Source organism: Puma concolor, chromosome B2, assembly GCF_028749965.1.
Source record: "Puma concolor isolate L17-30 chromosome B2, mPumCon1.1.hap2, whole genome shotgun sequence".
NCBI classification, from domain to species: Eukaryota; Metazoa; Chordata; class Mammalia; order Carnivora; family Felidae; genus Puma; species Puma concolor.
The window spans coordinates 48,043,771-48,187,908 of NC_141671.1; the positions used below are offsets into that span (position 1 = coordinate 48,043,771).

Consider the following 144,138-nt stretch of genomic DNA (forward strand, 5'->3'; position numbering starts at 1 on the left):
GCTGTTGTGCTAAACACAAACCTCGTCAGATTAGTTCCTTAGTAAAAACCCTTATAGGATTCTGTGTCTTCAAGATAAAGTTCAAATCCCTTAACTTGCCTCTGTACACAATCTGGCTTCTGCCTACCTTCCCAGCTTCATGCCTTACCATTCTTTTTAACAATAGTAATACTACAATAACAATATTAATACCATTTATAAAATATGTAGCATATGGAAAGACTGTCCTAAATACTTTTATTGTGGTAGAATATACATAAAATTTACCTTCTTCACCATTTTTAAATGTACTGTGGCTTTAAGTTCACTCACATTGCTGTACAACCACTGCCACCATCCATCTCTAGAACTTTTCATCTTCCCCAACTAAAACTCTATAACCTTTCAATTCCCTAATGCCCCATTTCCTCTCCCCAGGCCCTAGAAACCACCATTCCACTTTCTGCCTGTGTGAGTTTGATTATTCTAGAAATCTCATATAAACAAAATCATTTGTCTTTTGTGACTGGTTGATTTCATTTAGCATAATGTCTTCAAGCTTTTCCTATGTTGTGGCATGTGTCAGGATTTCCTTCTTTCTTAAGGCTGACTAGTATTCTAAGTATACACTACATTTTGTTATCCACTTCTCTCTCAAGGACACTTGGGTTGCTTCCACTTCTGGGCTATTGTGAATAAAGGTGCTATGAACACGGGTACACAAGTATCTATTCAAGACCTCACTTTCAGTTCTTTTGCATATATACCTAGCAGTGGAATTGCTGGACTGTTTGGTAACTGTTCAGTGTTTTTGAGAAATTGTATCATTTTCTCCAGTAGCAACAACATTGTACACTCCCACCAGCAATGTACAATGGCTCCGTGATAATTTTAGGTAATAGGTACTTACAACAGGTAATCAATTTGACTGGCCATGGGGTGCCCTGATTACATATTATTTCTGGGAGTGTCTGTTAGGGTGGTTCTGGATGAATCAGCGGGTTTAATAAAGTAGGTTGCCCTCCCTAACGTGTGCGAGCATCTTCCAATCTGTTGCGGACCCGAATAGAACAAAAGGGGCACCTGGGTAGCTCAGGTCAAGATCTTGTGATTTGGGAGTTCAAGTCCTACATCAGGTGAGCAAGAGCCCTGCTTCAGGTAAAACACAAGCCCTGCTTTGGGTGAGTCCCACTTCTCTCTCTCTCTCTCTCTCTCTCTCTCTCTTAAAAAAAAAAAAAAGAAAGAAAGAAAGAAAAAGAAAACAGGTAAAAGGCAGAGGAGGGAGGCATTCACCCCTTTTAATTCCTGCCTCACTAACTGATTTGGGACACTTCATATCAGCTTCTCTTGCCCTTAGGCTGTGATTTACACCATGCACTCCCTTGGTTATCAAGTCTTAAGCCTTGGACTGTACCATTAGCTTCTATACTCCCAGCTTACAACATCATTCTGGAGAAAGTCATATATTAACAACCTAAGCACATTCATCTTAGGAAATATTTATAAGCATCCACTCTCCTGGTCCTGAGACAAGCCCAGCAATAACAAAGTCACATGTTCATGCCCAAGAAGAAAGTAAAGTCAGATTTGAAGCAATATTCTGCCATTTCTCCCCTGTTCCAACTTTTGGGTCTAACTTAATATTCTTATTGAAATAATTCTGGTAGAGTTTGGTTGAGGACCACAACCACAATATGTTTCTCTACATAAATATGCTTCCTTATTTTTTCCAAGATAGGTGTAATTATTTTATTCATATATCAATTTTATTTTATCATGCTCAAGTCAATATAATGCTAAACTGAAGAATGAGACTAATCAGAAATTTGGGGGAGGGTAAAGTTTAATTTTTTTTAAATAGAAAAATAGTTTTGTAAGAAATACTTCAAATAAATATCATGATTTTCTGAAATAATACCACTGTCTAGAGTTTCTGATGAAGTACTGAGCATGTATTACAGAGTTTTTAAGTATATTTAATTTAAAAAAAATTTTTTTTTCAACGTTTATTTATTTTTGGGACAGGGAGAGACAGAGCATGAACAGGGAAGGGTCAGAGAGAGAGGGAGACAGAGAATCGGAAACAGGCTCCAGGCTCTGAGCCATCAGCCCAGAGCCTGACGCGGGGCTCGAACTCACGGACCGCAAGATCGTGACCTGGCTGAAGTCGGACGCTTAACAGACTGCGCCACCCAGGCGCCCCAGTATATTTAATTTTTAAAGTGAAACTGTACATACACGCTTATAACATCACAAAATTCTTAAGTCAGGTATTTTAATGTAGTTTTAAGAAAGTACGTATCAGGGGTTGAATTCAATTGAAGACACAGTTTTACTCTTTGACCATGATTGAAACACTATTCTAGAAAAAAAAAGCTAACTCAAAAAGAGGATGTTACACAGATTTCTGCTTCTTTTCCAAACACTTCTCAATATCACCAAGCACTTGAACGGCAGCCTTTGGAATTCGAGTCCCAGGACCAAATACACTGGAAACTCCGACTTCAAACAGAAATTCATAATCCTGTTGAAAGAATTTGTTTAATTAATAAAAGAGACAATATTTAATTTCAAGGAAATGAAACAAAAGGGCAATAAATGCTGCCCTTTCTTTGTCCCTGATGCCCCCAACTGTCTCAACTGGTACACTAATGGCATCTGGGGTTGAAAAATTCTTCCTTCACTGGGATAGCTAATAATAGCTGCCAGCACCCCTTGTACTCGAAGTCATTAAAAGAACAAAGCATACTCTGCCCCTTTTCCAAATACCCCAGTGTGTGGTATGTGGTAGGAAGCTGTATGGCCCACTGATTGAGAACTTCTGAGCCCTAAGCCGTATAATTTCTCTCACCTAAATTTTTACTACTTGTCCTTATTTGTGTTCAATTCAGTATCACATTATAGGTTTGAGCTTATAAGGCTATTTATTTCCTCTAAGGTATTTTGTCTGCAACTCATGAATGGTGATACTCTTCTTTTGGGGAGTGTTTTATTTTGTTAATTTTTTTTTTTTTTTTTTTTTTTTTTGAGTATAGTTGACACACAATGTTATATTAGTTTCAGGTGTAAAAAAGTAGTGATTCAAGTTTATACACTATGCTATGCTCACCACAAATGTAGCTATCATCTGTCCTGTTATATCACTATTATCATATTATTGACTATATTCCTTATGCTGTCTGTGTCTTTCATTACCTTGACTTATTCATTCCATAACTGGAAACCTGCATTTCCCATTCCCTTTCACCCATTTAACCCAACCCCTACTCCCTCCCCTCTGGCAACCACCAGTTTGTTCTCTGTATTTATAGGTCTCATTCTGCTTTTTATTCACTCACATATTTTTTTAGATTTCATATATAAGTGAAATCATATGGTATTTGCCCTTCTCAGTCTGACTTATTCCACTTAACATAACACCCTCTAAGTCCATCTATGTTGTCATAAACGGCACAATCTCATCCTTTTTATGGCTGTGTAATATTCCATGTTTTTAATATACACATACATACACACACATATTCAATACAATTTGAATCTTTTTCAGTGAGACTACAGCCATATATTTGTATATAAAAATATTTAGGTGTCATAATGATTTCTTTTGAAAATGAAACCCTTCACACCCCACTGCTTCCATATCTTAGCTACTGCAAATAATACTTCAATAAACATAGCAGTGCATATATCTCTTCTAATTAGTGTTTTTGTTTTCTTTGGGTGAATGATGCTGCTTTGAATTTGGCTTTGTGAAGAAATCAGATTTTCTGTAAACAAAGATTAGCTCATTTAAAAACAAATTCTCCCATGTTGCTGTTGCTATTTGTTACTTTATTTTAAACAGTCTGAGTGAAAAGATTCCCAGGACACAAATACTGCTCCAGGCTGTAGTCTGTTTAAAAGTTGGAGTATCTGTAGCTATAATATTGAGTTTTAGGATATCCTCTAAATCCCTGATCCTTATCCACAAGGGTGATCACATATCCTAGGACATTCTGGTTTGTGCTTATTGCTGCAGTACCCTCTTTGTTTTCAGGAGTCCTTTTTCTATTGAGGTGTAATTGACATTTAATGTATTAGCTCTAGGTGTACCACATAATGATTCAGTATTTGTGTATATACTGAAAAACGATCAGCACAGTAAGTCCAGTTACCATCCATCACCACACATAGCTACAAAACTGTGCATGTGTATGTGTGTTGAGAACTTTTAAGATTTACTCTTAGTAAGTTTCAAACATGCCCTACAGCATTATTAACTATAGTCATCACGGTGTATGTTACATCCCTATCACTTATTTATTTTCATAACTAGAAATTTGTAGCTGTTGACTACCTCCACTCACTTTGCCCATCCCCTTTCCCCTTGCCTCTGGTAACCACCAATCTGTTCTTTGTATGTAAGAGCTTCGGTTTTTGCATTTTTTAAAGATTTGCATATAAATGAGATCATATGGTATTTATCTTTGTCTAACTTATCTCACTTAGCATAATGCCCTCTAGTTCCACCCATGTTTTCACAAGTGACAAGATCTCATTCTTTTTTATGGCCAAATAATATTCCATGGTATATATATACCACTTCTTTATCCATTCATCTGTGGATGGACACTTAAGTTGTTTCCATATCTTGTCTATTGTAAATAATGCAGGAAAAACAGAGGGTACATATATCTCTTTGGGTGTTTTCTTTTTTTTTTTAATTTTTTTAATGTTTATTTATTTTTGAGAGAGAGAGAGAGAGACAGAGAGAGAGAGAGAGAGAGAGAGAGAGAGAGAGAGAGAGTGAGTGGGGGGAGGGGCAGAGAGAGAGGGAGACACAGAATCCGAAGCAGACTCCAGGCTCTGAGCTGTCAGCACAGAGCCTGACATGGGCCTTGAACTCACAAACTGAGAGATCATGACCTGAGCTGAAGTCTGATGCTTATCCGACTGAGCCACCCAGGTGCCCCGAGTTAGTGTTTTCATATTCTTTGGATAAATACCCAGAAGTAGAATTGCTGGATCCCATGGCAGTTCTATTTCTAATTTAAAGAATCTCGTACTGTTTTCCACAATGGCTGCATCAGTTTTGATCCACACCAACAACTCACAAAGGTATCCTTTTCCCACATCTTACCAACATTTGTTATTTCTTTCCTTCCAGAAAGAAGAATAGCCATTCTAATAGGTGTAAGGTGATAACTCATTGTAGTTTTGATTTGCATTTCCCTGATGCATCTTTTCATGTACCTGGCTGGCTACCTGTATGTCTTCTTTGGAAAATGTCTATTCAGATCCTCTGCTCATTTTTTAATTAGACTGTTTTTACAGCACCCTTTTTAATAGCACCCATATTTGTTCTCAAAAGTGGTCACATTTATTTTATTTTTTTTTTTTTTTTAATTTTTTTTTTCAACATTTATTTATTTTTGGGACAGAGAGAGACAGAGCATGAACAGGGGAGGGGCAGAGAGAGAGGGAGACACAGAATCGGAAACAGGCTCCAGGCTCTGAGCCATCAGCCCAGAGCCTGACGCGGGGCTCGAACTCCCGGACCGCGAGATCGTGACCTGGCTGAAGTCGGACGCTTAACCGACTGCGCCACCCAGGCGCCCCAAAAGTGGTCACATTTAGATGATAAATTAAATGGTCATGCTAATTATCCCCGATGACTTTTTTGCTGTTTCTTTTATTTCCCTGTAATACTCTTACAATATTATAAGTCTTCAATGGTACTTAACACATCTTATTTAACTTTTCTTCTTCTAAGTCTGAACTTCTAAGGGCAGAGAACATTTCTAATCATTCTTATAACCTCAACATTTGACACATTAAAGATACCTCAAACACATCATTATTCTTGGGCAGGTGCTATAGATTTAAGATTTCATAAAAAAATTTGACGAAACAATAACAATGATCTCCAAATTGGGGATGGCCAAATGGGTAAGTTATTTCATTCTATCTTTCCTAGTAATGCTATGAACCATTTATTCTCTCACCTGACTTGTGGATTTGGAAGGTGAGTTCACCTGGAAGAGGACCGTGAAATATTGCAAATGGAGAAAGGCTTCTTGACTTACCTAAGCCTTAACACAGCCTTATAAAATATACTTTAGTGAGGGGATAAAATGTGAGAAACAAGTAGATCTGAGTAAAGGGTATACAGGTGTCCTTTGTACTATTTTTATTAACTATTAGTTTGGAATTAGTTTCAAATAAAAAGTTGTTATTTTAGGGGCATCTGGGTAGTTCAGTCAGTTAAGTGTTGGACTTCAGCTCAGGTCATGATCTTATGGTTTGTGGGTTTGAGCGCCGTGTTGGGCCCTGTGCTAACATCTCAGAGCCTCAAGCCCGCTTTGGATTCTATCTCCCTCTCTCTCTGTCCCTCCCCTGCTCACGCTCTGTCTCTGTCTCTGTCTCTCTCTCAAAAATGAATAAACATTAAAAAAAAAAAAGTTGGTATTTTAAAACATCCTCCACTGAACTGGCCGGGAGTATCATATTGCCTCCTTCATGAAAGAAGTAGGCATCACGAGGCTGCTAACCTTGCTGAAAATACTTGGAAGCCACTGCTTTTAAGAAGGTTAGAAAATCCAGACTATAGCAACGCATACTGGTGAGGACAGACCATATTTATTTGATCAGGCTGCAGAAATGGTGAGCTCCACAGTGGCAGTGGCTAAGTCGGCTTGATTAACTACTATATATTAGTGCTTCCTAATTTAAAATCTAAATGACTTTCAACTGAGTAAGTACATTATTTTATATATTTACTGAAAATAGTGAAAAAAATGTGTAAATGTTGATTGCTACAATTATATTATAAAGGATACTCATATTAACACACAAGTATGTCATTACAGAAAATAATCTTTAGTCTTAAAACTCATAGGGAAAAAAAAGTGTGTAAAATACCTACAAATGTTCTGAGTAATGCAAATAGCCAGAGGGTTAACACAACTTGTGTGAAATATATTTCTTGAAAACGTCAGCTCGCTTAGATAACAGGTTTCTGTTTTTTCTCAACTCATATTTCAATTTCAATATTTTGTGCAGCTTAACTATTTTGGTTCTTAAGTTTTAATATCATGTCTAAGAGCTTAGATATTAAAACTGCAATACAGATATAAGTTTCCATACACAGACAATAAAGAATAAAAGTCTTTTATATTCCCAAATAGTCAACTATATTTGTGAAAGTAATAGGCAATTAACAAAGTTTTGTGTTGACTATATTACTTTAGTATAGTGTTGTTAGAAAGAATAAATAACATAGCTTGCTTGCTAGTCCTATGTTATTATCAGTGTCACAACTTCATACATATATTTTCTGATTTCATAAGTAGTATATAAGTAACTATTGTATATTCTGAGTGGTATGGAGGAAAAAAAATAGTAGACCTCTACATAAGATCATATTTCACCAAGAATTTCTGCTACTGTCTTTGTAGCATCTATCAATTATTTACTTAGAGCAATCACATATATCTTCTACCTCTATATGTTTTCTGTTCTCAATAAAAAAAGAAAACTTGACATAATGAAAAACTGGATTGGAAACAGACCAAATTTAGATCTTAACTAATTATTTTAACTGATAGATAAGGTAATATGTGGAAAGTATCCCCCTACCCCATTAATAAATTAATTGACATCATTGATTGTTTCCTAGCATTCATTTCTCCTTTTCTAATAGGATCCACATTTTTGTTCAAGAATCACCTCTTCCCCAATCAGCCAATAATTTTCAGAACAGGCTGATTCTATTTATTTCTGAATTAGGATATTTTTGGCTCTAAGAAAACTATACCCCAATCAAATTAGCTTTAATGAAAAAGAGGTTTTATAAGACCATGTAAATGATACAGCTCTGAGTTAAGGCAGTATGTATGGATGGAAACATGAAAAAAATGAACAAGGTAGCTACTCTAAGACAACAGAAGCAAGTGCTGCTGACTGGTTAACTAAAGGACTCACTTCATTACCAGGACAAAGAGTGCTCACTCTATCTGTGGCGAGGAGTTGATATATGCACTGTGTGTTTACCATTCTTCTCTATTCTAGCTGTGAAATTTTATTACTTTTATCCTATTCCTTTTCCATCATTCTGTACCAAATATGAAGGAAGTACATCTCTATCTAGGTTACTAGTTTGCAAAGAGGTAATTCTCTCATAAAGAGAAGCTCTGCATACTGTTAAGTTAAATTATACATAATGAATTACAAGATAGTTTGAACAGAAAATACATTGCCCACTTTTGGATTCTTACTACAATTTACTTAGTAAAATCACCAGGAAATAATTTAGATCAAAATCTACAACAATTTTATCTTTAGCAAAAGTATACAGTAAATTGGAACTACATATAAACTAATATTACTCAGGATTCCCATCATAGCACTAGAAAAATACGGCAATGAAAAATACCTGTGGTGGTATCACCCCTCCACACATGACAAGAATATCTGGCCGTCCAAGGGAGTTAAGTTCTCTGATGAGCTCAGGAACTAGGGTTTTATGACCAGCAGCGAGCGTGCTCACACCCACAGCATGCACATCTGCATCCACAGCCTGCTGGGCCACTTCTCGGGGAGTCTAAACAATTAGAAAGTAAAGAGACAAATCATCAAGTTATTCCAAAAAGTATTTTAAAACTGTTACCTAGTAAATTAGCATTCCAAGGCTTTCCTCATTAAAAGTCTTGAAGTGACTATAACCTCATATTTCACCATTCTCAAATCATAAATACCAACTCACCCAATTGATGCAATAAACAGCAGGGCTGTATCGCTTCTAGCCCTAGAATTTATCAATTAGATTTGTTACATCAAAATATAGTTCCCCCCAAAACTTTTAAGACAAAGAATATAGGCGAAATACATTATCTATTCATTACAATTTTTGAAAAATACATCTGTTGTCTTCATTATCAACATTTATTGAGTGGTGATGCAGTACAAGACAACATGTTATAGTATCTATGAAGAGGTAAAAGACCAAACATACGATTCAATGTGAAAAGTGAATCTCAGGTTTTAAAGTAGAATGGGAAAGAGGTATGTTAGCAAGATGGCACACTAAGAAGCTGCAGGACCTCCGTCTCCCACGGAGACACTGAACTGACAGCAACATATGAATCGAAATAACCTAAGAACGCTAGAAACTAGTTACGGAGCTATAATACCCAGGCAAATGCATAAGCAAGAAAAGAGATGGTGTCAAGAAGGCTGCTTTTCACGCATTAACTGGATTTAACCAGTGTGGCATACACGGTCATAAAGGATATTTTCATGTATTCAATTATGAATTGAGTTACCCAGGACCATATTCATTCCCTGCAATGAGTCTGTAACATTTGCTCTTGATAATTTACATGCATTTAAATCACTTCATATAAAAGACACATACAAGTTTCTCATTGTAAATACACTGTAAACTGAGAAATTGGGGAAGGAGAAGGCTATCTCAGAAACCACTTGCACAATAAGCTCAAAAAAATTACCAAAATCTGAGAATTTTCTTAGTTTGGCAATATTTTAAGCCTCATAATTTCAGTGTGAAAACAAAAGATTCTACACTCTTGGTAATGAAGCCATATTCAAGAGTATCTCTAAGAAAATCACATAGCAGATTGGTAAAACTAGTCTGTGAGAAATATAGCCTATGAAATTAAAACCATTAAGAAAATGTGCATATTGTTGATATTGAGTTGTTAAAAGTAAGAAACCTAATTGACTTACACATGATCATTCATATCATCCATGTTACCAAAACATATTAGATTAAAATTCCACTTAATTCGGTTCCATGCTTTATGCTTAGATACACTAAACTGTATTTTATGTCAATAAATAGTGAACATTTTAAAACTTTAAATCTAATTTTTTTTTTTAACATTTATTTATTTTTGAGACAGAGAGAGACAGAGCACGAATGGGGGAGGGTCAGAGAGAGGGAGACACAAAATCTGAAACAGGCTCCAGGCTCTGAGCCGTCAGCACAGAGCCCGATGCGGGGCTCGAACTCACGGACCGCGAGATCACGACCTGAGCCTAAGTCGGATGCTTAACCGACTGAGCCACCCAGGCGCCCCAACTTTAAATCTAATTTTAATGAAATCAGACACAGAACTACAGGATTCTACCTTCATCCACAGATAAGTTTTTCTTTTTTTTAAATGAAATAGTATTATATTAACAAATTTGTGGTACTAAAAGGCAAATTGTATTTTTATAGATGGCATGCCATAGGGAAATAAACTTTTAGCTCTTTGAAAAGTTCTTTTAAGTGCCAATTAATGACCATAGTTTTTAATTACTTCCATTTTATAAAAATATATATATATATATTTCTCAAAAGCTAATTTTTAAATATTGGAAATGTATTATATTTGGTCAATATTTAAAACAAACAAAAAGCTGAAGTAAAAGGGAAGTAGCATATAAATAAAACACTAGAATGAAAAAGTAGTCAACTTAAAGGAAGAATGAAAGCAATCTCAATATATGTATTTACTTAATTTAAAATATATTTGAGATGCTTAACAAAACCTACCTTAAATGTATTTATAAACTTACCTACGAACACAGTTCAAGGACATGTCTCCATAAGCTCAGGCTAACTGAATTTCTTCTAGACACTCTAGAGTATTATTTAAAAATTCAAAAGGGAAAACTCTTATGGGAGATTCTACAAAGGGCGTGCCTCTTCAGGAAGGTTATTTCTTTACTTGTAACAATGTAATCAATTTTTTAGTCTTCATCTTAGCTGACTCATCCACAGCATGGAATAACAGTACCTCCTTTTCCTTGAAATTCTCCTTCCTCCTTAGTGTTCATCCCACTACTCACTCCATTTCCTTTTCCTCCTTTGCTGCCTCCTTCTCTTTTTCCTTTTAATGTTCAAGTTTTCATATTGCTACCCACACTCTTCATGAGACGTTAAATGAGTTCTCATGGTTTCAAGTACTATTTACATACTGAGAAGTCTCAAAATCTTATTTATAATAGAGGCCTCTCTTCTATGCTCCAGACATGTATATCCAATTTACATGGCTGTCTTCATCCGAATGTTCCATAAGCTGATTCTCTTAAGCCTACCTCCATTCCCCATAAATAACACCTTTATTAAATTTTCTTCACGATCCTGGCCAACTTCTGCTAAGACTCTGACACTGCCTGTGGGTAAGGTCTGCATTGCTTCTCACTCATTACTGAACATCTTAACTGGACTCCTTGCATCTAGGAAGCTCCTCTCAATCTGCTTAAGAAAGTGATTTTCCTGGAAAGTGAGCTTTCTAAAGTATAAATTTGATTGTCACTCTACCTAGACACCTTTGGGATAATGTTCAAACTCCGTAGAATGGCATATAATTGTAATCTACCACCACCCCAAGCACTGTATTCTAATGTTACTGAACGTCCTACAGTTACCTGAAGGCATCAGGCTTTCTCACGGCTCTGTACCTCTGCACCTCTGCTCAAGCCAATGCTTTTCCTAGCATGCCTTTCCCTGCCTTGTTCTCTATGCTTCCAAAGGCACAGCTCAAACATAAGTTCCTAGGATACTTGGGTAAGTTCCTTGTCCAAATGTTAATTACAGTAATTATTACTCTGCTGTGTTTACTGATAAGTAAATCTTTTTCTGTTAGGAGCCTGTAACCTCCCTGAAGACAAAAATCGTATCTTATTCAACTCAGAACCTAGCATCTGGTAGATGATCAATAAGTATGTAGTGGATAAAACTTTTACTATGGAAGTTATTACAATGTACTCAACCAAAGATATTTTGTAGAGAAGATTAAAGTTGTATCATTCTATAGAGAATTTCAGCTTCATTTACTTCTAACAAATTATTACCCTGTTGGGTCAAAGATTCTGTGACTAAATAAAATACTACTAGAGAGTAACTAAAAAGAAAACCTACCTATGAATCAAGCTCTCACTCTGATGGTTGATTTCCCTTTCAAAACGTTTTTCATCAATCTGATGTGGGCTACCTTTTCCACAAATTATCAGACAAATCTCAATAAATAGTACGATGAGATCTTTGAAAGTAATCTTCAGTTTTAGAAACCTAATAACAGTTTAGTTACTGACACTGATTTTTACAAAGTGTGAGAAACAAGTACATTAACATAAATTCTACTTCTTTCTTATTTCTGTCACAATTAACTGGATTGTATGCATTCAAAAATAAATTAAGGAATTTGTGGAATTCATTTTCTTCTTTTACACCTTGAAAAACATCATCATGGTTTATCGTCTTTTTTTACTATTTTTTCTAAATATAAGTGACTTACTACATTCTTTTTGAGTTATCCCAACATTTTCAGTACCTGAAAAAGAGGACCTATGTCCACATCAAAACCAAGATCGGCAAATCCTGTAGCAATAACTTTTGCTCCTCTGTCATGTCCATCTTGTCCCATTTTTGCCACAAGAAGACGAGGTCTGCGACCTTCACGTTCCATGAATTTATGAACCCTAAGAACATTTTAAAATATAATAGTTATTAAAAAAATAATAAAATAAAATAAAATACAACAGTTATATGTTAATTGTCCAAAAGTAAGATATAAAATCTATAATGTATTCACAGTAAATCTTTCAAGTTTATGTAAAAACACCTTTTTACATCCATTACTCACATTTTATGAATATCTCTATTTTACATTGAGAATTCCATTAAAGCCTGGATATGCTTACCACCTTCCCTCACAGAGGAAAGTCTGAAAGATGGCCCAGCTTGTAAGCCCATAATACTTGAGAACATCACAGTGAAGACGAGAAAATGACAATTTTTTCCTTCTTAAACCAGTCTCCAGCGTATAATATGCATAAATATTTAAAAAGAAGCTTAAAAGTGTCTTTCAGAGTCATTCATACAAATGTAACTCAGTGGCTGCTTTGAGCTGTCCATATTTCACCTACCCATCACAAGTGTGAACCTCTTCAAGCTGACTGCAATGTGGTGATTTCTAATGACATATAATCAAAATACCTTCTAACTTAAACCAATAAATTTACAGCCCAGATGAAAAAATACATTTGCTTTTGTTAAAAGAAAAAAAAATCCATTTTGATGACTTTCACCTTGGATGTTTTGGTATTTACCTCATCTATAAGTAGTGACATAAAAAGTGGAAAATTTGTTATAAAAGTTGAGAAAAACAATAATCAGGAAGCTACATTTACACATGGAAAGCATGATCAATTTGTATTAATTTATAGTTCCTAATCATGCTTGACAATACTATTTATTGTCCATTCAGTGAGACTGATTTTTTTTTTTTTTTTTTTTTTAATTTTTTTTTCAACGTTTATTTATTTTTGGGACAGAGAGAGACAGAGCATGAACGGGGGAGGGGCAGAGAGAGAGGGAGACACAGAATCGGAAACAGGCTCCAGGCTCTGAGCCATCAGCCCAGAGCCCGACGTGGGGCTCGAACTCATGGACCGTGAGATCGTGACCTGGCTGAAGTCGGACGCTTAACCGACTGCGCCACCCAGGCGCCCCACAGTGAGACTGATTTTAATTTACGCATAGATGGTAACCAAATTATTTATTTTCAAACATGAAAATTATTTTGTAACTATTTGAAAATTAAACAATTCAAATAAACTTAAGAATGTAAGTATACTATAATAAGAAGACTGAAATTTAAGTATCTGGGGGATATGAAGCAGTATCAACGCTAGTTGAACAAACATTTGTTTTAATTAGAAACTCTTAAAGGGAACTATAGTGAAAATTGAAAATATTATTTTAGTAAACCTACAGACTAACGGGAAAGTCCATTCAAATGTTTTCCAAATGGTATGTGAGAAAATTAAGCCCGCAACTGATTCATTGGGATTATGTTCACAGAAAAGATGGCATTCTGGTTTAAGAAATCTCATTTATTACCTCTGGATAGCAAATGATATCTCTTTACTTTCTCCAAATTCCTGCCGATAGGCTCCACTGACCATACGATCATTAGCTTTATGTTCACCAAATACCTTTTTCATAGCATCTGTGATTTCTCCAACTGTACATCTAAAATATTAAAATAATAAAATAGAGGTTCTGTTAACATCATTATTTGAGATAAAAAATATTTACTTTAATATTCAATGTAATAGGACACAATTTATTACCTAAAAAGTAGGCTATCAAAAACTATGGTATATGTCTTTCTCTCACTCATTTATTTTACTTAAATAAAAATGTTTTCTACTGCACTGATGAAAGCTTCTTTCCTCAGATTACTTATGAAAAATGATTCTGGATGCCTCTATACATAGCAATCTTTCTCCCTCTCTCTTTTTTTTTTTTTTTTTTTTGGTACAAAAAGGTGATTTTATTAAAGCATGGGGACAGGACCCATGGGCAGGAAGAGCTGTCCTGGGATAGTAAGGAGAGACTGATTATATACTTGGGAGTTGGGGAGGTAAAGTCAAGGGGGAAGTTTCCAAAGGGATTTTCATATGCTAAAGAAGAATCGCAGGGGGCCTAGCCATTGTCAACCTAAGGTTGTTTTTCCCTCTAACAAAGCATTAACATTAGGACAGTAGGGAATTTAACATTTTTGAAACAAAAAATGGCTGACTTAAAAACTATAGATAGACAAGCATGTAAAGATTACTGAATAATTCACCAATTAACAATACAACTAGGGCAGGGGGTGGGGGGCTTGGGGAGGGCTGGGTGGCTCAGCTGGTTAAGCATCCAACTTTGGCTCAGGTCATGATCCCACAGTTTGTGGGTTCGAGCCCTGCATCAGGATCTGTGCTGACAGCTCAGAGCCTGGAGCCTGCTACGGATTTTGTGTCTCCCTCTCTCTCTGCCCTTCCCCCACTCTCTCTCTCTCTCTCTTTCTCTCTTAAAAATAAACATTAAAAAAATTTTTTTTTTAAATACTACAGGGCAAAGAGCAAAATTCCCATTGATACTTTTTGATAAAAAGTCTTTTAGCATATTCCATTCATTTGTTTATTAATTCATTCAACATTTATTGAGTGTCTAATATAGGGCAAGCATGGTAAGTGCCAGACATACGGTGACAAACAAGACTGGGGGAGGGGGAAAAGAAACCTGCTCTCACAGAGCTTACCATCTAGTCAGAGGATACAGACAATACATATGAACTCAAGTCAATTAATATGGATTTCATATGATAATAAGTACTATGAACACACTAAAAAGGTGAAATCTGGTGTCTGGAAAAGCTATTCTGAAGATAATGAAGATAAAGCTTTTGAACTAAGATCTAAATAATGAAAAGGAGAAACTGAAGGGAACATAAAGGAGAATGGAAAAGTGTTTGAAAAAGAAAATACTAAGTGCAAAGGTTCTCAGAGGTAAAAAAAGAAAACAAAACAAAAAACCAAAACATGTTCTATGTTTTAAAAATAGAAAGAAGGACACTGGGGACACAGCATAATGAAGTAAGCAGAATAAGGTTGGGTCAGAGAGAGAGGCCAGAGTCACATCTCACACAATCCTGCAGGCCATTGTAAGATTAGGTTTTAATTTAAAAGCATGAGAAACCTCTGGAGGATTTTAAGCACAGAAATCACCTTATTTAAGAAGTTAAAACTGGAAAACAAAAATAAAAACAAAAACCCAATCCACACACTAGTTATCCTACCTCTTAAGTACTTAAAACAACATGTTAAAAAAAAAAAAAAAAGTTCGTAAATAACAAAAGCAAAAATAATTCACCAATGACATCATCTATGGAGAGAAAATTTTTTGTGGTTCACTTGCTTTTCTGCATGTCCTATGAGGCAAAGTACTGACTGACCTTTATTTTGGGGTATCCATTCAAAGATATCTATGAATAGCTTTGGAAGCCTTGCCTACCTCTGGACAAAGAGTAGTTTTGTGTACTGTCAAAAATAAAAATGTCTATGCTCGAAAATGCATCAAACTTCTCAACCTGCAAATGAGGGACATGGATTCACTACAACAGCTTGAAATGTCCTGAGCCAGTGGAAATACACAGGATGAATACACTCTACCCATCCTGCAGGAGGTGGTGAAGGAGGCTTAGCTGCCTCTGAAGGGCTTCAGTGGGTTTTTCTGTTATCACTTGCTGAAATTCTTGAAAGCCTGGTTCATCCTTTCTCATCTATGAATACTTTTAACCCTTTCCCAAACTTTGTTAGAAAGCTTCAGTCACTGGTCACTAAACAGAAAATTAAGTACTTACGCATTAATGAACTCTAAATCAAAGTCTGTTTGATTTTTAATACACCTTTAATAGCTCCACATGCTTCCAGAATAGGCCGGCGGGACACAACTGGACCCTGGAGTATCATGAATAATGAATGCTCTATCTGCTCAAACCCTGGTGCTATCCAAGTATTGTAAATGAATAAAATGTCTTCGGTGGCCCCGCTGTTGGGCTAGCTGGCCTACCAGCTGCACTGCATCCTGCACCACATCGTGGCACGCGAGTTCCTGGGGGTGGTGAGCCCACTACCTTTCATCCCATGAAGGAAAGGAGAGGGCTTACCCATGTCTCCTGCTCAAAGAAGTTTCATGATGCCCTTGGTGAAGAACATACGTGAGTTCACTTATAATTCGTTACCATCTAACTGCTGAGATGACTGACCTCAGCTTTACTCTGGAGATGAGAAATGAGCACACACACCTGAACAGTTCTCACTACCTTATTTTGCCAGTAACTGAATTTGACAAAAATCGATCACTTCTGCTCTGTTTTGTTCATCTATCTGTAGAAATGTTTAGATCTATTTAGCTAGTTACTAGTAAGATGGACTTTCTCAAAATCTGACAAATGTGTGCTTGGTATTTTTTAAGTATTAATGTTTCATTTTTTAAATTTTATTTAGAAGGATTAAAGCCTCATAATGTTTACATGTTTAAAAAAACATATGAATGTCGCAAGTGCACAGATATTTAAGAAAAACAAAAATTAACTTCACTTGCACTTCCAATATTTTCTTTTAGGCTCACAAGGTTTATAGAAGCAACCTTTTATTTATGGACACTTTGAAAATCTCAACTGGTAAACTTGTAAAAAATTTTTTTATTTCAGAAAAAGAGAGAGAGAGAGAGACTAAGAGGGGGGCAGAGGCAAAGACAGAGAGAGAGAGAGAGAGAGAGAGAGACAGAGAGAGAGAGAGAGAATCTTAAACAGGCTCCACACACGAGGGGCTCAATCCCACCACCCTGAGATCATGACCTGAGCTTAAATCAAGAGTCAGATGCTTAACCAAGTGATCCACCCTGGCACCCCTAAACTGGTCAACTTCTGGTATTTGGAAATCTCCGAACTTAAATATCATTACCTTGCACGAGCTGCATCCACTGCAAGAGCCAAAATATTCCCGTCTCCACTGGCAGCACATGCAGTCAATGCAGCAAGACATCGTTCAGCCAAGGTTTCATCCCTGCTGGATTTGACCTTATGGAAAAGGTCAAGAAAAGGGTCAATTTACATGAAAAAAAGAACAAAACAGAGATCAGGAGATTAGACACTGATATACGTCACATGGAAATTGTTCCATAATCTTAACCACAAAAACAAAAGAAAAAAAAAGGAGAGAATAATATGTATCCTAGGTCTGATATTCATTCAGTTTGTTCACTTACTCATTCAATAAACATTTAAAACAATACTGAATTCTGCATAGCCCTGATAAATCAGAAATACACAGGGCAATGAGAAATAACACTGAAGCCTCTCCAAAGTAGTTAGTACATGCTACTTAGGCTTTACTAATGTAACAAGACATCAAAAACAAGTAGGTCTTTTATATGGAAGGCACACTAAAGAATAATAGTGACAAGGAAGAAAAAATAATAATAGATTACAACATAGAGAATATTTGTTATACATTGTTTTCCCTAGCTAACTAACAATATATTGGTAATAATATATATGTATATTGTTTTTTGTCTTCTCAAAGAGAAAGAAAGAGACAGAGATGATGAGAAATACTGCAGCGGAGACAGAAAGACCATGAAAAGCACAGTCAAAACCTTTTCCCCTCAGATCCTAGCTCTACTCTGCTCCGCCAACAATCTGCCTAAACAAAGTTACCTAAAATCCAATTTTTTACAAGTTTGCACCACCTATAAAAGAGTCTAAATATGATACTACTCAAGATGCTACTAAAATCATGTAATATCTATAAGCAGAAATGGATCAAAAATCTTACACTAAAGGCAAGGAAAAACCCAACTCCATTAACATTACCGAATTTCTCTCTTGCCTGAAATAAAGTTTAACACCATTTGTGGTAAATGGAACGCCTCAAGCTGTAAGGGTGCAGAGTTAATAAAAGTGTAAAGTATAAGAGGGGAGAAAAGGGCTTTTCCAAATATAATATATGTTGAGACTTTTGTGATGACTCAAAATAAAATGATATATCCTAAGGAGGACCTTTTAAAAAAGTGATAAAAATGTGAGAGAGGAGTTATCTTCTGCTGGAGGGTGAAAATGGAAATAATGCCATTAACTGCAATAGAAAAATGGAAAATGATAGTGGTGCATGCAGTCTAACTGAACAAACTCTTATATTCTTTTTTTTTTTTTTTAGAGAGAGAGCACACTGGAGTGGGGGAGAAAGGCAGAGGGAGAGAGAGGGAGAGAAAGAAAGAGAGAGAGAGAGAGAGAGAGAGAGAGAGAGAGAGAGAGATTGATTTTCAATCTTAAGAAGTTCCACGCTCAGGGTGGAGCCCGATGCAGGGTTCAATCCCACAATCCTAGGATCATGACCTGAGCTGAAATCAAGAGTCAGATGCTCAACCGACTGAGTCACCAATGTGCCCGTGATTATTAAAGAACATCTAAACAGAAGAGAGAAAAAAGTCGTATCTTAAACTATCACAGAGAAAGTAAACACAGAAAAAGCATTAATGATAACTAAAGAATTTCAAGTTTCTTGTGGACCACTTTCTTGTACCATACACAAAAATAAATTCAAAATGGATAAAAGACCTAAATGTGAGACAGGAAGCCATCAAAATCCTAGAGGGACACAGGCAGCAACCTTTATCATGGCCACAGCAACATTTATAAGACATGTCTCCGGAGGCAAGGGAAACAAAAGCAAAAATGAACTATTGGGACCTCATCAAGATAAAAAACCTTCTGTACAGTGAAGGAAACAATCAACAAAACTAAAAGGCAACCTACGGAATGGGAGAGGATATTTGCAAATGACATATTGGATAAAGGGCTAGTATCCAAAATCTATAAAGAACTTATTAAACTCAATATCCAAAAAATAAGTAATTGAGTTAGGAAATGAGAAGACATGAACAGACATTTCTCCAAAGAAGACATACAAATGGCTAACAGACACGTGAAAACATGCTCAGTATCACTCAACATCAGGGAAATACAAATCAAAAACCACAATGAGATACCACATCACACCTGTCAGAATAACTAAAATTAACAACTTGTGAAACAGCAGATGCTGGAGAGGATGTGAAGAAATGGGAACCCTCTTACGCTATTGGTAGGAATGCAAACCGGTGCAGCCACTCTGGAAAACAGTATGGAGGTTCCTCAAAAAGTTAAAAATAGAACTACCCTATGACCCAGCAATTGCACTACTAGGTATTTATCCAAAGGATACAAAAATGCTGATTCAAAGGGACACATGCACTCCAATGTTTATAGCAGCACTATCAGTAATCGCCAAATTATGGAACGAGCTCAAATGTCCATCGACTGATGAATGGATAAAGAAGATGTACATATTTACACACACACACACACACACACACACACACACAATGGAATATTATTCAGCCATCAAACAGAATGAAATCTTGCCATTTGCGACAACATGGATGGAACTAGAGTATATGATGCTAAGCGAAATAAATTAGAGAAAGATACCACATGACTTTACTCATACGTGGAATTTAAGAAATAAAACAGATGAACACAGAGGAAGGGAAGGAAAAATAAAGTAAGATAAAAACAGAGGGGGAGGCACAGCATAAGAGATTCTTAACTATAGAGAACAAACTGAGGGTTGCTGGAGGGGAGGTGGGTGGGGGATGGGCTAAGGAGGGCACTTGTTAGGATGAGCGCTGGGTGTTGTATGTAAGTGATGAATCACTAAATTCTACTCCTGAAATGAACACTACACTGTATGTTAACTAACTTGAATTTAAATAAAATCTAAGAAAAAAAATTCAATTTCTTGCTTTGGAAATAACAGTAATTATAAAAGCCAGAGATTAAAAGACCACAGTAGCTTCATACAAAATAAATATATAGATTATAACTATAAGAATGTTTTATCTATTTTAGTATTTCATATATTTTGATTCAGCTCAGTGAGAACTTGGCAATAAAGCTAAGATAATAATCTAGTTTCCATTAAAATAAATATATTTCATTTACAAATGGTATCTTACTAAAGTACTATTAAAATATATTTGAATTAGAAAAAAGAAAAAAACAGAAAGCAAATGATCCTTTCATAGTGGTATCAGGAACCATGGGCTAATGGAAACAAATCAGTGAGAAGCCCTGGGTTCATATACTCTGAACTTAATTTTTAGTTTTGAGTGAGTTATATAATCATTTAAGCCTTTGTTTTAATCTGTAATTTATGTGAGGTGTTATTACAGTGAGATTTTTAATAATAACATATAAGTTTCACAGAGGCAACTGTCTTGGTTTAAAATGAATTTGAGTCTTAGCTGTTCAATTATTTATTCTGGGCAAGTTTCTCAATCTCCCTTATCTTTAGTTTCCTTAACTTTAAAATGTTGGGAAATAATACCCACCTCATGTGGTTGTTGTAAGGATTAAACAAGACAATGTAAGGGTTTACACAATGCGCAGAAAGCACTCAAAATAGGATAGCTATCATTACCTTCTTGAGTTTTTCAATCTGCTTGTTACGCACTGATGTATTATCAATCGCCAGAACATCCACAGATTCTTCTTTTTCCAATTGGTACTTATTTACTCCAACAATCACTTCAGAACCTATCAATTTCCCAGAGGAAAATAATATGTAGATTCTATTCATAAATACTTCCCTAATAGTAATGCTCTGATCATCACATACTTTGCTTATAAGCTTAATATTTTTAAATAGTATTCTTAAATCTTAATGAAACTTCAATATAGATCAGCAAATCACAACAAAATGGGGGTGAGAGGGGAAAGAACTGGTATATATCAGATCTCTTTAAGGGAGGATTTTTATTATTCTCTCAAACTATATACTTTCTCAGAGTTTCTGACAAATCCTCTTCTACAACTACAAAATTAAAATAATAGCAGCAAATAAAGACTTATAAGGGAGAGAAATAACATCCAATAATGTTTTCAATACATTCTTGTATCTCTTACAGCCAATAGCTTTTAACAAAAAGTACTTTTAAAATCTGTAAGTAATAAACCAGAATTATAAAGATATTTCCTTAACATAATAAGAATATATTTTGCCTCAAACTACCAGATTATTACCATTTAAAGACATCCTGCCACCCAACTCTTCTCCTTATTTCCTTTTCAGAACTCATCACAATCTATAATTATTTTATTATGTGTTCACTTGCCCATTTTCTGTCTCTTTGTTACTAAAATGTAAACTCTAAGGGTGAAGAGATCATGTCTTTCCTGTTCACAGTTGTATCCCAGACATAATACAGTGCCCCAAATGCTAAATACTAAAAAAAAAAGTGTTCACTGAATGAATGAATAAATACTCCAATGCAGAGCACAATGACTAATAATAATAACATCTTCAAAACGCTGGAGATACCCACTTACACACAAACACACACACACACACACACACACACACACACACGGGCATACCTCAACACATACTCTGTACATATGCTTGCCCATATGCATACATGCATGCAAAAATACAAACAGGAAGACAGATAGATGATAGATAGATAGATAGATAGATAGATAAAGAAACATCTAAGTTTCATTTTTCTATTATTTTTGTTTTATTAACTATGTATGTTATCTTTAAACGGAAATTAATATTTCTTTTTAAGTACAGTACTGGATTTCACATATAAACATTTTCATTTTATCTTACCAGAATCTATTCTTGCTTGCCTTCGGGCAGCACATTCTTCAATTCGAAGTTTAGGTATTCCTTCTGCTACAGCTTTGGCCATTCCACCCATCTCTTCAATTTCATGAATAAGCTATTAAGAAAAATAGATTAATAAAACTGGAAAAGAATATAATGATATTTTTATAAACTATACAAATTTGTTATGTTACATAATTACCAATATTACTAAAATCCTAAACTATTCTAGTGGTAAGTTTAATGTTTCATAAGGAAAGAATTAAGCTAACATCAAGAGCTTTTCTATAGTTAGGAGTGCCTGGCTGGCTCAGTCAGGGGGAGCATGCAACTCTTGATCTCGGGGTGAGTTTGAGCTCCATGTTAGGTGTAGACATAAATGAATAAAATAATTTTTTTTTTTTTTAAAAAAGGAAAAATGGGGTGGCTGAGTAGCTCAGTTGCCTAAGTGTCTGACCTCGGCTCAGGTCATGATCTCACAAATCCTGAGTTTGAGCCCCACGTCAGGCTCTGGGCTGACAGCTCAGAGTCTGGAGCCTGCTTTCACTTCTGTGTCTCCCTCTCTCTCTGCCTCTCCTCTGCTTGTGCTGTCTCTATTTCTCTCTCTCTCAAAAATAAAATAAACATTAAAAAAAATTGTTTAAAGAGGAAAAAAGTTCCATAGGGTTAACAATATTGTACTGTATATTTGAAAGTTGCTAAGACAGTAGATGTTAAAAGTTCTTATCACACGAAAAAAGCAATTGTATAACTGTGTGGTATGGAAAGTGACTACTCTGGTAATCACTTTACAATTCATGCATATATCAAATCATCATGTTTTATATCTTAAATTAATACAATGTGTTATGTCCATTATATCTCAAAAAAGATAGAAATTATATATTTAAAGTTACTTCAAAAGACAACAGGAAAACTAAGATGTATATTCTGGAAGCACAAAACCTGTCACTCAAGTCTTAGGAGAAAACTAAAGATAACATCAATAGTCTTTATTTTTAGTTACATAAGTTTTCATGGATACATAAATAAATACTCTTTAAGGAAAGTATTTCAAAATGCAACTTCATTTTTTATTTGATCAGCACAATAATAACATAACTCTACTGCTATTGACACCAGCATACATCTAAACCTTCAATCACAGCCTTATTTATACATGAGGTGGTGGGAAAATGAATGGAGGAATGGTATATGACACAGCAGAAAGGAACAAAGTAAAACTTGGTTTTTTTTCCAGAAGAATTCAAGAAATTAGAATTTGTGTTGAACCAAAGCTAAGACAGGAAGCTAAAAAGAGGAAGACTACTTGAGAATTTAGAACTATCCCTCTCCCATTCTGTCAGGACAACCAAAGCTTACATCTGCAAAAAACAGACCGAAGTTTATCTCTGTAGAAAAGCAATGGGCTACCAAACACCAAGTACATAGAGAGGCAAGGGTAAGATATCTTGATATAAAAACCTGTATTCTGAATAATAAGATTAAAGACAAAAGGCACACAGAGAAAAGAGACAATACAGGATAGAGAACAAAACTTCAAAAAATATAATATCCTCAGAAAAAAAGATTATATTCTGTATTAATGAAACAAGTAACATAACATACAAAACACAGAGAACAAAATGAGCTTTTGGAAATTAAAAATATGATATATGAATTTTAAAGTGAGTAGAAATTTAAAGTTGACGACTCCCTAAGAAAACAAAACAGAATCTCAAAGATGAGTTATAAACAGATAAGAACATCAGAGTATCATTCCAGGAGGTCCTTATCCAATAATTAAGAGTTCTAGAAAGAGAATGACAGAAAAAATGGCAGGGACGAAACTATCAAAAAAACAACACAAGACAATTTTCCAGAGATATGAGAACATGAAAAATAGGCCAGATAAAAAATGCCCACCAAAGGTCTAGTCCAATATAGGAAAAATATACACATCAATGTCCCCCAACTCAAAAACAGAGATCCTAAAACTGTTAGAAAGAAAGGTCCTGAGAGTAGAAATAGCTTCAGATTTCTAAACAGAAATATTAGAAGCTAGAATAAAAAGCAGATCAATGTTTACAAACTCTCAAATGAAAATAATTTCAAACACAGACTATCAACCAAATACCAGAGTAGAATAAAGACATTTTCAAACATCCAAAGTTTCATATAATTCATCCCCTATGTACAACTTCTGAGAGGTTCCTATGAGGTATCGTTCAAAATAACAAGGGATAAATCAACAGAGATAGACACAGCATTCAGGATACAGATTCAACATAGCAGAGGTGAAAAGAATTCCCAGGATAATGACAAAGGTTAGTCAAAGGACTGCAATGGTCAGCAGGTCTAGAGAGAAACTAGTCTAAATCAAATGACAGCACTGGAGGACTTCAGAAGGATGTATACTATTGAGATGTAATTATATTGGTAGTATTATGAGACAAAAGAAAAAAGAGGCAAGAATCAGCTAAAATACTTAACTACCATACTACAAAGCAATAGGTAATGACTAAAATTGATGGAATTAGAACTAGTGCATATGTATAATTTTTAAATATGGAGATAAAAACAAACAAAAAAGATGCATTTGATTCAAAGAAGCAGGAAAAAAAGCAAGTAGAAGACAAAGGACTGCTTTTTTATGTTACAGCCTTTTAATACTAATACTCTTTTTAACTCTTTGAATAAAATACTTTAATACAAACACAATTATATTTTTATTTTTTTTTATTTAAAAAAAAATTTTTTTTTTCAACGTTTATTTATTTTTGGGACAGAGAGAGACAGAGCATGAACAGGGGAGGGGCAGAGAGAGAAGGAGACACAGAATCGGAAACAGGCTCCAGGCTCTGAGCCATCAGCCCAGAGCCCGACGCGGGGCTCGAACTCACGGACCGCGAGATCGTGACCTGGCTGAAGTCGGACGCTTAACTGACTGCGCCACCCAGGCGCCCCCACAATTATATTTTTAAATTATGTTTCAGTTTTGTATACTAGAAGGTCAAACCTAAAATTCTCTTTTTCTCTCGAACATTTTATAAATCTTGATATAAATCTATGATTTGATTTACATATCAAAATACCTAATAACCTTTATAAATCTGTAAATCTTAAAACCAAAATTTCAAAGAGGAGAAACTGACCTTCAAGGCAGCGTCATAAACATCATTCGTGAGAGATTCCATCATATAGGAACCTCCCCAAGGATCTGCCACTTTGGGAATCCCAGATTCTTCTTGAATAATGATTTGTGTATTCCTGGCAATTCTGGCACTTTTCACAGTTGGCAAACCCAAGGCTTCGTCAAAAGAATTTGTGTGCAAAGACTGAGTCCCTCCAAACACTGCCGCCATTGCTTCTACTGTAGTACGAATGATGTTATTATAAGGGTCCTAAAACATTCAGAGAAAAGCAAAAAGTCAAAACAAGGGGACAACTGATAAAGGATGCTATGATTAAGCAGTGGCTACTGTGTACTTACTTTGCCAATGCCTACATTAGGCTTCAGAATATCCAACAAATTAAGATTAATTAGTAAACAAGCCAGACTTAATAGGCACTCAATAAATGATTTATTAATAAGTGATTAATAAACAGATGAACAATGAATCTAGATAAGAAATCTGGATTCATTCTGTTCCTGATTATGACTGGGGCAAGGCATTGGACCTTTCTGAACTTTAGCTGCCTTAGCTGTAAAAATGAGAAGGTTAAGACAAAAATGATTATTAAAGTTCCTTCCAATCCTGAAATCTCTACTTCTCCATTTATAAGGACCCGAAGCAATATTTAATAGATATATTAGTTTTTATTTACTTTTAGGTGTATAAAAGAAATGTAGCTTTAAAGTTATGAATTATTTTTAATATATCAAAATAATTTTATATGGAAAGAAAATGCATGAAAAAAGATCAGTTTTTTAATAGAATGAAATTAAATTATGCAAATGAAAATAGCATTTAAATGGTATGTTTGCATGCATATTTATTTAAACTAAAATAAATATAACTAAAATAAATAATACAGATGCACAAATTTTTAATTAGGTGATTTTATGTTAAGAATTTTAACTCTTGGAGTGCCTGGATGGCTCAGTCGGTTGAACATCCAACTCTTGATTTCGGCTCAGGTAATGATTTCACGGTTTGTGAGATTAAGCCCCACATTGGGTTCTGTGCTGTCAGTGGGGAGCCTGCTTGGGATGCTATCTCTCCCTCTCTGTCTGACCCTTCCTCGTTTGCATGCTCTCTTTCTCTCTTTCTGAATGAATAAATATTAAAAAAATAATTTAAACTCTTAAAATTATTTAAGGCGATATTAACTAAGTTGTGTTTTGTACTTCTTCCTCATCATATTTTTTCTTTACTTTTAAAAAGATAAAACAGCACTGCATACAAGCTAACGTTTAAATGATTTTATATTATTAACCACTAGAAGGAGCCAACTTCATTTATTATAATACATGCGTAAAAACCATCAATGTGCATTATGCTTTAGAATAATTATAATTTTCAAATATTAACAGATAGCTTCTTAAACCTACTTCCTGACTATGCTATCTTGCTTGTAAGACAATATATGACTTTACTAAAATTCTACACTTTAAATTATGCACATACCTGCTCAGTAAGTGACCATCCTGATGTCTGACAATGCGCCCTTAGAAGAAGAGATTTAGAGTTTTTAGGCTGAAACATTTTCTCTATTAAGTGAGCCCAGAGTCTTCTCCCAGCTCTCATTTTTGCTATTTCCATATAAAAGTTCATCCCAATTCCCCAGAAGAAAGACAACCTAAAATAGTAATGTTAAGTCCATTATTTGATTATACTTAACAATCTAAAATGGAAAATAAAACTAAGTGTACCACACACTAAACAAAACAGCATCCACATTTTAATTTCAAACAACTTAATCTGAATTAAAATCAAAGCATAAGCATATATACATAAGTAACTTTAAACCTAACAGATAAAAGTACAGTTTTAGGCACACAGAAGAAATAGCTGTGGTTACCTGCTTCAGGTAGAAATTATTCACTTCACAGTTGGTCTTCTATAGAAAAGAAGTTCCTCTTGTGTCTTTAAATACAGAATGAATCACTATCCAAAAATAAATACTTCAAGAACACCCAATATGTAAGTCAGGGGTAACCCATGAAGGGAATAAAACCACAAACTTGTGGTTTTGGATAGCAAGAAAGTTTTCCTGTTGTTTTGTTTTGTTTTGTTTTGTTTTGAAAGAATTATAGTATATTTGGTCTAGGAATGTATTTCTCCAATTGCCCCCAAACCCACTACTCCTTTTTATCTTATATTCTGTCACTGATTTACACATTTAGTTTACTTGCCCATGCCTAAAGGCAGAAAGGCTGTGTTTCTTCAAATAAAACAAGGTGAGCCTTAATTAAGCTAAAAACTAGTAAAATTTTTTGATATGCCCTTGGAAGAAATTGTTAACATTGCAGTCCTCAAATATTTGTCTCAGGATACTTTTTCACTCTTAAAAATACTAAAGATCCCAAAGAATTTTTATTTGGATAATATCTATCAATATTGTATATATTAATTCATTTAGAAACAGTAAACATACATGTTAACAAAAGTAACATTTTTATGAAAAGCAATTACTTTGCTAAAATAAAAAAAATTGTAATAAAAAAGTCACTAGTTTACATTTTTGCAAATCTAATGTGTGGCTTAAGGGAAGACAGTTGGAATAAGTATCTGCTTCTACATTCAATCTATTGCAACATCACATATCATGTAGCTTCTGGAAAACAATGTACACTCTTGAAATAATGAAAGTGGTAAAGGCACATAAAGATTTAATACAATCATGAAAACAATTTGACCTGAAAGATCCCAGGAAGGGTTAGTTACCCTGAGGGGTCCTTAGACCACACTTTGAGAACTGCTGTCATAATATGTATGCAACAACCTCTGATATAGAGTCTATGAACTCGCTGAGGGCAAAAGTCATGTTTTTACAAATTTTATTCCCAGCACATAAGTTTGTGCTTGGCCCAGAGCAAAACTTAGCAATTACTCATATGTCCAATTTTTAATCACCAAATTTAAACAATTCTTAAACTTCAATCAAGTATATTTTTTATATAAATTTATTAATAAGCTGTTTTAAAACAGAAATGTTTAATAGCACTGTGAATTCCAAAACACTTAAATTACAAGTGCAACAGAAAAAAATGTAATAGATGACTTCTTTTTAAAATGGAAAAATAAAGAATAAAAGTCAATATCATTTATATGTTTACAGTTTAATTGTCAAAATACACCAGTTAATTGTGTTCTGTGAGCAACTGAAAAACAAGATTCCTCTCATTTACCAAGAAGTAGAGTAAACTTTAATTCTAATTTTTAATTGTAAACAGTATTGGCTTATTCTCTTATTATTACTCCAATAAAACATAAGAGAATCTAGTATGACATTTATATACACAAATTCATTTTATCAATATATTTACTATATATTCATAAATTGGTCCTAAAAATTTTCCTAACACTGAAACAACCTCTGAGGTCAATTTACTCACCTTGGTGCAAATTCATCAATTGTCAGACCAGCTTGGAGTCCAGTTCTACAGTATTCCAACCCATCTGCTATAGTATAGGCCAGTTCCAGAATGGCATCAGCCCCTGCTTCCTGCATATGGTATCCACTAATTGAAATTGAATTAAATTTTGGCATGTGCTACATGAAATAATAAAAAATATAACAGTGAATAAAAAATTTTAAAGTTTCTCTATTAAACTCATTTTCTAAAAGACTATTATTTTCTAAATGATGTTCAACTCAGATACACTAAGTAGTCTTTAACATTAACTGAAAATATTTAATGCTTACTTTGTTATATTTAATTCACTCCTCAATTTAAGTGGTGATTCAATGAACCATTGTAAAATTTGCACCTGTTTTATTTTTCTGGTGAAAAAGAATTTGCACTAACCATTCTTTAGAGTCAAAGTTTAAACTCTGAAATTAATTAGCTAAAAGTAGGAATGAACCTTTAGTCCGAAAACTGAATAAACATCTTTAATTCCAAACCAGGGACTGTGACCTCTTAAGAGATCCTAAGATCTCATAACTTTGGGCTAATCTTCTAAGGATAAATACATTTAAGTTTTACTAGTTATCAATTTTCTTGTTTGAAGTTCTTTTTGAAGTCACCGAAAATGACTACATACTGAAATAAAACAGGATTAAGATACATGGATTAGAAATCAAAGACTTCAATTGGATTTACTGTGATGTTTAATGCTAAGCATATCCCAGACAGGTTCTTTCTTGCCAAATCACTAAAAAGATGGCATTTCTACCATTCCCCTAAAATTTATTAGAGAGGGTACATAGCACAAATATACTGCCAAGCCCCAAAATTATCCTCCTTCCCAACAATTGGCCAAAGAAAATAATAAAAGCTAAATCACAGAAACTGAGTACGGTAGTTAAGAACATGGGCTCTAGAGTCAAAGTACTCAAAGTCTAGTTGATGGCTAGTGTCAGTTAACTAGTCATAAGGCTACAGGCAAGTTTCTCAACCTAGTTATTCCCTGGTTTCTTAAAATATAAAATAGAGGTACTTCCTCATGGAGTTGCTGTAGGATTAAATGAAATGACTCACCTAAACCACTTAGTATTATTCCAGTACGCAGGAAGCATTCAAAAAATGTTACTTGCTGTTGCTAATGTATGCTATGGACTATCCGTAATTTACATTTTTTAATACTTATAATTAACCAAAAGGTCTTGAAAAATGTTCCATCGCAAAAACAGTAAGGGGACTGAATTACATGGAATTGAGAGACAATTTGAGTGCATTTACTGCTTATAAATAAGAAGCAACGAAAGAAGCAGGTGCCTCTCTACAAAGAGGATTTTAGTAGCAGAATTTCTTTAAAAATAATAGAAATATTGGAATATTGGAATATTATTCAGCCTTAAAAAGGAGGTTAATTCTGATACATGGTACAACATGGATGAGTCTTGAAGACATTATGCTAAGTGAACTAAGCCAGTCACAAAAAGACAAATACTTTATCATTCCACTTATATGAGGTACCTAGAGTAGTCAAATTCACAGAGATAGGAAGTGGAACGACAGTTTCCAGGAGCTGGAGGGAGAGGAGGATGGGGAGTTATTATTTAACAGGCACAGAGTTTCAGGTTTGCAAGACGAAAAGAGTTTTGGAAATGGATGGTGGTGATGGTTGCACAACAGTGTGAATATACTTAATGCCACTGAACTGTACACTTCAAAAGAGTGAAGATGGTAAATTTTACATTGTGTATTTTTCTACAATTAAAGTTTTTTAAAAATATAAAAGTTTACAGTTTACAAAGTACTTCAATGTAACATTATTTGACCAGTATGTGAAACCAGAACTTTTACACTTATGTGAAGGATTATCTAAAGCAATTTTGAACTTGCAGATGACATTAGGACCTTCCAAAAGGGGAAATGCCCAAGTACATAATAGCACAAACTAAGCAACCTGCTACCAACTATTCAATTCTCCCCTCTCTTCCCGTAATACCTGAACCGTAAATGCAGAGTGCTGATGTGCAAGAACTGTACTTCCAATCTCCTCTCACTACTGTGTGTATCCATTGAGATAGTGGAACTTTCATTTGTTCCTTCTAGAAATTCACCTTAAATCAGAGGAGTTGCCACCCTCCCCATGCCAAACACATCCAGCCCACCTACTTCCTCAACCGTAAGGTAGCACAAGGTAAAAGGAACCCTAATGACTGTGGAGCAACCCTACAACCAAGCTCTTGATAACCTACTTTCCAACTTCTTTCATATGAAAGAGAATTGACTCCTGTTTAGTTAAAGCTACTGCTATCTTTGTACGTGTGTTTGTCATATCAGTCAGTCAGAGAAAGACAGATATCATATGTTTTCACACATATGTAGAACTTGAGAAACAACAGACCATAGAGGAAGGGAAGGGGAAACGATAGTTTCAAATAGAGAGGGAGGTGAACCCATAAGAGACTCTTAAATACAGAGAACAAACTGAGGGTTGATGAGGGGAGGAGGGGAGGGGAAAATGTGATGGACATTGAGGATGCCATTTGTTGGGATGAGCACTGGGTGTTATATGTAAGCGATGAATCATGGGAATCTACCCCCGAAACCAAGAGCACACTGTATACACTTTTTGTTAGCTAACTTGACAATAAATTATATTAAATAAATAATAAATACATAAAAAACACACACACAAAACCATTCTTCTAACTTTTCTGTAAGGTTTAAAGTATTCAAAATAAAAAGTTTTGGGAAAACTGAAAAAATAAAAATAAAAAATAAATGTAATCCTGCACATATGGTCTTGAAATTGAAAAGGGCGATAAAAATATACAATTCTATACAATATAGTTCACAGGGACAAATGAGATCTATGAAAAGACATAAAATTGCAAAGTGTAAAAGCTGAATATCAAATGAGAAGAGTAGGCAATGCTTGCAAGAGTTCTGAGGTAATAGCAATTACAAGAAATAAAAGAGATTTTTTTATTTTTTTTTTATTTTTTTTTTCAACGTTTATTTATTTTTGGGACAGAGAGAGACAGAGCATGAATGAGGGAGGGGCAGAGAGAGAGGGAGACACAGAATCAGAAACAGGCTCCAGGCTCTGAGCCATCAGCCCAGAGCCCAACGCGGGGCTCGAACTCACGGACCGCGAGATGGTGACCTGGCTGAAGTCGGACGCCTAACCGACTGTGCCACCCAGGCGCCCCAAAGAGATTTTTTTAAAAAAGGTTTCATGGTAGAGGAGAGACTGGCCTTTTGCCATGAAATAATACGGTCTAACTTTAAGGTACGTAAAGAAACGGAGAGCAATGTCAGCAAGAAGCAGAGTGTAAATGATGAGAGAAAATACATATTAGTTACTCGGAGGAAAATGAAGTTTTATGTTTCCCAGTGGAGGGATCGTTGCTAAGATAGGAACACTGTAAGAACCTTCTTTTTCCACCACTCTGATTGGGGAAGATAAACCTAATACAGGAGTGAAATATCAGGGACCACATTGTGGATGCAGATATAAATGACATCTTCTAATCTAGTTTCTAATAGAAATACAGCTGATATTTTGATCTCCAACTGTCAGACACAAGTGTGCACTTCAAAACTGAATCTGAACTCTGGCAAGAAACAAAGTATAAATTATGAGCCCTCCCTGATTCTAACAATTATCAGAGGATACAAATTTAAAAATAAGTAGAATACAGTAAATGTCTAATGCCAAGATTCCTATAGGTAACAACACACTATGAGTACGTTGAAAGCAAAAAAATACAAACTAGCAACACACATAAACATAAAACCCACACTCTGACTTTATACTATTATTCAGACTCACTTATCAAATTCAAATTAGGTTATGATATTTTATAAAAATTCCTGCATCTAAAGAAGGAAAGCAAAACCCAAAAGAAGCAGAAAATACCTTTGCTGTATATTGGAAGATGTCAGCAATAATTTTCATGGATGGTTCTGGAGGAAAAATATAAGTATTTCTGACCATAAACTCCTTTAGTATATCATTTTGGATTGTACCAGTGAGTTTCTCTTTAGGTACACCTTGTTCTTCTCCAGTTACTATAAAAGTCGCAAGAACTGGAATAACTGCTCCATTCATGGTCATGGAAACTGACATTTTTTCTAAAGGAATTCCATCAAAAAGAATTTTGGTATCTTCCACAGTGTCAATAGCAACACCAGCCATTCCAACATCACCACGAACTCGAGGATTATCCGAATCATATCCACGATGTGTCGCCAGATCAAAGGCAACTGATAATCCCTGCTGACCAGCTAAACACACAAAGGAAAAACAATGTAGAATTAAAGAGTCTGGCATCAAAGTAAACTGATTTATGTTAACACTACTAACAGTGTCGATTCAGCTCATCATAGGATACTTTTATAACAAACATTATTTTTATGCTTATACATGTCAAAATAAATTTAAATAAAGACACTTCATCTCCTAAACTGTTTTCCCATATGGCAATATGTACAAACTGGGTTCCAGAACAAAAAGAACAAAACATCTCACTATCTTATGTCTATTTGAGGTTTTTTTTAACCTTGTTTTTTTTAATAACTTCAACTTTGTATGTCTTAATCCCCTTTACCTATTTTGCCCTTATCTTAACAATTTTAGGTAAAAAAATATTTTTTTAAGTTTATTTATTTGTTTTTAGAGAGAGAGCACATGTGCACATGAGCAGGGTAAGGGCAGAGAGAGAGAGAATCCCAAACGGACTCTGAGCTGTGATCACAGAGCCAGATTCAGGGCTCAACCTCAACAATCTGAGATCATGACTTGAGCCGAAATCAGAGTTGGACACTTAACCAACTGAGTCACCCAGGCGCCCCTCAGTAAAAATACTTTATAAGATTCATGAAAAGATCTGGCTGTTCACAAATAGTTAACATAACTTGGTATTTGTATGCTCACTTATTTTTATTCTTGTGTTTAATATGGTCATAACAAGATGTCTTGGCTATTCAAATATTCTGGAAAACAGAATTATGAACACCATGCAAAAAAATAAAAATAGTTTACACTAAATATGAGATCCTCCATCTGCAATATAAATGTACAGATCCTCAAATTTAGCAAACAATATAATTTTAATATAGATCAGAAAGAAATAGTAGTTAATATGATTTTTAGAGACCTAAGTGCCAGATTGCACTAAATATATTTGTACATTATCATTTGTTTATTACTTTCTTTAAACCATTTAAACCATTTCCTCTTTAATTCCTATCCTAACAACGTTAAGTAAAAACTCAAAGAGGGATGCCTGGGTGGTTCAGTTCATTGGGCATTTGACTGTTGATTTGGGCTCAGGTCACATTCTCATGGTTTGTGAGTTCAAGCCCCGCATTGGGCTCTGCACTAGCAGTGAGTGTGAAGCCTGCCTGGGATTCTCTCTTCCCCTTTCTCTGCCCCTCCCTTGCTCACACACATTCTCTATTTCTAAAAAAATAAAAATAAATTTAAAATAAAAAGAAATAAACTTTAATTTTAAAAAAGCTTCTCAAAGAAAAAGCCAATGTCTCTCATGTCATATGAGTTTAACTAATTCCTTTTTATGTAACATGTATGTAACTGTTATCGGCATTCAAGAATTTAGCACCCTATTCTGGATCACTCATTTTTTTGACGACGGAAGTTGAAAAACATTCATATTTCTCAGAGTATAGTCTTAACTACAAAATTATAAAGTGACTATCATTTTTACAGAGATCAACCAGTCTCCCTTCAAAAGAAGCCAGGAACAGGAAATATATGGTTGATCATAAATATAATGTTTTGCATAAAAATCTCACCCTTAATATTGTCTTTATAGAACTTATTGCTTTCTTCCACAGTACTAAAACCAGCATACTGGCGGATGGTCCAGGGCCTAAAGGTATACATGGTGGGATATGGTCCACGTGTGAATGGCTTCACTCCTGGAAGTTCTTCAGGTAAGTCATTGGTATCCCTGCTAGAATATAAGGGTTTTATGGAGATCCCTTCTGGAGTATGCCATATCAGGTCTTCTGGGTTTTTGCCTTTCAACTGCTTTTTGGCCAGGGCAGCCCATTCTGGATGAAGGGGTTGTTGCTGGTGCAGAAGTCTCCGCCATATAAGCCTGGATCCTGATGACTCTTTGAGCTGCTTGAGGTGATGAGGTGAAAGCAAAAGAAGCCAAGTCTTAGCCCTCAACATGATGGAGCATGGAAAACACCCAAAAGGAACACGAACTGGCCTAGAGAAAGAAGTACAGTATATATGTGTTTACAAAAGCCAAATGGGAACTATTGGTGAGAAGGGAAAAAAGGGCATTTTAGTATGATTTCATCTCTTCTTTCCTGCTTCCTATACCTGATAATTCGTAACGTTGGATCTTCTTCTCCACAATTACTATCATTGTTCTAGTCTTCTAACTCAATACTTTGTTAGCTGGTTTTACTGGCCAGTCTTAGGGTCTCTAATCCATTCTACACACTGACACCAATGCAAATATGGTCATGTCACACTTCACTTAGGATTTTTCAAAGGTTCTGCATTATTTAGAGGATAACATACAACCTCCTGATTTCTTCATTGAAAACATTTTTCACATCTACTTTATGACACTCATTGTGTTGGGTGCTGGAGATAATAATGGAGAACAAGAGAAATAGGCATTCAAGGTCTCTATGACCTGATCACTGCTTACTTCTCAGACTCATCACTGTTCCAGAAATACTGGATAACCTATAGCTCCCTGCATGTATCAAAGTTCCATGATTTGCTCTTGCTCTTCCATCTACCTAGAATGTTCTTCTCTGGCTAATCTGGCTAAGGCATCATCTCCAATACGCAGGGTTTTCTACATGCCAGGCACTGCTACAAGGGCTTTACACAGAGTAGCAATTTTCATCCTCACAACACCACCAAGATAGGTACTAATGTTATTCCCATTTTACAGATGAGAAAACTGAGACACAGAAGAGCCAGCATTTAAACCTAGGCAGCACTAGGTTTCAAAGTCCTAGCATTTAAATAATATATTCAAAGGTTTTCCCTGAACTCACATGCTGGGCTAAATGACCTCTTCAGTATTCCATACCACAGCACTGTTTCTCTCTTTAGACATCTGTCATCTTCCACACTACAACATATTAAAATACTGTTTTTAACTTTTATATAAAATATATTAAGGTGTATAAAATTATACACATATATACATATTTCTCTGCTAATTTATTAACTGACCCAACATTAGAGCTGTATATTCCTAATAACTAGCACAGTCTTACACTAAGTGACTAAGTCTGATTTCACCATTTTACACATAGAAATTAAGATCCAGAGAAATAAATGAGTAAAGAAATTGGATCAAAATTCCACTGTTCATCTGAATTATGTAAATACTTGCTAGAGTCATACAGCTTCAACATACAGAGCCTAGTATTTTAAAAGGTTTGGGGATGCAAATTTTATTAATATATTCATCATGCTCTATAATGTATAAAGCAACAAGTGGACTTAAAACTCTATTTTCTATACCATCTCTTACCTATCAATTTAATGAAACTTAAAGAAAAATAAGAATACTCAACATTTGTTAGACGGTTGTGAAACAAAAGAGAAACCACTGGTGGGAATATAAACTGCTTTAATTACTTTGGAAAGCAAATTGGCAATATGCACAAAAAGTGTCAGGACTGATTATGCCATTCCACTGAGGAACAACACTCCTAGGAAAGTTACCATATAAAAATGCATGTTTCCTATAGTTTTATTTGTAATAAAGAAAATTTAGAAACATCCTAAATGTCTAACAATGTAGGAATAAGTGAATAATAGTATATACAAGTGATAGAATTTTACATAGCTATTAAAATATATTTAGAAAATGGACAAAACCAATTTTTAATGTCAGAAGTCAGAAGAGTGGTTACTTATGGCAGCTAGTACAGAAAGCGAACAAAAGAGGTGCTTTGAATTTTTTTTTTTTCAACGTTTATTTATTTTTGGGACAGAGAGAGACAGAGCATGAATGGGCGAGGGGCAGAGAGAGAGGGAGACACAGAATCGGAAACAGGCTCCAGGCTCTGAGCCATCAGCCCAGAGCCCGACGCGGGGCTCGAACTCACAGACCGCGAGATCGTGACCTGGCTGAAGTCGGACGCTTAACCGACTGCGCCACCCAGGCGCCCCCAAAAGAGGTGCTTTGGGGCGATGGTCTTGATCTGAATGCTGATTATATGGATGTATTCGGTTTGTGGAAATTCATCAAATTGTACAATTATATGCACTTATATATACGTAATATACTATTATACATAAGTCAAATTTAAAATATGTTATGCAGTTTCTTTAAAAAGGAGACAGGCTCGGGGCGCCTGGGTGGCGCAGTCGGTTAAGCGTCCGACTTCAACCAGGTCACGATCTCGCGGTCCGTGAGTTCGAGCCCCGCGTCAGGCTCTGGGGCTGATGGCTCGGAGCCTGGAGCCTGTTTCGGATTCTGTGTCTCCCTCTCTCTCTGCCCCTCCCCCGTTCACGCTCTGTCTCTCTCTGTCCCAAAAATAAATAAACGATGAAAAAAAAAAAAAAAAGGAGACAGGCTCAAAAAGTATTAAGTGAGGGGTGCCTGGGTGGCTCAGTTGGTTAAGCGTCTGACTGGGCTCAGGTCATGATCTCACGGTTCATGAGTTCGAGCCCTGCATGGGGTTCTGTGCTGACAGCTCAGAGTCTGGATGGAGCCTGCTTTGGATTCTGTGTCTCCCTCTCTCTCTGCTCCTCCCCCACTCACGTTCTGTCTCTCAAAAATAAATAAACGTCAAAAAAAATCTTTAAAAAAAAGTATTAAGTGAAAGAATCAGGATAAAACATTGTAAATGCAGTATGTTCAACTGGGTACAAAGTACACAGAACAAAATGTAAAAAGAAATACAACAAAACAATTCCCTTTATTCTTTTAAAGCTACTATGATTTTTACTCTATTATATCCATGGGGTCCTTGTCATCCATCTTCTTGCAAGCATAATGCAAGCATAAACTACATGTACTAGCTTAAAAATAGGTGAGAGAAATAATTTATAACTGAAACATTACAGCAATGACATAAAAGGTAATTTGAAAACTGCCTGATATGAGATTGTAGACAGAATATATCACATTCATTTGCATAAAATACTGGTTCCCCAAACCTGGACAAATGATAGGAAAGAGCCCTCTATTTAGTGACTTCCAGAAAATCACATGGCAAATTCCAGAAAATCAAAGGCTGGAAACAGACATCACAACTACTACTGATGGCAACAGGACTTCTGACCTTTTCTCACCATAAAGAGGCTTCAAGGATCCAAAGAAAAAACATGTAAAACAAATATAAGTTACTGATGATTACAATATGTTAAAGAGTAATGATGAAGCCCATCCCTACAGACCCTCCCAAAATATGGGTAAAATACCTACCGTTCTGAATCAAATAACTCTCAAGTTCTGTTAATATGTGGTTCCACATTAATACTTTAGGAAAGGCTAACCACCTTCAATCAATGTTCAAACAATTTGGGTTGGAGATGACAAGACACGGCATGCAAATTGTATTTAATATTAGCATAAGTGTATCATTAAATATTAGAAAATGATGGGAGAAAAATCATCAAGTGATTTAAAACTTTACACACATACACACACTATCCAAGGTTTCCAGCGTCTCAAAGATTGCTCTTTCAAGATAAAACAGAACAAGTTAGTAAATTATAATTTTATGTTAATTTAGACCTCTCTTTCCTATTTCTCCTCTTACCCTTCACTCCACAAGTATAGACAAAGTCATTTTCAGTCCTCCACCTTTTACAAATAACCTCACAGTAACAAGAGCTGCAGCCTAGAAGAGAGACAGCTGTGGCGCCCGCGCACCCCTCTGCAATCTTGCAAGCGCCCTCTGCCGAGCGGCATCTCGGGGTTTTGGGGTACCCGTGGGAAGATGGCGACATGGCCCCCGAGGCGAACTAACACCTTCTTTCCAGAAGTACCTCCGAATTCCCACTGATCACGCTGAAGAGAAGTCGGTCGAGACTTTAAACCCAAGAAGATAGGGGAGAGCGGGATGCCGTCACAGTGGGAAGGTAAATAAGGAAGTCGGGAGGAGAAAAAGGACAGGCTCAGAGGACAAGGATAAATGGGGAGAGAGGAGTCAGAAGAATGGAGGGCAGTGAAAGGTGACATCCCTAAATACACAGTCTTACTCACGGCCTGCCTGTCTCAGACCTCGGCTGTGAGAGACGGCGGCTGGGCTTCGGAAGACCCAGCCCTAGAAGTCAGAGATCCACACAGCTGAGCCCCTCACGGAGCTTGCGCAAAAGTCAGCTGGAGGAGTCAGGGGGTGTAGGCGGACACCGCCCTCCCTGCAGCCAATCTCGTCGCGCTCCCGTGGGCGCGCCTCTGATGACGTTAGAGGGGGGCTAGAATGCTCGCCTCTCTACTCCCCAGTTTCCGGTTTCTACCCGCCCACTTCCGGGCCTTGTTGACTTTTAACGGTTTTGGCGCCAATTGCTCAGAGTTTGGCCTCCTGGAGCATTCAATAGGTACCTTTGGTGAGTAATGAACGCTTTTTATCGACGGGTGCGTCCAGCTTGCGGAATGAGTTTTGTGGCCAGTGCGATTATGGCAGTCTCCGCGGCTTGTATTTCGGGAGCGTGAGATGATTTTCCAGTGAGAGGGAAATCACTTTTGGGGCCAGGATTGAACTGTTTGACTTGCGAGGCCGGAGTGAAGCCACGCCTGGCGCCTCAGTTCCTCCTTTCCCCAATTCATCCGCCTCCTCGTTCGTTTTCCATAATATCCTGCGGCCCATCTTGGGGCGAAGTGCAGCTCTAGAGATTAGTATCTTTGGGTACTAAGGTAACTTCCGTCGGCAGCGTTGCTATCCCGAGGCATTTGTCAGGAGGTAAACATAGAGTATTTTTGTGTTTTGCCAGACTTGGCGCTCGCCCTGTGTGCCTATATAGAGCCCTAGGCTGAGAGAGTTGGTTTCCACGAATTTCAGCAAACCGATAAGGAAAACAGGACAGCGTAGGAGGTCACCCTGTTTCCTACAGAGTAAGGGTAAATTCTTTACTGCAGTATAGTGTCTGGCCGCAAACCACCGTTCCAGGCTTATTTCTGTCCCATTACTCAGTCTTATTTCTGTCCATTACTCCCATACACATTAAAATATCGCTGAATTTTCCCTGTCCCTGAACAGACCAGTTTCTTTTAAACTGTTCTGCCATCAGGCTTTTGCTGTTTTCTCTCAAATACTTCATTCCTGGTCCTTCTGGCTAAATATTTCAAAATGTAATTCACATGTTACTTTTTTTTTTCTGCATAGCATGTAGCATTCTTCCCCCACCCCCACACACATCATTTCGAGTCATTCATTTATTTGTCTTTTCTAGCTTTTTCACATGGTATGTAATTTTATATAGCAATTGTTTTCATATCTGTCTCTACCCACTACCGCTAGGCTGTGGTTTCCTGTGGATCTAAAACGGCAAAATTTCTATTCCTTTTACATTTATATTAAAATTTCTATTCTAGTTCCTTTACAATTAGCCCAAAAGTGATAGAAAATTATGACAGTTCTTTATTGAATTCTTACTATGTTCTAAGCATTTTACGTATTCTGTACAAAATTTTAGCTTCACAAAAACCTTTAATGTTGGTGCTTTTTAACTTTAACCCATTTTACCAGTAGGGAAATTGAACAACTTTACTTGCCTAAAATTGTACAGCTAGTTAAATGGCAGAGTTGAGATTGGGAACTAGGCCATTTATCCTTATCCCTGACTTGCTCTTGGCAGTGGTTCTCAATCTGATGTCCATTCCCACCAGGGGACAGTTTTAGTTGTCACAACCTGAGGGGCTGCAAAGAGAGGGTGCTTGCAACTAGAGACCATAACTGCTGCTAAACATCTTACAATGCATCCCCCACAACAAAGAGTTACCCCATCCAAAATGTTGATAGTGCGGAGGTTGAGAAACTTATTGCGCTATGGTTTAGTGCCTCAAATAGGTATCGATGAAAATGGTGCATCTCCTCTTGCCGGTAGTCAAAGACCAACTTTTATTTATTTATTTATTTATTTATTTATTTATTTATTTATTTACTTTTAATCTGTCACAACTGATTCTTTTGTACAGTACAACCCAAAATTAATTACTAGTCAAACCCGTAGAGTATATAACACCAAGAATGAACACTAGTAAACTTTGGGTGATATGATGTATCAGTGGAAGTTCATGAATTGTAGCAAATGTACCACTCAGGTGTGGGAAGTTGGTAGTGGAAGAGGCTGGGGGTAGTGAGTGGTTACAGAGGGTATATGGGTACTCTACATACTTGCTGCTTAATTTTGCTGTGAACCTAAAACGTCTCTAAAAAAGAAAGTGGTGTTTGTTTGTTTGTTTGTTTTTAATAAATTACTGGAAAAATGACATTTAAAAAGAAAAAAACAGCCAATTATTTTATAGTCAAGTTCAGTATACATAAAATTGTTGCAAAATTGCAATAAAAGTTTCTAAAGGGATACTGTCATTTTCTATATTTAAAAGGACTGTCACAGTTTGTGAGTTAAATTTGGAGTAGCAGTAAATTATATGTTCTTGAATAAAGAATATCAAGAAAAATTGATAAGCAGAACCAAACTATACATAAGTGCCAGCTGAAAGTTAGAGACCATAAGAGCCCACAGACTTTTAGAGTGGAGTGGTGTGGTTAGGAGGCATGGAGAACAGGTGGTTCATGCTCTGGGAGGGTGGACGGAGGCAAGCGAGCAGCTCAGGTAGAGGGCATAGTGCATGCATACTCAAAGTGTGTTCAGGAAATCCTCAAATGTACTAGAGAGAGAGAGAGAGAGAGAGAGAGTCTTACAAGGAGTAGTGGGAGAAAAATATGGAACTAGGCAGGGCTAGATTGTTCAGGACTGTAAATGGCATGGTAAAGAGTTTGGGTGTTGTATGCTAGGTATTGGGGAAGGATTTTTTTATTTTTTTTTTTTAACTTGAGATAATAATTTATTTTGTTCCAGAATTTGGGATCAGAAACAACTTGGTAGGACTGACTCATATCTTTTCCATACAGGATCAGCTGCGGCATATTGATTGTGGCTCAGGTACATGCCAGGCTGGCAAGTTGGTGCTGGCTGCTTTTTGGGAGTTCAGCTGGGGATTTTGCCTGGGGCTTCAGTTCCTCTCCAAGTTAGCCTTCCTTATAGCATGGTAGCTGGGCTCCTAGACCAAATATCCTAAACATGATGAAGTTGAAGCTGTGATTCTTTCCATGTTTAGGCCAGGAAACTGGTACAGAATCATTTCCACCGTATTCTACTGTTCAAACAGTAGAATGCCAGGATTTAAGATAAGGGAACATAGACTCCATCTCTCAATAATTGGAGTGAGAAGGAATTTGCACCATTTTTAACCTATCGGATGAAGTGAGTACTAAATTCCAGCCCTCTTTTGCTGCCTCGCCCAGATACTCTTCAGTGAACAACCTGTACTGCTGTATATATGGCAGCCTTCCAGGAGAGGTCCACAAGTGAAACTCTCATGTGGTTTGGCTTTTTTAAGTAGGGGAAGTATAAGGGCATGGATGACAAGTTGAGAAAATCGGGCATCTCAGGAATATAACACGAGAGACTAGGTGTAAAGCACCACATTGTTCAAGAGCAGGGTAAAGTGTATTTTAACTTTCACGGCTTTTTGTCAATGATCTTACAAGTAGTCCTTAAGTGTAGTTGGTGATTGTTCAATTAATTATGTCTCACTATTTGTGTTAATCTTACTGAAAAAATCTTGAAACTTCACCTTTTAAAATTTGAAGAAATAGATTTATCCGAAGTACCTCCTTTATTATCTCTCAATCTCCGTATATATTTAAACTCTAAAATTTTAAATGGTGACTGATACATATCTAACTGTATATGCCTAGAAAACATATATATGTAATGTATACACACACATATATGTATACCTCATTTTATCATACTTCACAGATACCGTGTTCTTTACAGATTGAAGGTTTGTTGCAATCCTGCATCAGCAAGTCTTTTGACTCCATTTTTCCAACAACATTTGCTCGCTTCCTGTCTCTGTTACATTTTGGGAATTCTTGGAATATTTCAAACTTTTCCACTATTATGATATTTGTTATGGTGATCAGTGATTGACTTGCTGAATGTTCAGATGATGGTTAGCATTTTTCAGCCATAAAGTATGTTTTAATTAAGGTATGTACATTGGTTGTTTTTTTAGACATAATGTTATTGCACACTTACTAGACTACAGTATAATGTAAACATAACTTTTACATGCAAATGAAACCAAAAATTTCATTTGACTCACTTTATTGCAGTATTCATTTTATTGCAGTGGTCTAGAACAGAACCTGCAATATCTCCCAGCTATGTCTGCAAACACATTCACACACCCCTCCATGTATACTGTACCTAACTTCTAAGCTACCTACTCCTTATGGTCTAATGCAAGAATAAACATCCTATTCCTCTGTTCCTTTTAACAGTGAAAAGTTTGGTGACTTACTAGTTAGTAGATAGGGAAAAGGAGTCATTCTAAATGTTGTCATTGACATCTTCATCCACTTCTGTGCCTGTTTGTAATTTGTGGGAGGACAGGGTAATCAGTATACTTCTGTGCTTTTTTAAAATGCAAATAGCCCAAGCAGAGTTAGAGCTTAAATCCTTATGAGTGAATTTTCCACCTGAATTTCCACAACATAGATTCATAATATGATCCTAAAGATTATCTCCTTTCATAAGGAGAATGGAGAATATCTGTGACTAGAGTAAGACAATTTAATACCTTATATTTCCATTTTCTTGGATCTAAACATGGAGATAATGTTACTGTATTGAGGAAGTATAAAGTAAGAAATGCAAAAGCATTTTCACATAATTTTGTAAAGCCATAAAAATGGAAGATATTTTTAAGAATGAAATTGAATTAGACACACTTACTTTAATAATAACTGATGTTTGTTTTGAAATATGCTTAAATGTTCTAAAAACAATACTGTCCGAAAACTTTCATTACGATTTTTTTAAAGCAAATTTGGAACATGTATAGTAGCTCTTTTTAACAAAATTTGTTATGCAGGCTTAAGCTTTTCTGTGTCCTTTTATCTTTCCAGACTTTTTGTTATGATTGTTCTGTTTAATCAAGATGTCTAACAAAGCAGGGGCTTCCAAGAAAAGACCTCAACAGTTAAAAAAAAACCCAAAACGAAAAACTGATGATGAAGAAGTGGAGTTACCAGAGAGAAAGGTAATGAAAATACTGAGTTTATCATTTAGAACTTTGTGATTGAAAATATCATCTGTTCTATGTGAAGGAATATGTGAAGACTAAAGGGCAGTTTTACTACAAATTGTAGTAATTCATATTATGTGAGAGCTATTGCAATATGATTTGTAAAAGTTCTCAGATGAAAATTATGTATTTCAATTTCCAAAGATACTGATCAGAGAATTATTTTCAGGAAGGGGTAATGGGGCATTGCTAAGGTTTAAATGTGAAGACTAGGAATAAAGTGTATAGAGATTCTATGTTAAAAGGAAAATCTGTGAGTTAGGAGAAGATATATTTATTATCATAGAGAAAAATTACTTTGGGAGAAATTAGCTTCTGTCTACCATCATTGTGCCCCTCTCTTCCAAAATTTTTATTATAAAATAATTTTAAAAATGTGTTTTTCCCTATGTTTTTTTGTAGGTGAAGTATATAACACTATTTCACAGGCAAAATGACTAACAATTTCTTTAAAACATTCTTTGACATTGTATGGAATTCTGCTGTACATTATCACCATTGTCCAGGAATTGCTTTAGTATATCTGCTGCCTGTGATAAATACACACTCTTGTTCTGCAGAAGTGGCAATCTACTTTTTTCCATCTTGTCGGAAGATATATGGATACTCTTCGACGTACATGACAAATATATATCAAAAACGCTATCTTTTTACCTGATGCTTAATTATGTGTGCATGTGTTTTTTCCTTTAGGTTAGAAACACAGCAAAAAATAAAAATCCAAAGCATCTGCCTTCTGAAGGTATTTATTTTCTCTAGCTTATTTAACTTGTCTGTCGGTCTCAATACTATCTGTATTCATGAAAAAATTCTCAGCATCTTGTTTATGAGTTCTGGAAAAGATAGTGATAAACAGCTGCATTCTCATTTTTGCAAGAATAAGTAGTACTTGTTAGTTATTTTCTTCAACTGAAATTTTACTTACCACCTCTAGCAAAATATTGTGTAGGATTCTAAATTGATAGGAACTAGAAAAAAACCAGTGTCCCATAGTCTGAATTATTACTGATTTGTGACATGGAGACACATGATTTCTCTACTGATTTCTCTTTAAAACAGATACGCTTCTGTCCTACCACCATTGTATAGATTAGTTTGGAGCTACTGTCCAATTTTGTTTGGAGTAAATTAGTTTGGAGCAGTCATCTTTACTTAAGCATCACTTCTTTGAAGAATTCCCTCCGTCTTCTCACCAAGACCAAGCTAGGTCCTCTGGTTTTATATTAGTGTAGTGCACATAGTACATAGAACTTTTTCTTTTGTAATGCTTTGCATACTTCTAATTATAATTATTTTATCTCCCTTCTCTCCAGAACTAATCTTCAGAGGAGCCAGTAGCATATCTCCTTTGTTTATCCCTTATAAGTAGAACAACATCAACAACCTAGGAGACCCTGAATATTTTGTTCCAGTTGCCATTCAACATTTGGTAGAAATAGCTTTCTAGTCTTCTCAATGAAGCTCTTTAATTTATATCATTTCTGGGAACCAGACTTTTATATTGAATCCTAATAAGTGTAGCCTGGTTCTTCATTTAGAATTGTCTTGGGTTTGTATCTGCAATGTCAGCTACTAATATTTTAGCTAACATAATAATAGACAGCATATTCATATTTGACACTTGACATTATGGCTGTGTAATAAAAAAGAAGTTAAACGATTCCTGCAGTTTTATAATATTTTGGTTCTTGTAATTCTATTAGCTTTTTAAAGTAAATTTATACTTGAAACTCTTCCTAAGTAAAAACATAAAACTTTGAGATTGACCAGAGTCTCTTCTCTCACCAGTAACAGGACAAACAGAGCATACTAATCTAAAACGGGTAAAGGTAGCATTCAACAAGAGAAAAACCTGGCAGCCTCTTTCAAAGAGGAGCAGAGAGCATTTACAAGCTATGATGGAATCAGTAATAATGTAAGTATGAAATTTTTTCACTCCTGATTTGTGCTCAAATGTTTCCTACAAACGGTATCCTTTTAACTGTCATTATTTGTTTTAATGGTGGTAGGGTATTTTTCTCTTTCAGAAGAAGATACACGTAATGTCTTGTGATGCTATTAGCCTTAAGCAAGAAGTCTTTATTAATTTCAGAAGCTTATCATTCCATCAAAGAAAGAAAAACAAAGCCTATGTGGCATAACTTGCTATTTGTAAACTTTAAAGTTGTTCCCTCACTAGGGATATTTAGGAAGAAGTTGAGTTGAATTGGCACTATACGTAAGCTACCATCGTGCTAAAGGGGATATAAAGATGGATTCTGCCATCAAGAAACTGAACTCATCTAAATTAATTACAATAATAAAATGTAATAAAAAGAATTTTGATTCTATCTGTGCTTAAAATGTATTTAACATAAAATAAAAAGTGATTGATTCTTCCTGGCTAGTAAGAGACACATGAAAGAAATCAGAGAGAAAAAAGTAAACATTGTATTAGTTGTATTTCAAACTACTACTTATTCAATATGTTTTTTCTTTTCCAGAACAATTTTGAGTAACAATATTAGAGAACATGAACAAGTTCAGTATCATCTTAACTATCTAAAGAAAAGGTAATATAGTTATGCAATAGAAAATTGTTAGAACATAATTAGTAAAAATCTCATCTGTTCCTATGTTATCAGAACAGACATTTGTGGGATATAAAGTTTTTCTTTCATACTGGGTTTTCATTGTTGTTGTTGCTTCTATTGTTTTAAGAAGATGAACAATTTGGAAATGTATATTCTAAACTGCTGCTGCATGCAATTCTGAAGTTAAGAGAATTTATTAAGAAAAGAGTCTGAAAATCACAAAATGCCTACTTCTACAGTTCATTGTTTTGTATTGGGATTTGAAAAAATATTTTGTCAATTTTAACTCCCTTCATGTTGAGCAATTCGAAGTTAACAGTTTACTGTTCTTATCTGGTATTTTTTGGAAGATGAGTTTTGGTTTCCACTCTTGTTAAAACCCTACAAATCTTAAGTTGTAGGGTTTTGGAGAATGCCAAAATGCTGCTGCTAGGTAAAAGCAACCAAATTTAGATTTTCCTCCTTGATTTCTTCCTCGAATTCAAGAATCAAATCTAGGAAAGCTGTATTGCTCCCTGCTACAAGTGAGGATAGTAATAGGTTAGTTTCTATTGGTGATCTAATCAACCTGGTTTGAAGGAGGCTTTCTTAGCCTTGTTTTGTTAATTTTTTTTCTGTTTTTAATTTGTTTTTTTATCTTTTTGTTTTTAATTTGTTCTTTAATTTTTTCCTTTATTATATATTTAGAAAGGATTTCTTAACTTTAATATTGAATAGTATTTATGATGATAGTACTTTTGACAAAGCACTCTATTTTTTGAATGTTTATTTATTTTTGAGAGAAAGAGAGACAGAGCGGGAGAGGGTCAGAGAGAAGGAGACACAGAATCCAGAGCAGGCTCCAGGCTCTGAGCTGTCAGCACAGAGTGTAACACTGGGCTCGAACTCATGAAACACAAGATCATGACCTGAGCCAAAGTCAGACACTTAACCAATTGAACCACCCAGGCGCCTCTGAACAAAGCACTTTAATCTTCATGTTTTATTTGCCTTAAACTCTATGGCACTCACTTATCTTCAAAGCCATTGTTAGAGTAACTGATATAGAAGTTCTTTTTCATTGGTCACATTGTCTGAGACAACTGAAATAGCATCCAGGGTCATAATTATGACTTACAGAGTAGTGTTCCATCTTTTATCCAACAATCACAATAACCAATAGAATTATGTGCTATAATAGTCCAGGAAACACTTTCAGAAGATACAAGGAAAGTTTTACTTTAAAATATGTATAAATAAAATTGTATAAAAATTAAATTGTATAAATAAATGTATATAATACAATTAATTGTTAAATATGTAAAATAGAATTTTTTCCTTTCATGAAGCAGCTTAAGTGCCCTATGATTTGAGATAAATCTTAATAAATTGAAAGGTTTAAAGATGATGTGTCATGGCTTTTTATGGGTGACTCACTGCTAATGTTAGCCACTGTTAATAAAAGAATATTATAGCCCTTGAGAATATGAGGTCAGAGAAGAGATGGCAACAGTACTTCAAACAGAACAAAAAACAAAAATAATGGTACTAAAAAAGTAAATATAATTATGTTTTTATTTTATCCCTAAGATTGCTACAACTGTGTGAAAATCTTAAAGTCCCTCCCAAAAAGCTGAAAGATTTAACTAATGTGTCAAGTCTACTGAAAATGGAAAGGGCAGAGCACAGAGCTAATGAAGAAGGTCTGGCATTATTGCAGGTATGATATTTGAACAGGGAGTCCGTAATTAGAGTTAGGAGAAAGGGGAAGAAAACAAGAAATTATTTTAATTATCATGATATTCTCTGAGTAATGAATACTGATATTAGAACAAGTAATTCATTAAATTATTATTATTATTTTTATTATTATTAGTCAAAGCAAAAACTTTGCCTAAACTTTGGGCCTCTAAAGTTAAAAGTACTTCTAATATATTAATGATTAGCAATTCTATTTTTTTTATCTGACTTTAACTGGACTACTATTTTGGATTATCAAATTACAGGAGGTCATCACTAAATGCTATAGAATTTCAAAACATTATATTAGTTTTTCCATTCTGTATATGGTACTTATTGACAAGAAGAGCATGGTCATCATTATTATTGTTGTTTATTATCATTATAGCTAACATGTAATGAGGGCTCTCTATGTTCTAGGCACTACTCTAGGCACTTATATCCCTTAATTCTAAAAATGACTTAAAGAGGTCTATGCCATGTGATCTCATTTTACAAATGTGAAAAAAGAGACATCCAATACTTTTAGCTAAAACTTACACATACTGCTTCAAGTTATGATGTAGACCTTAGCCCAACTTCAAATTCTGATTCTTGATCATTTTCTTGTAGAAGGTAATGGGAGATAACATTGGGTATCATGATTAACTTCAGACTTTTAATTAGTCAATATTTGAACATTTAAGAAAAGCAAACTTAGGGGGTTTATTAAATAGTTAGACGTTATATCCCTTAGCCACTTCAGAGCAGTTTGTGGGTAATGGCACATAGGTCTTTGTTAGCAATTCAGAAAATACAGTTTGGGTGGTAGTTGATGCAAGGAATGTGCATGCCCAAGGATTTCTAATAATTCAGAATTCACATTTTATTCTGGTTTTTCCATACAATCAACATTGGATGGATTTGATTCTGAGCAACAAATTTACATATATTATAAATTAATGAAATGTATATAATTTACATATATTATAAATTAATGAATTATATACGTTTTAAATAGAAACTCCACTTCCTTCGTGTTGTGAGATGATAGCCAAGTTTTTATCCCACTGTTACTACTTTTTAAGAGTATATTTTAACTACTGATATAGTTCCACCATGTAATGAGCACCTGGATGACATTAATACAGGTTATTTTTTTTATTTCAGCTTTATAGGCCTATAATCTTAAGATATTTGAAGCGTACATTGTAGTGACTTGATATATGTACACTTTGTGAAAGCATTCCCTCATCTGGTAAATTCACACATCATCACCTCACATGATTTTTTTATTTTGTGTGTGGTAAGAACATTTAAGTTCTCTCAGCAAATTTTAAGTGTACAGTACAGTGTTGTCAGTTATAATCACCTTGTTTCACACTAGGTCGTCACACCTCATTCATCTTATAGCTGAAAATTTGTACACTTTCCTAACCTCTCCCCATTTCCTCCATCCCCCAGGCCCTGCTAACCACTTTGTTACTCTTTTTTGTGAGTTTGACTTTTTTTTTTTAAGGTGATTTTAAAGTAAATGATGGCAAATGTTATCTTAACATTTAATATTTGCATAAACCACTTGAAAGTGATCAAACATCGTAAATGATACTGTGATTTTTATAATACTTGGAAGCATTTCTGTTTTACAGCAAAAACTGGACCTCCATATGCCAAAAGGGTAAATAGAGTTAAATGGAAAAAACTGTTTTCTCTGTACTCAGCACCCCTGACACCAAATGTGTGGGTTTTCCATGAAGCACTTTTCCAGTTCTCTGCAGACACCAACTAGGTGTCCTACAATTTCATTCAATTCTGACACTACCTGAAATTAGTACAGACCCCACAGGTTAAGGGCTCAGTCTCACAAGACTGCCCCCCACTTCAGATGACAGTTGCCATCCACTCCTGTACTTCTGACCAACCAAGTACAAATCAGGTATTGCCATGACCCTCTCCTCACTTTCAGTAATTTGCTAGAACAGCTTACAGAATTCAGGAAGTCACTTTACTTACTATTACCCGTTCATTATAAAGGATACATTCAAGAACAGCTAAGTGGAAGAGATACATAGGGCAGGATATAGGGGAAGAGTGTTGCCCTCCCAGCACCCCAACGTGTTCGCTAACCTAGAAGCTCTCTGAACCCAGTGTTTACAGTTTTTATGGATCCTTCATCACGTGAGCATAACTGAATATCCAGCCCCTTTCCCCTTCTCAGGAGATCGAGGAGTGGGGCTAAAAGTTCCAACCCTGTACTGACATGGTGGGTTGCTCTGGCAACCAGACTCTGTCCTCTCTAAATCATTCATTATTAGCATAAACTCAGGTAAGGTTGAAAGGGGCTTATTATGAATAGAAAAGATGCTGCTGTCACCCCAATCACTCAGCAGATTACAAGGATTTTAGAGGCTCTGTGCCAGAAACCAGGGATGAAGACCAAATACGTATTTTTTATATCACAACATTACAACAGTCCTAGTTTTGCTTGCTTAATATTCAGTTACTCAATGGAAGCACTGTTGGCATTTTGGGTATAAGAGTTCTTCATTGATATAATAGAGCCTTTGAACTAGGAGTTTGTAGGTTTTGTCTGTATCCATCAGTTTTCCGCTGTGTGTCTTAGAACTGCTGCTTTTCCCCACTGTAGCCTAGAGTTATTCTTGATGGTGACTCTCCAAAACCTGTATCAGCTAATGAGTAACAAGTTGTATTCATGCAACAACAGTGTGTTCATTGAGCTCTCTCACTCCGTGATGATACTAGGGAAAAGGCAGTCAGCAAAGTCTTGGAGTGACTCTGAGAAGGTGGTAAAAGATCTGCTGGGCCTTAGTGTTTTAATCTCTGTGGATCTCTGCATAAGAACAGAACCATAGAATTTCACAACCAAAGTTAACATAAGAAAATATACAAATAAGGACAAAAAATAATCCACAGATAACAAAAGCATACCAAAAACATGTGTTCACAAAACAGATGAACACTAACCTAATTGTCAAGCAAACAAAGAAATTCAGAAAAACTATAGAGGGTATGGAAAAAATCATTAATCAGGATTAGAGATACCAAAAACTGCAGCTACAGAATTCAGGGAAGAATTAAAAGTAAAAGAAAGAAACCTTTCAGGTGTACAGACTAAATTAGAAGGAGAATTAAACACAACAGATAATACTTAAACAAAATAAAGAGAAAATTTTAAGAATCAAAAAGAAACATGGAAATTTTTAAAGGTATTGAGAAAAAGTGACAAATGTAAGAGCTCAGCAAAGAAGATATGGCATAGGTAGGGTAGGAATACCCGAAGAAGATAACCAAAGTGATGCAACAAAATAATTTTTTAATTACAATGGAAATTTGTAGTCCTATTAATACTGTTTTCTGTATTCAGTGCTGTTATTCATTCCCTCTGGGTTGGGTCATATGGTGGCCCCCAAAATAAGATGCCCAAGTCCTAACCCTGGAACCTGCGAATGTGACCTTATTTGGAAAGAATCTTCCCAGATATAATTAAGGATCTCGAGATCATCCTGGATTATCTTGGGAGGGCCCTCAATCCAAAGACAGTTGTCTAGTAAAGAGACAAAAGTGGCCTTATGCGGAGACTTGGAGGAAAAGTCTGTGTGGGGAAAAAAAAAAAAAAAATGCAGAAATTGGAGTGCTGTAGCCATAGAAGCCAGAAGAACCAAGAGAGGATTCTCCCTTAGATATTCCAGAGGGATCTGGAATCTGCCCTGCCAACACCTTGCTTTGGACATCTGCCTTCAAGAACTGTGAGAGAATAAATTTCTGTTTTAAGCCACCAAGTTTGTGTTTGTTATGGCAGGAAGGGAATACATGCACCTTACATATAGTGGTATTGAACAGCACTCTTCAAAATCCAAAAGCCAAGTCACAGGAAATTCAGGGCTGAGGAACAGGTGAAACTTGACCAGCAAATGCTAGAAGGCAAACTCTCTAGTTTCTAGTACAAGTAAACTGGAAGTAACCAAAAAAATTGGAGTGGAAAACAAGAGATGAAAAGAGACTTCATATGCACTTATTATAATGACCAGAATCTAGAACATGGAAAACAATAAATGCAGACAAGGATGTGGAGCAACAGAACTCTAGCTGGTGGGAATGCTAAATGGTACAGCACTTGGGAATACGGTTTGGCAGCGTCTTAAAATGAAACATACTCTTACCACACAATCCAGCAATCACGCTCCTTGGTATATTGCATATGGGTGTTTGTGGTAGCTTTTATTTATAATTGCCAAAAGTTGGAAAAGTCCAAGATGTCCTTCAGTAGGCAAATGGATAAATAAACTGTGGCACATCAGACAATATTATTCACCACTAAAAAGAAATGAGCTATTAAGCCCTAATGAGACATGGAGGAACCTTAAATGCATATTATAAAAGAAACCAAACTGAAAAGGCTACACATACTGTATTACTGCAACTATATAACATGAGAGTGCTCCAGAAGTGGGAAAACTGGAGAATAGAAAGATGAGTGATTGCCAGGTTTGTGTGGTGGGGATAGAGACGAACAGGCAAAGCACAGATTTTTAGGCCATCAGTCCTGGGGCTCTGCCACATTTGCACGGATCTTCCAGGATCTCTGATTGTAGCAGTTTTGCCTAGTTTTTGAGGAAATACTCTTGTACATGGGGTATATAGATCTCCTTGCTCCAGGGAAATTAAGTTTCCTTACAATGCATTATTATATTGGTAAATTAGTTTCTAGGAAGTCTACTTTTTGAAAGAAAAAAAAAGAAATATACCGGTTTCTTCCAAAAGTGTTTCACTGTATGAGATTTTTTAAAAATATGTATATGTATATTAATACCTATTTGGGTTTCAATTAATAATATATTCAGTTTAAAATATTAACTTTTTATTTCGGACTCAGGAGGAAATAGATAAAATACTAGAGACCATAGAGTCAATGACTGGGAATATTCACAGCCTAAAGAACAAAATTCAAATTCTGACAAGTGAGGTGGAAGAAGAGGAAGAGAAAGTAAAACAGGTAATTGCTTAATAATGTATTGCTAGAGTGTGGATAAAATTTTTAATGCTTACCTTCCACCAAGACAACTTTTGAATGTAAGAAGAGAGAAATCAGCCTTTTGAAATAATCTGTAGCTTTCTTTTTCAACTTTAGATGTTTCAGATAGATAGTGGGGTACTCTGTCTTCCAGAACTTTCTCAGAAGAGTCTCAAAGCTCCCACACTTCAGGTAAATGCCAATTTACCATATCAACTATATCACCAGTTATGAATTGCATATATAAAACCATAATATCCTTTTCTTTTTTTTAAACAAATGAAATACATAAGTTTTTAGTAAACATTATTTTTCTCATTTGACAAAATGGTTTGAACATATTTCTTTGTGAGCATCTTGTAGATCTGTCTCATTCTTGTCAATAGCTTTATAACATCCCATTATATGAATATACCATTCCATAATTTGTGAATTACTAAAATGAAGACTTTGCAATTATTTGCTCAGTACACCCTTATACATACATCTTTACATATTTGTGTGGTCATAAGTGTAGGATAGATTTCTGGAAGTAAATTCCAATAGTTGAGTTTATGCTTCTAAAAATGGCCTATAACTCTTCATAAAATAGTGCTGTGTTATTTGTAGCCGACTATATGCTGGTATCTGCCTTCACAGGTTCCCAGTAGGTATTATAGTGTAAATGTTTATAATAGGGCACCTGGGTGACTCAGTCACCGGTTAAGCATCCAATTCTTGATTTCAGCTCGGTTCATGATCTCATGATTTGTGAGATCAAGCCCCCTGTCAGTGCGGAGCCTGCTTGGGACTCTTTCTCTCCCTCTTTCTCTGCCCCTCCCCACTCATGCTCATTCCCTCTCTCTCTCTCAAAATAAATAAACTTTAAAAAATAACAATTTAAAATAGGCTTATGTATAATCCATTTAGGGTGAAAGGAGAGGAAATGGGCAGAGGGAAAACAGAATAATACAAATTTGAAAGAGCAGAAATAAGTTGATGAGTACTGAAGTTTGGATGATGGATATATGAGGCTTTGTACCATTTTCTCTAACATAATTGACATTTCTTATAATAAAAGGTTAAAAACTAATTATATGGGTGAATATGGTCAAAAAGTATAAACTTCCAGGGGCGCCTGGGTGGCGCAGTCGGTTGAGCGTCCGACTTCAGCCAGGTCAGATCTCGCGGTCCGTGAGTTCGAGCCCCGCGTCAGGCTCTGGGCTGATGGCTCGGAGCCTGGAGCCTGTTTCCGATTCTGTGTCTCCCTCTCTCTCTGCCCCTCCCCCGTTCATGCTCTGTCTCTCTCTGTCCCCAAAATAAATAAACGTTGAAAAAAAAATTTTTTTAAAAAAAGTATAAACTTCCAGTTATGAAATCAATGTGAGGATATAATGTAGAATACAGTAACTAGTCAATAATACTGTACTGTATATTTGAAAGTTCCTAAGAGAGTAAATCTTAGAAGTTCACATCACAGGAAGAATTTGTAGCTATGTATGGTGATAATTGTTAACTAGACTCATTGTGGTGATCGTTTTGCAGAATATACAAATACTACATCATTGTGTTGTATGCCTGAAATTAATGTTCTATGTCAATTATATCTCAATTTGTTTTTTTAATTTTAAACTAATTCTGTTATACCCACAGAAAGAAATTCTGACGTTAATTCCAAACCATAATGCTCTTCTGAAGGACTTGGATGTTCTCCATAATTCACCCCAGATGAAGAATATGTTAACTTTCATTGAAGAAGCCTATAAGAGACTGGATGCCTCTTAATGAGGTTTTTTTTTTTTTTTAGACTGTTCCATATTAATTTAATGTCTATGAATTTATAAAACTGTTACTTGTGATGATATTGCAGAGGGTGAGTCTTCTTCAGGATGTATTTCCAATACACACTTAAAATTAGCCTTATAGATCTGTTAGCATCTAATGCCCTAAAAACTGTTTTGAGTAGTTGCCAAAACTGGGAACTCACATTTCTGTTGCTGTATCTCTGGTTATTTGCCTGAAGCCATGAAACAAGGAACAGTCACAATCTAATGATTTACAGTGACTGAATTGAACTCATTTATTGGCTAGTGCAGTGGAAATGTGGTACTGTCATATATAAAGTGTGTGTAGTAGCTGGTACATAGAAACATAATTGTTTGCTAGCATTATTATCCTTTAGCTCATGACTTGCATTTTCTGTGTGGTTATCTGGAACTTGAGAAATCCCCAAATGCCTTAATTCTTTTACATAACCCCCTGGATTTTTGTGGCATAATTAAGATTTGCCAGGTGTCTTTGCCTTTGGAGGTAGCATGACCATATTTCTTTGGTTGGTTATTGACTAGATGTTGAATATTTTCCACTATTATCAAAGCATACTTTATCTAAAAGAAACCTAAGCACATTTATCCCTTAAAAGAAAAATCAAACAAAAACCCCTTTCTATAAACCTTTTCTCATTGTAGTAATAAGTATATGTGTGTGTATATATATATATATATATATATATAATATGAGTAAATTATCATTTGAATATATTAAAAGTCTTTTCTGTACACTACAGTATATTGTCTGATTTGCTTTTATTTATTTGTAAAATAAAATAACAAATAAATGTAATTTCTTGGGGCACCTGGATGGCTCAGTTGTTTCAGTGTCCGACTTTGGCTCAGGTCATAATCTCACAGCTCATGACTTTGAGCCCCCACATCGGGCTCTGTGCTGACAGTTCAGAGCCTGGAGCCTGCTTCACATTCTGTGTCTCCCTCTCTCTCTGACCCTTTCCCACTCATGCTCTGTTTTTTTCTCTTTGTCGAAAATAAATAAACAGTAAAAAAATTTTTAAAAACAACTGCAATTTCTCATTAATTTTCTTTCTAGCCTAGACGATCTTGTCAGTTAAGGTAGAAGGTCCCATAATTGTGTTGATACCCTCCAGGCAGAAACACAACCTTAGTTAAACAAGTTCCAACTAAAGCTCATTGCAGTAAGGGAGACCACACTGTCATGTGGAACCCTAGGGAGCTTTAATGAAAGAGTCAAAAGCAATATCCTTTTAGGAAAAAATGGTCAAGGAGAACATTAATAGATCTTAGAGGAAGTCTTCAAGAAAGGAAACCTGCGGTGCAGCGTTTAAAGAAAACATTTTGCTATACTTGGGACTGCCTGCTAAGTGCCAGGCAAAGGAACTAAAAGTACAAGGTAATACAAAATCCGTAAAGCCCCTCACTTGGAAACTTGGAACTTTTGTTTTTAGAGTGACAAACAGAGCCCCAACTTACAGATCTTTCTCATTAATCATGATGTTTATAATAGCTTTTGATGGGAAAGACGAGTTAATTAAATGTCTGCTATTTCTCTCAGAGCATCCATTCAAGGTTATTGCATGTCTGCTGGAATTTTTATTCACCATTTTTACTGAGTAATCAGTTCTTCACCATGCATGAACCGGTCATATTACCCTCTTACAGCTTTGAAAAGTATGTGATCTAATTTTGAGAGGTCTACAGTATCTTCTGGCACGTGGCAGGCAATCGAAAACATACACAATATTTTCTTCGAAGACTAAATTTTGGTATACCCTTTGTGACGAATTCAAGAGTTAATCACAGACCCAAATAAAAGTAAAATTTAACTGTGTGGGGTCCCAATAATTCAGATGACTGTCCTATGGAGTATCCTCACTCACCTAAGTTTTCATATGCACAGACCATGACAGCTATGGAACACTTCCTCTCCACAAGTGGAGAGTGCCACTTGCCACAAACTTTCAAGGCTAAAACATATATATTTTGGAATGGCAGATAGTGTTCATATATAGCATAAAAGGAGCAAGGTAAACTATGATTTGGAAGGTGAATGGGTAGCCTATACAGATATGTGGCAGAACTTAGTGCACTGTCATTTAAAATTCCTATCTTATAGGAGCCCTTCTATTTTCCTCAACTTTCAGTTGGGTGTATGTTTAACAAACGAGTTTTGTTTAAATATGACTCACCTGCACTGGAACCTAAAATTACAGGATTTACTTTCTTTATTTGGTTGGATAGAATTTCCTGGCATTCTCAACCAAAAGATAAATGCAGGTGCACCTGTCAAAATTAGTATGTAAATCGTTCAGGTTGGCTTAGTTTTCAAACAAAAGTCTTCTAAATCCTCTGATGTTTCACTCATTGTCAAGAAATACTCAGCTTTGAGGAAGGGAGAGGAAAGAAGGAAAATGAGCAGAGAGAAGTTCAGATTTCCCATTTGGGCTTCATCATGTACAAAGTAACTTGAGCCATTTTTGTATTCTAACCAGCTTTTCCTAAGAGTTGCTGCCATTGGATGTATTTCGTTGCTAGTAGACCAACATACAACCACTTTATCTTGGCTTAGATGTTTGCTCTCATTAAAGTGACCTGCTGTTATGCAGGCTATGAAATTGTGTAGCAACTATATCCAAAGATGGGTTGATAGCTGCTAAAATTGGACAAAGAGGAAGATGAAGAGATGACATTTTCAAAATTCAGTAAAACTACTACAGACAATTTCATTTTTTTCTTTCATAATTCAGTTTTTATTGGTTGTTCTGAGGATCAGTACCGACAATTCAACTTGTATACACTTCTCAATGTATGTACCAAAAATCTAAAAAATCATGTACTTGTGATTCTTTTCTAAGTTATGCCAGTGACCCTCCAGCTTAAAATTTGGAGCCAAACTTTCCTTAACAGTATATCAAGTACCAATATCTTCAAATATTGATATGCTGTTACATTAAGTCTCATTAATTCACAATTTGATATACTACATACTCAAGTTTTTAATCTTGCACAGCACATTAACAAAGTTACTAGGAAACTGGACTACCATGACCAAGAATGTTACAGAATTCACAAAATTCTGACAGGGAGAGCCAAGATCAAGGAGTGGTTTTCTTTAGGAAACAATTCTACCAAAAACAACATGGTAATAGAAGTATAATTTAAAATGTTCAAGACATATTAAATGCATGACTGACTCCAAATTGCCATTTAGGATGCTTGTTTTTATAGTATATAAAAACTACCCCATCTATGGAATGTTAAACTGAAACCCAAGACAATCAGAGCCTCCCATATTCAATATCCCACTATTTCCTGGTTGTACCAAAAAATAAACAACCAGCAAATGACTTCACTGCTAAAAAAAAAAAAAAAAAAAAAAAAAAAAAAAAAAAAAAAAAGCATTTACACTTAAAAAATGGGCTAAGTTGGGATTCCTGGGATTCCCTCCTTCTTAAAAATGTTTCTAGAGCTACTAAAAAACTTGGATTTACAAAATAATTGATAAAAGTATTCCTGTGATCTGTACAGGAAGGGAGACAGACAGTGGCCACTGATAAGACATGGGATCCATAATCAGACTTGGCTTTTTTCTCTCCTCCCTCATCAGAGGCTGGACTCTCATTTTTAGTTTCTCCGTTTTCTGCAGGTAAGTCATTTTGTTTCTTGCTGAGCCACTTTAACCTGTTTTCCCTTTGCTCCCCTTTTCCTCTTTGCACTTTTTTGTCTCAAGATTTATCCTTTCCCGCCGCCTTTTTTGGCTTCAACTCTTGCAGCCCTAGGTTTTGCAACTGACAACCGTGCCGACCTCCTCTTGGGCTCCTCCTTCTCCGCCCCCTCGGGGGAATTGACCTTCCTCCTGGGCATCCTGGTGGCGCGGCCCTTGCGTGCAGGTGCCTGTGGTCCGCCGCACGCCCAGAGCCTTCGCGAAGCTGGGCTGCCTGGCCGCTGTCGCTCCTGCCGTCTCTCGAGCTGCTGCGACCCGGCCAACAATTTCATTTTTTAATAGAAGTAAGTGTGCCTTCGTCAATTTCATCCCATTTCCAGCCCTAAAGAAGACCTTAAAATTAAGGTAGGTTTTTCAAATGGGGAAACAGGGCTATATAACGATAATACCAATGACAAAAATGGCGTTTATTGATGTGTCCTGTGTGCCAGGCACTCTTCTAAACCAATTGGATGTAGGGGCGCCTGGGTGGCGCAGTCGGTTAAGCGTCCGACTTCAGCCAGGTCACGATCTCGCGGTCCGTGAGTTCGAGCCCCGCGTTGGGCTCTGGGCTGATGGCTCAGAGCCTGGAGCCTGTTTCCGATTCTGTGTCTCCCTCTCTCTCTGCCCCTCTCCTGTTCATGCTCTGTCTCTCTCTGTCCCAAAAATAAATAAACGTTGAAAAAAAAATTTAAACCAATTGGATGTATATGTGCATTTATACCAATGTTTAATCCTAGTAACACTAGGGATTAAACCCTATAATGGCAACTATTACCCCATCCTGCAATGAAAAATCTGGGGCTCAGGGAGGATAAATACCTGCCTCAAATACTCTTGCTCAAATAGTAAGTGACAGAACTAAGAAGTGAAAAATAGTAATTTTGACTTAGGGATTTTCTGATAAGCTACAAATAGAAGAGGCTCCTGAGGCTGATGAGTGCATCCTGTTTACAACAATGTAAAAATCCCTCTATTTTCCTAGGTATAATGATACTATGTGTTATAATGATAATATGTATGAATGTGGGTTTGCAGAAGAAAATCTCTTTAAATTTATCTTATATTAGTAAGCAAGCTTCCTCCTCCCTTCTTTTTCCTTTTAGTCTCAGGTTAACAATTCACTTTAGCTTGATGGACACATATCAAATTTAATTACCTTCAACCAATGTAGTTTTCCTGGAAAGGTAATATGCTGTGGATATTTTTACTTATGGCAAAAAACAAAAACAAAAACAAAAAACACCTATTCTGCTTAGTTTTTTATTTTATTTTATTTTTTCTTTGAAAAAAGAATAGAAGTTTGTATTTCAGATACACTTGAGAACATGATGAGGTCTAAATCTGGGAAGACATTTATGTGTCTCTCAGAGGCTATAAATCACTTGATCCTTTTTAAGGTTTTTTTTTTTTTCCTGACATTGTACATCACATCTAAAACAGTTTCCGTTAGACAAATAACAGTATCTGTTCCTTTTTTTAAATTGATTTTCCTCAGATAATATTTAGAAGAGATTAGACTTATATAGTATCCTTAAAGCCATGAACAGATATATTGCCATCAGTCAATATCTTAAAAGAAAAAGAGTTATCAATATAGCCAGATCAAAAACAGTCTGATTTTGACATCCAGTAATTGTCATCTAATACAACTTCTCCAGTCATTTTCAAGTACCAACTAACCATTGTGTTACTTAAATAAGCATCTTTAAATAAAGAATGCCCTGATCTTCCCCTCATTTAATCTTGACTTTATAAGACATAAGTTGGTAACCAGTATCTTCCCATGTGACCACATTCAGATTGAAACATTCTTCATATACCACTGAGACATTCGTACTATTTATTATCCCAAAGCTCAGGAATTGTGCTGTGGGAAGACATGCTCGTGTAAGTTTTATATGGCGCTTGAAATTGCAGCCATTTGACAGAAGGGAGTAAACTCTGACTTTTCATTTAAAAGAATAGGGTAAAAGTATCAAAATTTCCAAAAGTACTCTCAATTCCACAAGTATGCTTTTTAGAGACTACCCCTTTGTCAGCCTTGGAAGTTTAGGAAAGCAAAATCATTTTCTTCAAAACGGATAAAAATATATAAGGGGTCAGTGCCTCTCTGTCATTTACTTACTGTACCCCCTTCATCTGGGTCCCATTCCTTTTTATTCTGTTTCACAGGATCTTAACAGATAGATTTTGTGTCTAGAAAATGTCCATCTCTAAATCAAGATAAGTATCCACTGGTTTCTACTGTAAGTCTAAATGTGGTAGAAAAAAGAGACGGAGTAAAAATACTCATGCTGTATGTGTGATGATTTTCACCTGACACCATAAGCTCCTCCCCTTCTACAGGTGTGGACACTTTTTTTCCACTACCTCCTTTTTCCACTAAGGACTAATTAGGGAAGTAGGCTTGAAGAATAAACTCACCAATTACGGAAAAGAAACCACTACCCTGATGCAAACTGAACTCTCCATAGCAGGTAAGCATCTGTTCGTTAAAATTATAAGTTTCCAAATCATTAATTATAATTGAAAGAAGAAATGGGAGAAATAGAGGGGGAAGGTGAAATTCAGCATTATATAGGAGGAATAAATCATAATCAAGTTTACAGGAAAAGATGTTTTTGTTTTTTGGTGTTTTTGTTTTTGTTTTACTGTTGTAAATTTTGATATGTGGAAAACAAGCATTGCAAAATATTAAATTACTTGCACTGATAGGGGCACTACTAGAGAAACAGATACGAGAGGAATCTCTAAACAGAAAACCTATCATCTGAAAAATAATTACTATCATTGGATCACAAGTGCTTTAAAAAAATCTCTTTCTTCATTAACAAATATAGTGCCCTCTCTGTGTGCACCCAAAGGAGAAATGTCTCTCTGATTTTAATATCACCAGTATTTGTCACCCTGCAAAATTTGTGGATTGAAAGAGTTTCTTAGCCTAGAAAGGTATATTGAAGCCAGATCAAGGACGGTTTTGATAATGTAGAACTTAGAGAAATTCATTTTGAGATATTACAAGTGAAAAGTCAAGCAAATGCTATGGTAAAGAGCATATAGATAATTTTATGGACAAACTGAATCACATAACTACTCACATTTGTTTCTCTTGTGTTAGCTGCTCGAAAGCTTACAGTACAAATCACCTACTGTGAGTACACTTGATTCTCATTATGTGTGGTAGCTATGTTTAATAAACACAGGGAACACTGTCTTAGTGAGTTCTGAACCATCGCTTCCAGGGAAAATAAAAGATTAGGTTCCTGAAAGCCTCTGGTCACAATATTTTCATCAGCAGATCAACACATAACGTGGTTTTTATGTATTTCTGTTTAAAGACATTAATATGTATTGTTGATTTATTACCATTGAATTCACAGTCAAAAACATTAGAATTCATGCCTGAAGAAAGCATATGTAAAGCATGTATTTTCTTGGTAAGACACATCACAGTCTTTTTGCACTTAGGAACACAGGCAGCACCTAAATACAGTAGAACCTTGGATTGTGAGTAACTTGTTCTGTGAGCATTCCACAAGACAAGCAAACATTTGTAATAAATTTTAATTTGATAAACAAGCGATGTCTTGCAACACAAGTAGTACAGGATCCTGAATGTCACATGATCACCACTGAGCCAATGGTTCTTCTCTCTCTCTCTCACTGTGGGGTTGTGTGATCGTCTCCCATGGCTTGGATGCTCGGTCTCTGGCCATGGTGTTTGGCAGAAATCAGTGATTTTTCAGAACATTGGAAGGTGCCCCCAACTGGTACTAGTATACTTTTTGTTACTTCAAAGCCCCTATGGACAGTCCTTTACTTTTCCATATAAGAAGCTTATGAATTCTTTGCTTCATTCTAGGTCAGGCTGCCTGCAGATATAGACCCTTTCCTCTGCTGCCTTATTGCCAGTTACATTAAATACAGTATATGACAAGTTTATTAATACTGTATTGTAGTCAACATCTGTTAGTGATAGTGAAAGTTGTCGTACACAATAACCCTCCACTCTCTTATCTCCTTCACACCAGCCACAAAGGTTTGCAAAGTAAGTGGATGTTAATGTATTTATTTTTCTTTATATTTTGTATCTTCTTTATTGTTTTGTATTATATTACAGTATTGTAATCATTTTTGTATGAATATTTTGGGGTTGTGGAATGAATCATCTGAGTTTCTATTCTTTCTTATGGGGAAATTCACTTTGATATACAAGTGCTTTGGATTACAATCATGTCTCCAGAATGAATTATGCTCACAAACCAAGGTCTTACTGTACTCTGCTTGGGGCCATTTTAAACAGTGAACTCCCAAAACAAAAAGCACAACCTGCAAAAGAATGTGGAACAAAGAGATCACATAAAGGACATGTTTAGAGTATGAGAGTTGGAACAGAAAGTCAGTTTCTGCAACTTCAGCTGACAATGTGGGCGTTGGAAATTCAAATTTTTCACTATTCTGGGCATAACCAAAAATGACTCTGAAAGCACTGTCAATATTGATTTTGGGGTTTACAGATAAATTTTAGCAAGTAGGTAAACTCATAAATATGGAATCCACAAATAAAGAGGATCAACTCTATATGGAGAACTGTACCCCATATGCTTTGCCTACTGGCCTCACTCTTGACCCCATATTACTTTTATACCTCTATTTTCCCCTTGCCTGAATGTTCATTTAAAGTTAATTTTTCTTCATGTATTTTACTTATGTGTGTAAGTGGTTTTAGATGGTTTGGGGAATAAACCAGACAATAAATCAGCAAATCATCAACAAATACTTGGAATTCCTACTCTTTGCACTAGCTACTTTGCTATGTATCAGGACACAAAAACATCTCTAGACATCAAATGTAATGAGAGATACATGATCAGTTTCTCTATGAAATATGTTATTTCACCTTTTCTCAAAAAATATTGCATTACAGTAAAGTGATATATTTAACTTGAGGATCTATTAAGTTAAAATTTTTGCTCAGAGATAGCATGAGTGAATGAAAAGTCAAGCAGATACAAGGGTGAAGAGAGGATGGCTCAACTTCTTCTTTTGCTCAACCTGAGCTCTGGAAACTCTATTTCTGCAAAGCTTCTAATATTGGCCCAGGCTATGATACTAGACTATGGTCCAGAAGCCTGATTTTCTGGTACTGGCCCTCAGTATCTCTTCTGACTCCCACAGAGAATACAAATACCTCAGGTGTGCCACTCAGCCAACTGGAGCCCACGGGGCCTGATCACAAGAAATATGATTCTAGTTCAGACTCACATAAACTATATGTAGAGTTTTATGGTGGACTTTAAGTAAATCATAATCAAACTCTGAGTATCTTATAGTCACACAGAGCTGCCACATAAGGAAATCAAGTAGTAGCTTTCTCTATCTGGAAATGTGTTGTGCAGGAACAGTCCACCACAACCCAGAAGCACCAGGTTCTCCTGTCTAGCTGAATTATCTTTGCCATCCCAGTGCCTGACTGCTAAGAGTAAGTGGATAAACTCTACTACACTGAATATAGAAAAACAGAAAATATGTATATTTTTTAATTCAGTCAAGACCTGATTGGGATGTTGAGAAAAAAAAGTTTTCTTGCATGCAAAAATCAGGTGATATGGAGCCCCCAAATCTAGAAAATATAATTGTATATGAATGGTTGGATTACATACATTATATTAAGACCCTTTTTTTATTCCTTAATTTTATCTCACTAAAATGAGCCTCACTGGGGCACCTGGGTGGTTCAGTCGATTAAGTGTCTGACTTCGTTCGGCTCAGGTCACGGTCTCACAGTTGGTGGGTTCGAGCCCCGCCTCAGGCTCTGTGCTGACAGCTCAGAGCCTGGAGCCTGCTTCTGATTCTGTGTCTTCTTCTCTCTCTGCCCTTCCCCCACTTGTGCTTGCTCAGTCACTCTCTCTCCCTCTCTCAAAAATAAACATTAAAAAAATTTTTAAATAAAAATAATAATAATAAAATGAGCCTCAGCCTTTGCTCACATGTGATTCTTCATCTTCAATCTAGATGATTCTATGCAAGCTGTTCCTCATAACCACCTGACACTTGACCCACTCAAGCCTTTCTCTGGTCTTTGCCCCACATTGTAAAAAGAAGTTTCCCTACCTAACCCTAAGACTCTTACTCTGAGCTTCCTATCATTCTTTCAGCAACTACCTAGAATGCCCTTTACTATATGCCAGGCCCTGTAGGTGATGGGGGTACAATGGAGCACAAAGCAGACATGAACCCTTCCTTCCTTTTTTTTTAATGTGTATTTATTTTTGATAGAGACAGAGCAAGCTAGGAAGGGGGAAAGAGAGAGAGAGGGAGACAGAGGAGGCTCTGTGCTCCCAACTCATGACCCATGAGACCATGACCTGAGCCGAAGTTGGACTCTCAACCAATTGAGCCACCCAGGTGCCCCCACACTGCCTTCCTTCACAGTCTACTTGAGACAGACTTAATTAAAACACAAACAAATGTGAAATCATAACTACTATGGTGTCTTAAAGGAAGAGTTGAGTGTACACAGAATGTGTATAATAGCAAGACTTAACCCACTGTAGATACTCACCTCTTTCCAGGATTAGGTCATTAACATTCTCTATTCCCACGTGTTCCCTGAGTGGGAACCCATTCCACTGCCATCGTTTCCTTCCCTCTTCAAAGGGAGCCACAGCATTCCGAACTACACCCGGTGAAAAGAGGATTTCAAGGATATTCCTCAGGAGCTTCAGATGTTAATAAGCAAAAATTAAAACTATACTTTCAAGTTTTTAATTAGGTGTGGAATAATTGCTAGTGCCCTGGAGAAGATGTCGGTGCTAAACTGTTCTACCAAATTACTGATACTGGAAAAAATGCTGAAGAGTCACTTTCCTGAGTCACTCAAGGTATGACACATTTAAGAGTTTGATTTTATTTCTTTATTTATCTGTGAAATAATGTCAGACTTGTAGCTGTTTCCCAAATTTTTCTGATGTCAAGACTTTCTTAGAGCCCTTATTAAATATACTGTTTCCCAGTCCCCTCCTGCCAGAGACTGATCCCGTGCATTGTAGATACGGCCCAGGTAATTATATTCTTGACAGCCACTTTAGATGATGTCTAGGAAAATTTAGGGGGTACTGGACTAGATTATTTCTAAAGCAAACTCGAGTTTTGAACTGAACTTTTTTTTTTAATGGCAGAAGGGTATGGATTAAGTGGTATTGCTCATAAGAACATAATCTAGGTTCACGATGAAGCTGAGGTTCAGGGGTCATTATAAAGTTTTTCCGATTACTTCAAGATCTTTATTTGTGAAGTTTCTTTTCAGTGACTTTATTGGTCATTAAGCCTCTATCTGTTGAAGTCTTCTCAAAGTCCATGAGGGCCTGCTGATAACTCAGAGCTACTGTGGAAGATGACATTAATCAAAGATTACAAATAAATGTGAGATTAAAAATATTTTAAGCACTTGGAGAAAAAAAATGCAGAATGCAAAGAAATCGTCTGTGAGGGCTGAGTTTCTTGACCAAGGAGATAGCCCTGCAATAGTGGTTTTCAAATGTGAGTGGTGGGGGTTATAGCTCAGTGGTAGAGCATTTCACTGCAAATATGAGTGGCATGCTAATAACCCAGAAGAGATATAATGAATCAGGATTTCTAAGGATGGAGACTAGGGAGCTGTATTTTTAGCACACATGCTGGATAATCCTTATTTACACTAGACTTTTAACAAAAGTGATCTGGAGCACCGTACTGGGTTGATTAAATTTAGTCATCTTGCCCTACCAATCATGCTTAAACTGTGCATGGTAGAGAAAATCTGAGGGATAATTTGAAATCTTATGACTAAAAGAGTACCAAATGGACAATCTGACTCAAAATTTCCCATTCTGAATGCAGACACAAAAGTGAGTAAATGTTTGGCCAACTCTTTCATCGGAGAGAACTAAAAAGGTTTTGGTGACCTTCACAGGGTCATCTAAGATGTTATGATCATCAAGACAAATAATGGGCCCCTACATTATAAATATTATATTTGGACAGTACTTTAGCATACAGATAGTTTCAATTTATTTTATCCTTCCACCAGCTTTGTAAGATGTCTATTAATCCATTTTAAAAATGAATTAAGTTGGAGTCCAAAAAAGGTTAAAGCAAGTAAAGAATCAAGTTAAATCTCGGTTCTTAGTTCCTTTGATTTCATATCTACTGCTTCTCCCACAGCGACTTAGCTACCAGATGCCCAAGTGCAGATATTGTCTTTTTTTTTTTTTTTTTTTTTGGACTCCTTGTTCATACAGTGCTTGCCATGGGGCTCTGCCCAAAATAGTTACTCAATAAACTTTTGTTGGTTGGTCACTGGCAGCATTATAAAATAATTGCTTCTTAATCCCCACCTTTTCAAATCTTATCTTTTAAAGACATCTGAATTTGGATTAGTTGAGTTGGTCTGAATGGTATATAATCATTTTCAAAATATCTTTCACACTATCTCATTTGAGCTTTATAAAAACTTATTAATCCCTCTAGAATATTAATACTCTGAATAGGCAGGTGTTTACATTATGATTTTACAGATGATGTTACTAAATGCCTTCCCTATATCTAAGTGCTAGAGTTCAGATTTAAATCCAAGTTATCAGATTCTAAACTGTGTGGTGTTTGTTTGTTTGTTTTTAATGTTTGCCTCTCATAACACCATTTGAAGTAAGACTTAAAGAAATGAAGCATGTAGGCACAAATCAACGTCTTCCTTGTATAATCTTCTCTTTCATAGCTGCTTAGCTTGGCACTCTCAATTACTCGTTTTCTATACACTAAAGTCTCTTTTTCTTTGACACTCTTTATCTTACTTCAATTATTTCATTGTTGTGTAATGCCTGACTTGGGTTCTGTGACCATACTTTCAAAATACCCCTTCAGTTACACTGTGGCCTTTAGAGAATAAAAAAGATAAAAAATAGTCTTATTGTACACACTTCCTCCATTTTTTGGAGGCCATGGCTCTGTATTCTATAATCTCATGTTTTTTCTTTTTGTTAAGCTTTTGTTTACATTCCAGTTAGTGAATATACCGTGTAATATTAGTTTCAGGTGTACAATTTAGTGATTCCACACTTCCATACAAAACCCGGTGCTCATCACAAATGGCGTCCTTATTGGCCTGGTGCCATCACCTATTTTACCCATCCCCCCACCTACTTCATCATAGTATTTCAGTGATTAAATATTCCTCCAAATTTTCTCCACAAACTCCAACTGTTCATTCTTCCAGCATCCTTACTTCCCCTAGCTACTTCCCTCTCCTCTCAACACTCACCCTTTAAATAAACAGCTGTTAGAAGAGTTTGTTTCTTAGTTTTCAACCAATGCGAAATCTTGCAGTTGGTTGCATATCTCTTACAAACAAGTCATGTTGGTTGCCTTTTTTCTTTCACAATCTGAATATTGGAAAGGTTTTTTCCCTTCTATTCTTCTAAGCATTCCAAGCACATCTAAGTTCCATTTTTGAATAAAGATGTATGGTTTCTTCATGGGAATAGACATTTTAATAAGCTTATGCCTATATATATGTAGGATCAGCAGCCCCAGAATTTAATGATTAATGAAACAAGCATGACCCTTCCAGGTGGCTTTACTTCTCAGATTTTCACTGTGATCCATGTTGCACATTAGTATTAGCCAGACTAAATTTGGAAAGAGATGGTCTATGAGAAGACTTGAGTGAGGTCCCAGGCTGGGTAAGACAGAAGACAGTTGAATAATGTTGTTGTCATTGAGGTGAGTGATTTGAATAAAGATGTGATGAAAGAGGTAAAATGTAGGTTCCAATGCCCTTAGAATTTAAATTGGTTTTCACTGAAGTATAACACATACTAGAAAGTGTACATAATTATGTAGCTCAATGAATTTCCATAGAACAAATATCTATATAACCTGCACTCCAGTCAAGAAAGAAAATTACTTCAGGCACGACTTCTCCTTACCCTGCAAAGCTCTTTTCCAAACACTGCCTTTCCCTGTTCCCCAAGAGTAACTGCTATCTTGACTTCTTAAGCCATAATTTGGTTTTGTCTGTTTTTGAATATAATGTAAATCGGATCCAAGTAAGTATCTTTTGGTGTCTACCTTCTTTTGCTCAACATTAAGTTTCTTTTTTTGTAATCCAAAGTATAAATGTGCCAACATTTATTCATTTTTTCCACTGTTGGTGGACACTCCAATTATTTCCAGTTTTTATCTGTTATGAAGATGCTGCTAGGAGCACTAGCCTATAGCTCACTCTCCTCAGTCTCCACAACTTTCTCTTCTCTGTAAACACACATAACATATGGAAGTTGTTTTGTAGGGCAGGCATCTTTGATTCTTAGTGGAGACTAAATATGAAAGGCTGCAGAAGGGAATTCGAATATTCAGTACTGTTTAGTCAACAAGTAATTGATCCATTGTATCAGACTCCATGGATATAATAATGAATGAGACATAGTTATGACCCTCCGGGAATGCTTATAGAGCCTTGCTCCATCAAATCTGAAATGCAGGGGTCTTTTATTCGGAGAGGGGGTTACCCTCAGTGATGTTTAATTGTAAATCAGGGTTAAAGGAGTCATTGCATTTAACAGGTTATTTTCAGAGAGTATAATAAGCAGCAAAAGTACCTGAGAATCAAAATTATCTGTGGAACTTTTAAAAGATATATAATCCCTAAATCCATACATCAGATTCTGATGCATTCTGTAAGTATTTATTATGGCCTATGTGCCAAGCACCCATCGACTCCCCATTGTTTTGGTACTTCTCACTGCTGTATGGTAAAAACCTAACTTTGGGGAGTGTTTTCATAGGCTTTCACAGACTATCAGTTTTCATGTACAGTGATGAAATAACAAGAGAAAAATTTGTATGTGTGCGTGTTGTATATATATGTGTGTGTACGTTTATAATTTCCCTTCTCATGGCCTCAGTTATACAGCAGAAGAGTGAAAATTGTAACATGTAACTGGAATAGTTAGTAATGTGATTGGCTTGTCTCTCTGGGTTCTCTGGCTCAGGTTTACGGAGCTGTCATGAACATAAATCGTGGGAATCCCTTTCAAAAGGAAGTGGTAGTGGATTCATGGCCAGACTTCAAAGCTGTTATCACCCGGCGACAGAAAGAGGTACAGGTTTGAAACGCCAAAATATATACGAGTTGACATCAACTGGAAAGAAAAGATTAGGTAAAGGAGATATTATAACTATCATAGCCATGTATGTTAGCTTAACACGCTACACATGTCACCATTAGTTTCTAATTTTACTGGCTTTGGAGTATCAGACATAGAAAACCACTACTCTAAATGTGTTAAGTGCTTCTTTAGTGTTTCATAATCTCTAGAAGCATGAAGCATACATACTTGTGCATACTAGTTTTTCCACTGGTTAGATGATTCCTTGTGACCGATGACTCTGGGTCATGTGGATAAATATCTAAGAAGGTTGAAAAGGATGACATCTGCCCTGTTCTGCCTCAAGGCCAAAGAGAAGCTCACGTGATCAAAGGTGTGCTGCTCTGACCACACTAGGAAAGTTCTGAGAGTTCCATTTGATTCTTGTAGACGGCTCCATTAAATTATATGCATTTCATTTTTGTAAATAAATAATATCCCAGAAAAATGTGAAATATCTTAACACTTCCCAAATACCAGAAGAATTATCAAGCATAAGTTCCAAAATTTCTGTTTCTTCCCTTTCTACAGTATATTAGCCACATTCCCATCTAGCCATTGTTTATAGATGGCTAACTCTGGTAATGTGAATTATCTAGACATATGCAGCTAATGGTATCTAATCTATCTAGGATTTGGGTTACCTAGAGGATATATTTATGTATTTATGATTATGTCTTCCATCCTAGGCTGAGATGGATAACCTGGACCATTATACTAATGCCTATGCTGTGTTCTACAAGGATATCAGGGCTTACCGACGGCTGTTGGAAGAACATGATGTTATCAACTGGGATCAAGTTTTTCAAATACAAGGTGAGATAGGTGTGAGTCTAAGCAGTCTTTTTTGTTCTCATTTTTGTCATGTATGTTAGATAGATATGACCTATATTAAGTACACAAATTCATATATATATACACATATACATTTTATATAGTTACAATTTATGTACTACAGTTTTGTAAAAAAAAAAAAAAAAACTCATGTTTTACTCCTAATGAGGCTTGGCATTGGGGTATGTGGAGGGCATTTAAATGAGGCTGCTTTTAGGTGACTTTTTTTTCCCTCAATGTTACTGTAATATGGATATCAATGAATATCAGCATATTTTTATTTATTACCCTTAATCATTTCCTGTCACAATCTTTTAAAATGACTCTAACTTAAGTATAAGCCAATAGGTAGGTCTTCTCTTCTTTCTGAAGCAAATGATTCTAGAAAGAGATAGTTAACTGATCTGCATAGGTTATCCTGACATGATTAAAATAAGAGTATATTTGAGCTCTGAGGAGACAACTGCATGGTTATCAATGCTAGTGGAAGAACTTTTAGCCAAGACAAAAATACATTCAGAGTTTCCAACAGTGTGATGGGGCACCTGGGTGGCTCAGTCAGGTAAGCACCCAAATCTTGGTTTTGGCTGAGGGCGTCACCTCAACGTTCATGAGTTCAGGCCCCGTGTCGGGTTCTGTGCTAACAGCATGGAGCCTGCTTGGGATTCTCTCTCTGTCCCTTCCCTGCTCACTCTCTCTCTAAAAAATAAATAAACATTTTTAAAAAAGAGTTTCTAATAGTGTAGATGGACAGTTTCAGCTTCAGTATATAATTTTTTCAACTTTACATACTGACTGGTGGGTGATACAGTCAACAAAGTTACTATTTATAACTATTCCATTGAAAATGAGTTTCTTGATCATGTGACAGGAAGGCAGGGTCCCCCATGTTAGAAATTTAAAGTCTGGTAATTTTTTTTCATCAACAAATAGCTGAAGCCCTCTCACAGGAAAAGTTTCTATCTACCTGCAAACAATGACTTCCTAGGTGTCCACAATGGTTTGATGTTGATCTAGCTGTGTTTGAGGGACAAGGCAAGCCCAGGGCCTCCCTACTACTCTGCCATCTTGACTACTCCCTTCAACCTACAAGCAATGACTAATGCATATTCATAACCTAAAGACTTGGAGTGTTTTGTGAAATCCATTTGGAAATGCTCAAAATGACCTTATAGTGGAAGTTCTAAACTGTCTCCCAGCTTTACAGACTTACCCCAATTATGCTGGTTAGAAGTGAGACATGGTTCTACCACTCACTTAGCCAACCTAGGAAAATTTTCTCATCATTATTACTTTAATGTGAAAATGAGTATCTCTTCCTTGGTGTGAAAAATCATGGCAGTAACTGTATACATTATGGTGCTATAGGCCTACTACCCTCAAATCACCTGAACCCATCATTAGGAAGAGAACATCCAGAAGGATGTATGGTTTTTTTGTGTGTGTGTTTTTTTTTCTTTTTTTTTTTTTTTTGCCAGTATTTTTTTCCAGAAGGCTGAGCTGTTAATTATGAGTCAGTTATGGTCATTTAAATTGACACAACCATCTTTCCTGAAGTTTGATGGGGACAGATGTAAGTTAATAGTACCTAAAATAACTGGAGTGGTAAAAGCCCCTCATTTAGTATGTAATCAGTGCAGGCATCACCTTTAGCTTCTGATGTGGCCTCTTGGCTGTAGGTTTCTATGGTAAGAGCTATAATCTCTTTAGAATATTGATTTTTTTAATGTTTATTTATTTTTGAGAGAGATAGAGCATGAGCAGGGGATGGGCAGAGACAGAGGGAGACACAGAATCTGAAGCAGGCTCCAGGTTCTGAGCTGTCAGCACAGAGCCCAACGCGGGGCTTGAATCAACTGTGAGATCATGACCTGAGCTGAAGTCAGACACTTAACCAACTGAGCCACCCAGGTGCCCCTCTCTTTAGAATATTGAATAGCTTATGAGAAGTCATCAGTATCTTTATCCAGACCCAGACTGGAAAGGAGAGAGCCAATAGGATTTTGGAAAAGGAGAGCAAGTCAGTTCTCAGTAAATAGAAGCTAACATTCCATGCAATGAGCTTCATCATTGATGAACAGAGACAGTACCATTCTTGTCTCACTGTGACACAGTGCCCAGCATAGGGCTTTACATATGACAAGTACTGAATAAAGATTTATAGATAATATAGTATAGCTGTGATAAATGTGTAGGATACAAGTAAGTTTATACCTTGATACTCCTACGTTTATACCTTAGGAATATAGTTTATACCTTGATACTCCTTTTGGGGGAAGGGATTTGTTATTGAGGATATATTTTTTTAAGTTTATTTATTTATTTTGAGAGAGAGAGAAAGAGAGCTAGCATGAGTGGGGGAGGAGCAGAGAGAAAGGGAGGGAGGGAATCCCAAGCAGGCTCCACACTGTCAGTGCAAAGCCCAACATGTGGCTCCCTCTCCCCAACTGTGAGATCATGACCTGAGTTGAAATCAAAAGTCAGACACTCAACTGACTGAACTATCCAGGCACCCCTATACCTTGATATTTCTGTAACAGGAATCTAGGACAAGAGGCTGGAAGAGTCTTTAAGTCAGAATGTCATGCCAAATCAATTTGAGCTCTTTTATACTTCTAGCTGTATATTAGATTGTAGAATTTCATAGTTATAAAAGTTCTCTTATCTTAAAGAGTGTAAGATCAGTCTGGAAAGTCAGAAAAATCAAGAGAATCCCACAAGCAATTCCAAATTCCTAAGGGATATTCTCATCAGAAATATTAATGGGAGACCATGATTGTGATGAACAATATGATGGGGATTTGAAAATCCCACACAATGTTTGAAAATCAGGCAAGGAGTAACTGTAATAATTCATATGTAAGTATATAGTGGTTAGGATAATGCAAGGTGGCAAACTGGTGGTGTTGATGATAATTAGTATAAAAATACTGCAACAAATTTCCTTTTTTGTGTTTTCAAATAAAATACCCACATTTTTCATTATTTCTTACCATGTACAGGGCTGCAGAGTGAATTATATGATGTTTCCAAAGCTGTTGCCAAGTCAAAGCAGTTAGATGTAAAGCTAACCTCCTTCAAGGCCGTTCATTTTTCTCCTCTTTCAACTCTGCCGAACACCAGTTCCCTGTATGTAAACTAAGTTTCTACATGTGGGATGGGACTTACTATATAGGAGTACAAATAGTAGTACCAGTACCTAGAATACATGGTATTTTTAAGGAACATTTGGGTACCTTGGATTAGAGCCACGGGGTCTAGATTTGTCTCTGTGTGTATGCACCTGTGGATCTGTGTGTGTTTAATTGTTTCTGCTGTGCTTTACTGCTCATAATTTTTTGCAAAATCAAACCGGAGTCTTTGTGCCTAGTGATAAACAGACTCAGGAGTCCTGTATTTTCACAGTACACCCAGAAAAATTATTCCTGTATGCTCCTCCTGCAGATAATTCTAACTAGCTTCTGTTGTCTGAGCCCAAAGTACTTATTGTTGTTTTTTGTTTTTTTTTCATGTTTCAAGGATGAGGGTAAATAACTGACTTGTGTGGAGCTCTTATATGCCAGGCACTAAATGTTTTATGTATATTATGTCTAGATTCCTTTAACTGTGGAATTCCCTTTTTGAACAGAGTTTAAGTAACACACAGGAGTAAATTGCAGAGCCAGGAAATAATTCCTGATTCTGTCTCCAGAATCCAGTCTTCAAAAGATTTGTTACTTTGTATCTATATTCTGTCTTTCTCACTGGGAAGCCCTTGTGCCATTTGCTAGTTACTTTCCTTTCTGCTTCATCTTTCTGAGCCTTAATCAATTTCTTCTTTTTGAAAATTAACCTATAATATCTTCCTTACATGTACTATGTAAAGAAATGAAACATGGTATCTTGAAAAAGTATCCACCTCAGTGAATGTTACTTTTTCTTCTATGGAGTATATTGAAGGAATTTTTGAGCAAAACAAGACAAAACCTAAAGAAGAATGAGCACTTTAAATCACATAAAGCAACTGGACTTTACTTTTATTTTACTTTTTTCAGTTATGAAAATTTCCAAGCACATACAAAGGCTGAGAGACTACTATAACGAACCTCCCATCAATACCTGGCTAATCTTGTTTCATCCATACCCCATCTGCTAATTATTCTGAAGGAAATATCTCAGAGATTTGCCCATTAATTCTTAAGTATTTTAATATATGTCTCCAAAAGATAAGGATTATTTAAAACACACATACACACACACACACACACACACACACACACACACACACACACACACACTATACTAATATCACTTCTGTGTCAGGGGTCCCCAGGACCACCCACAGGCTCACTAATTGGCTAGGAGGACCCATAGGACTCAGCATACATACACTCCAAAGCAAAATCAACAAAGAAAAAGGTGCATTGGCAAAGTCCAAAGGAAACCAGGGACAAGCTTTCCAGAATCCTCCCCAATGGAGTCACACAAAACACACTTGATTTCCCCAGCAATAAGTTGTCACAACATATACAGGATTTTTATTGGAGGCACCCTCTGTCTAGCACATACCAGTTTTTTAGACTTCCAGAAGGAAGGCAGGTTTTCATCATAAATCACATTGACTGTTACAAACAGGCACAGTGAGTTTCAACTCCTATCAGGTCTGGGAATGGCAGGACACCGGCAGAAATCCAAATTGCCAGATACCAGCCAAGGGCCAACCTGGCAAGCAGGCTTTTCTTTTTCTTCCTTTTTTTTTTTTTTTAATGTTTATTTATTAATTTTGAGAGAGAGACTGAGAGAACATGAGCGGGACAGGGACAGAGAGAGAGAGAGAGAGAATCCCCAGCAGGCTCTGCACTGTCAGTCTTGAACCCAACATGGGGCTCAATCTCACAAACCATGAGATCATGACCTGAACCGAAATGAAGAGTCAGACCCTCAGCTGACTGAGCCACCCAGGCGCCCCAAAAGCAGGCTTTTCTAAAGATAGAGTCCTTAGGTCTGCTGCACCAGCCCTTTGCTCTACAATATCTTAAAATTTTGTCAGTATTTCCTTAAACCAGTCAGTAGTTACATTTCCCAAACTATCATAATACTTTTAGCAGTTTGTTTTGAATAAGCACCTAAATAAAGCTCATATATTGCAATTGATTAACCTCTCTTTAGTTGTTTTGTTTTTTTTTGATATATGGGTTCCCCGTTCATCTTTTTTATTTCTTACATTACTTTTTACTGAAGAAACGAGGCTATTTTTCCTTTAGAGTTTTAGAGTTTCCCAGTCTGTTTACTGTCATATCCCTGAAATGTTATTTAAAAATTTTCTCCATCCCCAGTCAGGCCTTTTAAAATCGGATTTTGATTTAAATCGCTTCCCTTCTGAGGCAGTTGGGTGGCCCAGTCGGTTAAGTGTCCAACTCTTGATTTTAGCTAAGGTTATGATCTCACAGTTGTAAGATCAAACCCCACATCTGGCTCTGTGCTATGCTGGGCATGAAGCCTGCTTAAGATTCTCTCTCTCTGTCTCCCTCCACCCTTCCCTCCCCACCTTCACCTGGTGTTTGTGCACAGATGCTCACGGGCTCATGCTCGCTCTCTCTAAAATTAAATTAAATTAAATTTAATTTAATTTAAATTTAAATCAATTTCTCCCTTCCGCATTAGGAAGATACTGTCTTTAGCGCCTAAGTCATTATCAAACTCATATACTCTTAATTTGGATACCCTGCTCTTCAGATACAAGGTCATATATGTAACTACTAAGACAACTATTCCTAAAACACTTGTCTTAGCAATGTTTTTATTTACAGTGACATCTCTGCCTTAGGCTTCTCAGCCTTTGTTTTTCCGGGCATCTGGCTGACTCAGTTGGTTAAGCTACCGACTCTTGATTTCGGCTCAGGTCATGATCTCACGATTCATGGGATTGAGCCCTGAGTTCAGGCTCTGTGCTAACAGTGTGGTGCCTGCTTGGGATTTTTTTTTTTTTTTTTTTTCTCTCTCTGCCCCTCCCTTGCTCTCTCTCACAAAATAAATAAACTTAAAAAAAAATAAAGTTCATCTTCAAAAATTAAATTAAGAATTCTATAGGGGCGCCTGGGTGGCGCAGTCGGTTAAGCGTCCGACTTCAGCCAGGTCACGATCTCGCGTTCTGTGAGTTCGAGCCCCGCGTCAGGCTCTGGGCTGATGGCTCAGAGCCTGGAGCCTGTTTCCGATTCTGTGTCTCCCTCTCTCTCTGCCCCTCCCCCGTTCATGCTCTGTCTCTCTCTGTCCCAAAAATAAATAAACGTTGAAAAAAAAAAATTAAAAAAAAAAAAAAAAAGAATTCTATTAAGCCAGTTATTGCTTGTATTTATTTATTTTTTACCCAAGCTTAGTGGTTAGACAGTTGGCCCAGTTCCAGAGCCCGTAGTATGCCTAAAATGTGAGCTAACGCTGCAGAGCCACTAATGAAAAGAAAACACAAACTTGTACTTTATAAAGATCATATCAAGAATGGCATTAGCAGTCTCTTAACATATAGGATGGTCTTATGACATTGATAACTTCAAGAATGAAAACAAATTCTGAGGCAAAACCAGCCCCGTAGGCTTAACTAAGTAATCCCATCTCAGTCCTTAGTAATTGTACCAATTCCTATCTTTTTATCTCAATACCATGAACTTTTAGACATTTTTCTAGACCTTTCAGGGGAAGGTAAGAAAAACTAGCATTTCTTGAGCATCTATATATTCCTAGAATGTTCAGCAATTTGTATTTCTCTTCTGGCTATGGATGCAGAAAGATGTAAGTTTTATACTACTACTTTATTTTTTTAACCAAGGAAAAGATTAGGGGCCCAAGAATCTGGAGTTGTTCAGGTTTCAGAAGGGTGTCAACAGACTTAAGACTTTATAAGAACAAGTTGGCTGGGGTGCCTGGGTGGCTCAGTTGGTCAGGCATCCAACTTTAGCTCAGGTCATGATCTTACGGTTCCTGGGTTCAAGTCCCATGTCAAGCTCTATGCTGATAGCTCAGGGCCTGGAGCCTGATTCTGATTCTGTGTTTCCCTCTCTCTCTCCGCCTGTCCCCTACTCTCAATCTATCTGTCTTTTTCTCAAAATAAATAAATAAACATTAAAGAAAAATTAAGAACAAGTCAGAATTGTTTTATAGAAAAATGAAATACTTGCCCTAATCTACACTGAAGACAATAAGAAATAGGCATAAATTTGAAAGGAAAGACTTAAATTTGATATGAGTATTTTGCCCTATCAGAAATGAAACCCTAAATGATGTTCATAAGTGGGAAGTGACAGATTCTAATTCATTGAAAATATTTTGGTATTTGTTAAGCACAATCTCTGGAATGGTTTCTCAGTTTGAATCAGTGGAGAAAGTGAAGCAGCTGTTTGTATTCATATGATCCCAAGTTCACGTTCCTTCTCATGTTGTTTTCTTCTAGAATGGGTTCTTCCCCACAACTGACTTACCTGAGTGTTGCTGACGCTGATCTTCTCAACAGGACTTGGTCACGGGGTGGCAATGAACAGTGTCTCCGGTACATCGTGAACCTCATCTCTTGCTTCCCCAGTGTATGTGTCCGCGATGACAAGGGAAACCCAGTCTCTTGGTCTCTCACAGATCAGTTTGCCACCATGTGCCATGGCTATACCTTGCCAGAGCATCGCAGAAAAGGTTATTGCAAGCTGGTGGCCCTCACACTGGCCAGGAAGTTACAAAGCCAGGGGTTCCCCTCTCAGGGTAATGTCCTGGATGACAACGTGGCATCCATAAGCCTCCTGAAGAGTGTCCATGCTGAGTTCTTGCCTTGTCGTTTTCATAGGCTTATTCTCACCCCTGCAACTTTCTCTGGTCAAATTTACCTGTAGCCCATTGAAACTCCAGGAATTTTCTTCCTTTCCCTGAACACAGATATTCCCAAGCTGCCAATGAGGGGGAAATTCAACCTGGAATCAGAAGAATCTTGGGTTATTGAAAAGATTCTGGAAAAGATACACAGGATCAGCCTGAGAAGCCTTAAGTCTTCCTGTCTCAGGTTTCTACAGTAAATAACTAGGGGTCAGAGATAGATATGGCTGAGAACAGGATCATTATCTTCCTCTGGGATCCACTGCAGGAAAAAGGTTCTAAATCCAGCAATTCTTAGCACAATTGCAGAAATGACTGCATGAGAACAGTGATTTAACATGTGAGCATGTGGCTACAGCTTTATTCTTGCCCCTCCGGCTTCTGCAGTGTATTTTTACAGCCATACCAATTCCTTACTACCATAAAGAACACTCCCCTTGCCTGCCTCTGCTGTGTCTCCCTAAACCATTCCTACCACTTCTCACCCAAGTTGTCTGTAGAATATCCTGCGTTTCCCCCTTTAATTACTGGTTCTCCATTTCTGCTTACAACTCCAGCCTATGGTTCTTCCCTGGGAATGTTTGAATGCAGTGGTTCTCACATTTTAGTGCACTTCAGAATCACCTGGAAGGCAGGTTGCGACACAGATGGTGGAGTGTCTCCCCCACAACCCCTGATTCAGTACCTCTGGGGTAGGGCCTGAGAATTTGCGTTTCTAAAAAGTTCCCACTGCTCAGTTGTCTTGGATTGAGGAATGAAGATGTGGGCATTTTAAATACTAGAAACAGAGGATGTCTGTGGGTGTGAACGCAGATGCGCATATAACCATTTTCACAGATACATCTATATATACATTCCTTTCATATTTATATATGCATATGTATAAACTCATAGAATTTTGATAAGATGATAAACTTGCATTGAATATGAAAAATTTAAGGATCGGGGAAAATAAATTACATCTTCAAGATAATATAATCAGTGTTAGATGTCAAACCAGAATGCTCTTATTTTGATTTCAATCTATTTTTTTTTTCACTAAATCATGTATCTTTTTCGTAAAGGAAATTTACATGCTTAAATAAATACTTTCATTAGTCTCTTATCATTATTTTTTTTAATTTGGTTTCCAATTACTTGTGTGTGTATGTGTGTATGTATGAATGTGTGTGTATATATATATATATATATATATATATATATATATACATAAATCTTTCAAGGACTGCAAAGGAAGAGGTAAGCATCACAAGCTGTGTTCTCCCATTTGCAATAAAAGCAGGCAGAAACACAATAGTTGGATTTGTCTAGTCTGTATAAAGTTGATTTAGCCATACAGAAAATATTATTTTCTTAGCCCAACAGAGGTCATAGAATCCCAACTACAAAGATAAAGGGAGATTCAATTTTAAGTGTTTATTCTGAGAGAAGTAAACAAACTGAAAGAATCATTTTAATAAAAAAACAAGACTCCTTGGGAGTAAATATATGCTTATTTTTACTCAGCCATCCTGAGTGACTGGTTACCTGGAAACGTATTCTTGGTCCCAAGGGAAGAGCACCAAGGAATCAGAGTCCATAAAGCCCTTGGGGGAATATGGTCTAGGTTCTGCCCCAGGGATGCTTATTATGTTCAGCATTGATTAAACAAGGGTTATTCCTATCTGGTATATGGCAATAATATTATAGCCTTACTTTATTCTTAATAATAATTGCCTACAGTTTATTTAAAATTTAACGGTGTACTGATAGTTGTGCCAAATGTAGATATATATAACTTAATCTTTGTGAAGGATAGGAATTATCTTATTTTGAGAATTCTGGCTCAGAGGTGTTAGGACTCAGCAAATGTTATGTAGGTTTTAAGTGGCCACATCATGATCAGATCCAGATTTTGTGATATTCTGAAGCCTGTACTATTACTCATTATGCTAATTGGCCCCAAACAGCTTGAAACTCTTTGGGGGCGATTACTCTTTTATCTAATTGCTTTCTGAATTTTTCACCACCACCACCCCCGCCCCAAAATGGGCTCCGTATTTTGAAAGAGATTTTTTTCCATCAATTTTCACTGCAAGTTTATATATATTTTTTTTAATTTTATTTTTCAGATAACCATGTTGGATATAATAGTTCAACTTTCAACCCTGTTTCTAGCTCTTTTAAGGAATGTGTGGAGAAATATCTGGAGTAAGGAGAGAACGGCAAGAAGAGAGAGACTCAAGAAGTAGGAAGGGACTGGGTCCTTAATGCTGACTTAAGAAACTTCAGTATGACATACAAAGTGTTGAAGAGTTTTAAGCAGACTATTCATCTGTTTGTAAATCAATCAGGAGGGTATTGCAATAGTCTAGGCAAGAGGTGATCCAAGTTTAGTTTGGCTTTGAATGCAGGTAATGATGTTGGTGAGAAGCGAACCATTACCACAGGTATTTAGGAGGAAAAGGTGTCAGGATTTCATGGCCACAGGATATACTGAGACAGACATGTCAAGAATGCCTCCTTGGTGTCTACGGTGTCTACGGTAGGTGTCTATGTTGTGAAACCCGAGGCTGGTGGTGTTTTTCACTGAGGGAAGAAATACTGAAACAGCACCAGATGTGAAGCAACTGGGAGCAGAAGGGATTGTTTGTTCAGTTTGGGGATGTTGAGTTTTGAAACCTATTAAGTGATAGGTTCAAGTTGTGTCTCAGGGAAATTGTCTGTAACAGAGGTTTAAATTTACAAGTAGTAGGAACATAGATGGTAACCGAAGCCATGTATTTGGCTGAGCATGCCTAGGAAGGGGCCTTGAGGACATCAACAATTTAAGGTTGAGTGAAGGGGAAGGTTCTGGAATGGGAAAGAGAGTAGCAAAGGCAGGAGGAAAGCCAGGAGGTGACTGTCACCAAACAGAAAGGAGAAAAATATCAAAACAGGGATGGTCAATGGTGTCAAATTATGCTGAGAGGACAAGAATATGTAAGGAATGAAAAGTTTACATTGCCCTATCTAATATTTTAAATACATGTACGAAAAAGAAGCCAGAAACAAGAAGACATGTGGTATGATTCTGTTTGTATAAAGTTCAAAACCAGGCAAAATAAATCTATAGCCTTAGAAATTAGGAAGCAGTTACCCTTCAGGATGGCAGCAAGAAGAGGATGGAAGTGGCTTCTATTTCTGGTAATGTGCTGATTCTTGACCCAGGTAGGTCATGAAAGTATGTTCACTCTGGGAAGCTCACTGAGCTCTAGAATTATAATTTATGCACTCTTCTGTATGTATGTTACACTGCCATCTGAAACACCTATTAACAGAAAACAGGCCTGCAATTCAGGGGGCAGGGGGACACATATTCCCTTCACCCAAGAATTCCACTTCTAAAAATATCTTACTGGGGGAGCGGGGTGGCTCAGTTGGTTAAAAGTCCAACTTCGGCTCAGGTCATGATCTCACGGTTCATGAGTTTGAGCCCCGTATCTGGCTCTCTACTGTCAGCACAGAGCTGGCTTCGGATTTTCTGTCCCTCTCTCTCTCTTTCCCTCCCCTGCTCACTCTCTCTCCCTCTCCCTCTCTCTCTTTCTCAAAAATGAGTCCACATTAAAAAAATAATAATAATGTATCTTACCAGTATAATAGCAAGTCTACAAAGATTTAATAAAAGGATTTCATTATACATTGTTCATTAAGATTAAAAAGTAAACTAAATATTTTAAGTAACTCACTGATTAAATACAGGGCAGCCATTCAGTGAAACTCTACAGAACACCAGAAAACTGCTTGATATGGAAAAGATGTACATGATAACACCAAATGCAAAGCAATGCAAAGCAATCACAGAAAAGTCTGTATCATCTATTTAAAATTCAACTGTGAAGAGAGGAAATCGTAGGCAAATAGTTCTGAAAGCAGCATAAAGGCTTTTACTGGGAAAAGAGGAGTTCTGGTGAATGGTAGCAAGTACTTCATGGTGTGCCCATGGCTACACATGGTGAAAGGAGTCAATATGGGTAACATGCTCAGCTCTCCTGAGACAGGTACTTGTCCTGTTTTGCAAGGATCTGTGTAGTTTTGCAAGAATGAATATTTACCCTGCCTAAGAACAACTAGGGGAAAATACAGAAGGACGACTGAGAATTTAATCTGCTCAAATTTTCGGAACAACATAAGGAAGTGCAATTTGGGGTGACACTTATACATCCTCTAAAACAGAATCTCATTTAATATTGCAAGTTTTGATTCTCTTTGTTTTGCATTTTTAATCACTAGTTTTTGTTGGGTGATTTGAATTTTGAGAAAGAATATGAAGTAACTATGAATTCAATGTCCTTAAGTTGTCTGTGACAAAACCTGAAGTTTTGTATCTGTTCTCTACCCCCAGTACACACTAGGGACAGGGAGAAAAATAAAACTGAACATACAATGGAAGAGTGTAGCACCAACTGTAGAAATGATTTCTTCCTTTCAGGCTGGCATGTTTGCACTAAAATTATTTCAGTGGGGACACTGTTTTCTTAGTGCAGCTAGAATTAACAGCATAGTTCCATTTTCCCAAGTTTGTAATAGCCCATGTTTCTCAATCTCTCTTAGAAACCTTTGCTCCAACTATAAAACCCCATCACTGGCGGTGCCTGGGTGACTCAGTTCGTTAAGCATCTGATTCTTTGTTTAGGCTCAGGTCATGATCTCACCGTTCGTGAGTTCGCATCCCACATGGGGTTCTGCACTGACAGCGTGGAGACTGCTTGGGATTCTCTCTCCCTCTCCCTCTCTCTCTCTCTCTCTCTGCCCCTCCCTGCTCTCTCTCTCTCTCAAAATAAATAAATAAACTTTAAAAAAAAAAAACAATCACTTATACCCTCTTGCTTTTCTCATTGTGGCTCTTACTACACCGAAAAATGAAAGTAAAGAGGGAAAGTAACCACTCTCAGTCTCTCCTCTTTTCTTCATCCCCTCTTACTTCAGCAGTGCTGGAATCATGTATGTTATCAGACTTGTTTCTATTTTGTTCACTTCTCAAGAGAATTTTTTTTTTCTTAAGTGCATTTTTTTTCACTTCCTCTTTAAAAAAAAATTTTTTTTAAATTTATTTTGAGAGAAAGAGAGAGAGAGAGCACAAGCAGAGGAGGGGCAGAGAGAGGGGGACAGAGAGAGAATCCCAAGCAGACTCCGTGCTGCCAGCACAGAGCCTGATACAGGGGCTGCATCCCAGGAACCGTGAGATAGGACTTGAGCCAAGATCAAGAGTCGGACACGTAACCAACTAAGCCACCCAGGTGCCCCTTTTCCACTTCTCTTATTCCTGTCCTTGTGATATTAAAAAATTATAAAGAGAGAATAGTGTCTCAGTATTCCTCTTTCTAGTTTACGTTAAGCTTTCTCTTTCACTAACATCTACATTTTTCCAAGGCAAAATATGTTCTAGGTTTTATTTATTTTTTTTTTAATTTTTTTTTTTTAACGTTTATTTATTTTTGAGACAGAGAGAGACAGAGCGTGAACGGGGGAGGGTCAGAGAGAGAGGGACACACAGAATCTGAAACAGGCTCCAGGCTCTGAGCAGTCAGCACAGAGCCCGACGCGGGGCTCGAACCCACATACCACGAGATCATGACCTGAGCCGAAGTCGGACGCTTAACCGACTGAGCCACCCAGGCGCCCCTGTTCTAGGTTTTATTTATTTATTTTTTTTTTTAATTTTTTTTTTTTCCAACGTTTATTTATTTTTGGGACAGAGAGAGACAGAGCATGAATGGGGGAGGGGCAGAGAGGGAGGGAGACACAGAATCGGAAACAGGCTCCAGGCTCTGAGCCATCAGCCCAGAGCCCCACGCGGGGCTTGAACTCACGAACCGCGAGATCGTGACCTGGCTGAAGTCGGACGCCTAACCGATTGCGCCACCCAGGCGCCCCCCCTGTTCTAGGTTTTAAAAAGCATTGCTTATAGTATAAGAATATCAGATGTTTGGTTAGTACCATGAAGTTATTTCAGGGAACACTAGATGTCAGGTTTTAGTTCCAGATTATTGCACAAAGAACCAACACTTGAATTGTTGCTAGTTGTTTCATTAGAATTTTTGCTGCATTTTGCTCTATTTGCTTTCAGCAGTTTCTTGGGGCTAGAAAAGTTTATTATAGGGCTTATGTGGAAAATAAATACATAAGAATAGCAATACAAATTCTGAAAATATAAGGTAAAATGAGAGATTAACCCCACCATTATAAAACATACTATGAAGATGATACAATTTATAGTATAGTAATGGTAAGTGATTATGCAGAACAATGAGATAGAAAAAAAAAGTTCCAGAAATAACAAGTACCTAGGAAAGTTTAAAATAACGTCAAAAATTACATTTCAAATCACTGAAGTAAAGATGAAATTTTAAAGAAATGGCAATTTATTTAAGGAGACAACTGGATAGCAATTTGAATAAAAGTAAAATAAAACTGGATTCATACCTCACACCTTATACCAAAATAAACTCCAAACTGATCTGAAATAAATAGATAAACTTTTAAAAAGGAAAGTGCTCTTTCCAGAGTAGAGTGCTCTTTCAAAACTGTAAATGTGGCCATATCCTAAGCCATTTTCAATGGTGGGGCTCTTGGATGGCTCAGTCAGTTCAGTGTCCAACTCTGGATTTCAGCTCAGGTCATCATCTTGCGGTTTGTGGGATCGAACCCCGAGTTGGGTTCCATGCTGACAGTACAGAGACTGCTTGGGATTCTCTCTCTCCCTCTCTCTCTCTGCCCCTCCCCTGCTCGCAGGCAGACACTCCTACTCTCTCTCTCTCTCTCTCTCTGTCTCTTCCTCTCTCTCAAAATAAATAAACATTAAAGTAAATAAATAAACTTTAAAAAAAGAAAAGAAAACATGGTTTAGTTTCTTTATGACCTGGACATGAGAAAAACCTTCCAAAACTCAGAAACTCCAAAATCAGAGGTAATAAAAGAAAAATAAATTAAGTTTGATAAATAGTCAAAATAGAAATGCCAAACTAGGAGAAACTATTTAAAATTTACACTATACATGCAGGAGAATGAGAAAAGTAGTATATGTCAACATAGATCTCTACTTATTTTGCAAACAGAAACACAGGAAAAATAATCAGAAACTAACTTTTCTTAAATGACCTAAAAACAATGGAGACAGGGATGAGGATAAGACTTTTTTGAATATATCCCATTTGCGTACTTTTGTCTTTTAAACAATGTAGCAACCTGGGATTTAAAAAAAAAAATCTAGCTCAGAAAGAAAGAGATCAAATATGACAAAATGTTGTCAGTGAATCCAGGTGAAGGGTATGGCAGCTGTTTATTATACTATTCTTTCAACTATTTTTGTTATAGAATCAAAGCTACTGGTAATAAGTGGCAGATTTATAGGCAGCTCAAACTGCACAAATGGGAAACACAAGTCACCACAAATTTAAATATAATATTTTCATACAGAGTATTACATTGACAGTCTTCTCATTGGTAATTCCATGACTACTAATTATAATTTCAAATTTGCCATGTCTTACTCTACTCAAAATCCTTAAACCCAGGGATAGGTGACAATTTAGGTCAGCAGTAGATGATGGGATCCTGAGAGGCAAAATATGTGGAAGTAATGTGATAGAAAAAACTGGTTCATTCAACAATGGTGTCAGGCACTGTTCTAGGTATTGGGGAGATAGCAGTGATAGTTACATTGCGGTGAACAAAATAAAGGAAAATCCAACCTGCATTCATTCTAGAGGACATGGCATTTACTATGTGGTAGTCACTATTCTAGGGACTTTGCATGTTAACTCAATCCCAACAACTCTATGGGATTGGTGCTAATCTTACCCCACTTTTCAGGTAGGTAAAGGAAGGCAAAGAAAGGGTAAGTATGCTGCCTAAAGTCCCTCTGCTACACAGAGCAGCGGTAGGAACTAAATCCAGGGTGTTAACTCCAGCATTCAAACTCTTTGATTCTGCGCTTTATCACATTAGAAAGGAAGGAATTTACTTGCATAAAAGACAACAAACAAACAAAGGAGGAGAAAGGGCACAGAAAAGGTAAAAGAGCCACAAAGCAAGGTCAGGGGAAAGGATGCTATCAGGAGTATTAAACTGAAGGAGGATGAAATTCCATACCTTTCTTAATGAATTCATGGCATTGAAAATAAAAACATAAGATTGTCCTTAATATAAGAGCTGAGGAAAAGCAGGGAGTAGAGGGAGGTGTTGGGATTACCAATGACCAACTCAACCTACTACATATACCATTTTGCCCAAGCCAATCCTAGCCCTTGAGAGGTGAATTATGAAGTATGTTTAAGAAAAAGAGAGATTATTACTAACAGTTTCTTTGAGTTCATGAACATTCCAGGTCAACTTGTTTGCAAACTTGCTTAAGCAAGAGACTCAGTGTTTTCTACCCACTTATTGCTTTGTTGATATAACGTAGCACCATTATAACAGTTATATAAATGGGGAATGCAGGCTTTCTGGATGCACAATATTGAGAATTTCCACAGCTGTTATATCCCTAACCAGATAGCACATACATGACTTACACATAATGGGAAGAAAAATTGCCTTGCCCCCTTAAAAGTTTTTATTATAACCTAATCAAGATTAGGTGTTAAGATCATGACCTTTACTAATCAAAGTGATTATTTTATTTGAAATAATTCATAAACATTAATTCACCCCTGTTGAGTCAAAGATTAAATTATTTCTGGAATAACACCACGTGTTGCTGCTGAACAGGTCAAATTTGTTTATGCTCAAGATGGATACAAGGTAAAGAACATGAGTTCTTTATTATCATCATCAGATGCTGACTCAACCAGTAATGATTCAATTTCCTGTTTAATAAGTTGTTTACTCATACTCAATGAGAGGGCTCAGTCTTATATCTTGATCTCTGACAGGACAGAATGATGATGAATATACTTTAAAACTGTGGATGATGCAGGCAGCTGACAGTGAATTGCAATATTTATATCTCTTCTAAGCAGCTACTACTCAGAGCTACATGAGTCAGCCCCTGCAGATAACTGGCAAACCTAGCATGCTTTGTCTTTTAACTCCAAATCTCAAAGTACCTGGCCAATAGCATTTAGGGGTCACCAGCTCTCTATGGAGTGAAAAAGGAACATGCATAAATATTTCATTTAAGTATATATATACAATATAAAATTAAAATATATATATATTTATACACACACACACACACACACACACACACACACACACACATATATAGCGAGTTAGTCTCTAAGCTACAAATTAGGTAAACTTAAGGCTCTTTTTTTCTTCTCCCAAGAACACAAATATTGGTCACTCAAAATTTAAGACAAAGATTTCTTTTAAAAATTTGCCTCAGACCACTGGGCTAAGCTGTTTGATATCCACAGAATTGCCACCTTCCCACTCTTCCTCTTTCCCCCCACTAATTCATCACTACCAACATTTGCTCCTCTATCCCAGGACGATGAGCCTGGTTCTCATTTCCTACCTCTAGCCCTTGACTTTTGCATCTTTCTCTGAGGACCTCATTAAAAACTTTGCTTTAGGTACCCAGTACTAAAGAACAAAACTGAACTTTAAAAAACTAATTTAAGAATATTTTGCAGGCCTAGGGGCGCCTGGGTGGCTTGGTCGGTTAAGCGTCCGACTTCGGCTCAGGTCATGATCTCACGTTCCGTGAGTTCGAGCCCCGCGTCGGGCTCTGTGCTGACAGCTCAGAGCCTGGAGCCTGTTTCAGATTCTGTGTCTCCCTCTCTCTCTGCCCCTCCCCTGTTCATGCTCTGTCTCAAAAATAAATAAACGTTAAAAAAAATTAAAAAAAAAAAAAAAGAATATTTTGCAGGCCTAAACATGAGATCTGAAACGATAAAATCCTAGAAGAGAGCACAGGCAATAATTTCTCTGACATTGGTCATAGCAACATTTTTCTAGATATGTCTCCTGAGGCAAGGGAATCAAAAGTAAAAATAAACCATTGGGACTATATCAAAATAAAAAGGTTTCTGCACAGCATAGGAAACAATCAACAAAACTAAAGGACAACCTGCTGAATGGGGGGAGGTATTTGCAAATGACATGTCCTGATAAAGGTTCAGTATCCAAAATATATAAAGAAATTATAGAACTCAGTACCAGAAAAAAACAAATAACCCAACTGCAAAATGGGAAGGAGACATGAACAGACATTTCTCCAAAGAAGACATGCAGATGGCCAAAAGGCACATGAAAAGATGCTCAATATCAATCATCATCAGGGAAATTCAAATCAAAATCACAATGAGATATCACCTCATACCTGTCCGAATAGCTAAAATCAACAACACAAGAGGTAACAGGTGTTGGCAAGGATGTGGAGAAAAAGGAACCCTCATGCACTGTTGGTGGGAATGCAAACTGGTGCAGCCACTGTGAAAGACAGTATAGAGATTCCTCAAAAAATTAAAAATAGAGTTAACATATGATTCAGTAATTCCACTACTGGGTATTTACCCAAAGAATATGAAAACACTAATTTAAAAATATACATGCACCCCTGTGTTTATTGTCACATTATTTATAATAGCCACGCTACGGAAGCAGCTCAAGTGTCCATCCATAGATGAATGGATGAAGAAGATGTTGTATGTATAGATGGTGGAATATTACTCAGCCATAAAAAGAATGAAATCTTCTCATTTGCAACAACATGGATGGATCTAGAGAGTATAATGCATAGTGAAATAAGTCAGGGAAAGACAAATACCATATGATTTCACTCATATGCAGAATTTAAGAAACACAACAAACAAAGAAAAAAAAAAGATAAACCAAAAAACAGACTCTTAACTATAGAGAACAAACTGATGGTTACCAGAGGGGGGGGGGGGACCACTGGAAATAGGTGATGAGGATTAAAGAGTTCACTTATCTTGATGTGCACTGAGTAATGTGTAGCATTGTTGAATCACTATATTGTACACCTGAAGCTAATACAACATTGTATGTTAACTATGCTGGAATTAAATTTTTAAAAATATATTTTTCAGGCTTCATAATTTTCAAAATGTTATCAGAGGAATCCTTTCATTTGATCTCCACAACAGCCGTGGGAAACAAGTGAGACAGACATTATTCATATCTTCAGATAAGAACATAGGATTGGAGACACTGGGAGACTCGACCAAGATAACATGACCCACCAAAGTCTGCTGACTCAGTCCAGTGGTGATCTCTGCCTAGTCTAAGTTCTCTGGGTCATGAGAATCTCAGTTTTCAAACGAAATATGATAGAAGTCTCTTTTAAAAGGCTGATAGTTTTCAAGATCCAGGCTGGATTTTACTTAATTAGAATAACCAACCTCACATTGTTCTCAAACCTGTGCTTTGTGTTCATTTAAGCAGCATGTTTGTTCCTTCTTTTTTAATTCACTCAACTGTGTACAGTGATAGGTAGGATTATGAAGCTCTTTTATGCCATGCATAAGAGTCTGACTTTATTTTTGTAGCTTGGGGAATTGGAGAGGAAGAGTCAGAAAGGAAAAAAACCGTGGATTCTGCAAAACTTGGTTTAATATTAGATATGTGAGGCAGGGTTAGCTTCTGAGCGAAAAGGAAGATAACAGAATTGCCAGTCTTACTGATCTTTGAAACAAGGAACACAGAAAAAGTGGGCAGATTTAAGAGAATACATGAGGAGTCTAATTATAGGTACTTTGGAATCATGGAACATTCAGAAGATGAGTCCAATAGAAAACTGAAGAGAAATATACTTCACCAGATTACACTGTGGTAAGAAACCCCACATTTGCAGTTTTTTTTTTTAACAACAAAAGTTTGTTTCTTACTGAGAATATGTGTTAGCTGCAGCTCTGTCCTATTTGTTGTCTTCATTCTCTGACCATGGTGGAGACAGCAGCCCTCATCTGGGGCATGCCTAGAGCCAACCTTACAGTGACTCTTCAAGTTTTTGCTCAGACGCATCTGATGTCACAGGAGTTTACATCCTATAAGCTGAAAAAAGTCACATGGCCAAAGCCAACATCAGTGGGGTAGGGAAGTATACCCCCATAGAGGAAGCACTGCAAGTCATAAGGTAAACAAGCCAGGAAATAACAATCCTCTTTCAGGAAGAAGTAAATAATTGAGACAATAATTCACTCTACCACAAGTTTGGAAGTGGGTCATGGTCTATAAAAAAGATGTAAGTTTGAGAATCATTAGCAGCCAGGCTGCAGTTGAAGCCATGAGAATAAAGTCACAGAGAGTATTTTAGACTTGTGAGAAGAAAACTGCCAAGAATAAAACTATTCTCTACATATGCCTCCGTATATACCATTGCACCATTGCTCATAATGTTCCCTTATCCAGAGTGCCCTATTTGTCACTCTCATATCCAAATTCTGTTCATAATAGTATGGTACACATTAGTGCAATTTTTTTACCCCTTCTTTTTAAAAAATGTTTACTTATTTATATTTGAGAGAGAGAAAGGGAGGGAGTGTGGGGCAGAGAATGAGAGAGAGAGAGAGAGAGAGAGAGAGAGAGAATCTGAAGCAGACTCCACACCGTCAGCACAGAGCCTGACGCAGGGCTCAAACTCACAGACCTATGAGACCTATGAGCCAAAGTCAGACACTTAACCGACTGAGCCACCCAGGCACTCTTTTACCTTCTTAAGAACACACTGACGTCTCTATTGGAGTGTTACCTCTCCCAACTGTGCAGTTTGGGTAGGTGGTAAGACCAGCTGTTTGCTTTTCCATTGTAGAAGGTGAGGCGGTGCCCAAAGGCTTCTCTGATTATATCCTTCCTTTTACTGTCCTGTATTGTCAAAGGGTAAGTACTTTGCATAAACTCAGCTAGTTGGCTACTTCTGAGTGAGATTTTGACTCCTGAGTGAATGCCACAAGGCCAAGTGACAGAGTTGTTCATTCAACCCAGTAATGGAACCTGTTCCTACAGTACCAACTTCCTATCCCTCCACAACAGCTTGGATCCCTACCCATTTTAAAGTCTGGTATTCCCGCTTTCCCAACAAATCTGTGAGCTCTTCTTAACAACAGTATCCCTTGCTGGCAAGGATGTGGAAAAATGGGAACCCTCTTGCGCTGTTGGTGGGAATGCAAACTGGTGCAGCCACTCTGGAAACAGTGTAGAGGTTCCTCAAAAAATTAAAAATAGAACTACCCTATGACCCAGCAATAGCACTGCTAGGAATTTACCCAAGGGATACAGGGGTGCTGATGCATAGTGGCACATGTACCCCAATGTTTATAGCCGCACTTCCAACAATAACCAAATTATGGAAAGAGCCTACATGTCCATCAACTGATGAATGGATAAAGAAATTGTGGTTTATATACACAATGGAGTACTACGTGGCAATGAGAAAGAATGAAATATGGCCCTTTGCAGCAACCTGGATGGAACTGGAGAGTGTTATGCTAAGTGAAATAAGTCATACAGAGAAAGACAGATACCATATGTTTTCACTCTTATATGGATCCTGAGAAACTTAACAGAAGACCATGGGGGAGGGGAAGGAAAAAAAAAAGGTTAGAGAGGGAGGGAGCCAAAACATAAGAGACTCTTAAAAACTGAGAACAAACTGAGGGTTGATGGGGGTGGTAGGGAGGAGAGGGTGGGTGATGTGTATTGAGGAGGGCACCTGTTGGGATGAGCACTGGGTGTTGAATGGAAACCAGTTTGACAATAAATTTCATATAAAAAAAACACAACGGTATCCTTACGATAAAGCCTATTTTCCTTAAATCATTTGAAGTAGATATACTAGTCAATTTATATTACCTTAACAAAATACCATAGACTGAGTGGCTTAACTATAGAAATGTATTTTCTCACAGTCCTGGAGGCTGAAAGTCCAAGATTGGAGTGCCAGCACTGTCAGGTTCTGGCCAGAGCTCTCTTCCTGACTTGCTGATGGCCACTGTCTTGCTGTGTCCTCACAGGGAAGGTGGGAAGGTGGGCAGATCTTTCTTCTTAAGTCCTATTAGACCCCATCCTTATGACTTCACTTAACCTTAATTACTTCCTAAAGACCCTATTTCTTGAGACAGACACATTAGGGGTTAAGCCTGCAAGTGGAGGGTAAACCTCCTAACAGCAGAAGTAGTACAATAACTGAGAGTGATACTATATCATTAGTATTGAAAATAACTTCTGAATCTAACAGGCAAAATGAGAGGGGCTGGTGCCTGGGAGATTGGGTTAGTAATGACAGGCCTTTTTGACCTTACCACGGTATAGAGTATGCCACCACTTTTCAGACCCCAGGGTATAAATTGTTTTACTACCCCTCCATGGCTGTATGTTTGCAAGTGTTGTAGGCACTTCAGAGAGGAAGTAAATGGGTTCACTTTAGCACCCCTTATCAGTCTTTTAGGCACTATGAGATATTAAAACAGAGCAGACACCACTACTCTGGAGGCACACTGCCTATATTTCTCTGTTTTATATTCTTTTTAGACTTTATCTCTTTGAAGTTTAATTTATTCTGCATTTCCTGTGAATATTCTTTTATGCATTAATACATATTTCTTGACATCTAGAAATTCAGGTGCCACATGTTGGGTGAATCTGCCTCAGTTCTCAGCAATTAAGTTTTCCCCCTTTCACATTCCCATTCTAATCCCTCACCCAATCTCCAAAAGCAAAAAATAAAATAAATAAAATAAAATAAAATAAAATAAAATAAAATAAAATAAAAAGTCATAAAACTTGTGGTTTCCATTACACTTCCCTCAGAATACCGACACCGGGACACCTGGTTGGCTCAATCTATTGAACTTCTGACTCTTGATTTTGGCTCAGGTTATGATCTCAAGGCCATGAGATGGAGCCCTACCTACATCCTACATCAACAGGGTGGGGAGGAATCTGAACTAGCAGTGTAGAGCCTGCTTGGGATACTCTCCCTCTCCCTCTCTCTCTCTCTGTCCCCCCCACCCCAAGTTCTTGCTCTCTCTCTCTCTTTCAAAACAAATAAAAATAAACTACAAAGAAAAAGAAAAAAGAATACAGACACTTTCATTGAAATTCTCTCAATTTCCTGCAGGGAAGGGAAATTCAGTGTTATTGCCACTTGAAAGCAGCAAAAAAGGCCTAGAGCTTATCTATATCAATTTTTGGTAATGTTTCTCCTAATGCTGTCCATGGACTACTAGCATCAGATTTACTGGTGGGCTTGCTCAAAATCCATATTCTGAGTGCTATCCAACTCTATAAGAACAGAATTGCTGAGAGTAGGGTAAGACATTAATCATCAGGAGATTTTCATGTACATTAAAGTTAAGGTATTATATCCTACTTTTGGACATAGGGTTTGAAGAATGAAAGCTTCAAGAGGACAAGCAATTTGGCTTGTTCCCCCAGATGTCCCCATCACCTAGAATATTGGCTGACATTTCCCACACACTCAGTAATTAGTGGTTAAGTAAATGAACAGAAAAAAAACATGAACTTGTAGCCTTAAAACAGGAGTAACTGGAAATAGGAGGAAGCATTAAAACATGCTAGAATCCTGGCTCCACTGTTTATTGGTGCTTGACCTTGGACAAAACCTTAACCTTGTTCTCCAAAGTTCTCAAGGAGACTAGAGTAATAGTACTACTTGCTTAGTCTATCGTGAAGAATAAATGAATTTAAATATATAGAGTGCTTAGAACAATTCTTGTCTAAAACATTTAAAAACTTTGTCATTTAGCAGTAACCAGCCCAAGGTCAGGCATCTTTTCAGCCAGATCTGACCCAGGTTTTCTCACTCCTCCAACACTCATATACATATGAAAGACTTCATAAACAGCAGAAGGTCCTCTCTTTCCAAAATATCTCTTTAAGCACACCACTTGGTTCTTCAGATATGGGTAGAAATTTCCACCATCCCAGTCATTTTTACTTAAGTAGACAGGAAAACAGCGAGCACTTTCTAATAAAACAAGCACCTGTTACTAAGGATGGACTGGCAATCACAAACTGACCTCCCTTTCTCCATGAGCTAGTTTCCCCCATTAACCCTAGTCAAGGAAGAGGGTGTCAGCAGGTGGCCAATGAGAAGATTCCAAAAGTCTACCTAGAAATACATACTTTTTTTTTTTTTTCCTTCAGAACTTCAGATACATACATTTTTTTTTGAACCTCTGGGGTGAAAGAGAAAGGGAATGGAGGAGTAAAGGTATAGATTTAAACCATGATGAGGAGAGCCTGGGTGGCTTGGTTGGCTAAACCTCAGGCTCTTGATTTCAGCTCAGGTCATGATCTCACGGTTTGTGAATTCGAGCCTGCATCCTGCTCTGCACTGACAGTGCAGAGATTCCCTTTCTCGCTCTCTCTACCCCTCCCCATTTATACTCTCTCTCTCTCTCAAAACAAATAAATAAGCTTTAAAAAAAAAGACACCTTGATCTTTGTTCTACAAAAATAAAAAATACAAAAATGACGCAAACACCAAATTTTAAATCCTGAAGACGTTCATTTAGTGATGTTTTTGTTTTGTTTTTGTTCCATGCAAAGCACTAACCCCCTTCTCAGGATAAGCATCGATTATAGCCAAAATGAAGATAGAAGCGACCATTGTCCTGCAGATCCTGGCATCCCAAAAGAAGAACAACCCCACCAGAAGCCGCGTTCTCAAAGGCTTCAACTTTTCTAGCCTGATCCCTAGATCCACATTCAATAATGTTGGCAGCATGATGGGGATGGATTTGGAGTGGACACGAAACCGTTTTCACAGCATTTGATTAACTCAGATAATTAAAGCAAAACCAAAACAACCTTCCCTATTCCTTCACCTGGAGGCGTGTCGTTGGAAAGAAGAGGGCACCTCGTCGCGGGCACTTCAGGGGGGCGCTGTGCGAGGGTGTCTTTTGCGCCTCTGCCCTGTAGAAAAGCAGAAGGTGGGAACCAGAATACAACTGGGATGTAAGAAGGGGTAGAGAAGTACGAAAAAAGCAGCAGGGCTAGAGCCGAGGGTAAGAAGAAGAAAGAGAAGCGCCTGCGGGGACGTCAAGCTAGGCGGCCCCAGGTGGACGCGCCGGGAGTCGCCGAGCGGCAGGAGGCGGGGTCTGCACCCAGCTGGCCGTGGGCGGGGCGGGGAGAGCGGCCCCGGGACCACACCCAGCGCCCGCGCGGCCCGCGCTTTCCCCAGCTCAGCGGGAGTTTGCCGCGTGAACCGCTGAAACCGCCGACGGATGAATGAGCCTCCCACCGGGCTGGGGGGCCCCGGGGCTCCGGGGCCCCGCGGGCCTGAGAATCTCGCGGACGCTCCCCGCAGCCTGGGGCGCGCCGGGTCCTTTCCGCGAGACGTGGGGCGCGGGGCTCCCCTGGCTCCTGGCTCCCGGAATCCCGCGGCGACTGCGGGGGCGAGCGGAAGCCGGGGCGGCGCTCCCGAGAACCGCCCGGTGGCGGAGAACCTGGACTGTGAGCCCTGGGTCAGAGAGAAAGTGCTCTTTCTTCTGCACCCAGAGAGATGGTTGGGGACTCCAGGGGACCCTGCGCGGGAAGAAGCGGCCGGTGAGGAGGACTTCTTCCAGGCGGCCGGAGACGACCGGGAACCCAACTGCCCTTCCCTCTTTCCGGGAAAAAAGGGAATTTCTGGCAGCCGTGTAGACGCTCCGTTCGGAGCCCCGCCGCAGGACCCCGCAGCCCCGCCCAAGTCCGTGCTCGTGCGGATCGTGGACTATCAGGTAACAGAGGAAGTCCTGTGGACCGCCTGGACGCAGGGCCGCATGACCAGGCGCACGGAGGAGCACTCCATGACCGCGATCACGTTTCGCACCAACAGGGAATGAAGCCGGCTGTGGGGCGCCAGGCCCCCCGAGGACCCCGGGCTCTCTCCCCGTGGGGAGAGGCACCCCGCGTCCACTCTGCGGAGAGGTCACCTCGCGGTCCCCGAGGACTTGATTGCCGGAGGATGTGAAACAGGAAAGGAGAGCCTGAGGAATGTTGCGAGCAGGTGGTTGAGCAATAATCCTTAAAAGAAAAATTCTCTCCTGGGAACGCCAGCCTGTAGTTATCCAACGGGAAGACTTTTTAAAAGACTGGGGCAGCGCTTCTGGGAGGCGGATGTCACTCCATACAGAATGAAGAACAGTGAGCAACACAATACCTCCTTTGTGTCTTAAGTACTGTGACGGCCTGGGGACCTAAGTCATTGAGAAGAGGGGCAGGAAAGGTATTTTCAGATTGGTAAAATGTGAGCCTTTTGAAATAAGAAAATGCTTTTGTTAAGTCTCATTTTGCAATACATCTCAATTGATCTCTTTGCTGCCTCCGTGATCTAAGAACTAAAATCAGAAGTGCAGTTTGAGGTCTGCTCTCTAAAGGCGATGGGAGTAGATGAGGAGAGCGGCTTCTTTTAAAGCTGAAAAAGAAAGTAAAAAGAAATGGGAAAATTAAAGTAGCAAGTAAACAAAATATTTTCTTTTTACTTTCTTCTGATGTGCACATTTTTCTTTTTTATTTCATCAAGTGTTAGGGAAAAAAAACAAAACTAGGAAAAGAAGAGGGAGAACAGAAGACCCAGCTTTGAAGGTGAGATGCCATTTAAATGGGCTTTATACTCCAAAGTATTTAGTCTAGTAAAAATACTTTTTATCTGGTTGTTATTTATTTTAAAGTTTTAAATACGGTAGGTAAATCGGATCTCAAGGTAGATAATGTATAGTTTGCTTTACATGATTTGTGTATCTTACTCATGTCTTTAGCTCCTTATTAATAACATTTGTATGCAAGACTGGATTGCAAATGCGTCTCTCTTGATGTGTTGGAAAAGAAAAATTTTTTCTGGTGCTATTGAAATAACTCATTTTATTTGTTCCTCTTTTTTTTATTAAATACTGTTGTCATGAACTCCTTAGTAGTGTGGCCTGGTTTGGAGATCGGTGAGAAGCAAAGATGTACTACTGGACTTCAGCTGTGCTGAAGGAGTCTTTGGTTACTTCAAGAATGAACAAAACAAATGGGACTCCTGGCTTTTGAGGAGTAAACTGTTGAACAGTGCCCCCTACCTCATTCCTCCCTCTTTGCCCTTTATTTTCAATTTAGAGCTTGAAATGTCCTCAGATATCATCTGATCCTCTTGCCTCCTGGCAGACAAGATAGGTAAGATACATCCCTGTTTTACAGATGACCTAACCTAGGTATAGAGACCACGTGGCTTGGGTAGGTCACACAACTAGTAATTGCGTACACTTACTAAGTAGGTAAGAATACAATCTCCCTTCTAAAGGTTTGAGAATGGCCTTCAGAGGGACTTACTTGTAGGGAGTCAAAACATGACAGAGCATCCTGAGTTTTCTGACTCATGTTTATGGAAGGTGCTAGAATCACCTTGATGCCCCAGAGTCCTACAAGGTCTTTTGGCTGGAGGATCACCACTGGCAGTTCTTAGGACCATGAGACCCACACTGGAGAAAAGAATTTAGCACCTGACCTCATCTTGGTTCAAAGCTGCTTGGTAGATAGAAAGGGTAATATAAGCCCTGTAAAGTGAATTATCCTTTACTCCAACAAACTTGTCTGGCCCCTATGTGAGGTTAAATTTCTTTGGTAGACAGTTTTCAGGACTGAAAATTAATTTAATGAATTTGGTTGTGAGTCATTATATGCCCCAGATGACTGAACATTGAATTTATAGTCAGCAAGGAAAGCCTCCTCAACATTGACCAAAATGTCATTTTGTTGCCTTCTGTATGGAGACAAACTCTGAAGTTCAGCTTTTGGGTTCAAAACTGTCCCTTTTCTTACTGTGACTTTGGACAAGTGCTTAATCTCTATGTGCCTCTGTGTCCTTATTTATTAAGTAGGAATAATAAATAGCATCAACCTCATAATAAAGTGTTTTTTCCTGGGATTAAGTTAAATGAAGAAACCTTAGAATAATGCTTGGTACAGTAAAAAATGCTGAGTTAGCTGTTATTATTAGTGTTGTGATTGTTTAGTTCACTTTCATCCCAAGCATTCTTTAATAAGAAAAACAGCTGAAGGCATACAACACCAGGAATCCTGTGATCCAAACCAGTGATTTTTATTGACTCAGGCATTCCTGAAAGAAGAAACTTATCTCTGGTTTTTGCTTAAACTTATCTCAGGTACAACCTTAAATTTCTTAGAAATGACCTCCACATCTTGATTCAAAGGCCTAAGGTGCATCATGCTTGACAGAGTCTTTGAAGAGGTTTCAAGTCTGCTTAGTTCCCCTTGGTAGGAGTTTTGAATGCTTTCTTTAGGTGTCAGGTTAGTTTCCCCTTAGAGTTTTTTTTTTTTTCAACGTTTTTTTTTTTTATTTATTTATTTTTGGGACAGAGAGAGACAGAGCATGAATGGGGTAGGGGCAGAGAGAGAGGGAGACACAGAATCGGAAACAGGCTCCAGGCTCTGAGCCATCAGCCCAGAGCCCGACGCGGGGCGCGAACTCACGGACCGCGAGATCGTGACCTGGCTGAAGTCGGACGCTTAAACGACTGCGCCACCCAGGCGCCCCTCCCCTTAGAGTTTTAAATCTGATGCCCTATTGTCCCAGAGAAGCAGAATAGATACCCATTTTCATCTTACCTCTTTTCTGACACAAATGTATTTATTCAAGTCAGCTTAACTCTTTTAGTCCAAGTATGCTTAGGTTAATTTATCTCAAGTAAAAATTATTTTTATTTTTTTGAGAAACAGAGGCAGAGTGTGAGCAGGGTAGGGGCAGTGAGTGAGGGAGACAGACCGGAAGCAGGCTCAGGCTCTGAGCTGTCATCACAGATCCCAATGTGGAACTTGAACTTATGAACTGTGAGATCATGACCTGAGCCGAAGTCAGCCGCTTAACCAACTGAGCCACCCAGATGCCCCTAAAATAAAGGTTATTTTTAAAGCACTTGCCAGCCTTCTTGTTGACTGCCTACAATGCGCTTACAGATTTCCTAATTAAACCGAGGTCTCCCTGATATGAAGTAGTAAGTTGAAGCACTGTTGAATTAGCTGCACAGGTTTTCAATATCCAAACAGAACCCTTTTGAGTGAGGAGCCTGAGGAGTCTTTTCCCATTCACAGTGTCCTGGGAGTGAATCCAAAGTGAAATTTGAGCATTCTCAATACTAAGAAATCTCTGCGAATGGCTGGGTGTTGGCTGTTTGGTCTTACCACCACCTTGCTGGAAAATATGATCATCTATAATTGTCTCAGGTGGATGAATCATAGCAAGGACTTCCAGAAGCCCCGTGGCCACTCAAGTGACCATAGGCAAATATCACATAAGTTCCATCAGGCAAGTGTTGGCCTGTCTTAAAACCTTTGTCCCCATTAGGCAAGTGTTGTCCTCTCTTAAAACCTTCGTCTACATCCTTCACCAACTTTGAGATGCATTACATTTGACTTGCTGTTCTTATTCTTGTTGCTTATCACCAATACTTTATGTGCCTTTTTGCTTATAAAAAGGAGAAAGAAAGACAAATCTTCCTGTTAAAAGAAGTTATATTCATTGCAGAAAAGTTTGAGGAAATAGCTTGCAAGGAAAAAGAAAACTGGAGTAAAAGGAAACAAAAATTCACCCATGACCCCAAATCTGTTCATATCTCATACATTTCCAGTCTTGTTTTATTTACTTTATTTTTTATGTGTATATCCATACCTACAGACCTATACTTTTCTTGGCATAGGCAATTATAAAATCTGAGTATTGTCAATTACATAAACTAAGACATAGTGATGCTGTTCAGGGTGAACCAGAAGCATGGGCATCTCTAAGAATATTTTTTTTTAGACTTGGAGAATCTCGGGCCCCAGTCTAGATATTTAATCACAATTTGTATTCCCACAAGACCACTGGGTGGCTCACATTAAAGTTTGAGAAGTACTGATGTATATGCTGTATGTAGTTCTGTGTCCTACTTTGTCACAAAAACCAAAACGTTTTCATTTTCTCTATTCCCCATTAACAATTGTTAACAATGCCATGGAGATAACAGAGAATTTATTTTGTAGAATTTTTGTAGAATTACAAAATTTTGTAATTACAGAGGCATTTAGAGATTGCAAAAGAGTGAGGTATATATTGATTCGTGAATTGGCAAGGAGATCTCTAAAAATCTGTGGTTTTTTTTTAAAGAGTCATTAGTCTAGAGGTTTTCATAATGAAACATTGATTATTAGAGTTCAGAAATGCGGCTCTTTTATTACCTAAGAATGTGAGACAGTACTTAAAAAACCCCTTAAGGGAGGAAGGGCAGGAAGTCATTAAGGAAAACACAATTTCAACACTTCTACAGGCTGAGTCAGGTCTCCTGTTAATGAATTGCAAGGGGTTGGGGAGGAAGGTGGAGCCTGAATTTGAATCCACGAATCAGTGATTCAGATAAGAAAACAAAGGCCTTGACTCTTGAACACCCTGATTTGTTTAGAACTCTAGTGGGTACTTTGCTCTTTAATTAAGGAGGGCAAATCTTAGTAACTTCTCCAGATGAAGATAAGAGGTGACACAGTACTGTTTTCTTTGGAAAGAGTAAGAAGTTATAATCCGTTCTTAGGCACTGTTCTGCCAATAGTGACCAACAAAACGTTAGACTTGCTTGCTTTGAGGCTTGGAATTAACTTTAAATTCAAACTCAGATTTCAAAGTGTTAAGATGGAATGAATACTTTTGGGGAGACTGCAGCCTTTGCAAAACTGGACAGGCAGAGGTTCTTTATTTAGAGTTCGGTGTAGGAAAGGAATTAGCCTGCCTCACTTGGCACTGGGCAGGGAAGCAAAGGCAGGCAGGGCAGTGGGAATGCTTTACAGTAACCACGATGACCTTAATGTTACCCCCAGCTTGGCTAAACCAGACAGCTTGCTTTCTGAGTGTAAGCTTTTGACCTCCCTTTCCTTGGAGCATTTTCTTTAGAAAACTTGAAATTGTCACTTCTTTCTTTGCCTCTTTGGCATGTAAATCTCTCAACTTCGTGTCTGTTTTTACATCTGGGGAACATCTTTCTCAAGGACCTGGGAGCCATCTCTTGGAAATGTAATAAAAAAGATAGGGCTCCTAACTTCCAGTGTCTGGGAGAAGGTAAGAGCCTACCTTAATAAGTATCAATTAGCAAACAAGAGGGCCTAACTGAATTGACCACCCTCCTCTCAGTGCCCCCCCAGTACTTTTCCACTAACCTACCCCAGTGCTTAAAAACTCTCTCACCTTTTATTTCAAAGGAGTTGAGTTTAATTCAGTTCATCTTCTCGCTCCTATTGCAATAAATTCTTACAGTTATTTATAAGTGTTAAATAAATTCTTCCTTGCCTGTTCCATTCTGTCTGGTACAATTTTTCTTTGACAGTAGTGAAAAAAAGCTTCATATATGCTCGGATTGGAAACTATTAACATAGAGAAGGTGGAGGTGGGCTATCTAAAAAAAAACTTCTTTGGGACACCTGGATGGCTCAGTTGGCCACTGACTCTCGATATCTGCTCAGGTTGTGATTCACAGTTGTGAGAATGAGCTCTGAGTCTGGCCCCCACTCTGAGCCTGGAGCCCCCTTGGAATTTTTTCTCTTCTCTCTCTACTCCTCCCCTGCTTATTTTCTCTCTCTTACAAAATAAATAAGTAAACATTAAAAAAAATTATTTTTAGAGAGACTTCTTGTATGTTTGGCTTGGGGCTTTCTCTGGTGTATCCTGAGCTAGAAGGGTACCAAAAAAAAAAAAAAAAAAAAAAAAAGGAAGCTGGCAGTCACTGACCAAGTTCTGATCTTTCTGGGCTGATTGCTGCTGAGGCTGTGGTTCCCAAGCTATTTGCTTTACAAATTGTGGTCATAGTTCTACAACCAGATAAATAATATCAACATCATAAGGTTTGTTTTTTTTCCCCCAGGAGTAAGTTAAAAATACTTGGAACAACAATAATGCTTAATATTAGCTATTATAATAATATTATTATTATCTGTGTCATTATTACTGTTTAGTTCACTTTTTATCCTAACCCAGGCTTCAGTCTTTTATAACAGAAGAGAACACATACAACACAAGAAATCATATCAAAACCAAACCAGTGGCTTTTACTAAGATGCTTTTCTGTCTTTTTTCATATATTATCATACATGGCCTGGTCATTGTCCACTTTTATATTCAGTCTCTCATTAATTTTAGGACAATCTTGAAGACAGAATTAGACACCAGAAGACCTAGTCACAGAATTCTGGAAGGTCCAGTCACAGAATTCTTTTTTGGAGATAATCACATTATATTTATTTCTTAGAAACATCCAGAGTACAGCATTGCAAGTAGTTTCTTTATGGGGGTGAAATATGCTTTGGCATAGTTCAGCCCTGACTGTTGGGACCCAAAATGCTGTATAATGGATTAGTGCCTCCTTACTGAGGTAAGGGCTGTGTAAAGTCTACCTGGGCATGTGGATTTCCCAGTGGTCACTGAGATTGCTGGGTGCATAAGCCTGATCTTAAGCCTGGTTTGTTAGACAACCTTCCCGAGGCCCAAAACCCTGAATCTTAAAGCTGATTCTATACCCACTCTATTATCCTTAGGCACACGTCCAACTTCAAAAAAAAAAAAAAAAAATCTTACAACTTTGAAGTTGTTTCGAAAGTTTACTAGCTTTTTGGAAAAGTGGATATAATTGAATTCCCAAATTCAGCTTACTTGGGAGAAGGGTGGGGGAGTGTAATGGACACCAGATACTTTTTACGAAACCAAGACAGCTCTCAGCGAGGGCTTCTGTACACAATTTCTGTAAAGATTGGTTCTCTGACAGCTGGTTCTCATGGTTCTCTGTGTCTCAGAGAAGCCATGAGAGTACCTGTGGACTTTCAAGCCAGCCTCAGTATTAGTGCAGATCCCTGAGGTTATATGGGTCAGGCTCTGCAGTCCTTCTTTTCTTTCTTTCTTTTTTTTTTTTATTGTATAATTAGCATACAGTATTACACTAGGTTATGCAGTCTCCATCCCAACATAACTGAGTGGGAAAATGTGCAAATGTACAAGTGAAATAATTCTATAATCAAAATGTTGGAATGGAAGGGGGCACCTGGATGGCTCAGTTGGTTAAACGTACAAATCTTGATATCAGCTCAGGTCATGATATCACAGTTTGTGAGTTTGAGCCCCACATTGGACTCTGCTGACAGTGTGGAGCCTGGTAGGATTCTCTCTCTGCCCTCCCCTGCTCTCTCTCTCACTCTCAAAATAAATAAGTGAACTTAAAAACATGTTTGAGTGGAAGAAAGGAGATTCTGTGACCTGTAATTAATGACATGCCAAGGACTTGACCTGAGGAGCAAAACAAAAGCTGTGTGTCATCTTTAGAGCTGTTAAAACAGGGATAAACCTGAACTAAAAGTCTATCTGCTTTTTATCATCACCAAGTGTTTAGTGATAGAATACCCCTCTCTAAAAAAATTCTATTGTTGATCTAACTTCTAAAAAATTCCTGATTACTGCTTGAATTTGAATAATACAAGTGTAAGCTTGAAATTAACACATTAAAAGTTTTCTTTTTTTGTGTGAGGAAGATCATTTAAAGAACTCTTCAGTGTTGTCCCCCTAATATCTCTCTCACACATGCATGTGGAATCAACTACATGTATTCATTTCGAGAGTAAATTCCTAAGGGTTCTGAATACTTTCAACTCACTAGGAGTGCACGTTTTGTCTCCAACCCTTATATATTCCTGCATCTCAAGATTCAGTATAAACATTGACAGAGCAATTATAGTGATTAAGAAAATGAACGTGAGTTACTTCAGTTCTGACACTTCATGTGATATTATGTGTAAAATTTAAAATAAGAAAACAGTAAAATGTAATAGCTTTTGTTTGATAACTGCAAATTTAGTTCATACACAAACTATTTTACTGGACTCGGATAATGTATTTAACATTAAATTTATTTTTTATTCATTATTTTAAAACTAAAGAATGAATCAAGAAAATAAAACATTGCATGAGTGGTGTAATTTAGTAGTTCTGTTTCTTTTGCAGATACTTCAATTTTATTAAAGTTTACTTATTAGTTACTTGACAATTATTTACACAAAATATTAGACTAACCAAAGGATCAAAGTTCTTTGTTTTACTTTATGACTATTGCTAAACATTCTTTTCTCATGCTGTTTTTTTTAACTTTTTTATTTGTTTATTTTTTTAATATGAAATTTATTGTCAAATTGGTTTCCATACAATACCCAGTGCTCATCCCAACAAGGTGCCCTCCTCAATGCCCATCACCCACTTTCCCCTCCCTCCCACCCCTCATCAACCCTCAGTTTATTCTCAGGTTTTTTTGTTTTTTTTTTTTTTTAATGTTTATTTCGGAGACAGAGAGAGACAGAGCATGAGTGGGGAAGGGGCAGAGAGAGAGGGAGACACAGAATCCGAAGCAGGCTCCAGGCTCCTAGCTGTCAGCACAGAGCCCAACGCAGAGCTTGAACCCACAAACTGTGAGATCATGACCTGAGCCGAAGTCAGTCATGCAACCGACTGAGCCACCCAGGCACCCCAGTTTATCTCAGTTTTTAAGAGTCTCTTATGGTTTGCCTCCTTCCTTCTGGGTAACTTTTTTTTTTCCCCTTCCCCTCCCCCATGGTCTTCTGTTAAGTTTCTCAGGATCCACATATGAGTAAAAACATATGGTATCTTTCTCTGTATGACTTATTTCACTTAGCATAACACTCTCCAGTTCCATCCTCGTTGCTACAAAAGGCCATATTTCATTCTTTCGCATTGCCAAGTAGTATTCCATTGTATACATAAACCACAACTTCTTCATCCATCTATCAGTTGATGGACATTTAGGCTCTTTCCATAATTTTTGGCTATTGTTGAAAGTGCTGCTATAAACATTGGGGTACAAGTGCCCCTATGCATCAGTACTCCTGTATCCCTTGGGTCAATTCCCTGCAGTGCTATTGCTGGGTCATAGGGTAGATCTATTTTTAATTTTTTGAGGAACCTCCACACTGTTTTCCAGAGTGGCTGCACCAGTTTGCATTCCCACCAACAGTGCAAGAGGGTTCCCATTTCTCCACATCCTCTCCAGCATCTATAGTCTCCTGATTTGTTCATTTTGGCCACTCTGACTGGCATGAGGTGATATCTCAGGGTAATTTTGATTTGTATTTCCCTGATGAGGAGTGACGGTGAGCATCTTTTCATGTGCCTGTCGGCCATCTGGATGTCTTCTTTAGAGAAAAGTCTATTCATGTCTTCTGCCCATTTCTTCACTGGATTATTTGTTTTTCAGGTGTGGAGTTTGGTGAGTTCTTTATAGATTTTGGATACTAGCCCTTTGTCTGATATGTCATTTGCAGATATCTTTTCCCATTCCGTTGGTTGCCTTTTAGTTTTGTTGATTGTTTCCTTTGCAGTGCAGAAGCTTTTTATCTTGATGAGGTCCTAATAGTTTGTTTTTGCTTTTAATTCCCTTGCCTTTGGAGAAGTGTCAAGTAAGAAATTTCTGCAGCTGAGGTCAGAGAGGTTTTCTCCTGCTTTCTCCTCTAGGGTTTTGATGGTTTCCTCACATTCAGGTCCTTTATCCATTTTTTAGTTTATTTTTGTGAATGGTGTAAGAAAGTGGTCTAGTTTCATTCTTCTGCATGTTGCTGTCCAGTTCTCCCAACTCATGCTGGTTTTAAAAATTAACTTCTTTTTGGTGCCAGATTCACTAAGTATGCCACTGCCAACATGTGGTCATAAAGTCACAAACATGGGGGACTAAAGGGTTGGAATTAAAGCTCATATTTCCTGATCTCTAATCAAAATTGTGTCTTTTCCCTCTATGAGTGAAAGCAGTCCACAAATTAATTTTGACTTTGGATGGAGATTTAACATATATTATTGTACACCAGTTAGGTACTAAGTGTAATTCAGAAAATGCTGCTACTTCTTGAATGTGTTCAAACAATAAGTTAAAATTAACAGGTCCTATTTCTTTTGGCATTGATGGCTTTATTTAGTTCAACAAAGTCGGGGAACCTGAATATTCCCCATCTGACTCTTTCTAAAAGGACTCTGTGTACAGTGCTTCTTGGGGGATGACCAAGAAGGACGTAACATTCCTCTCAGTTTGACTAAGCTTTAGACCAGCTTTTTCCTGACTTTAGGTCCTGCCTTCCATTTTCTTAGGGCATTTACTTTAGAAAACTTTCACTTATCAATTCTTTCTCTGCCCTCTTTGAGTTGTAATTATTAAAAAAAAAAAAAAAAAAAAAGAGCCTCCTGCCAGATTTACAACCCAAGGATGTCTTTCTCAAGGACCTGGAACCCATCTCTTTGAAATGCAGTTATCAAGGAAGACAGCACCCCTGTCTCCAGTCCCCATGGGAGGGTAGAAGCCTGGCTTCAACGGATGCTGTTAGTTAGCAAACACTCATGGCCTAATCCTAGAGAAAAAAATGTGCAAGTTATAAAGTAAATCAGAGTAGGGGACACATGCCGTTGATCAGCCTCCACACTAAACATCACCTGTGCTCTTCTACTAGCTCACCAGGACACTTCAAAACTCTTCCCCGCCTTGTTTCAGCAGAGTTGAGTTCAGACTAAGTTCTGGCATCTTTTCTCTGTTGCAGTAGCCTTAAAGTCTTGCTTCATGGCATAACTTTATCCAGTGCCAGTTTTGCTCTGACAGGGATCAGGTAAGAGCAGGGGAGAACGATTTATGTTGATGATGGGGACATACATTTGACTTCATAAAAACTGAAGATGCTTTTTGTGTCTCGGGAACTGACGATGATTTTGTTATTCTGCAGCCGTGTCGCTTGCATGTGCCTTCACTGGGACTTCAGAGCACTGAACACAAGGGAGTGGGGTCTGCAAGTTCCAGTTATGTCAGAGCAGGAGAATTCGCTTTCTGAGCTCAGCAAACTGGCAGTACTCGTGAGCAATTATCTGCTGTTAATCCTCCCTTTTTGGTTATTCACAGAATGAAGCCAATGTCTTATGGTTAGTGTGCTCCTCACTCAAAAGTTGAATTTTCTTAGGGCCCCTGGGTGGCTCAGTTGGTTAAATGTCTGACTTCGGCTCAGGCCATGATCTCACAGCTTGTGAATTCAAGCCCTGCATCAGGCTCTGTGCCTGACAGCTCAGAGCCTAGAGCCTGCTTCAGATTCTGTGTCTCCCTCTCTCTCTGCCCGTGCACTGCTCATGCTCTGTCTCTCTCTCTCTCAAAAATAAATAAATATTAAAAAAAATTTTTTTAAGTTTAATTTTCTTCCTTGCAATTTTGAAGGTGTTCTTGGGCATTCTAGAACAAAGCATTATGTTGTTTTCCTGCGCAAACCAATTAAAACGGTTGATTGGTGATACTTAGATGTGTCCTATGCCCTGGAAGAAAAGGACAGATTTGACTTGAAAGACCTTAGAGCAGGAAGTGAAGGTTCTAGGTGCCAATGTTCTGTCTTAGAGAATGGCAGTAAGGTGGTTTCCACTACATTGATTAGCACAGGAACTCAGAACCTTCTGTGATAATGTGGCTGATGATTTAAATAAAGCTGAAGTGCTTGGCAGAATATCATGGCTGGCGAAATGCAGAAAAGGGAAGCTGGTACATCAAGAACTAGGACTGCGTCTTGTATTGAAGAGCCTAGGCTCAGAGCAGAACATATATCTTGTGAGGCATGAGTTGAGTGGTAAAGCCAATGTCCAGGGTTAGGTCCAGGTCTAGATGGGAGACCTTAGGGGATGGATGGACGGCGAACTTCTGCATGAGGCTGGTGAAGAACAGGAAAAGCTCCATCTTGGCCAGTGACTCACCAACGCACATCCGGACACCTGGAGAGATGGATATGGTGGAAGGTTATAAGATATATGAGCACAAAAATCTGAAACAATCTGGACAAAGACAAAAGCTGTCCATGTGTGATTTCTTCTACTTTAGAATGTGTGAATTAGTTGCTTAACCTCTTCTGAGCCTCATGGATTCTACCTAAGCCCTGGAAATACAAAATTAACTACATATGCTACCTACCTTATGAGCTCTCAAGAGGGAGATGGGCAGCTAAATAAACATTAACATTTCAATGTGAAAAATGCTACAGCAGGTAAAGCCAAGTGTGTCATGAGAACAGATAATAAAGGTACCCAATGTGATTTGAAGGGCCAGGGAGGACGACTCCTTTGTGTGAGAGCTTTGTATCTCAGCTCCTATGCAAAGGGTGAGACGAAGTCAGCCAGGAAAAGATGGGGTGAGATGTGGAAGGGGTTTTGATATATTTCAGGGCTGAAAAAACTTTGACTCTGACCAGAACATAGAGCATGAGTTAGGGAATATAAGGCCTGAGGCCAAAGGATAAGTAGACAGTAGGTCATGCTGAAGCATTTTAAGAACAGAGACTTGGTTGCTTTTGGAACATGACTTATTTGGGAAAATGTCAACTTATCTGAAAAGTGGAGTCAGTTAAAATTGAGGAAGGAAGTCTTCTGGGTAAGTTTTTTATTAAAGAAAAAAAACCAGGAGACTTAATATTTATATATATTTCTTAAGATGTATTGTGTTGAGAATGGTGCCTTTTTTTCTGGCTCAAATTTAATGAGTTTGTGGTTATATTATAGAACAAAGATGATATATTTGATTGAGATGTAGCATTATTACAAGTTTTTGCTTCTAGTCCTTCAGAAAGCCCAACCAAGTCTTTTCGTTCCTGCTTCCAGAGTCTATAAATCCTAAGCCTGATGCTTTGCTTTCCTGCCAGTAAAATGTTGTAGACAGTCCAGCTAGATTTCTCTTTTTAAAAAAAATATTTATTTATTTTTGAGAGAGAGAGACAGAGTATAAGCAGGGGAAGGGACAGAGAGAGAGGGAGACACAGAATCTGAAGCAGGCTCCAGGCTCTGAGCTGTCAGCACAGAGCCCGGCATGGGGCTCGAACTCATGAACCATGAGATCATGACCTGAGCTGGTCGGACGCTTAACCTACTGAGCCACGCACATGCCAGCTAGATTTCTTTTGTTGTTGTTTATTTATTTAATTTGGAAAATAACTCATAAGTATACTGAGTCACAAAAGACTTAGAAGTTCAGAGAAATATTTAAATGTAGATAATTTACAACACAGGGTAAAGTAGTACTTTGGTTTATATAGGACTTCCAGGAAACAGATTAACTCCACAAATGGGGTGGTGGGGGGTATTTTTTTCACTGTGCCTAGTAGCAAGGCAGGATTTTTAGGGGTGAAAGGCCATACACACTACTTCTGTCTAAAAATGTTTATTGAATAAAAGCTAACAGTTCAATCCACCAATGCATGTGCAATGTCAACAAGATACAGGTATTTAATTAAACTTGGCTGTGAGACTATTGTTCCCAAGAGGCTTCCTGCCCAGTAGGTGAGCCTAACAAGGAAACAGGTAAATCTAATACAGTGTCACAAGCTATGATAGGGTGTTGAGGGAGCCCATGGAAGGAACACCTAATCTAGCTTTTGGGATCAGATTTTCGCACCTGCCCACAATGAAAAGTATGATTGAGTGGTGTCATCTAAATGGGTATGTAATGCAACTTAGGGTGTGAATTATCTACCTAGGCTTATTCAGTTTCAAGGTTAAGAGTCTAGCTGCCCAACAAGACAAAGTATGTATCATTTTCGTTTGCTTTTAAGGATAGATCGGTGAAACCATAGCAAATGATCTTGTTTATCTTAAAAAGAAATGCTGTATGCAAAATTAGTTAAGAGTGATGGTGATCAAAGATCAAATGAGGCCTCCAGAGAGCAACATCTCTATCTCAATAAAGTAAGGAAGAAGTGATAAGAAAAGAACTGGGGAAGAGTGACTTCACCACAACTTAAAGGAAAATGAGGACTTAGCACTCAAAACTGGTTTTATGATATGTTTTCTTATTGTGATAGTTTTGTGATTATTATACTCTACAGATATTTCCATTTGTTTGTCTAGGATAAAAAAAAGAGTATCAATACTAGATTGTCCTAAAGCAGGAAAACACACACACACACACACACACACACACACACACACACACACAGTATATCTGGAGATGTTTAGAATTCCTGAGGCAAAATTGTTTGAAGATGAGCCTCTCTGCCAAATTCTGGACTATTACTGTTTGTCTCATAGTCCAAAGAAGCTTCCAGGTCCAGGTGTGTGAGAAACCACAGAGGACCTGGAGACAGTGTTGGTCAGTGTAAAAGTAATTGTTGTTTATGGAGAAAAGGGGGTTTTAAGGGGAGTAAAACTTCTGTTTAAACTTGAACATCAGTTTCTTCTCTCTAAACATAAACATCAGTAAATCCAAGGTCTGATAAAGGAGACGAGGAAAAAAACCTTTATGTTTGAGAAACTAATTGCTCCATCTCTCCACTTATAAAATGAGGGTTCAGAATTAGAAGTACGTAGTTGAAGAACCCTCCAGAGATTATTGTTTGTTTCCATGGCTTTTGTTTCCCCCCAAAATATAATGCAGGGAAGCGTTAAGAAAAATTGAGCTCACAACACTGTGAATTACACGTAGATTATTTTTCATTTCTGTTTACTCTGTTTCCAAATGTGGTATTATGTTTTTATTTAAATCAGGAGTCATTACTACATTTTCTTGTATATCATCCTGTGTGTGTGTGTGTGTGTGTGTGTGTGTGTGTGTGTAAAAAATTGGAGCATGCATTGTACTCTATCTCTCTTTGTATCCCTGAGTCATCAGTAGGTAAGGAAAGTCTATCCTTTGGGTGACTGCTGTTTACCTATCACTGAATGGGTATCTGGAGTGAATGCTAAGCTGTTGTTTAAGTAGAAAGGCACATGGTGACAAACTGCTTATGGTTTATAGTTTTTCTAAGATTCTTGTCCAGGAATGAAGAATTCATTTCAGGTTCTTAGGGATCCAGACAATTATAGAGTAAAGTTATTTAGTTCCTTGGATTCCAAAATGTACTCTTGTGGAAAGCTCTTCTCTCTTCCCTTTCCTAAGCCCTCTCCCTCCCTCTCCTACTCAAGAAATCCTAAGAGAGACATAGGTATTTACACATATTGAAGCAAAGCTTTTCTGGTTGGAGTGAAGTGAGTTGCACATTGTCACCTTGCTACACTTTCTCATGAGATTCTCAAGGCTCTACGCTAGCCTCAGCCGCATGGAATCTTCAAGGATTCCTTAAGAAAATACTATTCCAATGCCTAATGTCTTAACAGCCAATTTAAAGCCTAGGGAGGAAAGTCTCTTTCCACTTTCCCGTTTTTCTTATGTTTAGTGCCACATGGGAAAAAAAATGCAAAACCTAAGCACAATCCTCAGACAAGGCAGAATCTCTCCAGATTTTTTTAAACCACCTGTTTCAAAGTAGGAGACCTTACCCACTGAGAAGTGCATGAAAGCTTCTTTCTTGATAAACTTTCCAGTAGAACTGAGGAAATGCTCAGGATTAAATGTGTTGGGTTTTTCCCACTGTGTTTGATCACAAAGTACAGAGGTCAGCAAAGTGATGACCTCAGTGCCCTAGAAAGAGAAGGGTTATTAATGACAGAGATTAAATACCTTCCTAAGATGGTGGCTCTTTAAAGATGCATGAAGGTCTCGGCTGGCAATTTTTCAGAAACAGTGTGTTCTAGAAGGATAGGAGAGGAGGGAAAGTGGAGGGGCAGTGGGCGGAGTTTAAGATGGAGCGTGGAACATTCATTTACTCAACCAAGTTTTTGTTCTGTACCTACAAGACACGAGTCTTGGACTCAGTACTGGAAACAAATTCTTATGTAGTCCTGTGTTTGCTATGTGATAACGGCATGTTATTTAACTTTTGATATGTCCCAGTTTCTAAATTTATAGGAAGGGAGTTAAATAGTCCTCATGTGGTGACTGTGAGCCTTAAAACTGGGTGCAGTTCCTGGCAGGTTTGAGGCTCAGTGAAGTTTTGCTCTATTACCCCGAGGGACTGTGATAGTGAACAAATTTAACAGGTCCCTCAAAACAAACTCTTAAAAGTCAGCTACCCCCCTTCCACATCTTGCCACAGGCTATGAAACAACATAGGGCCATCAAAGAAAGGAAGTTTAATTGTGATACAGGAAAGAGTATTCTGAAAACTAAAAATAAAACAGGAATAAGAGGAAAAGCCTGTCCCTAAATTAAGGACAATGTTTACTGCTTCACCTTAATCATAGCCTCCTCTTTAAGAAAGTTTTGGAATACTATCATTGTGGTTAGCTGTTTTATCACATGAATCTGTATAGTTTTTGAGTCACAAAAAGCAAACAACTGCTTTAAAGTGTTTTATTTGGGGGCGCCTGGGTGGCTCAGTCGGTTAAGCATCCTACTTCGGCTTAGGTCATAATCTCAAAGTTTGTGAGTTCCAGCCCCACATCGGGCTCTCTGCTGTCAGCTCAGAGCCCACTTTGGATTCTCTCTCTCTCTCTCTCTCTCTCTCTCTCTCTCTCTCTCTCTCTCCTCTCTCTCTCTCTCTCTCTCTTCCTCTCCACCTCTCCTGATCATGCTCTCCCTCTCTCTCAAAAATAAATAAACATTAAAAAACTTTTTAAAAATAAAGTGTTTTGTTTTAAAACATTCTTGCTTTGTTTGTTTTTTATTTATAGTTACATGTACCTGGGCATTGTGGATTTTTTTCCTCCTTGTAACAACTATGCTAAATTATTTCCACTGGGGCTCAGTGAAACCAAGGGACTAACAGCCAGTAGTATGGGTAGGAGTGTTAGACACCCTGAAATCCTGCCATTATTATAGCTTCCTTGGTGGTCTCTTTTTCTCCTTTTTGACATTGGTTATATTTGTTTTCTCATGTCAGCCATTGTGGCCCCCGTGGATTCATGCAGGGATGGGCCCAGAAGCAGCAAGCAGATTTAGTTTTAAGGAAAAGAATTAGTGCCATGGGCATACCATGACCCTATGCCAATCCCTGCCTTCAGTGTACTTTTAGCAAAGATCTGTGCGTACTTCTTCAGGTTGCCAGTGGAAAGCACAAGAATGCATCTGGAAGTAGTAAGATTGAGAAGCAGAGGGTCTGGGGGGTGTTTCTGTGTAAGGGGGGAAGTGACGCTGGAGGGGCCCTGTGAGGTGAAAACAGTGCTCTAAGCAGAGGCACGCCTTTCCTCGGATCTGGCCCTTTTGCCCACCCACCTGGCTTAAGCCTTCTGATCCCCGATTTCTTCAGTTACCACATAAAAATAACTATCCTTATAAAATTGCACAGAGTAATTACCCCCTATTCTGTGTACTTACACACTGACACACTCAGTTACCTTTTGTTGGACGGGAGGGAGGGAGAGAGAGAGGAAAAAGGGAAAGGAGGGTGGGAAGGAAGAAAGGTAGGCCAAGATTGTCTTTGACAGTTCATTTCAGTGCTTCTGTGATTTTGAGCATTTGACATCCTTTCCCTCTCCCCTCATTTCCCCTTCTTAAACCCTTAACTCGGGACTGTAGTAATTTTTAAATAGAACATTTGTGGTGGTTGCATGAGGTAAGCTTGTGGACAGGGTATTAGCAAATCTCTGCACTTATGAAGGATCACCTCTGTGTATGGCATTTGAGTTCGATGTGTAATTCGAGGCTGGGCTGACCCCACAAGCTTGGTGATCTCATCACAGACCTTTTCTGGATAAAACGCGGAGTGATTTGAGTCTGGCGTGGGAGGGGATATTGGAACCATCTTCTCACGTTTCTTTCCTTGTGAAAATCAAACCCAGGTGCTCTTCGAGTTCTACCTGACTCATCTTTTCTCTGCACTGCTTCCACTCGAGGGCTCTATTCCCGAGGTTCCTCTGGGGACCGGCCTGGAGTGACACCTGCAGACCGTCTCAGGAAGCTTAGGAAGTGAAATCTAATTTCTTACGTCAAAAAGAAACTAAAGGTATACACTGTCCTCAAGGACATAAATTAAAGGTATCCAGTGTGGCCATAGAATTCTGCCTTTTCCAGTCCAAGAGATTTCTGAGTCCTTCCTTCAGGCAATGCTCTGAATCTTAGGAGATTTACTCTGGACCTCAGTATATCGCATCATGAGCAGAAGCTCCCAGTGCAGCGTGGAGGCTGTGGTCTCTGTACTAGCCACAAACGGATTACTAACAAGTGCCGCCAAATTTTCATCACTGAAATGGGCAATGGATGTGTCTTTTCTCCTGAAAGGCAAAAGGAATCATTAGTGATGAAATAATTTTATATTGGATGATCATAGTGAATAACCTAACATGAACTTAAAAAAGGAATGCATTGAATTGCATTCTTTCCTCGATACAGTGGAATTTTTTTATTATGAGGGTGCTGTGCAGAGTGTTTGAATAAAGCCTGGCCCTGATGTCCCCAATTTAATAATGATAAATAGTTCTAACAATGGGAGAGGCTGTTTGCCACTTGGAAATTAGTTTTTACTTGAGTGATTAGAATATGCCCAACACTTTCTTTTTTTTAAAAAAACTGCATTAAATACTCTTTCTTGTGTTAATCAACTGAAACATATTTTCAAGATTGCAATAAAAGGAATACTATACTAATTCTAAAAGCTAACATTTGGGATCTTGTATATGTCCTTTTTTTTTTTTCAGAGAGTGATGCAAAAAGCAGTGGAAAATATTTGAGAATGCAGAATGTACTAAATAGCATGTCTTGGAGTGTACAAATCTACCATGACGAACTTAATTGAATCCAGCTATCCTTCTTCTTTGAAAGAAATATTTTTCCTCCAGATGGTATTAATTAAACCAAATAATACACAATAGGCCTAGGTAACCCCTGAGCGAAACACCATGGTCTCCTGCTGTCTGACCAAAAAGACATCAGTGAAACTTCTTGGGTCATTTTTGTCAAATTTATGCTGACAATCTAGGAAATAACACTTTTATAATCATTATAAAAGCAAATAATTCATCTTGGTTTCTGAGTACTGTCTTATGACTTTTCAGGACGAGCCCCAAAACTGGAAACACACTGAAAAGCTGAAAGAACAAAAAACAACAGAGTAAGATAAATATACATATATAATACTTGCAATAATGGGAAGGCCCCATCATTTCTGAAAGCATTATAGAAATAGCATCTCATTTAGACTTCAAGTTTATCTCAACTAACTGGCAGACTGAATTGGACAACACAAATTCCTCATTGGAATTAAGTAACATGATGAATATTGGTATGGTTTATAGTAAGTTCTATGTACCCAGAGTATTTTGTATATTATGCTGGTGGTAATACATCTACTTAGAGGTTAGATGAGACATGAAAACAATATGGGCTTTCTGGTCAGAGCTATAAATCCAAAGGTTTTCTTGCAAACTCCTAGGTGATTCCAGGTCAAACTATTCTAGTTCTGCATAGCACACTCACTTTACCACTGTTTCTTTGCAGGATCAGAATAATTATTTTTGTAATTTATAATAGGCTTACTGTCCCATAGAGCAGTACCATGTAATTCTAATATTCTGTAATCCTTAAAAACTTTAGGGAGGACTTCATTGTTTGCTAAATTTGGTGGGTTTGTCAGTATATTCATGTGCTTGAGAGAAGCTCTATCGTATATTTCATCAAATTCTCTATAGGGCTTCTAACCACCCAAATGACCTAATAAATACCGTAGGTAAAAGGCATCCCTAAAATACATATAGTTGCCTGATCCAGTGTTCCCCTGAATCAGTACTTAGAGTAAATACGTATTTATAGTAACAGAACCTAAATTATTACAAAGTGAAATAATATTAACAGTTGTCAGTTGTGCTATTGGAAATGGGAACTATTTGACAAGGCTCTTTTCCTTACATTCTAGAAGACAGCAACTTCATCGCTCACAAGTATAACAAATTGGATTGTAGCATTTTTTTCTTAATTTTTTTTTCAACGTTTATTTATTTTTGGGACAGAGAGAGACAGAGCATGAACGGGGGAGGGGCAGAGAGAGAGGGAGACACAGAATCGGAAACAGGCTCCAGGTTCTGAGCCATCAGCCCAGAGCCGGACGCGGGGCTCGAACTCACGGACCGTGAGATCGTTACCTGGCTGAAGTCGGACGCTTAACCGACTGCGCCACCCAGGCGCCCCGGATTGTAGCATTATTGTGAACTTACATGGCTCAGAGTAAATATTAAAGTTTTAGTTAGTACTTTGTTTAGTACTTGATAGTTCCCCTTTGTTTAAATTCACTCTTGTAAGTGAATTCTACTGAGTGTTCCTTATTCATTCATGGCTTATCCCATAGTCCATGTATAAGTAGTGGTGTAGGTAAAACATGAATGGCCAAAATTGTAAAAATGTATTGAAGTCATATACTGAACTATTTATTGGTGTGATTCACAATCTGTGCATTATAAGTAAGATATTTGACACAGTAACGTGTGATTGGAGAATTATCAAATGTGTTAACCAAGCAGACTTGTGATATCTCTGTACTCAGAATGTTCTATAAAGTGTACATTTTTGAAATGGCAATTCTCTAACAAATACTGTTTCATGGTCTCTTGAACAATCTAGTGTACCTAAGAAGACTTGAAGTTGAAGAGGGAAGATACGGTTACCGCAATCCTAGGACCTCCAAAGAGCTTCACATTTTCATCAATCAAAGTTAAGTCTCAGGAATTGAGTGCCTTGTTAATCAAACCATTTTCCAAGCAACACTGACACAATGCCATTAACAACAGAAGCATCCATTACTGTTTTGCCTATAAGGGAATTCATTAATCAGAGTAGGAAAACACATACACAGTATTAAACCAGTTCTGGGCTGATTGTGACAAACTGTCAAGAAAAGATTTTATAGAGGAACAAAATTATTGGTGATCATGCCTTCTAAGAAGAAGTGACACTTGAATGGACCTTTAAAAATTTCCAGAATTTGATTAAAATATTGACACAAGCCAGAGACAAAAAGTGTCCCAAATTTCTAGAAGGAATAAAAGAAGGTAGATCCTGGAAGCAAGATCAGGGATCTTGAATGAACTGTTGTTACTCAATGTTGATTTTAAGAGATGTTAGTGGGAATTCCAAGAAAAAAAATGTTCCAAGGATTAGTAAGTGTGAAAACTGAATTAAATAAAATTAAACAGGTTTTTGGTGTTTTTCTCAGAGGCTTTAATATCCTAATAGGCACACCATGAACCAAAAGAGAGGCCTGTAATATGAGCATTTCTCAAATTCACTTCACTGACACTGCTTTTTTGCATAGAACATCTACTAATGTCTCAAAGAACAAGATTTTGGAGAACAATAGTGGGAGAAATGCCTTTTCAAAAAGTTGTTGAAACATTAAAATAGCTTAGTAGTATTTACTAGATGTCAATATTAGTCTACTAAAAATAAAGATGAAACCATTCCCATTTTTAGAGTTATTAAAGTACCATTAAAAAAGTTAATCTAATGATTTAAAGGGTTATTTAAAAAAATTTTTAAATGTTTATTTTTGAGAGAAAGAGAGACAGAAAGTGAGTGGGGGAGGGGAAGAGAGAGAGGGAAACACATAATCTGAAGCAGGCTCCAGTCTCTGAGCTTTCAGCACAGAGCCCGATGCAGGGCTGGAACCCACGAATGGTGATATTACAACCTGAGCCAAAGTTGGACGCTTAACTGACTGAGCCACTCAAGCACTCCTAAAGGGTTATTAAATTAGTGGAATGACATAAAAGTACAATAGTTGGATTTCATCAAGGCATTTAGCCAAGGCACATGTGAGCAAGATACAACAACTTTATCTAGGTGAAAATATGGTTCAGTATATTTATAACACTAGTGTTATTGTTTACATTCTTTTTAAGAAAATGATTATCTATTTTTGAGAGCAGGGAGTGGCAGAGAGAGGAAGACAGAGAATCTCAAGCAGGCCCCGTGCTCGAGGATATACATTCAGGATTGTTGGCTACAGAACTTGTGATCTTAACCCAAAGGAGGTTTAAGCAAAGAATGAGATGAGGGCTTCTAGTACCAGCTTTTTAAGGAAACTTGACTTTGGAAAATAACATTAGAATTGCAACTTTTGTGCACTGTTTGTGGGAATGTAAACTGCTGCAGTCACTATGGAAAACAGTAAGTCAGTTCCTCAAAAAATTAAAAATAGAAATATATTATGATTTGGGTATTTACCCAGAGAAAATGAAACACTAATTTAAAGGTATATGCACCCCTATGTTTATTGCAGCATTATTTACAATGGCCAAGAAATGGGAGCAACCCAAGTGTCCATCAATAGACAAAAGGATAAGGAAGATGTGGTATATCTATACAAAGGAATATTACTCAGCCATAAAAAAGAATGAGATCTTGCCATTTGCAATAACATGGAAGGACCTAGATGTTATTATGTTAAGTGAAATAAATTAAAGAAAAACAAATACCACATGATTTCACTTATATCTGGAATTTAAGAAACAAAACAAATGAGTAAAGGGGAGAAAGAGAGAGAGAGAGAGAAAGAGAGAGAGAGAGAGAGAGAGAGAGGCAAACCAAGAAACAGACTCTTAAATATAGAGAGCAAACTTGTATTACCAGAAGGGAAGTAGCTGGGGGATGGATGAAATAGATAAAGGGGATTAAGAGATACAAACTTCTAGTCATAAATAAATCACAGAGATGAAAAGTACAGCATAGGGGATATAGTCTATAATATTATAATAATGTTGTTTGGTGACAGATGATGTCTACAAAAAAAAAAAAAAAACACCTGGATTTAAAAAATAACATTAGGATTGTAACAGGAATTTCAGAAGGGTTCAATAATTTAGGAAGATGATATAGTTAAAATTATTATTATAGGAAAATAAAAATTAAAATAGGAATTTGAGGCTTGGAGGACAGAGTTCCTCAGGTGTGAACCACTATATATAAAGTGGATAAAGTGGATATGGTATGTTTCAAGCAAAGAACAAAAATTAGAAAGGTAAATTTTAAGAAAAAAATGTAGGCATAGGCTAGGGAGAAATGTAGAAAAGACATTTCATAGATGAAATTAACACAGAACAATAGTACAGAGGTCAAAGTGCGAAAAAATGAAGGTATAAATAGTAAAGGGACGAGGTTGGTTAATACATAAGCAAAAATAGGAATGTTAAGAAACAAATGGAGTTGGGTATATGGAATTAGATGAAGGATTTATTTAAAGAAGATCTTGGGATGCCTGGGTGGCTCAGTTGGTTAAGCATCCAACTTCAGCTCAGGTCATGATCTCATGGTTGGTGGGTTGAGCCCTGCGTTGGGCTCTGTGCTGGCAGCTCAGAGCCTGGAGCCTGCTTCGGATTCTGTGTCTCCCTTTCTCTCTGTCCCTCTCTCAAAAGTAAATAAACATGAAAAAAAGAAAAGAAAGAAGATCTCATTCTTCTGGGAAATTAACCTGTCATGTGACCGTTGAGTATCAGAAAAAGGGCCATAAAATAACATCAAAAGATCAGAAAAGCAAGTCCTATTGTTTGAGTTAATAATATGTCAGTTGCTCTGAGTCACATATCTGTAAAATTGAGATAAAAATATCCCTACTTTCCTCTGAGGGTGGTTATAAGGAATAAGTGATATCCTTGCAGTCCTTTGTAAAATACAAAGTACAATACAAATAAAAGATGATATGATGATGATGATGATGATGATGATGATGATGATGATGATGTTGTTGCACATGGAGGCAAAGCAATGATTTTCTCTTCATTATATCTCCCAGTTTGGTTTTCAAACTTAGAATTTACATAATATAGCAAAACTCAATTTCAATCATCTGCCCTTTAGAACTTAAAAATTGGAATTTATGGACTAATGAAAACTACGAATATTATATCTCCTTCCTTCCTTCCTTTCTTCCTACCTTCTTTCTTTTCTCCCTCCCTCCATCCCTTCATCCTCCCTTTCTACTATCTATTATCATCTATCTATCTATCTATCTATCTATCTACCTATCTATCTTATTCCACAATCAAGAACTGTAAAATATTTGAAGTGGAAATTAGAGAAATATGATCCAATACTTGGTCTAGCTCTGTAATTTTACAGACAAAGAAATAGAGACTAAATTCTTAAATAAATCCACACAGCTAATGACAGATAGTTCTGGGTCTCAACTGTTGAGACCATACTCTTGATTGTGTCTTTTGTACACTCTGTTTTGAATAAAAATTAAAATTTTGTAGAGTAAGACTATGATCATGATTCAGTTCCTTTATAATGAAATATGTAGGATATGGAATATGTATATAGAGTATGAAAAATGTAGATCAAAGTGGTTGCAATAAAGGACACAGATCATAAATATTTCAGGATAAAATACTATTAGAAATAATAGAAATATTATTCTATTGGATATTTGGATATTGGATATTTTTATATATCCAAATTTAAAACAAACTAAAAATTAAATTTAAAGTAGCTTGACTAACTTTGAATCCTGTCTAATTACTCCATTGCACATATATGAGCCAGTTATAAATATGTGCATGATAATAAACCTATCAGGGTAAGAATGATGTAGAAAATTATAAATAGGTATGAAATGAACATTTATTTTTCACCTCCAGCATGGTTTGATATGGCCTCTTCAGATTGAGAATATATAGATTTCCAATAAGTGGCAAAGGTCCAGGTCCTGGAGGAAAATGTTGCTTGGAAGCTTTAGTCATGAAGATTTTCATATTTAAAATAAAAATAAGAATCACACTCAGAATTGGAAGTATGACTGAAGAGTCAAACTGACTCATTATCTTTAAGTAGCGGTAATTATCAAAATCATAGAAATCTTTGTGATTGCAACCAGGCAGAATCAGCAACTTCCAATGCAGATCAAAAACATGAAGGCATTGCTTATAATATTTTCCCTGTCTTATAGTCAACCATCTATTTTATAATTAAAATGAATTCAGTTCTACATGGTGTGCTTGCTTTACTTGAGCCCCTTCCCCCTTCTCTCTTTTCACTTCTCGGGTCAATCCGTTTTATCCAATAAAGCCTGGGAGAGGGATTTTCTCTTCATGTAAACCAATGATTATTCTTGAAATTTCAGGGAAATACAATATGTTTAATCCTCAGTGTGAAATCTACACTTTCACAAGAAAAAGAATTGTATTGTTTGCTAAGTTACCCCATTATCTCTGTGTGGTTGTTCAAATAAGTGTCATGCCAAGAATTTCAAGGTACTTATACAATGCTAAGTTCTTATTCTTTCACTCTCCTAAAAAAGTTTCACTGGAGTCTCAGTGCCATGAAAAGAGAATTGGTTTTTAACTTGAATGCTGTGTACAGATCCGAGTAAGTGACTCACCTCTTCGGGCCTTAGTTTAATCTTTTTAAACCAAGAGAAATACATAAATTGTTCAATTGTGCTGAGTTAAAAATGAACAGATATACAGCTCCTAACATACACTTAAAATTCACTGCCTGGCTGGCATTCCTCATTTTTTCTCACTTTCATTTTTTTTTTTTTTTTTTTTTAATTTTAAAGAGAGCGAGCATGTGAGCATGTGAGAGAGGCAGAGGGAGCTAGAGAGAGGGGGAGAGAGAATCTTAAGCAGGCTCCACACTTAGCACACAGCCCAATGCAGGGCTCAATCTCATGACCTGAGCCAAATGATCTGAGCATCATGATCTGAGCCAAAATCAAGAGTTGGATGCTCAACTGTCTGAGCCACCCAGGTGCCTCATGTGCTATTGACTTTTAACCATGCATCTGGGATATAGCCCATTCTAGTGGATTTGCTCAAGAAAGAAATATTTCTCTTTCCTTTTTGTGTTGGAATGACTGTGAGTAAGGAACTAGTTTAATAGATTAAACTGAACAATTTTTTATATGTTGCCTTCTTGATAACAATATTTCCTCAAGTGTCCTACAAGTTGCCATCATATTCTATATTTACTTTTTAGTTTATCATTCATTGTCTTCAAGGAATTTAAATTTCTTGAAAGTGAGGACTCTATTTTTATCCCCCTCCCCTACAGTGGAATCGACAATGTTTAGAACAGTGCCAGGCACTAAAAAAATTTAAATTTGTGAATAGGGACAAGTGGTGGCTCAGTCAGTTAAATGTCTGACTCTTGGTTTTGGCTCAGGTCATGATCTCATGGTTTCTGGGATGGAGTCCTGTGTTGGGCTCAGTGCTGACAGCATGGAGCCTGCTTGGGATTCTCTCTCTCTCTCTCTCTCTCTCTCTCTCTCTCTCTCTTTGCCCCTCCCCTGCTCACATGCGGGTTCTCTTTCTCAAAATAAATAAACTTAAATAAAAATAAATAAATAAATAAATAAATAAATAAATAAGCAAATAAATGATTGAAAAATCTTCTGAACATTTTATTTTTGGAGAGTCATTCCTAGTAACTTAGAATTTGGGGAACTGAGCGACTATATGTACCAAATTCTGTCATTTTGTAAATAAGTAAATTGAGACCCAGAGGGTTCAGATTGAGCCAGGGTCATGCAGCTTTTTCCTAACAGAGCTGCAATCAGGACTTACGGCTGCTGCTTCACAATACTCTTTATGCCAGATGGCTTAATGCCATGATACTAAGTGTTTTGTACACAGTTACTTGACTCCTCTGCTTGGTGTGGCTTTGGATGCCTGGAACACAATTCCAAATAGTCCTGTCTGGGCAGGCAGTAATGAAAACTTTCTTGAACCAAGTCTTGAACTTTTGAATAGTCTAAAAGGGGCAGCTACAGGCACAAAACAAAGGGCATGGAAAGTGACCATTAGTTTCAGAGCCATCTTTTCAATGGCATCCACACTTAACAGTGTTACTGTCAAATAGGCTCTTTTTCTAAAACAAAGAGTAGAGGGAGAGACAAAGAGAGACAGTCCAATCAGATCAAAGTGGGTGTGTCTGGAATTAAAATAACTTGTAGCTGATTTTTTCAAATTTTGATACAATGATAGGCAATACAGTATATAATAATAGATCCCAATGATGTTAATATTATTCCAATATTACAAATGAGGAAACTGAAGCTTTAAGAATTTAAGTGATTAGCCCAAGGTCACATAGTTGGTAAGTGAGAGAATTCAAGTTTTCCCGATTCCAAAGCCCTTATTTTAGGAGAAAGAGTGTATAGGTTAATACCATGCTTTTAAATTGATGGGGAATGGAGGGTCATCCCTCAAGGAAGATACTTTTGATAACTTGAAATATGATTGTTTATTATTATTATTACTGAGAGTTTACCATGTACCCCAATATTATACTATGGTATTTAATTTCTGGGCCTAAGGATGGTCAAAAGCACATTATACAGCCCTTGATGCATAACATACGGCATAATGAGAAAAAACAAGCGTGGCCTTTGGCACCAAGCAGATGTAAATTTGATTTCAGATCCTGCTTTTAATTTTGTCTTCTGTGGCAAGCTACTTAAACTCTCTGATTCATTTAGAGGATTTATCAAAATTAAAATAAATATATGAAAACAATCTGATTTATTGACCAGTTATCTACCTTTGTTAATGATTGGGCATGCTTTCTATATTCATAGGGCATTTGATTACCAGAATTCCTACTTAAAAGATAAGAGCAATTTCACCCCCCAAAATTTGTTCCATTCTGGTGAGTCATAGATGAAAAGTTATTATGTAAATGGTTGATTCTTTATAAAATGTACTATTATTAATCCACACACCCACCTCTCTCACTACATTCAAAACTGTAAGCATGATTCTCTTACTATTTCACTTAGGAAGTCACTTCTGTGGACCATTTTTTGGACACCAGAATATCAAATGTCTCCAAGATTATTTCTTGGAGATCAACTAAAATTGGAGTTTGGGCTATCCAACAATCTGTAAATATAGAAAAATGTAACCAGTTATTCATGAAGATGGCCACCTGATTAATGAATTAGGGCCCTTGAATGTATTTGTTTAGTTCTGATAAAATCCTTACATCTAAGGATTAGTATAAAGTACAGTATCAGGGGCACCTGGGTAGCTCAGTCCGTTGAGCATCCGACTTCGGCTCAGGTCATGATCTCACAGTTAGTGAGTTCGAGCTCCACATCGGGCTCTGTGCTGACAGCTCGGAACCGGAGCCTGCTTCGGATTCTGTGTCTCCCTCTCTCTCTGTCCCTCCCCCACTTGTGCTCTGTCTCTCTCTGTCTCTCGAAAATAAATAAATGTAAAAAAAAAAATAAAAAAATAAATTAAAATACAGTATCATATCCTCCCCTGTCTAGGGAAAACATCTCAAGATGTACAATAAACAGCTTAAATGTTTTTGGTGGAAACAAATGCTGGTGAAGCCTAAAAACAGATAAATTTTCACAAAACTGCCTGTAATTACAGTCAATAAATCAATCTTTCAGTTTATTTATTTATTTATTTTTTTAATTTTTTTTTCAACGTTTATTTATTTTCGGGACAGAGAGAGACAGAGCATGAACGGGGGAGGGGCAGAGAGAGAGGGAGACACAGAATCGGAAACAGGCTCCGGGCTCCGGGCTCCGGGCTCCGGGCTCCGGGCTCCGGGCTCCGGGCTCCGGGCTCCGGGCCATCAGCCCAGAGCCTGATGCGGGGCTTGAACTCACAGACCGCGAGATCGTGACCTGGCTGAAGTCCGACGCTTAACCGACTGCACCACCCAGGCGCCCCAAATCTTTCAGTTTAAAATGTGAACCAAAATACAAAAACTTTCAGAAATAGGCTGTCTGAGTAGAGCTTAAGGTTTTTAATCAAATCTGTCAATCTAAATAGTATTATTTACCACTTTAAATGATTTGGGAATGGATAAGGCATAAGCATACCAAAAACATTGTTTCAGTGCCTCAGAGTTGGGCTAGGCCTAAGGGTGCTTCCTCAAGAAGAGTCTCCCAGAGACTCCCAGAGTGTGAAAGGGTGAGATGGGGTCAGGGAGAGGCAGCATTTTGCTGACAACTGGGAAGTGACTCAGAAGAGATTCCTCTTAATGAATAAAAGAGGAAAAGGAAGAAAAATAAGAAAGAAAGTTTGAAAGAAATAAAGGAAGGAGAGAAAGAAAATATTTTCATGTGGAATGAGAGGAGGGCATGGTGGGATAGTAGCTCACAGAATATTCTGAGGCCAGCCTGTTCTCAGGAGGGTTGGCATGCTGGCTCAAGCTGGAGGCAGACCAATGTTCAGGACCCTGCAGGTAAAAGAGAAGTTTAACCAAGTTTGGCTAACAAGCATTTTGTTCTGATTGATCAGTGGGTAAGTAGTTCAGGTTATAATTTAATGAGACCAAAAAAAAAAAAAAAAAAAGAATTTGGAGGGTCTGTGTCTGGTTTTGTCATAGGTAAACAAGGGGACTTTGTGAGTCTTATCTAGTCTTACGGGGATGGTAGTTTTTGCTTTGTTTTGTTTTGTTTTGTTTTCAGTGAGCTCTTGTTTTCTGGAACATAAAAGGGTAAGGATCCTTTAACATTTGCTTTTTATAGGAGCACAGGGCTCAGATTAAATTCCACACTATCAAATCCCTGTTATCTAATGTTTGGCATGTTATCGAAAAACTTTGAAACCAGAAAAAGCAATTAGTCAATAAAGATCCACACATATACATTTATTTCCCAACCTTTTGTGGTAAGGCCAAGAGCTTTTTGGGGGGTCTGCAGATTAAAACTTCCTATCTATTTCCTGGCATAAACTAACCAAAAAATTCACAGTCTAAGATGTTCGGCTTCAGGCTCTTTAACATAAAGGAACTTGACAAGGAATCTAAATAAGAGTCTTTCTAGATTTTTGTGTTGTTTGCTTGCCACTCTCTATGGTCTTAGTTATGCCTAATGCAAAAGCAATTTGTTTTGTTGTTGTTTTAACAACTTGTTTTTATAGTCTTCCTAATATATCCAACATAGAAATTAACACTTTCACTGATGACATTTATATCAATAAGTGCATAATATGAGCAACGAATTTCAGAAAGCTTACCTATAAACAAATTACTAAAATTGCATCATTCAAAGAAGTATTAAGTAAATTGATAACATATAATTGCTGAAGATCTGGCCTTTGCTCTCAGCTTCTGGGAGGTAACCTCTAAGCTCTTGGAATGTCCTGCTTGATTTGTTTACCTAGGGACTTTGGGCCACCTAAGCAGTCTATGCTAACTAACAGTGTGGCGTTGGGCCATGTGGTAACAGCTCCGTCTCTGGAAGGGTAGAGAATAAGGTCAGCTATATGGGTGGCCAATCATGTCTATGTGACTAAGCCCAAATAAAAACTCTGGAGACGAAGGCTTGGATATCTTCCTGGTTGGCAGAACTTCATATTGCCATTCTGTTCAGTTGTCTCCACTGGGAGAGGGCAACTGGAAGCTTATGTCTGGAATTTTTCTGGACCTGTTCTATATGATTCTTTTCTAGCCTGATTGCAATCTGTATCCTTTTGCTGTAATAAACAGCAACTGTGAGCATAAGTGCTTTTTCTGAGATTCTGTGAGTCTTTTTAACAAATTATTGAATCTGAGGGTATTCTTGAGGACTCTCAAACTTTGTACCTTTTAATAAATTCAACATAGAAATTACCACTCACTTTAAGTACACTTAAACATGAGTGAATGTTGAACTGGGTTGTTTTAGAAAGGCTTCATATTGGTAAATTGCTAAAATTGGATCATTCAAACAATTATAAAGTAAGCTGGTAACATATAATTATTTGAATAATATGATTACCGTAATAGACTAGACAGCTTGCTTAATTCCATGAGTTGAGTACAATAAATGTCAGTAAAGAGAACTTCTGTATATTGATTAAGAACAATGAGAAGGCCATTGCACCTGATTTTGCCCACTCCAGAGACATGCATTTTTAGCTGAACATTATGTGCGATATAATGATATCTGAAAAAGGATCTACTCAGGACATTTTGAAGATATCTAAAAGACTTGCTGAGAATGACTGAATCTACAAATCATAATGTAAAACATTTATAATTTACATACTTATGGCCAATAAACTCAAAAGGGTGTATTGTGAGATCTGATGTAAATTCTCATTTGTTGCTGAATAAAGAATCGATTATAATTATTAAAAAGTGCTTCTAACAGAATAGTTTTGAGCTGGACTAGATTCTTCTTAGATCAGATCCTAGAGATACTTCTGTGGCTCGCTCCTAAGTGTCTCATCTTACACATAATTGTTGCTTTAAGATACCTTGCCCTGAGATTTTTAATTTTCTCCATGAATTTATTCAAAGAATAAGTGGAGAGGTTTCCATCAATTCATTTATATATGTTTTTACTTCCCTGTTATTAACTGAGTGCTGGTTACACGTTTTCTTGGTGGAGGTTGGAAGCAATAGCACCATAGTACAGCTCACTGCTGTGTGGTCTGGGCATTTTCTCTGCAGACAACATTTGGCCCTACAACTGGAACATTTTCTACAACATTTTCTCTGTAAGACTGTGTTCCATGTCATCATCATGGGCATGTAAAACTCACTCTGAACTAAAAAGTCACTTCACATTTGGAATCAAGGATAAAATAAAATGTCCTTAATGCATAGCAAACTAAACATCCACCACGTATTGAAGCAGCAGCTTATACAGTGATATTTTGCAATCACTTCCTCCTCCATTTTGCTCCATTTTAGAACTTTGGGAGAAGAATGACAATAATTTGTCCTGGCTTGATACAGATATAATACCTGGATCCTTCTGTAAGATTAAAAGGCTTTAATAAAATGGAATAGCGCTAATTCCGTAATGCAAGTCCAGAAGACATTATTGCAGGGTGATAGGTCACTATTTTTTATTCTTCTGACAAAAATCTCAACTCTTTTTCTTCCTCTTCCCCTTTCCATTTCTTCTTTTAATGGACAATTCAGTTCTATAGCTATAAGTGGGACTGAACAAGGTAGATGTCCAGACCTGGTGGTGAGAGTGACTCAACAGTTCAGACAAACACATATTGCTGAAGAGCCTGTACAACATAAGAAAGGTGTCCATGTAAGAGGGCTGCTCATGGGGAAGAATAAGAGCCAAGAAAAGTGAAGAGAGTGACCACATGAACAAGTGGTCCAGGGCGGGTTGTCATAACCTAACGAAGGGTGAGTTGGCATCTATGCAAGGAGAACCCTGATGATGAAGTGTGGGTGGTAAGGCCATCTGCACAGGTAGTGAGGCAATGGTAGTGAGGGGAGATTGGTTACGTACTGGGGCCTGATTAATTAAATACCCATATTAAGGATAAGGGGCACGAGGTTTGTCACTGATAGAGAAAGGGGCTCCCAAAATAGAAGACAAGAAAGTTAGAATAAACTGGAGTGTTGGATTGGAATGGGAGATGTTTGTGTGAATTTACAGTCTTGAATAGAGTCAATCCTGCTATAGTATGACATGCATATACCTAAAAATTTTCATGTCATACAAAATCAGACAACGAAAACACAGAGTTTATGGGACAATAAGGTTGGAGCAAATACTTCATCAGTGATATATTAAAAGAAAATAGATTGGAGGGGCACTGGTTGGCTCAGTCGGTTAAGTGTCCAACTGTTGATCTCGGCTCAGGTCATGATCTTTCTGATCATGGGATAGAGCCCCATGTTGGGCTCTGGCTGACAGTGGGAGCCTGCTTGGGATTCTTTCTCACCCTTTCTCTCTTCCCCTCCCATGCTTGTGCTCTCTCTCTCTCTCTTTCTCACTCTCTCTCTCTCTCTCTCAAAAAAGAAAAAAAAAAGACTGGAACATAGTAAAAACGATAGCACAGTTGCACATGTTAAATGGCTAAGAAATACAGAAACACTATACTGAATATGTGGTGCTTAAAAAGGACCAGAAATTTGCTTGTGGAAGTGGGTGTGAAAAAGATTACAGCTTCTGAGTTATTGTGAAGCAGTGAAAGGAGAATCATTTGAAATCAGACAGAAAGTTGTAACACCAGATGCAACCAGTATGGCCCGTAGCACATGAAGTAAGTTGAAGCAGATGGTAGATGTTAGGGGTGTGTGTGTGTGTGTGTGTGTGTGTGTGTGTGTGTGTGTGTTTGTGTGTACATGCATGTGTTTTATGGACAACCCAGTTGGTTCAACTGGGTGCCGTTTTCTGTGTTCATTTTGTATTTCCTGCAAAGGAAATCATGTCTAAACAAACACAAAATTTATGCTATGCTTAAGTTGTTCCTTAATATTTCAGTTGTACTGGAACAAAATCACATTATGAAACAAATGTTAAAGCAGAACTCATTGCATATAGATACAGATACATATTGAAACATTTATAGTGCAAATGCACACGTTCATACACACGCTTACATAGATATTCTCTATCTCCAACCACTGAGAAACATTGGAGAGGCAACATCCCAATAGCAAAGAGCACACTTAGTTCTCAGATCTCAGAATCTACAAATCTTCCTCAATTACACTGGGATCACATTCCAATAAACCCACTGTAAATTGAAAATATTGTGGGTAAGAAAGGCACTTAATACACTTAACCTACTGAACATCACAGTTTAGCCTAACCTGCCTTAAATGTGCTCAAGAGCACCTGGGTGGCTCAGTTGTTAAGCATCTGACTTTGGCTCAGGTTGTGATCTCACAATTGGTGAGTTCGAGTCCCACATCAAGGTGAGCATAAGCCCCACTTCGGGTCTGCATGAGCCCCGCTTCTGGTGAGCTCCAGCCCCACTTCAGGTAAAAACACAAGGCCCAGGTGAGCCCCACTTCTCTCTCTCTCTTCTCTCTGCCCCTTTCTCCCTTACGCTTTTTCTCTGTCCAAAACAAACAAAAATGTCCTCAAAATATAGTAGCCTTATCGTTGGGCACAATCATCTAACACAAAACCTATTTTATAATAGAATGTTCGATATCTCATTGTAACTTGTGGACTTCTGTATCGAAAGTGAAAAACAGAATAGTTGCATGGGGACAGAATTGGAGAGTGCTTATAACTGGTTGTTCACCCTCAGGATCCCACACCTGACTGGGAGCTGCACTGTAGCTACCCAGAATGAGGAGAGGTGATCAGACTGTGTATCACTAGCTCCAGAAAGATCATATTTCCAAAGTCAAAGTATGGTTTCTACTGACTGTGTATTGCTTTCACACCATTTAAAATTGAAAAATCAGGGGCGCCTGGGTGGCTCAGTTGGTTGAGCGCCTGACTTCGGCTCAGGTCGTGATCTCGCGGTTTGTGAGTTTGAGCCCCATGTCGGGCTCTGTGCTATCAGCTCAGAGCCCTGAGCCTGCTTCGGATTCTGTGTCTCCTTCTCTCTATGCCCCTCCCCCACTTGTGATCTGTCTCTCTCTGCCTATCAAAAATAAATAAATGTAAAAAAAATTTTTTTTAATAAATAAAATAAAATTGAAAAATCATAAGTCAAACCATCATAAGCTGGGGACTCTCTGTACCACTAAAAGGAACCAGGATTTGGAGAAAAGACTGGTTGAAGAGCTGGAACCAGACAAGTACAAGATAAGCACCACATCAGAAGGACATAGGAACCAGCCTGAGTAGTCTTCCACCTGCCAAATCTGGGACAATTTTACCATTACAACAAGTAATAACTATAATGTAATCAGTTGAATAAAATAAGAATTCATGAGTCTCTATTGACATAAATAAATAAAAATTAAAAGATTGAGGAGGAATGGGGGCATATCACATTGTTTTCCTACAAAACAATATTAATGACAAAAGTAAGAACAAGAAACTTTAAAATGGAGAAAGAGGTACCACCTTCATCAGTGATCAAATGATCATTGGCAATAGAGCAAGCTCAAAAACAAGTTCTACCTGATGGGATGAAATGAGTGTATGTAAGTTCACTTTTGTGATACTGCTGTAAAAGTTGTATAACTTGAATCTAGCCATTAGGAAACCTCAGGCAGACCCGAATTGGGGGCATTCTACAAAAAAAAATGGCCTATAATTTTCAAAAGCGTCAAGGTCATGACAGTCAGACTGAGGAACTGTTACAGATAGAGGGATTAGACAGAAATAACAAGTAAATGCAAAATGTGATTCTGAGCTGCATTCTTTTGCTACAAAGGATATCATTAGGACATTTGGTGAAACTTGAATGGGGAGGGTTCAAGATTTAATAGTTGCTATGTGTATCCCCCGAACCCTGACACCAAATTTATATGTTGAAGCCCTAACCCCCAATGTGACTGTATTTGGAGATAGAGCTTTTAGCAGATAGTTAAGGTTACATGAGGTCAAAAGGCAGGGTCCTAATCTGATAGGAATGGTGACCCTAAAAGAAGAAAAAGGGATCTCTCTCTCTCTCTCTCTCTCTCTTTCTCTCTCTCTCTCTCCCCACACCTAGGAAAAGCCATGTGAGGACACAGAGAGAAGGCAGACATCTATAATACAGGAAGAGAATGTTCACCAGGAACCAGATAGGCTGACACTTCGATCTTGGACTTTCCTGCTTCCAGAACTGTGAGAAAATAAACTTCTGTTGTTTAAGCTGCCTGGTGTATTTTGGTACAGGAGCTCAAGCTGACAATGGTCATAATGTGGCAAAGCTATTTTCCTAGTTTTGATGGTTGTGGTTTGGTTTAGAGAATATTTGTTTATAGGAACTATACAGGGACAATGAAGTCAGAAACTTAGATGGTTCCAGAAAAGACAGTTTTTTGTACTGTACTTCTTTTTCTGAAAGCTTCAGATTGTTTCAAAATAAAAATATTTCAAAAACTTACAGAAGTCTCTTTATTTCAAGGAGGTAGAGAGCAAAATATCCAAATATTTTCTGAGGACATTTGGTCCTACTTTAATAGATTTCATTTCAGGAGGATAATAAAATGTGCAGAAAGTGGACATTCAGAGTTATGTTGATGAAAAATTGACAAAAATATCAGCTAGGCTTTTTAGAATAAATCTTTTTTTTAATTTTTAATTTTTTAAATGTTTATTTATTTTTAAGAGAGAGAGCACCAGGGAGGGGCAGAGCGAGGCAGAGCAAGGCAGAGACACAGAATCCTAAGCAGACTCCAGGCTCTGAATTGCCAGCAAAGAGCCCAGCATGGAGCTCGGACCCACCAGCTGTGAGATCATGACCTGAGCTAAAGTGAGATACTTAACCAACTGAGCAACCCAGGTGCCCCAAGAATAAATCTTTTGTTAAAAACGTATTGACTTTCATATCCAAACAAACTCTTTGGAGTAGATGGGAGCTTTAATTACTGAAAGACAGAAATAAGATGGGACTTGAAACTTTTGTCTCCAGAACTAACTGCCTGAGTGCTGGATATCATGCCAGGTGCTCCCGTGTGTGTGTGTGTGTGTGTGTGTGTGTGTGTGTGTGTGTGTGTGTAATTTACATTATTTTTTCTTTCTTTATTTTTTTATTTTGAGAGAGAGAGAGAGAGAGAGTGTGAGTGCACAGGGAAGAAGCAGAGAGAGATGGAGAGAAAGAATCCCAAGCAGGGCCACTCTGTCAGCTCTGGCGCAACTCGGGGCTCAAACTCACGAACGGTGAGATTATGACCTGCAGGCACTCAATGGGTTTTCATAAAAAATCGATTAAGCAAGATGCAAGTCTCGGCCTAGTTCAATGCTTTGGAGCAGAGATATGTAAACTTGACCAGGGGAACAGATCAGGCATTTGTTTGGGTTTTATTTATTTTTACTGACCAATATTGCTCTGGTTCTTGAAATTATACCATGTGTAGAAAAGAGAATGCAAGAATGGCTCCTTTTCAAGGTAAGTACTGATATCCCTCGTGACCAGAAAAGTGTCTTCCACATGACACATCATTTTATCTAATGCATATATGGAAATCAGGAAATGGACAAAATTTGAAGGATAATAAATTCTGATTTTTTTAATTGCTATAAATGGGTTCTTAGGAGGATTCTATACAAATTCTAGATGCTGGAGGTTAAAATATCCCCACAGTCTTCATGATTCAGGCAGCTGTGGCAGAATGCTCATGTCTAAGACCCTCTTCCCTAGGTCTGATGGAATTCACTCAATGCTGGGGTAAGCTGCTGGCTATGTGGTGCCAAAATCTCTCCCACAATCTTTTTACTAATGCTTGAAATTCCACCATGAAACATTCATTTCTCTGTGCTTTTACGACTTAATTTTCAGAGGAAGCATTTGGAGTTGTTTGTAAAAAATCAGTATTTGAAGTTACAAGATCTATGTTTGAACCTCAGCTCCCTTGGCCAAAATTTCAGCTTCCTCAGTGATAATACCTAACCCAGAGGGCCATTGCAAGAGAAAAATTGGATAATTTATGGAAAAGCCCCTGTTAATGTAAATTCCTTAACAATTTTAAAGAATATTAAGATGATTTAACTTTCTTCTAATTTTTCTTAAGTGCCCCTAAGTGTCAAAATGTCACTATTCATCCTCAAAATAACTCCACAGAGTTGGTATTATATCTTTTAGTAGGTGAGTAAAGAGATGCAGAAAACTAAAATACTTTTCCAAAGATACTGAAATAGTGAAAGACTAAGTACGAATTAAATTCAAGACCTGGATTACTCATGGGCACTCCCCCAAAAAGGACTTTGTCCAAAAGTGGGCCTGTCAGATCAGTACTTATTGTCAAATGAGGTCTCCTACAGGAACTGTCTATGTCTGGTTAACAAGGACAAGATGCACTGGTTGTAGGCTCCCATAGCTGCTCTCATTTTGGTTGGACAACCCTGGGGTAGATATTATTCTGAGAGATTTCTGGTGAATACACATTGAAATAAGACCACGATAAGAGCTAAGGTTATTAGTTAGAAAAGACTGGATTCTGTGCCCCCCAAATGGACAGAACATAGGTTTAGGAGTAGACAAGATACAGGTGGGTGATTTAGGAAATAAGGTACAGGTTAGAGAGATCTGACAGTTCATGAGTTTGTTAACTCCCCTCATTTGCTACTCTCTCCAGCTGACCTATCCCACCAACTCACATACATGTAAACACCCCCCTCCCCCCCACACACAAATAACTTCTATCTTCAAAAAGAAGAAGAAAGAATTGATTGAAAAGACTTCTAATCTTTCATTTCATAAACAAAGTACTCTCCAGGGGAAAGAGTTTTGGCTTTATTTCAATAGAGTTGAGTCTTAAATCACTCTTTGCCTAATTGTATGCTTTTTTAATGCATTTTTTTCTGGCAAGTTTTCCTTGAATTTTATTTAGGTTCCTCTCTCTTATTTATGACACTCTGTGTATGCTACCATTCTAACTCTCTTCACACTTTAGTCTATCACTGATCCACTAGCTATATTCCTGGTTGATATAGATGGATGGATGGATAGATAGATAGATAGATAGATAGATAGATAGGCAATAGATAGATATTTTTTTTCCCTTGAGGTCAAGGACTTTGTCTTATATGACTTTGTATTTACAGATTTATAGAGTCTGGCGCATAGCAATTGCTCCACAAATTATTACTGAATAAATGAGTAACAGGATAAATAATAAAAATTCCCTTGCTTTTTTGAGACTGATTTTACTCATTTGTTCATTTATTCAATTATTTATTCATTTATCCACTGAACAAACATCACTTAAACATGCGCTTTCTCAAGATATGAGGGTTATAAAGAACAAAATGAGAAGTATCAGCTCTTAAGAGTTTACTTTTTCATCTTCAAAAGGCAAATGTAACATTACCAAATTGTCAAGTACATGGAATCACACCTTTATACCTTATTTAAGTGGGAAGATGTTTGCTTGAGTGTGTCCCTCCTGATTTCATCATACATCTTTTTTTTTTAATTAAAAAACTTCTTAAATGTTTATTTATATTTGAGAGAGAGACACACACAGAGAGCCAGAGAGACAGAACGACAGAGCATGAGCAGTGGAAGGTCAAAGAGTGAGGGAGACAGAATCCAAAGCAGGCTCCAGGTGCTGAGATGTCAGCACAGAGCCCAACATGGGGCTTGAACTCATGAGCCGTTAGATCATGATCTGAGCCAAAGTCAGCGCCACCCAGGGGCCCCTCTTTTTTTTTTTATGTAGGCTCCTTGCCTAACATGAGGCTTGAACTCATGACCCTGAGATCAAGAGTCACATGCCCTGCCAACTGAGCCAGCCAGCCAGGCACCTTTCATCCTACATCTCTAACCAAACTATAGATAGGACTTGTCCTGAGCTGAGTAGTAACCAGGTCTGCTGTTTAACTGGATGATGTAAGACCTTGGAGAAAAAAAAGCTGATAGAGAATCTCCCTCCTTTGTGTTGGATGAAAGTTTGGAGGCAGTTGGCAGAGACCCAAGGGGTAAGGATTTGAGAACTACTGGTTTGCAGAGACTTGTGAATTCCCAGGGAATTTATCTTCCTGACTGAGCATTCCTGAGATGACAGTGGGTCTCGCTGGTCCCCCATGAGGTGCAGGAATGCCTAGCAGATGCATTGAGTTCCTTCTGACACTGGTCTAGAACATCAAGCATTGACTGCTGAAAAGACTGAGGAACAAAGAAGCTTTGTTCAGGCTCTAATCAGGGGGAGTTATGTGTTCACCATCTGACAAATCTCTAATGTATTTTTGCCAGATTGCTGTTCCTCCCTTCATTTTCAAGATTGTTGCTACCCAAGGTACCTCAGCAACTGAAACTTCACCCCCCAGGGAATAGACAAACAAAATAAACAGCCAACCAAAGGGGTGTCAGAACACAGAATGAAGAGAATCAAGAGATACACAAAATAAGAGGCTTCTAACAAAATAAAGCTATTGTAGAAGTCCTCCCTTAGATCAGCAGAGCTCTCCTATCTTATGCAATAGACAATTAAAGACTGTGGAAACAAGGGCTTGGGAAGCCTGAAAATATCTCTGCTTTCCCCAAACTGCCTGAAATTGCAGCTAAAAATTATAAACCAGTCTTTCAGACTTAGATAAGAACAAAGAATAACAAAAACTTCCTGAAACCAATCAGCTAGGTAGAGCTTAAAAAACAGCCAATTAGTACAAATCAGCCAATTAATATAAATAGTATTATTTGATATCTGAAGTGTTTTTCTGGGAGAGATACAAAATGGTATAAAAATGTTATTTAAATATTGACAGAGCTAAGTTAGACTTTGAACTTGATCTTGAACAAAAATGCACCCCATTTCCCAATAAACAAAATTGTAAGAACAATTAAGGATATTTAAGCATAGCATGCACACACACACACACACACACACACACACACACACACACACACCTTTGCCACATCTATAAAAACGGATGATGATTTGCAAACAAACAAACCAGCAGACAAATGGAAAGAGCACAGAATCTCTGTTAAAACCAATGATATAAAAATGGGCAAGATAATAGATTTGGATAACAGACCCAATAGACTTAAAAAAAAAAAATTACTTTTGAGGACAGGAGGGGCAGAGAGAGAGGGAGAGAGAGACTCCTAAGCAGGCTGTGTGCTGTCAGTACGAAGCCTGATGCAGGGCTTAATACAGGCCTTGATCTCACTGAACCATGAGATCATGACCTGAGCTGAAATCAACAGTCAGATGCTTAACCAACTGACCCACCCAGGCACCCCGCACCCCATCCAGTGGACTTTCTGTGTGAATAACAGGAGTGCTAGACAAAAAAAAAAAAAAAAAAAAAAAAAAAAAAAAAAACAGATGGAGAAGAGGAAGACATTAAGTAGTAGAAGGAAGTTTATCTGAGCAGAAGACTCAAATCTTCAAATTAAAATGCTTCACCAAATTCTAGGCAAGATGGATAAAAAAGGACATATTCTACTGTGAAAAAAGGCCATGAACTCAGAATTTTAAAATAAAACTACCAGTTGTAAGAAGATCATTGAAGAAAGGCAAGGAGAAAGTGCTCATAAGCTAAGGGCTGGTGGCCATCATAACCCTGTTTCTAAGCACATAAAAATTATAGACTTAAAAAAATACTTATGTATACTCAAGACCCTCTGAGTTTTGCCTTATTTTTTTAATTAATTTTATTTCTTTAATGTACATCCAAATTAGTTAGCAATATAGTGCAACAATGATTTCAGGAGTAGTTTCCTTATTGCCCCTTACCCATTTAACCCATCCCCCCTCCCACAACCCCTCCAGTAACCCTCTGTTTGTTCTCCATTGTTAAGAGTCTCTTATGTTTTGTCCCACTCCCTGTTTTTATATTATTTTTGCTTCCCTTCCCTTATGTTCATCTGTTCTGTGTATTAAAGTCCTCACATGAGTGAAGTCATATGATGTTTGTCTTTCTCTGACTAATTTCGCTTAGCATAATACCCTCTAGTTCAATCCATGTAGTTGTAAATGGCAAGATTTCTTTCTTTTTGATTGCTGAGTAATACTCCATAGTGCGTGTGTGTGTGTGTGTGTGTGTGTGTGTACACATATATCACACATCTTCATTATCCATTCATCCATCAATGGACATCTGGGCTCTTTCCATACTTCGGCTATTATTGATAGTGCTGCTGTAAACATTGGGGTGCATGTGTCCTTTTGAAACAACATACCTGTATCCCTTGGATAAATACCTAGTAGTGCAATTGCTGGGTCATAGGGTAGTTCTATTTTTAATTTTTTGAGGAACCTCCAGACCGTTTTCCAGAGTGGCTGCACCAGCTTGCAATCCCACCGGCAATGCAAAAGAGATCCTCTTTCTCCACATCCTCACCAACCTCTGTTGTTGCCTGAGATGTTAATGTTAGCCATTCTGACAGGTGTGAGGTGGTATCTCATTGTGGTTTTGATTTGTATTTCCCTGATGATGAGTTATGTTGAGCATTTTTTCATGTGTCCATTGGCCATCTGGATATCTTCTTTGGAGAAGTGTCTATTCATGTCTTTTGCCCATTTCTTCACTGGATTATTTGTTTTTTTTGGGGTGTTGAGTTTGATAAGTTCTTTATAGATTTTGTATACTAACCCTTTATCTGATATGTCATTTGCAAATATCTTCTCCCATTCTGTTGTTTGCCTTTTAGTTTTGCTGATTGTTTCCTTCACTGTGCAGAAGCTTTTTATTTTGATGAGGTCCCAGTAGTTCATTTTTGCTTTTGTTTCCCTTGCCTCCAGAGACGTGTTGAATAAGAAGTTGCTGCGGCCAAGATCAAAGAGGTTTTTGAGTGTTTTCTCCTCGAGGATTATGATGGCTTCCTGTCTTACATTTAGGTCTTTCATCCATTTTGAGTTTATTTTTATGTATGGTGTAAGAGAGTGGTCCAGGTTTATTCTTCTGCATGTCGCTGTCCAGTTTTCCCAGCACCACTTGCTGAAGAGACTGTCTTTATTCCATTGGATATTCTTTCCTTCTTTGTCAAAGATGAGTTGGCCATACGTTTGTGGGTCCATTTCTGGGTTCTCTATTCTGTTCCATTGATCTGAGTGTCTGTTATTGTGCCAGTACTATACTGTCTTGATGATTACAGCTTTGTAGTATAGCTTGAAGTCTGGGATTGTGATGCCTCCTGCTTTGGTTTTCTTTTTCAAGATTGCTTTGGCTATTCAGGGTCTTTTCTGGTTCCATACAAATTTTAGGATTATTTGTTCTAGCTCTGTGAAGAATGCTGGTGTTACTTTGATAGGGATTGCACTGAATATGTAGATTGCTTGGGGTAGTATTGACATTTTAACAATATTTATTCTTTCTATCCAGGAGTATGGAATCTTTTTCCATTTTTTTTGTGTCTTCTTCAATTTCTTCATAAGCTTTCTATAGTTTTTAGTATATATTTTTCACCTCTTTGGTTAGGTTTATTCCTAGATATTTTATGGTTTTTGGTGCAATTGTAAATGGGATTGATTCCTTGATTTCTCCTTTTGTTGCTTCATTGTTGGTGTATAGGAATGCAACTGATTTCTGTGCATTGATATTATATCCTGCAACTTTGCTGAATTCATGAATCAGTTCTAGCAGTTTTTTGGTGGAATCTTTTGGATTTTCCATATAGAGTTTCACGTCATCTGTGAAGAGTAAAAGTTTGACCTCCTCCTGGCCGATTTGGATGCCTTTTATTTCTTTGTGTTGTCTGATTGCAGAGGCTAAGACTTCCAATACTATGTTGAATAACAATGGCAAGAGTGGACATCCCTGTCTTGTTCCTGACCTTAGGGGGATACCTCTCAGTTTTTCCCCATTGAGGATGATATTAGTGTTGGGTCTTTCATATATGGCTTTTATGATCTTGAGGTATAATTCTTCTATCCCTATTTTCTTGAGGGTTTTTTTTTTATCAAGAATTGATGCTGTATTTTGTCAAATGCTTTCTCTGCATCTATTGAGAGGATCATACAGTTCTTGTCCTTTCTTTTATTGATGTGATGAATCACATTGATTGTTTTGTGGATAATGAACCAGCCCTGCATCCCAGGTATAAATTCCACTTGGTCGTGGTGAATAATTCTTTTAATGTATTGTTGGATCTGGCAGGCTAGTATCTTATTGAGGATTTTTGCATCCATGTTCATCAGGGAAATTAGTCTATAGTTCTCCTTTTAAGTGTGTCTTTGCCTGGTTTTGGAATCAAGGTAAGCTGGCTTCCTAGTAAGAGTTTGAAAGTTTTCCTTCCATTTCTATTTTTTGGAACAGCTTCAAGAGAATAGGTGTTAACTCTTCCTTAAATGTTTGGTAGAATTCCCCTGGAAAGCCATCTGGCCTTGGACTCTTATTTTTTAGGAGATTTTTGATTACTAATTCAATTTCCTTACTGGTTATGGGTCTGTTCAAATTTTCTTTATCTTCCTGTTTCAGTTTTAGTAGTGTATATGCTTCTAGGAATTTGTCCATTTCTTCCAGATACCCATTCTATTGGCATATAATTGCTCATAATATTCTCTTATTATTGTTTTTATTTCTGTTGTGTTGGTTGTGATCTCTCCTCTTTCATTCCTTGATTTTATTTATTTGGGTCCTTTCCTTTTTCTTCTTGATCAAACTGGCTAGTGGTTTATCAATTTTGTTAATTCTTTCAAAGAACTAGCTTCTGGTTTCATTGATCTGTTCTACTGTTCTTTTGGTTTCAATAGCATTAATCTCTGCTCTAATCTTTATTATTTCCTGTCTTCTGCTGGTTATGGGTCTCATTGGCTGTTCTTTTTCCAGCTCCTTAAGGCGTAAGGTTAGGTTCTGTATCTGAGATCTTTCTTCCTTCTTTAGGAAGGCCTGGCTTGCTATATACTTCCTCTTATGACCGCCTTTGCTGCGTCCCAGAGATTTTGGGTTGTGGTGTTATGGTTTTAATTGGCTTCCATGAACTTTTTAATTTCATCTTTAACTTCTTATTTAGCCCATTTATTCTTTAGTGGGATGCTCTTTAGTCTCCAAGTATTTGTTACTTTAAAAATTTTTTTCTTGTGGTTGATTTCGAGTTTCATAGCATTGTGGTCTGAAAATATTCACAGTATGATCTCTATCATTATGTACTTGTTGAGGGCTGATTTGTGTCCCAGTATGTGGTGTTTTCTGGAGAACGTTCCATGTGCACTGGAGAAGAGTGTATATTCCGCTGGTTTAGGAAGAAATGTTCTGAATATATCTGTTAAGTCCATCTGGTCCAGTGTCATTCAAAGTCATTGTTTCCTTGTTGAGTTTTTGATTAGATGATCTGTCCATTGCTGTGAGTGGGGTGTTGAAGTCCCCTACTATTAAGGTATTACTATCAATGAGTTTCTTTATGTTTGTGATTAATTGATTTATATATTTGAGTGCTACCACATTTGGGCATAAATGTTTACAATTAGGTATTATTGGTGGATAGACCCCTTAATTATGATATAATGCCTTTCTGCATCTCTTGATACAGTCTTTATTTTAAAGTCCTGATTGTCTGATATAAGTGTGGCTACTCTGGCTTTCTTTTGTTGGTTCTCCATCCCCTTACTTTCAATCTGAAGGTGTCTTTAGGTCTAAAGTGGGTCTCTTGTAAACAGCATATAGATGCATCTTGTTTTCTTATGCATTCTGTTACCCTATGTCTTTTGATTGGAGCATTTAGTCCATTGACATTTAGAGTGAGTACTGAAAGATATTAATGTATTGCCATTATATTGCTTGTAGAGTTTGGTATTCTCTGGTCCTTTCTAGTCTTTGTTGCTTTTGTTTTTTTTTTTTATTTGTGTGTTGTGTGTGTGTGCACGCGCATGTGTTTTCATCTTTTCTCCCCTCAGAGAGTCCCCCTTAAAATTTCTTGCAGGGCTGGTTTAGTGGTCACAAACTCCTTTAGTTTTTGTTTGTCTGGGAAACTGTTCATCTCTCTTCCTATTTTGAATGACAGCCTTGCTGGATAAAGAACTCTTGGCTGCATATTTTTCTGATTCAGCACACTGAATACATCCTGCCACTCCTTTCTGGCCTGCCAAGTTTCTGTGGATAGGTGTGCTGCAAACCTGATCTGTCTTCCCTTGTAGGTTAGGGACTTTTTTTCCCTTGCTGCTTTCATGATTCTCTACTTGCCTCGGTATTTTGTGAATTTGACTATGACATGCCTTGTTGGTGGTTGGTTTTTGTTGAATCTAATGGGAGTACTCTGTGCTTCCTGGAATTTGATGTCTGTGTCTTTCCCTGGGTTAGGAAAGTTTTCTTCTATGATTTGCTCACATAACACTACTACCCCTATTTCTCTCTCTTCCTCTTCTGGGACTCCTATGGTTCTGATGTTGTTCCTTTTTTTTAAAAAAAAATTTTTTTTAACGTTTACTTATTTTTGAGACAGAGAGAGACACAGCATGAACGGGGGAGGGGCAGAGAGAGAGGGAGACACAGAATCGGAAGCAGAATCCAGGCTCTGAGCCATCAACCCAGAGCCCGACGCGGGGCTCGAACTCACGGACTCACGGACCGTGAGATCGTGACCTGAGCTGAAGTCGGACGCTTAACCGACTGCGCCACCCAGGCGCCCCTGATGTTGTTCCTTTTTAATGAGTCATTGATTTCTCTAATTCTTAAATAGTGCTCTTTTGCCTTAATCTCCCTCTTTTTTTCTACTTCATTATTCTCCACAAGTTTGTCCTCTGTATCACTGATTCTGTGTTCTGCCTCATCCATCCTTGCCTCCGTGACCTCCATTTGAAATTGCAGCTCAGTCACAGCATTTTTTATTTCATCCTGACTAGCTTTTACTACTTTTATCTCCACAGAAATGGATTCTAATCTATTTTCGACTTCAGCTAGTATTCTTTTTTTTTTTTTTTAATTTTTTTTTCCAACGTTTTTATTTATTTTTGGGACAGAGAGAGACAGAGCATGAATGGGGGAGGGGCAGAGAGAGAGGGAGGCACAGAATCGGAAACAGGCTCCAGGCTCCGAGCCATCAGCCCAGAGCCTGACGCGGGGCTCGAACTCACGGACCGCGAGATCGTGACCTGGCTGAAGTTGGAGGCTCAACCGACTGCGCCACCCAGGCGCCCCATTGACTTCAGCTAGTATTCTTATTATTGTGATTCTAAATTCTGCTTCAGACATCTTTCTAGTATCTGTGTTGGTTAAATCCCTGGATGTCGTTTCTTCCTACTCTTCTATTTGGGGTGAATTCCTTCATTTTGTCATTTTGAAGAAAGAAAAGGAATTAATGCAGTAAAAAAAATTAAAATTAAAAAATATTAAAATTTAAAAAATTATAAATTAATAAATTAGAAACAAACACACAGACACACACACACACACAAAATCGAATAATGATGCTAGATCCTAGGTGTGTTTTGGTCTGGGTGTTGAAAGGGGCTTGATAGATTAGAGAAAAAAGGGGCAAGAAAAAAAAAAGGAAATCATTTCATAATTTGAAAAAAATGAATACACTGAAGTAGACTAAAATGAAATGATGGAAGTAAAATAGAATTTGAAAAAGTTTTCACAACAGTAAAAAATATAGTAGAAAAAAATTAAAGAAAAATATTTTTAATAAAAATTGAAAATAAAAATGAATTTTTTCTCTTTTTGCATTCACAAAAAGAAACAAAATGAAAAAGATAAAAAAGAAAAAAAAAGACAAGTGAATAGACGGACCAGCCAACAGACTGAAATACAACTGAAATTACTTCATTTTCCCCTGGGAGTAAAACTATGAAGCACTTTATAGTCCATAAACTAAGCAGGCGGAGAGACTTGTGTTCCTGAAGAGTAAGGTTGGCCTAGTTGGGCTAGTGTAATGGCTCCGTTCTCCACTAGATGGCGCTGCTTAGCTTACTGGGGTGGATGGTTGTGGTGCTTGTGTGTGCATACGCGCATGTGCGGGAGTAAGACAATGGTGTTACCCAGCTACCCGTTGTCTAGTATGGGAACTTTGTCCCCTGGATCAGCAATCATGCACCCGTCCTTTGTCTTCGGCTTCCATCCACTTCCCGCTTTTACACGGTCTGTGACCAAGCCCCAGGCAGCACCTCCTTCCTGAGTTTTGTCTCAGATGCGGCTATTTTTCCCGGCCCCTTACTTCTGAGGGACTGCGGCTTTGACCCATTCTGCCCCTCTGCAGGAGGGTCTCATGGAGCAATGGCCGGGTGCCTGCCGCACTCAGGAATGTTTGCAGGACCGTGCTGCTACCGGTGCCCAGAGACTGCAACCGGGTGCCAGCCGGGTCCAGAAAAAGTTTGCAAGATAGTGTAGCAGCAGTGTTTCAGGGATTATGGAAAATCTCAACACATATCTGGCACCAGGTTTCACCCTTAACGACTTTGTTCCAGCACCAGTGAATGTGGTTGTTCTCCTGGGTCCACTGGGGCCTTGCCTTTAGGGGACCCACACAGCCTCTACCAGGTGTCCTCCCAGCAGGGGAACCGCCTCTCCCCATTTGGCCTGAAGACCCCGGACTGCACTCTGCTGCTGGGATTCGCCCTTCCCACCAGAGCACCGCCAGGTATTGTGCTGCGGAGTTTCAGACTCTGCACTCCCCCTGTTTATAGTCTTAATGGAA

General features: G+C 37.6%; 4 protein-coding genes and 1 pseudogene across 11 annotated transcripts; 3 read left to right on the top strand and 2 right to left on the bottom strand.

The window, feature by feature from the left end:
• Positions 1-2,237: 2,237 nt before the first annotated feature.
• MMUT (methylmalonyl-CoA mutase) lies at positions 2,238-38,938 on the bottom strand. 2 transcript variants are annotated; one of them, XM_025925141.2, is made up of 13 exons: positions 38,791-38,938; positions 34,382-34,806; positions 32,484-32,851; positions 28,559-28,716; positions 26,628-26,799; positions 25,152-25,400; positions 22,021-22,132; positions 20,827-20,942; positions 17,269-17,384; positions 13,874-14,005; positions 12,303-12,450; positions 8,393-8,560; positions 2,238-2,503 (listed from the first exon to the last, which is right to left on the bottom strand). In XM_025925141.2, the coding sequence occupies exons 2-13, from the start codon at positions 34,764-34,766 to the stop codon at positions 2,375-2,377; spliced, it is 2,253 nt and encodes a 750-aa protein (XP_025780926.1). In that variant the 5' UTR covers positions 34,767-34,806; positions 38,791-38,938; the 3' UTR covers positions 2,238-2,374. The 2 variants fall into 2 exon arrangements, with proteins under 2 accessions (XP_025780926.1, XP_086563164.1); XM_086707038.1 differs by lacking the exon at positions 38,791-38,938 and adding an exon at positions 38,345-38,528.
• CENPQ (centromere protein Q) lies at positions 38,504-56,041 on the top strand. 6 transcript variants are annotated; one of them, XM_086707042.1, is made up of 10 exons: positions 38,504-38,666; positions 42,952-42,979; positions 43,726-43,863; positions 44,602-44,650; positions 45,697-45,823; positions 46,392-46,460; positions 48,051-48,180; positions 53,074-53,193; positions 53,329-53,403; positions 54,844-56,041. In XM_086707042.1, the coding sequence occupies exons 3-10, from the start codon at positions 43,762-43,764 to the stop codon at positions 54,973-54,975; spliced, it is 804 nt and encodes a 267-aa protein (XP_086563168.1). In that variant the 5' UTR covers positions 38,504-38,666; positions 42,952-42,979; positions 43,726-43,761; the 3' UTR covers positions 54,976-56,041. The 6 variants fall into 6 exon arrangements, with proteins under 6 accessions (XP_086563168.1, XP_086563170.1, XP_086563171.1 ...); XM_086707041.1 differs by lacking the exons at positions 38,504-38,666; positions 42,952-42,979 and adding exons at positions 38,960-39,134; positions 41,869-42,014 and having other exon boundaries at positions 43,730-43,863; XM_086707040.1 differs by lacking the exon at positions 38,504-38,666 and adding an exon at positions 38,961-39,134.
• Positions 56,042-56,696: 655 nt separating this feature from the next.
• LOC112862772 (non-histone chromosomal protein HMG-14 pseudogene) lies at positions 56,697-58,865 on the bottom strand (annotated as a pseudogene).
• Positions 58,866-65,504: 6,639 nt separating this feature from the next.
• GLYATL3 (glycine-N-acyltransferase like 3) lies at positions 65,505-79,220 on the top strand. The gene is made up of 5 exons (XM_025925851.2): positions 65,505-65,591; positions 69,741-69,848; positions 70,586-70,712; positions 73,733-73,859; positions 78,154-79,220. Exons 1-5 carry the CDS (start codon positions 65,514-65,516, stop codon positions 78,578-78,580), a joined length of 867 nt encoding a protein of 288 aa, XP_025781636.1. The 5' UTR covers positions 65,505-65,513; the 3' UTR covers positions 78,581-79,220.
• A 16,448-nt stretch (positions 79,221-95,668) lies between these two features.
• CB2H6orf141 (chromosome B2 C6orf141 homolog) lies at positions 95,669-117,496 on the top strand. 2 transcript variants are annotated; one of them, XM_086707046.1, is made up of 2 exons: positions 95,669-97,079; positions 116,924-117,496. In XM_086707046.1, exon 1 carries the CDS (start codon positions 95,738-95,740, stop codon positions 96,335-96,337), a length of 600 nt encoding a protein of 199 aa, XP_086563172.1. In that variant the 5' UTR covers positions 95,669-95,737; the 3' UTR covers positions 96,338-97,079; positions 116,924-117,496. The 2 variants fall into 2 exon arrangements, 1 of the variants encoding a protein (XP_086563172.1); XR_015251283.1 differs by lacking the exon at positions 95,669-97,079 and adding an exon at positions 113,705-114,317.
• The last annotated feature ends 26,642 nt before the right edge of the window (positions 117,497-144,138 follow it).

Excerpts from the sequence above, each read along its gene's own strand:
- MMUT (XM_025925141.2), bottom strand. The coding sequence starts at position 34,766 with ATGTTGAGGGCTAAGACTTGGCTTCTTTTGCTTTCACCTCATCACCTC. Across the intron at positions 17,385-20,826 it reads AGATTGAAAAACTCAAGAAG|GTCAAATCCAGCAGGGATGA; the intron begins GTAATGATAGCT and ends CTTTTCCATAAG. Across the intron at positions 12,451-13,873 it reads ATATCATTTGCTATCCAGAG|GGTTCATAAATTCATGGAAC; the intron begins GTAATAAATGAG and ends AAATGTTCTTAG.
- CENPQ (XM_086707042.1), top strand. The coding sequence starts at position 43,762 with ATGTCTAACAAAGCAGGGGCTTCCAAGAAAAGACCTCAACAGTTAAAA. Across the intron at positions 45,824-46,391 it reads ATGATGGAATCAGTAATAAT|AACAATTTTGAGTAACAATA; the intron begins GTAAGTATGAAA and ends TTTCTTTTCCAG. Across the intron at positions 53,404-54,843 it reads TCAAAGCTCCCACACTTCAG|AAAGAAATTCTGACGTTAAT; the intron begins GTAAATGCCAAT and ends TTATACCCACAG.
- GLYATL3 (XM_025925851.2), top strand. The coding sequence starts at position 65,514 with ATGTCGGTGCTAAACTGTTCTACCAAATTACTGATACTGGAAAAAATG. Across the intron at positions 65,592-69,740 it reads ACTTTCCTGAGTCACTCAAG|GTTTACGGAGCTGTCATGAA; the intron begins GTATGACACATT and ends TCTCTGGCTCAG. Across the intron at positions 70,713-73,732 it reads TCAAGTTTTTCAAATACAAG|GGCTGCAGAGTGAATTATAT; the intron begins GTGAGATAGGTG and ends TACCATGTACAG.
- CB2H6orf141 (XM_086707046.1), top strand. The coding sequence starts at position 95,738 with ATGAATGAGCCTCCCACCGGGCTGGGGGGCCCCGGGGCTCCGGGGCCC.